At 50.8% G+C, this 132,732-nt stretch overlaps 5 protein-coding genes and 1 long non-coding RNA gene across 19 annotated transcripts; 3 read left to right on the top strand and 3 right to left on the bottom strand.

The window, feature by feature from the left end:
* Nucleotides 1-1,024: 1,024 nt before the first annotated feature.
* RNF185 (ring finger protein 185) lies at nt 1,025-29,323 on the bottom strand. Of its 6 annotated transcripts, none has more exons than XM_082641663.1 (9): nt 29,172-29,323; nt 25,469-25,626; nt 23,775-23,818; nt 14,140-14,362; nt 11,326-11,344; nt 9,484-9,596; nt 8,009-8,063; nt 5,371-5,488; nt 1,025-3,451 (listed from the first exon to the last, which is right to left on the bottom strand). In XM_082641663.1, exons 4-9 carry the CDS (start codon nt 14,313-14,315, stop codon nt 3,354-3,356), a joined length of 579 nt encoding a protein of 192 aa, XP_082497789.1. In that variant the 5' UTR covers nt 14,316-14,362; nt 23,775-23,818; nt 25,469-25,626; nt 29,172-29,323; the 3' UTR covers nt 1,025-3,353. The 6 variants fall into 6 exon arrangements, with proteins under 6 accessions (XP_082497789.1, XP_082497791.1, XP_082497790.1 ...); XM_082641665.1 differs by having other exon boundaries at nt 25,505-25,626; XM_082641664.1 differs by lacking the exon at nt 23,775-23,818.
* Nucleotides 29,324-46,003: 16,680 nt separating this feature from the next.
* PLA2G3 (phospholipase A2 group III) lies at nt 46,004-50,526 on the top strand (the record flags this gene model as incomplete). Its single annotated transcript, XM_082640781.1, has 7 exons — nt 46,004-46,517; nt 47,535-47,667; nt 47,923-48,057; nt 48,352-48,659; nt 49,285-49,414; nt 49,523-49,639; nt 50,268-50,526. The coding sequence occupies 7 exons, from the start codon at nt 46,004-46,006 to the stop codon at nt 50,479-50,481; spliced, it is 1,551 nt and encodes a 516-aa protein (XP_082496907.1). The 3' UTR covers nt 50,482-50,526.
* Nucleotides 50,527-51,663: 1,137 nt separating this feature from the next.
* On the bottom strand, nt 51,664-61,330 carry INPP5J (inositol polyphosphate-5-phosphatase J; the record flags this gene model as incomplete). 6 transcript variants are annotated; one of them, XM_082640550.1, is made up of 13 exons in its annotated part: nt 51,664-52,505; nt 52,704-52,808; nt 52,935-53,012; nt 53,161-53,298; nt 55,871-56,054; nt 56,191-56,300; nt 56,441-56,552; nt 56,949-57,124; nt 57,441-57,557; nt 57,768-57,876; nt 57,997-58,113; nt 58,467-59,554; nt 61,211-61,330. In XM_082640550.1, 13 exons carry the CDS (start codon nt 61,313-61,315, stop codon nt 51,999-52,001), a joined length of 2,946 nt encoding a protein of 981 aa, XP_082496676.1. In that variant the 3' UTR covers nt 51,664-51,998. The 6 variants fall into 6 exon arrangements, with proteins under 6 accessions (XP_082496676.1, XP_082496678.1, XP_082496679.1 ...); XM_082640552.1 differs by having other exon boundaries at nt 58,467-59,536; XM_082640553.1 differs by having other exon boundaries at nt 59,493-59,554; nt 61,211-61,315.
* Nucleotides 61,331-68,498: 7,168 nt separating this feature from the next.
* On the top strand, nt 68,499-71,160 carry SELENOM (selenoprotein M). The gene is made up of 5 exons (XM_082640393.1): nt 68,499-68,838; nt 70,029-70,064; nt 70,263-70,297; nt 70,655-70,733; nt 70,817-71,160. The coding sequence occupies exons 1-5, from the start codon at nt 68,719-68,721 to the stop codon at nt 70,973-70,975; spliced, it is 429 nt and encodes a 142-aa protein (XP_082496519.1). The 5' UTR covers nt 68,499-68,718; the 3' UTR covers nt 70,976-71,160.
* A 170-nt stretch (nt 71,161-71,330) lies between these two features.
* On the bottom strand, nt 71,331-93,459 carry SMTN (smoothelin). Of its 4 annotated transcripts, none has more exons than XM_082640392.1 (21): nt 93,309-93,459; nt 91,462-91,592; nt 86,655-86,803; nt 86,188-86,281; nt 86,023-86,101; nt 85,818-85,915; nt 84,587-84,907; nt 84,426-84,498; nt 83,756-83,827; nt 83,154-83,675; nt 82,787-82,959; nt 79,529-79,681; nt 79,367-79,442; nt 78,125-78,289; nt 77,970-78,032; nt 77,697-77,763; nt 76,622-76,795; nt 76,301-76,418; nt 75,469-75,620; nt 74,441-74,509; nt 71,331-71,635 (listed from the first exon to the last, which is right to left on the bottom strand). In XM_082640392.1, exons 2-21 carry the CDS (start codon nt 91,576-91,578, stop codon nt 71,485-71,487), a joined length of 2,886 nt encoding a protein of 961 aa, XP_082496518.1. In that variant the 5' UTR covers nt 91,579-91,592; nt 93,309-93,459; the 3' UTR covers nt 71,331-71,484. The 4 variants fall into 4 exon arrangements, with proteins under 4 accessions (XP_082496518.1, XP_082496515.1, XP_082496516.1 ...); XM_082640391.1 differs by having other exon boundaries at nt 71,496-71,635; nt 74,346-74,509; XM_082640389.1 differs by lacking the exon at nt 74,441-74,509.
* Nucleotides 93,460-93,618: 159 nt separating this feature from the next.
* On the top strand, nt 93,619-104,673 carry LOC309814474. The gene is made up of 4 exons (XR_014295689.1): nt 93,619-93,722; nt 95,029-95,206; nt 95,674-95,913; nt 103,551-104,673. It is a non-coding gene; the product is annotated as an uncharacterized lncRNA (long non-coding RNA).
* The last annotated feature ends 28,059 nt before the right edge of the window (nt 104,674-132,732 follow it).

Genomic DNA, 132,732 nt, shown 5'->3' with positions numbered 1-132,732 from the left:
CTAACTGCAAGGGAAAGAAAAGAGACGGAAGAGGATCCTATAGATGTAACAGAGACTTAAGAGACATCCAATAGCAACGTATGGATCTAATCTGGATCTCAACTCAAACTGTACAAGAGTTATGAGACAACTAGGAAAATTTGAACAATGATTGGATACATGATATTAAGGAATTACCATCAATTTTTAAAGGTACATAAAAGAGTATCTTGGTTATATTTTAAAAAATCCTTGAGATGCATATTGAAATACTTAATAGGTGAGATATGACTAGAATTTGCTTCAAAACAGTGCAGGTACAGGAGAGGAACAGTGTCAGGGTAGGGATGAAACAAGACTGGACCTGAGTTGATGGCTATTGGGGTTGAACGACTGGTACATGGAGGCCTTATTGTCCTGTTCTACTTGTGTCTTGTTTCCTTTTCTTACTGGGCTTATGAATTCCTGGAGTTCCCTTACCTTTGCATTTCCTACTATGTCTTGGCACTATTCAATTTGATAACTGTTAGGTCAAAGTTTAAGAGGGAGAAAAGAGCTCCTTTCAGAGGGATGACCTGTAGCTCTGATGTGCTGGGGAGCCCGAGGCTGGGCCAGGTTTGTAATATCACCATCTTCCATCTCACATTCTGCTGAGAACCTCACAGAACCTTACAGAGCAGCATGCCTCCTGTTCCAGGCAGAGGGGCTTGGCTGGAGACCAGCTTGCCTTGTCAAAGAACATGGGGCGAGATGCTGACATGGAACAACCTGATTGTTCTCAAGGCTCTTTCTGGCCACAAGCTAAGCTCCAGGGTGGCAGCCCACAACCTTCAGAATTCCATACACTTATGAGGACTGGGTCTGCCTGCCAGACAGGTCACACCTTGGGTGGGGCTGTGTATGAAGCCAGGCCTCCAGCCTATGCTTCTCATTTCTAATTATCCATGGGTGTTTAAAGACTTTCATCCTCAATCTTCCCGGAGGCCAGACCAGTCCTCAACCCATTCCCCCCAACTCCCCTGACACATAAGTCCACAGCTCACAGTTATGTAAAACCATTTGTTTAATTCTAAATCAAATCACTTTTACAACAGTGAAAATTAGTGACTGGTCAAGGTGTACATGGTATTATTTTCTAACTGTGGTTGGGACCTGGTCCTAATCCACAAAGGTGGCAGGAGGGGTTGGGGGCCAAGAACATAGAAAACACACACAAAGAAAGGAAAAATGCCTCAGCAGAGGGGTAAGGTGGTGAGCCTGCAGGGGCATTGGGAAGGGGCCTCCCTGTCGGGGCTGGGCCAGCAGTCCCAAGTCGGCTCTCCTGCCCCAGCTCCTGGCAGAGCATGAGTGGGGACCTGCAAGGTTTAAAATCAAAGGGCACATGGCCAACCTGGCTTTGCTAACAGGTTCCTTGGATGCCTTTGCTGGTGGAGCTCTCCTGGGCTCACTCCTCTTCGTTAAAGGGTCAAAGTTATTTGTCTTCCTACCTACAACCCTTCTTTTTTTAACCTTTCTTCTGGAAGCCCATTTCTGTTCGGTCCATCTGACTAAAGTCCTCTCTCCCATCGCTAGGTGGGGCCATTGCACTGAGAAACCAGGGTCTGTCAGACCTGGGATTTCCAGAAGGTGATAAAATGAGCACTCTAGAGTGGGTGCCCAGAGAATCTTTAAAATCCATCAGGCACACCGTAAAGCAGGTGGCTTATTCCTACCAAATTGATTCGGTAAATGAACCACCTATTCAATACTTGTATTTTGTCTGCTTAAACACTGAACTCTGGCACTGAAAGGTAAGAGGGGAAGCGGGGGGTGCAGTGGAGAGAGGAGAAGGGCTTCCCTCATCTTCCTCAAGGTCTTGGTTTCCACACGCTATGCAGAACCATATCTGGAACAAACACTAGGTGGGGCTTTCAACCACTTGTTGGCTATTGCTGGGGGTAAACTCAGGAGCAGTGTGGACTGGTGAAGTGACAGAGAGGCCCTCAGAGTAAGTCCATCTCCCCCTACCCTAAGGATCTCCTGGAAGAGCCTGGATTTCTAGGAAGATGCCAGATTGGCAAAGCGAGAACCATTCCACCAGGTGAACTGTTCTCCTGCTGGCAACACACTCCCTCAGTCAAATTCGGAAGCAGCAGCTTGTGAAGTTGAAAAACAAATCAAGAGCTTGGGAAGAATGACTTCCCTGAAAGTTTCCAGGGGAAGACTTCCACAGGCAGACCACATCCTATCTTTGTGCTGAGGCTCCCTGGGCTCTGCGCCCGGCTTTACAAACCACCAGGAGTTGCCTGCTCTGGAGTAGCGTGCTTCTCTGGTTTTAGCACACACACAAGAGGTCTTCAAACCATAACAAAATCAGAGTCACATGCTGGGTCTCCCCTTTCCCTGCCTCTTCTTTAAGGACAATTTGGCTTCTGAGGAGGGTGGTCTTCAACATGCAGCTGGGATGACTCAACAAGCCTCCCAGTTTCCTTTGTGGGGTCTGGGAAAGGATGCACCTGGAGCTTCTGCGGCCTTAGGGACAAGGCTGCTTATTCAGTCGTTCCTGCACCTGAGCTCCGAATCCCACCTGAGTCCCGACTGCAGGTCTTTCCTAACACGCAGTCCGTCCTGGCTTCAACAGTAATCTAGGCTGGGTGCCCTCTGGCAGGGAGGCAGATGTGCATAGTTTTGGGGGAAAACTGAAGGGAAACCACATGTCTCTGGGGATAATCTACGCCAGGAAACCAGGAGGTCATTCAAGCCACTCTGGAGCCAAAGACACTGAGCACAGCCCAGAGGCAATAGATCTTTGGATCCCTGGTGAATTCATGAATCGACTCCAGCTCCAGCTGCTACAATTATGATCTTAATAGGACAGCAATTTCTTGCATCTCTGCTGAAGAGGAAATAGGACAGAGCAGCACTGCGATCTGGAAGGGGAACCTCTCTGTATGAGGAGTCCCACTGACTTCAGAGGCCACTTACCAAGGGGTATTTATTTAAAGAGATGAAAAGAAGTTTACATATTTGGTTCGTCCCTTTGTTTTTGTAATATTAAATTCAGGTGAAATTGTACTGACAATTCCTCTTCTCCTGCCTCTTCCCTGTGCAGAGTCAGGACCTGCTGAGCTGGCTGGAACAGGATTTCACGGTGTAACCCATGAGAGATGACTCAATGCCAAGGCCTGAGGTGTTTACAGCAATGGCCACACTCCAGGGTCCTCAGCAACTGGTCTTGAGTCCCAAAGCTCTGATGGAGAAGCAAAACTCCTTCATGTGTCACTGACCCCAGTGATTCCAGAGGTCAGGATTAGCCAGGAAGCCAAACATCAAGAGTGGGGGTAGCATGTCACCGGTCCAGAGGCCCTGCATGGATGTAGGCCGGGAGCCCAGCATTAGGCAATCAATAGCCAAAACATGATCACCAGGGCCACAAACAGGAACAGGCGTGACAGGAACTGCTCGTCCACATACTGGGGCGTTCCGGGGACAGCTGGAGGGACAGGAGGGAGGAGGGAGGCTGTGAGAATGCTGCAGCTGCACACACTGCCCACTGGAGTCAGAAGTCGAGAGCATCAACCTTCATCTCTTTACAACAGAATCCTGCACACTAAAAATATTTCCAAACCCCAAATAATTAGGCAAAACAAAATTCAAATTATAAAAACATGTGGAATCATATAACAATAAGGACAAAGTCTCCAATTCGTCCTAAGAGGATTTTGTCTCCAGGTACAAATAAACCAGGAAAGTCTTGGAGGGAAAAATAAAAGCTACTATTTGTTAAGCATCTTGTGTGTGCTGTTGTGTATACTCATTATTGCCTGTTGGGCATTATTATCCCATTCTGTGTAAGAAGAAACTGAAGCACAGGTATGAGGTGACCTGCCTAAGATCTCAAGGTTCATGAGCTGGCAGAGAGCCCACAGCTGTGCTCTCAGCCTCTCCACACTCTGCCTCTCGAGTCATGGAGTCTCTAGATTCTGGCACTGATGAGTCAGGAGGGGTCTCAGGGAGCCCTGCATGAGGTGCCTTCCTTTTTCAGAGACGAGAACTAGAGCCCAGACAGGCAAAACGACCTGTCTCCCTCAATCCATAGCAAACTAGGGGCAGAAGTGGGCTGAGAACCTGGGTCTCCACTCCTCTCTGCTTTGAGAAAAGCTACTCCGTAGAGCTCCTTGTCCTGACTGTGGGGCAAGGAGAGTTAAGAGAAACTACATCCCAGATGGGCAAACTGTACCAAACACACACAACAAGGGAAAACTGTCTGACTGTGCCAAGGGGATAAAGAGAGTTCACAGCCTGGCTGTGAACTCTCTTTACCTGGGGAACCCGGGAGAGCCCTGGACCAGGATGGATGGAAATAAACTAGCAGGCAGGTGCGTGCTCCTTCCACGGGGCCCTGTCCCTCCTTCAGAGCAGAGCACACCTGGCCCTTTGGGGTCTCCTTCCTCTGATAAAACAGCATGTGAACAGAGGAGAAACTTTTGAGGTAGATGAGGTAAGGAAGGGCAGTCCCAAGATCGCTTGGTGCTATGTATTACGCCACAGTTAGGCGCGCTGATGGAATCAAGCAGGCCGGCAGTCAACAAAACTTACTGATTGTCTGCTATGTGCCAAGCACCCGGGTGGGAAGGCAGGGGACAAATGGATGGCTCAGGAGAGGTTACTGTCCCCAGAGCCTAAGCTCCTGGCCAGGAGCCACGCACTGGTCCCTTCTGTACCTCACAGTGCCCAGCACACGAGGCCCCACTGAGTGCAAGCAGAGCTCAACCGCCCTCGGCAGCTCTGCAGCTCCATGGTCAGGATCTGGGCCTGGGCGTCAGATTGCGATAGAGCCCAGGGCACCTACCTCGCTGCCCTGCCCTACACCAACTGCAGCCAGCACTCTCAAGCTGGCTGGAGGGAGAAAGGTAGAAGCAGGTGGCAGACACAGGCATGGTTCCCAAAGGGCTGGGGCTCAGGACCAGCCCTACGTGTGTCCTGAGGGAAGCTGGCCAGAGAATAGGGAGGACCAGACTCCTTGCAGTCTTCTGGCCCCTCCCCACCCCCAATGGTCAAAGTCGGGGGTATATGCCCAGGACTAGGCTTTTACTCAGCTGGGTAGAGTATATACTTCTTCATTTTATGGGCATGGGTTATATCTTGGAAAACATTACTGAGCATTTTCTGAATTGTAAAATGGAGTTAATTGCACATCTGTCCCACAGGCTCATCGTGGGGATCCCAGGTTTATAATGGAAAGCACTCTGAACGTGCCTGTGCCTAATACTTGGTAAGTGAGCAATATCATTACCATGACTACCAGTAATCAGAAAAGAGTTTAGCACATTTTGAAAAGGCTGATTATCCTATATATTGATGAATTCCTAGGAGTCTTCAAGCAAAATCACCAAGAGAATAGGGTATTACCTGGAGGAGGCCGCCCATCATTTATGTTAAATGCTGTGGCAAATATGCCAAAGGGAAATGCCCCAATTCCAAAAGACATCTGGAAGCCACCATCTCCAAATCCAAACCCTTGAAATCCCTGTGTAGAAGAAATGCAATTCAGAACAGGAAGGTTTCTCCTCACCTGTCACACGGCACCTTACGTGTGTGGCACCCGCCTTTCTTCCCCACCCTCTTTTCCTCCCATCTAGATCTCAAGGCAGAGGAACCCTGGTGGCTCCTCCGCCCTCCTGGTCCTCCAGGGGTCCCAGGAGCTATGAATGCCAGAAAGGACTGGCTCTGACCCAAAGTAAAACTCTCTGCTGATGCAAGTAAGCGTTCTCAGAGCTCCAGGTTCCTTCCCAGAGTCCCACACTAGCCAATAAAACTTTCTACATGCTTTATAACAGCCAAAGTGTCAACAACTCCTATACCCAATTACAAGGGAACATAGAACAAGCTACACATTATCTGTAAGAGCAAAAAAAGTGGTACTCTAATTGGCCAACAATGGAGGTCATGATCAAAATTTCGATACATTACGCTGACTATGCAGCAACACAGAAAAACTCTTATGACCAAGCTTTCAGACAAAACTGTTTGAACACCATGGTCAGAAGTATGTGACAATATGTATGTAGGCGGAAAAGATATGGATAAGTATTTTCCCTAAGATTTTTCTTTTAATATTGTTACTGAGAATTTTAAAGATTCAAAACACTTTTTTTCCTGATTACAAAAGTAATATATGCTTGCTATGAGAAATTAACACATTATAGGAATAAATAACACAGAAAATCAGAGGTCTCATTGTTCACCCTCCACTTCATAACCCCTCCCTCCAATGACCACTGTCAGCAGTTTGGTATCATCCTCGGCTTTTTTTCCCTATAATGTTGGGTTGGCCAAAAAGTTCATTCAGATTTTCCCATAAGATGGTGGAAACGAACTTTTTGGCCAGCCCAATATGTTCTACACTGCATCATCTTTCACATGAAAAGATTCGGAAGGAATCATAATATTGTAAGTAGGTTAACTCCTATTTTCTAAGTGCCAACTCTGTGCTGGGCACCGTGCTAAGCACTAGTACACTCAAATCGCATTTAATTCTTACATTAGGATTACCCACATTTACAGATGACCAAACCAAGGCTCAGAGAGGTGAAGTAACTTGACCAAGGTCACACAGCTGGTAAGGGGTAGAGTTTAGATCTGGAACTAGATCAGTATGGTCCAAAAACCCATGCTCTTAATTACTGTGAACATCTTTAAAAAATTCCTCTCCTTCTCTGCATCCCTGGGTAGATCTTTAGAACAAATGATTAAAAAATAATTAGAGAAAAGAAAAATTATTGGGCTAACTGCTCTCCACAAAGAGCTGATCGGCCTTCATTTGTGAGTCTTTTGCAAGTCATGCAAGTGGCTGCTCCCTATCCCTACTGAGCATAGCCTGGCACCCAGCTCCAAACTTCTTGACGGGCAACACTACCTATAAAGCCTAACAGCAGATTTATTAAGAGGGCAAACCTACAGGGAAGGAAAACTGGTTTCCATCTCCTCAGTGCAGAAAAGCCTCCAACTAAGGGCCAGCCTGGTTGAGTCTGAGGGCTCCTGGGATCAAGGCTGCCTTACCCAGGAAGGTGCAACTGTTTCATCAGGAACCACCACTTCATTCAGTGCAAATCCGAGGACTGGCCCTCCGGCCTCCCTTCCAGCAACACCTGTACAATCCCACAAGTCCTCACATTTGGTAGGTTTATGTTCCTGGGGCAGAGTAGGCAAAAAACATCACCGGTGGCTGTGGGAGCTTGTAAACGCCAGAGATGTGCACTGGCATGCACATCTGATGTGCAGTCTTCACAGTCAGGGCCTCTGGCTTCCTGGGGCCTCGGATTCCTGGGTTAGGAGCTAATGCTCCATGGGAACCAGAGCCTGGGAAGTACACAGTCTTATCCACTGGACCACTAGGGAAGTCCTCAACAAAGTATTTATTAAAGTATGCACTTTTTTTTAGACATAATGCTATTTATTGCTTATTTAATAGACTACAGTGTAAACGTAACTTTTATATGCACTCGGAAACCAAAAAAATTGTGTGACTTGCTTTACTGTGATATTCGCTTTATTGTGGTGGTCTGGAACTAAACCTGAAGCATCTCCAAGGTCTGCCTGTGAACTCCATAAGGGCAGGGATCTTTACTATGTTCACTGATATATTACCAGTGCCTAGAATGAGGCCCAGCACACAGCGGGCACTAAATATAGAAAGAATAAAATTTTAAAAGACAGTTACAAAACAGGAGCCAAATATTGTAAAAATAAAAATATATGTATACACACACATCTATCTATAAAACACACACACACAAATAGATCTATAAAATTTGTTTGTGTGTGTATAGATAATCATAGAAAAATAGAAAAGAAAATAGAACAATGTGTTTCCATTGGTTATCTCTAGATGGTGTGATTATAAGTTATTTTCTCGCCTCTTTTCCTTTCTGTATTTTGCAAATTTTCCTTTACTTTTATAATCAAGGAGAAAAAATGTAGGGCCAAGAGGGAAACTTCCAAAGCCATGGGCTCATTTCTAGAAGCCTTCTCCTAGAATTTTCCTCACCCCTCTGTTCTCCGGTTCTGGCCTCTGTCCTTGAGGACGGGGAGGAGTCTTCTCTCTGAAACAGAAACGGTGTAAAATAAGTCTATTACGAAATGCTTTGACCTGTTCCCTGAGTGGGGGAGCTCTTCACCAACAGGGTCAGGGCCATGGCCCCCTTTCATGCCCGGCACATGAACTTATGCCAAATTAAACCAACTACTAACTCTGTTCTACATGCAATTGCTTTTCCCTAGTGTGTAGAAAACTAGGGAGAAAATCCGTTTGTTACAAGATGCTCATCAGACTGCACTCAGCTTACTCCTCTCACAGAGAGCCATACCCAGACTGGTTACAACTGTCACCCAGGCACCTTCCTGGACCTGGGTCACGGATGTCAAAAACCCCAAATCCAAATTCAAACAGAAGGTGGCCTGTCAGCAGAGAGGGCTGAGATTCAGGGTCTCTCTGCTCTGCCCCATTACCCTCAGCTTTACCTCCCACTACTCTTGAGCAAGTACTTTACACTGTTCTTTCTCTCTAGGACCTGTGGGTCCTAGCCCCTTCCATCACTCATCCCACAAATACTGGACCGAGGGCTTGTTATCCATCAGGTACTAGGCAGGATGCTACCAAGACTGAAGATAGATCCTACTCTTGAGGTGCTCGTGGTTTAAAAGGGGTACAACCAATCACACTACAGTGTGGAAGGGACTTCTTTAAAAGAGGCGCCAACTAAATGGAGTGGGGGCATGGGTGAAAGCAACTAATGTGGGGAAGAAAGGCCACTTTAAGGAGGAGGTAGCTTTAGGGCTGCTCATAAAAGACGGCAGAAGTTAGAAGAGGAGAAGGGGGTTGAGCAGGACTGGAGAGGGCAGAAGAGGCAAATGGACAACAAATACAAAGGCTCATGAAGGTGAAAGCATAAGTAAGTCCCTTTAAGAGAAGTCCAATATGTCTGGGTACAGGGTATGCTGGAGTCGGGAGTTTGGGAAAAGTGTGCGTGGGTGTGTATGTGCACACTCGAGCACCACACCATGAAGGCTCTCAACAGAATGCCAGACCCACCCACGCCTCCATTTCCAGAAATCTCAAACTCCACAAAGCCTCCCAGACCCCCATTTCCTCCCCCCAGACTTTAGACATCACTGCTACAGCACACACCTCCCACCTCCCACCCTGCAGACTCTCCTGCTGGACACCCTGCTTCCCAGGCTCCTTCACAGCACTCTGTATACTTGCAGTGGTGGTGTCTTGTGCGCTGCCTAGCATAGTGCCTGCCCATCATTGGCAGATGCTCACAGCACATCTGTATCACAGCCCCGCAAATAGCAACCTGGTTCCCCTCCCCTCCTGGCTGACTCCCATCTGGATGCCAAGCGCCTTGAAACAGAGGGTCTGTTAAGCACTAACTAAAGGGTGGGGTGAGGAGGTGCTGAATAGAAGTGAATTCGTGTCCAAGGGGAGAAGTGTGTGTGAGAGGGGCCCCATGGCCTCACCTGGGGTCCTGCTGCCCAGTGCTGCCCCTGCCGTAGAGGGGGATCACCTTGTCGCGGCTGATGCCAGCTTTGCAAACTGGACACACCTGTCTGTTAGGTCTCGTCTCCAACCACTGCAAGCAGGAGAGAAAACCATGTGAATGGCACAAGCCCACCAGGGTGGTCAGTCAGAGCCAGTAGGAGAACTACAGGGACCAGCGCCCTCAAACTGCAAACACCAGCACCAGCAGGGAACACCTCAAGGAACCCAACTCTCTGATTCTTGCTCCTGGCACTCAATAAATATTTACTAGTGGTGAAATCAAAATTGCCTTTAGATGCCGTCATAATTAAACAGGCTTCTTAATGCTTCGTTCTCTCAGGGGCTTGCCAGCAATACAGCAGGAAGGAACTGCAGGCCTGCAGCTGTGTCAAGAGGTCTGACAGATCCAGTCACAGGTCAGGCTGCAGGTAGAACAAACTTTAAATCTCCATCTTCCCTGATGGATCAATTGTATGACCCTGGCAGATTTTTCTTTCTGTGTTTCTCATTTTTACAGCATTTCCTCAACAACTATGTGTCTTAGACATCAGCCATCTGGAGATAAACTGACCATTTTCTGGTGATTTACTATGTGCTAAAGGATAGATTTTTCTTATTATCTAAATTTGCTTAGTGTTTTATATGTACTTTCAATGATTTTTGCATTCAACTATTTCTTTCAAAATTAAAAACAACAGTCCTGTTTTGGGTTTTTCAGGCCCTTTCACTGGTTGTATTAAAATCATTTCGCTTGACCTTCTTAAAAACAAATTTAAAATGATAAAAACATATTACCTTAGTGTCCTTGTAGACATTAAATAAATATTTTATACACACACACACACACACACACACACACACACACTCAACATTTATCTTAGAGCATAAATTATATCTTTAGACCCAGTGATATGTAGTTTATCATATAAATGTGAATCTAGGACTTCAGGGCCAAGGAGAAGGCAGCTTTAATGATTTTTATATCCTATTTCCTTTATCTTTCTGTCAAAAGCTCGAAAACTTAAGTATTATGTGCTCTTTACAGATTTAGAACAGACATGTTCTAGAGGTTCCACTGGGGTCAGAATGCACCGCCCTGAAATGTAGTGGAAACCCCTCTCACTTTCTCTGCTTCTTTCTCCCATCAAGATTCTGAGGCTCTAGCAGCCTGGAACTTTTGTCCTCCCCTCCACATTTCCAAGCCACCTACAAGTGTGGGGCTCCACTGACAACAACCATGGTGACAGCTGGCAGCGATTATTAACAGCCAGTTGTCAGTGCCAGACTCAGCTCTGTCCCACCAAGCAGGCACCTAGGTCTTGGAGAAAACTTACTAACTAGTTTTCATAATAATCAGAAGCTGGAAAAACAGACTTTTTCCCTCTCATAAAAGCTCTCTGTTGAGACCAAAAAAGTTTCCCCCTTCCTAACATTTTCAAGACCTTTAAGGGTAGGGGGAATTGTTGATATGATGGGAGGTGCTTTTTATAGAGGCACAGTCTCAACAATAAAAACCTAACATACGATCACATCCAACCCAATTTACAAATGAGGAAGTGAGACCCAGAGAGGTGTAGCTTGCCAAGGCCACAAAGGCCATCAACAGCAGAGTCAGGAGCATCCCTCCTGGGTACAACACTGACCTCTTGTTTCATCAACTGCCTATCAGTGGGCAGGTGTATAAAGAGGGTTGGGGGGAAAGCAAGCAAATGAGTCCACAAGAGGGAAGATTGCAGCTTCTGACAGTAGTCTCCTGAGACTAGGGGTGTCTTGTGCAACCACAGCTGATGAAAGACAAAGTAAAATGAAATGCATCTTACCTGATGTAAACACGGCCAACTGCCAGAGTCCCCAAGGCAACCAGTCATCAAGGAGAAAGAGAAAGGGGGAAAGGAAGAAAAATTATTTCATTAACAGAAACACTGGGTAAGGTAGGAGGAGAAAAATGGGAAAACAGGATTGAACTGTGGAGCACTGCAACCCCACTGAGGGTCTATGGGGATCACTGGTATCAGAAATTAGAAAAGACTGAGCTAAAATCACAGGAAAAATGAAGCAATGGAGACAAGACACCAGTCTCCACCTCCAGGATCCCACTACTTGTGAAGACCCCCAGGTCCCAGACCATCCCAGACCCAGCTTCTCTACAACTTGACCTTTGAGGGGTTATGGCCTCTGAAGGAATCCAATAAGAGTTAAGGATCCTCTGTGCAGAGAAATTCACAGGGGCATCCTCATGCACACATGCACATACACACACGCACTATTTTAGACTCAACTTCAGTGGGTTCACAGCCTCCTCGGGCTCACAGGGAAGGTGTGGATCTAGATTCAGTTTTACAAAATCTTCAGGCTGTCCTCAGCCCTGAGAGCTCTGCTGGCAGGAAGCAGCTTAAAAGTTCAGGTCCACTGTAAAAACATCTTTAGGTAATGGAAAGATGGGGAAACTGCTTGGCAGAAAAGGCTACCTCCAGCTTAGTGACGTACACTACAGAGATTGCTGCCCAATTTCTCATTTTACAAATGAGGAAGCCAAACTCAGAAACATCAAACGACTTGCCTGCAGCATCAGGACTAAAACAGAAGTCTTCTGACTTCCATTTTACTGTCCCTCTATCACCCAGCACTGGGTGCAAAAAATGACATTTACAGAATTGAAGGAAAAGTTACTCTAACTCCAGATTTAAATTTTTTCTTTCTCTCTACATTCATTCATTCAACTAACAAATATCTACTGCACGCCTACCAAATGCCAGGACAGTGGAAAATGCAGACATGGCTTCTGACGTTCACATAATGTATCCTCTCAACCTGAGTAAAATTTGGACTCAGAGGATAATTCCTTTCCCAATTACTGAACCACAGTTTAGCCTCACAATCCAGACACACAATCTCCTTGGACATAACAGACACCTGACGCCAACACTAAGCTTGCAACTCCATTCTAAACTGAGCAGAGGTCACTCCAAATCATGGCAGCTCTCCAGTGGCAACTTCCCTCAAAAGCTATGGGGGAGAAGTGGGGGTGCTTTGCCTCGGGGAAAAGTTCCAGATTATAACAATGATGACAGTTACTCCCATTCATTAAACAACGACTGTGTGCTGTGCTGAGCTGTGGCTAAATAGCTTTTCATTTGTCAATGTCACGGAATGGTCATCACACTAACCTTTGAGCGAGTGCAGCTATCTCTGTTTCATAGATAAGGAAACTGGGGTACAGAGAGGAGAGTAGATTTGCTTAAGGACAAACCACTCAGATTGGAAGCATCTCTTTCATTTTAGAACCTGTGTTCTTTCCAATGGTACCCTGACTGAATTCTTCATTCTTTCAAATCCTGGTTTTATGATACCTCAATCACAAAATTAGAGTATTTCCAATTTCTAGGAGAGGGTTGATGACAACAGTTTTTGTTTATTTTTATTTTTTATTTTTGGCTGCACCTCGCGGCACGTGGAACTTCGCCGATCAGGGATCAAACCCGCGCCCCCTACAATGGAAGCACAGAGTCTTAACCACTGGACCACCAGGGAAGTCCTGATGACAACAGTTTTTGCATAAAACTTCAAAATTAGGGCAAGAGCCTCCAGAAAAAAAAAAAATCTCTGCCCCAATCTACTCATTCACCAATAAATTTATCTTTTTCACTGTTGCCAATTTAAACTCCCTGAGATATTATTTAAATGACCCTTTCTTCACACCGCTTCCCTGCTCAAAAACATTCAATAGCTCCATGTTCTACTCAGTTAAATCTGGGTTTGATAATCTGGCCCAATCCTCCTTTAACAATCTTGTTTCCTAATACTCTTCAGCCCATAATACCCATCCAGAGTGCTGTCAGAGGGATACAGCAGCTTCAGATCTCAGATGAACCCAGCAGCACATCTGCCTGTCCCTAGAAATTGCCTGCCTTGGGGTGGCACACACTCTTCACCTCACCTAGCTGGCATTCTCATCCCTCTAGTTACCCCAATTTGCCCTTCAAGGTCCAACTCAAAATCAAGAGGGAAAAAAAAAAATCTCAACATTCACCCAGGTTTTCAAAGCCAGAAGGGGCTTCTGTAACCATAAAGGCTGGAATGGACACTGACCCTGCCACTTCATTTTGATATATATAAAATATGGTAACAAATATTAGGATCATAGCTCATGTAACATTTACTGTGTGCTAGTGCTCTTCTAAGTCTTTTACATATCCTGAGTCATTTAATGCTCCCAAACAACCCTAAAAAATGAAGCACTGTGTGTGGAAGCACCTGGCCCAAGGTTATCCAGGAGGGAAGTGGCAGAGTCAGGATTCAGAGCAAGGCAGTCTGGAGCCACAGTCCTTGCTCAAAACCATCGTGCTGTAACTGCCTCTTGGCTCAGCGCAGCAAGTGGCATGGAGTAGTGCTCACTAAATGGTGAGTATTGTCACTTTAGAGATGGGGATAGGGAGCCCAAGGTGGGGACAGGATCTGCCCAAGTTCACTCAGCTTATCAGCAGCAGAGCTGGGATGAGAACTCAGGTCTCCTGCCTTTGTGCCTGAGTGTACCAGGACCCAAAATAGGTGGAAAACCTGCTCCAAAGCTGTCCAGGGCCACAAGCTTTCTAAACATGGCATGTGTCCTCTGGGGCAGCGGAAGGGGTACTGACCAGAAGAGGTGGCCACACAGGCTGATGACGGCATCCTTGGCTGTGTCCAGGCAGATGTTGCACTCGAAGGTACTGTCCTGACCTCCGCTCTCACCAGCACCATTGCTGCTGCCGCTGGGTCCCCCTGCACTAGAGTTCTCAGGAGATGCAGAGGCCGAGGGCCCTTTGCTTGCCATCTTTGGCTGTCAGCAAGCTCTGAGTGAAGATTCTCCCCAGGGAAATCCTGAAAGGCAGAGAGCCCATGACTGCCCATTTCTGCAGGCCACTCCCCGCAGTCTCCATGCCAATACCCCCATATTCTCTCAGGTCTGGAAGTTCAAACTATGACCGAACCCCTGAGTAGACTTCCCAGAGGCTGCAGAGGATGACAGTTGTGGGGCACTGCCCAGAGAGAAATGACTCAGAAACTTCCCATGAACATGGCCCAGAATGGACCACACAAATAACGAACCGCATTAATAGAGAGCAGCCTCCATGGAACAGCTCTCCACAGGAACTAGGACCCTGTCTCCCTGTCCTTCCATTCTCCCAGGATAACCGCCCAGGTGATAAATAAATACATGCTCAATCAGAATGAAAGTTCACAGGCTGTCTTCTAACTTTGGACGGCCTCTATGTTGGCGACCGAGTCTGCTCAGGCCAGAAAGTCGTGACCAGTGCACGCCAGAATACAAGGAAAACCCTGTAACCATGAAAGCTTCCCAGGAAGCTAGGAAGGACCAGAAAGGTCATCTGGTCCAACGTCTTCCACACTGCAATCTTTTGCATTTCCCCTTCTGCCAGGTTAGAATACTACAACCTGATTTTGTCTAAATCTATCAACATTTAAGAGGAGGCTTATATCACTGCTGAAAACAGAAAACCAGTAGTACCTACCATAAGTGAAAGATAAATACAAACATAATGAAGGAAGAGCTTTTATCCCTTAGGAAACTGCAGCCCGAGACCTCTCAGCTTACTAATGAATGTGGAGCTGAGGCTGGGACTCGTGACACAGTTTGTATTTAAACCACCATTGTACCACCACAGACCAAGCTGGTCACCAAATACTGAAACAGACCACTGTTCATTATCACCTCCAGGTCAAAGAACCCACCAGGAGTTGAACAAGAACGAGCACGAGAACACCACCAAAGGATACTCAGAAATTCTGGGTGCAGAGTAAGAATCTATCAAGTGCCTGATCTGGCCACCCTCACCACCTCAGAGATTCCAAATGGGAAATGCTACGTGGCTACCAGTCAGAGAATCGGAGTCCTGGATGCTGGTCGCAGTTGAGCCTCCAGCTTGCTAGCTGGTCTTGGAAACCTCCCCTCTCCTCTCTGGCCACAGTTTCCTCATCTGTAAACTGAGGCACTGGACTCCATGGTCTCCAGGTGCCCCCTTCCAGCTCTGCGGCTGCACCAGGTCATCTCACCCGCTCTCTCTCTTGAGCCCCGCCACAAGTCTAGGACTCACCAATGGAGCACCAGAAGACCACCCTGATTTCAGCTTCCAAAGTACCAGGAGATAAGGACCAAAAAGCCACAGTCCTTTTAGACCCAGAAGCCTCTCTACACAACAGACTCAGAACTCTAGATTCATGAGCATCCCTCACCACAACAGCAGCTCAGTGACATGAGCAGGGAGAGGAGGCCAGCTCACCACCACTTTTTCACTCAGTTACATCATTTTACATAGTGTCCCAGAAGAGCAGCTGGCTGCCAGCAGCACTGTGCCTTGTTGGCCTCAGTTCCAAGATCTTCCCCATGATCCAGTGCTTCATCCTCTCCATATACATCTGGTCTCTTCTTCATAGGGTGGAGCCTGCTTGTGAGGGCCACATTATGGCTTTTGTCATTCCAGTTCAAGCACCCGACATGTTTCTTTAAAAAAAAATTAATTTTTTAAAAAAATTAAGGACTATGTGTATAGATGTGGAAAGACAACCGTAAGTCAGGTTCACTGATGGATCTTAATGACAGTCCCCTGATATGATCTGGAAGCATACAGCACCAACAACAAAGCATCCTCACCCTAAAACGTAGCTCTAATCAAGTCTCTAAAACAAATTACCCAGTTACAGAAAATATGGGCATAGATCCATGTGTTCAACAACTCCAGGAAGATGCATTCAGCAAATCCAGAATGTGGGACTTTCTACGGGACAAATAATCAAAATTCTCCAAAAAATAAACAGCATGGGTGGGGTGTGGAGTTACAAATTGAGACTTGAGACATACCAGCCACTGGCAGTATGTGGATCTCACTGGAACCAGATTCACACAATCCAACTGGAAAAGACATTTGTGAGATGAATGACAAAAATTGATTTAGCCTGGGTATTAGTTTATATTAAAGAATTACTGTTAGATTTATTGGGTATGATAGTGGCATATTTAAAATTTTTTCATCTGCTATATACATATGCTTAAGTATTTATGAAGGAATAAGATGTTTGGGATCTGCTTTAAAATACCCCAGGGGGAAAAGTGAAAGTAGAGAGAAAAGAAACAAGAACAAGGAAGTTGATGGTTGTTGGAGCTGGATGATGAATGGAGGTGCATTCCATCAGTTTATTTTTGTGTGCTTGAAAATCTTCCATTATAAAAGATACTTTTTAAAAAGGTCAGGTTGCAGAAGAGTATGTGTATGAATTTATTTAGGTGAGAATAAAGTACACAAATGAGTACATATTTTGCAAAGAAAATGTCTACAAGGCACACACTAAACTATCAACAGTTATTTCTGGGATTAGGAGGGCTGGGGAACTTTGAATTTTATATTCCTATCCTGTTTCAGTGTTTTATGACAAGCAGATATTACTTTTACAATAACATTTTTGAAAAAGTAAACTGTAAAATGTATGTACAATATTATATTTGTTACAACAATAATGAATATAAATATTAGAAAATGTCTTTTAAAATGTGGAAGAAGGGCTTCCCTGGTGGCGCAGTAGTTGAGAGTCTGCCTGCCGATTCAGGGGACACGGGTTCGTGCCCCGGTCCGGGAGGATCCCACATTCCGCGAAGCAGCTGGGCCTGTGAGCCATGGCCGCTGAGCCTGTGCGTCTGGAGCCTGTGCTCCGCAACGGGAGAGGTCACAACAGTGAGAGGCCCACGTACCACAAAAAAAAAAAAAAATGTGGAAGAACATACCAAACTATTAATAGTGATTATCTCTGTACTGGTGGGGGCTCAGAGGTCCTCCGTGTTTATAAAACTGACATTTTTACCTGTATGAATTCTAAAATCAGACAAAAGAATAACAGTACATTTAAAAACTTCTTTTCCCTGATGTTCCTAGTTCTCCCCAGTCCTGAAAGGCTCTGTATTGAAGTCCTGGCTCCACCACTGACTAGCCATGTAGCTCTGGGAAATCCCTTAATGGCCCGAGTATCTTTTCTCATCTGAAAAATGAGAATGTCATACCTCCTACAGGGCTGCTAAGGTGGCCATATAAGATAAAACAGTGACCTGGAGGACCCACCAAGGTAGGAGGGGGCCACTGCTGCAGGGGAGATGCACATACATGCACTTAACCTGGTTCACTGCCCTCTCTACTCACTGGCCCAACAAGGCTCTGCACAGTGCATTTTCCTACACACAGGCCTAAGGGGACAATCAGGGTCATGGTAGGTGTCAGGGTAGGAATGGCCAGGGGACAGTAATCGGTCAACTCAGAGTTTGCAGGGAATAGCAGTCATGCATCAGGCCAGGCACTGGGACAGGCCTGCATGTCCCAACTCTAGGCAGACCATATCACTCTCATTCTAATTCTTAGCCGACTGACCATGTGGTCCCTACCCGAGCTCTAGAGCTTCATCCTGGTAGGCACGCAAATATCTTCTGAGTGAGTGGGTGCAGGCATGTGTGACTGGTTTTGGTCAACTCCCAGGCCGGCTGCTCACATAACCTCTCTTTTACATATCCTGGGCCCTGTCACTGGAGCCTCCTCTCCTCACCTCCTACCTTCCCTCACACACGGGAACCTCACCACGCCAGGGCAGCAAGGCAGAAATGAGCAGCCTTCCCTGGGGACTGTCCACTGAGCACCTACAGAACAACAAAATGTGGACACAGCCTCATGGGCCCAGTAGGACTGGGACACTGCCCTAGAGAACAGAGGGCCCTAGTCGGCTCAGAAACTGGACAGAGTAGAAAGGAAGCTGGGCTCAGCCTATCTGAGCTGCCATTCTGTTAAAAGCTCTCCTGCTCCCTGTAGGGCCTATGGATTTGGACCTGACCACACAGTAGCCTTCTTGTGGCGGGTTCTGTGCCCCTGTCCCTACCCTGACCATCCTTCACTCCTGAGCTGAATTCACTTTCTAGTTTTCAAAGCACATTCACACCTACTACCACTTCTGACCCTCACTCCATTTTACAGATGACATCAGGCCAGGGATGTTAGAGGACTTACCCAAGGCCAGGCCATCATACATGTAATTCTGTGCCCAATTCAGACTTTCCAACACATCAGCACTCTTTTCACCCTTACCTGTTACCCCTTTAACATGCAGCTTTACAAAATTAAATACCTGGTCTTTGTTTTCCCTCAAATTCACGGTGCAATGCTCTTAACTTCTGTGTTCTTTGAAGTGAGTGCAAAGCAAACTCACCACTCATCCATTTATGCGTGAAACCAAAGGATCTCTAGTACCAACTACAATCGAGGCCTGGTGCTACCAACTGGGGTGAAGGGGGTAAAAAAGAGCAAGACCACATTGAACCCCTGGAGTCTAGAATAGGAGCTAATTGTAAGAATTCTTAACAAGGAGCTCCATCAAACTTGCCTGTTTTTCCTAAACAAGGCACCCTCCCAGAGATCTGGTTCCTAGACCCCCTCGGTGATTTAAATAGGACCTGGAACTGGCTACAGCCCAAGAATCTATATTTTTAAATAAGTGTCCCACCTTCCACTCCAGAAGATCCTCTGATGAAGAGTTTTGGAAAATCAGCTCTTAAGGGGAGACTCTACCAAAAGCACAAAGCAATACAGCACAGCACAGAGTTTGGGAGGGACAGTAACCATAGGGCTTGTCCTTCAGAATACCCAACTCCCAACTACAGCCCACAGGGACTATGAAGAGGTCAGATAAACTTGGGGGTGGGGGACAAGTCTGCTGAGATCTCAGACCACCCAGCACCTGGTCCATCTGGGACAAAGCTGATTATTTAAGAAACAAGTTCACAGCTTGTTTTGAAAAACATCCTTAAAGTTGAGATGTCCAAGGCAGCACATTTGGTGCTGGAACGAAGGCAGATTTGTGATAGTTAATGATCCCTTAGGAACGCAGAGCCTGGCAGCTGAAGTTGCTTGATCCAGCATCCTCACTCCTATTACCTTCCCAGAGCTAGCCTGGCCCACCTCACAGGAACTGAGCAAGGGAGAGAAAATGAGAGTTGCATATCCCTCAAGGAATCACCAGGGAACGTGACCTCACGAGGAAATCTCTTTGTAGTATCCTTGTGTTCAGTTCTCAGATTCTAGAGAACCGCAGGTATTCATAATCTGCCTTCTCTGCCCCTTCAACTCTAAGAATTCCTGGACCAGGGTGTATAGAGGCACCTGGAAATGGTGATTCTAATTATGAAGATTACAGATTTGGATGATAAATAACTGGCATGATGTGAGAGGTGACCCAGCAGAAGTCTTGTTCCTGTGGGCACATGCGTGTTCATACAGAAGCTTTCTGCCGGAACGGTGGCGAGCCCCAGCCTGTCTTCACTGCTCATTAGGCTGCTGCAGGATCACACGTAGGCAGAGATGGGACTTGCATTCTGAGAACGTCTACATCACACTCACAGAAGGTTAGAGTGGGAGGAAATCTGAGTAAGTTGATTGGAACTTGGAACACACAGAACAGGCTCTAAAATTTTGGAGTCTAAATGGAGTTTCGGTCCCTAGGCTATAGCTCACAGAGGCCTGGCTCTCAAGTATAGGACCAAGGACCTGAACAGCCTTTCAGGTCCAGAAGGACAGAAGAGGCTGAGCAAAGGGCCTCTTTTCCTTAGGGCTGCACTGGTTTTTTTCTCTGGGATCCTCTAACCTCCCTATCTGTACAACTAACCCCACACCTACCTTCAAAGATTTATTAATGATCCTATTTGCCAGGCATTCAAGACACAAATATAAAGGGTTTCAGTCTAAAGGGGGATATAGAGGTAAGTAAACCAACAAGGCAGCCCAGTGTGCTGCGTGCTGACAGTGGTGTGTACAGAGTGCCTGAGGGCAGGGCTTGCTGGGGAGGACGGAGACACAGCACACAGGACAAGTGGATAACTCAATTTGCCAAGTTCAGTGTGGCTGGAGCCCAGAGAACATGTTGGGGTGGTAGGGCAGCAAGGGCTGCAGTTGAGGCAGGAAGAAAGGCCTGGAAATCCTCATGCCTTCAGCCCCTGCCTGTCGGGCTCACATTGTCTGCTGAGCCACCTAACCCAGACCCGCCTAACCTTCCAAATGGTTCCATGATTCCAGTGTCTCTTTCTCTCCCCATCCAGTTCCCATCCCCTGCTAAGTGAACTGGTAAATTCACATGACAGATTACAAGACCACTAAAAATTATGCTTCCATAAGGATTTTGCCTATATGGGAATTTTAATTATATAAAATAATGTTAGATGAAAATAGGATAGAAAATTGTATACCAAATTGAACATACTGTATGATATTAACAGGTTAAAAGATACAGAAAAAAATTGGAAGGGGCCCAAATATTAACTGTAGTGGTCTTTGGATAACGGAATCATGGGCACATTTTTAAAGCTTTTTTCACACTTAACTGTACTTTCCACTTTTTCCATAGTAAGTACTATGTTATTAAGACTCAGAAAAAATATGGGAAGATGTTAAAGGTCCCAGATCGTCAGATCTCAGTAGGGGACAAAAAGGAAAGCAATCTGATTAAAGAAATCTACACTAAGGTGTGATGAGCCTTAGTATAATAATTCTCTCAGAAATTTTCACATTTTAAAATTTTATTGAGTTATATTTTTAATAAGTAACACATTCACATAGCTCAATTCAAAAGGTACAAAAGGATATAGACTGAAAAGTCTCTCTTTCCCATCCCTGGAACCTAGTCATCCTGCTCCCTGCCCTGGAAACCAATGGTACTAGACTATATCTTTAGGACACATTCCAGAAGTAGAACTACTGGGTCAAAGGGTATCTGTATTTGTAATTCTGTATCAAGCACCCTCCAAAAAGGATGTGCCAATTTTTAGTCCCATGAAAAATACATAAGCGTGCTTGTTACCCCCATCTTTGCCAATGATATGTATGTTTTCAAAAGAGAATGCATAAGTAGCATGAGAAACATAGGGTAGTTTTGGCAGTTTGGGAAGATATTTTAAATTCACGAATTCACTCGCTAATTAGTTATTAAAATCCATTATGTTCCACACACTATGCTAGGCCCTAGAGATGATAATTTCCAAACGTAACACGTATCTGAATGGGAATTCTAGGCTCAGCTGTTCCTACTTCTTCGCATTGTCTTCCATTATTTCTTTTTTCTTCTCTGTGTGTGTGTGTGTGTGTGTGTGCGCGCGCGTGCGACATACAGGATCTTACTTCCTCAACCAGGGATCGAACCCGAGCCCCTTGCAGTGGAAGTGCGGAATCTCAACAACTGGACCACCAGGGAAGTCCCATTTTCCATTATTTCTAAATCAAAAGTGTTTTTGTTTGTTTTGTTTTAAGCTTCAATTATTTTTCTTAAAGTTTACCAGGTTTCATAAGTAAGGGTGAAGTAGGATTCGGATTACCCCAGCACAAACTTTCGAGGGTCATCCAAGAAGCTGCCTTCTGTCATTCCTTGTATCACTGTCTTAAAATGTTCCTTAACCTTTTATGGACTTTTGTCCCTAAAAATTATCATGGCACAGGGACTTCCCTGGTGACACAGTGGATAAGACTCCGCACTTCCAATGCAGGGGCCCTGTGTTCGATCCCTGATCAGGGAACTAGATCCCACATGCGTGCCGCAACCAAGAGTTTGCATGCCACAACTAAGGAGCCCGTGTGCCGCAAATAAGGAGCCAGGGAGCCACAACTAAGGAATCTTGGAGCCGCAACTAAGGGGCCTGCCTGCCGCAACTAAGACCTGGCGCAACCAAAATAAGCAAACAAATAAATATTTTTAAAAAATTATCATGGCACAGGGACTCCCCTGATGGCACAGTGGTTAAGAATCCGCCTGCCAATGCAGGGGACACAGGTTTGATCCCTGGCCCGGGAAGATCCCACGTGCCATGGAGCAACTAAGCCTGTGTACCACAACTACTGAGCCTGCACTCTAGAGCCCGCAAGCCACAACTACTGAAGCCTACATGCCTAGAGCCCATGCTCCGCAACAACAGAAGTCACTGCAACGAGAAGCACGTGCACCGCAATGAAGAGTAGCCCCTGCTCGCCGCAACTAGAGAGAACCCGCGCGCAGCAATGAAGATCCAACGCAGCCAAAAATAAATTAATTAATTAACTTAAAAAAATTATCATGGCACAGAGGAATATGATGGCTCTGGGTTCAAATCTCAGCTCCACTACTTTGTGACTTCAGTCATTATTTTCTCTCCAAGCCCTTTTTTTACTCATCTGTTAAATGGGGCAATTACCTTCCTCACAAGATAGTTGTAGAGATTAAAGAGGTAAAACAGTAAGGGACTAGCACAGTGCCTGGCACATAGTTAAGTGTTCAAGAAATGTTAATCGCTCCTCCACTGTGAGGTCTCAGAGAGTACAATGAAGGTGTTAACTGCTTCTTTATACTCCCCAGGGAGCTATGCAATCAGCAGGTATTTGGTTAACTTGCTGAATGAATGAGTCACAACTTCCCTTTCTGAATGAGCATCGCTTCTTGAAGGCATTGTAGGTGAGACATCAGAACTGTGTATGAGGAAATCCAGAATAGGACAGTTTGATCTGGGCAAAATCAGATTTTCCCCAAAAGTGTCAAAATCAGGAGGCACTTGTTGTATCTATTATCACTATAAATAACATCAGCTAACACTCTGCTCAGCCCTTTACATGAATCATCTCATTTAATCGTTACAACCTGCCTTTGAGGTAAACACTGCTTACCATCTTCAGCATCCCCTGGGATGTTAGATTAAGGCACAGAGTAGTTAGGTCACTTGCCCGTGGTCACAGAGCCAGTCAGAGGCAAAGTTTTCAACTCCTAAGCCAATGTGCTTAAGTACCTCAGTGATCTGTTTGTGTGTCTATCTCCTCAAGCCCAGACCCAGCTTCCAGGTGCCTTGCTCAGCACAGGGCTAGACACCTCAAGAACACCTCATAGGGCTTCCCTGGTGGCTCAGTGGTTGGGAGTCCGCCTGCTAGTGCAGGGGACACAGGTTTGTGCCCCGGTCTGGGAGGATCCCACATGCCACGGAGCAGCTGGGCTCCTGGGCCATGGCCACTGGGCCTGCGCGTCCAGAGCCTGTGCTCCGTGGCGGGGGGCCCGCGTGCCGCAAAAAAAAAAAGAACACCTCATAAATGTGCATGGGCTGATGGCTCTGATGCCCAGGAGTGCTTAGAAGTGCACAACTCAAGATGAGTCAATGTAGCCAACTAAAGTTGTAGAAAATCAGTGTCCTAAAAGAACAAGACATTCTTCAGTGATGTTTTTCAGAACTGGAAATGTTACATACCTGTTTCAGAGTAATTTTTTCTTAAGTATTGTTTGTCCAAAACTCTTAAACAAATGAAAAAAAAAAGATCAGGGATATGCAACCAGAAGAAGTTCAGGTTTCCCCAAATTAGTACTGACCTGTATTAGAGATTATGCTACTCACACAGAGGATTAATTATTCACTGAACTGTCTTGCTCACTCTAGTTAGACACATCCTGGAGTCACATGCACAGTGCCTGACACAGAGTACATGTTCAATAAATGTATGTCAATAAATGATGGGAATTTGCCAATTTCAATTCAAACCAATATAACTGGATAAAATATTGTATTAAAGGAAGCTCTTCAGACTGGACAGATCCTAGTTAAGGGCTGTAAATTTCGAGTATAATACAGTGAGAGGACAAACCTGGAGCCAGAGGACCTAGTCTGATGCTCAGCTCTGCCACTCAACTATGCCAGGGTCCTCACCTGCAAATGGGGTAATTGCGTCTGTCCTTCGTCATCAGAGAAATTTTCAAAGTGAGAGTTTTGCTTTTGTTTTCACGCAGTCAGTAAATTCTTATTAAATTCAGATTCTATAAAATCTTATTAATTCAAATTTTATTTGCGGCTGAGTTGAAGGCCTCTGAAATACTCTAAAGGTAGAATACCAAGAAAATGAATAAGGTCGACAAGGTTTAACCAACTAAGGAGAAAACTTTCTAAGAGTTTTAATAACATCAGCATATACTTGACAAAAACAATGATCTCACTTCTCCTTTCAACAGGAGGTCCCAAGGAGGACCATCAGGAGAGCATTTATAAGATAGACCAGCGGAGTTCCCTGGTGGTCTAGTGGTTAGGATTTGGCACTTTCACTGCTGTGACCCGGGTTCAATCCCTGATTGGGGAACTGAGATCCTGCAAGCCTCGCAGCCAAAAAAAAAGACATTATGAACAGAGTAAGAAGGCAACTCACAGAATGGGAGAAAATATCTGCCAATCATATATCAGAGGGATCAATATCCTGAATACATAGAGAACTCCTAAAACTCAACAATAAAAAAATGAACAATCCAATTCAAAAATGGGCAAAGGACTTGAATAGACATTTCCCCAAAGAACATATACAAATGGCCAATAACAACATGAAAAGATGCTCAACATCACTAATTATTAGGGAAATGCAAATCAAAACTGTGAGATACCATCTCATACCCATTAGGATGGCTACTATTAAAAAAAAAAAAACAGAAAACAAGTGTTGGTGAAGAGGTGGAAAAATCAGAACCCTTGTGCACTTTTGGTGGGAATGTAAATGATTCAGCTGCTGCAGAAAATTCTAGGGCAGTTCCTGTATTTTCCAAAATGTCTAATATGAGCACATATTACTTTCACAGTTACAATTACTGGGGTATGTGTGTCTGAGTGTGTGTGTTTTCAAGACAGTCTAGTTAGAGCCAAATGCTCTGGGGTCAAGAGAAGCGTGGGTGCACTGGTAGCTTTGCCACCTCAGGCAGCTGCCCAAGGCCATCACCAGTCCCGAGCGTTTCCAACTACCACTGACTCCTCGACTCCCTGCCTGTGACCAGACAAACACAAGAGTAGCTCCCAAATTACAGGATCTCCTAGTGGTCTTATCACATCTGGGATGATGCTGTAGTACCCTTTTCACTTGACATGGCCCCCCCCAGCTCTGCATGGTCAGCAGTGGTTGGGGTTGAACCAACCTCTGAGTGGTCAGCAGTTTCAGACGTACAACTCACTCTGCACTTCAACATGTCCAAATCCAACTGCCATCAGGTCACGGAGTTACTGGCACTGCCTCCGATTTTGCAGTTCAGCTCTCAATGAATTACTTCAAGGGGCTTCAGGGGATCTGCAAACTCTGAATATTTACATGTAAAATTATACATGATGACAAGTAACTCAATTACAAAAGGGCAAAGGATTTGAATAGACATTTCTCCAAAGAAGAAATGACCAATGTGCACGTGAAAAGCTGTTCAACACCATCTAGCCTTAGGGAAATGCAAATAAAACTACAATGAGATGCCACTTCACACCCACTAGAGTGGAAAAAAATAATAATAATAAAGGACAATAACAAATGTTGAAGAGGGTGTGGAGAAAATGGAATCCTCATTTATTGCTAATGAAAATGTAAAATGGTGGACTTCCCTGGTGGCGCAGTAAGAATCCGCCTGCCAATGCAGGGGACGTGGGTTCAATCCCTGGTCCCACATGCTGTGGAGCAACTAAGCCTGTGTGCCACAACTACTGAAGCCCACATGCCTAGAACCAGTGCTCTGCAACAAAGACCCAACACAGCCATAAATAAATAAATAATTTTAAAAAAAAATGTAAAATGGTGAGCTGCTGTGGAAAACAGTTCGGCAGGCAAAAAGTTAAAAATAGAGTTGCCATATGACCCAGCAAGTTCACTCCTAGGTAAACACTTTTAAGAGAACTGAAAATATGTTCAAACAAAAATTTGTACATGAATGTTCAGAGCAGCATGTCGTAACAACTAAAAGACAGAAACAACTTAAATGTCAATCAACTGACAAATGGATAAACAAAACACAGTATATCCCTACAGTGGAATATTATTCAGCCATAAAAAGGACTGAAGTACTGAAACATGCTATGACATGGATGAACCCCAAAAACATTATGCTTAATCAAAGAAGCCAGACATAAAAGGCCACATACATGTGATTCCAGATTAGTGGTTGCCAGGGGATGGGAAGAGGGGAGACTAGGGAGAAACTGCTAACATGTACAGGGCTTCTTCGGAAGATGAAAACGTTCTGGAATTAAGACAGTGGTGATGGTTGCATAACTTTGTGAACATTCACACTTTAAAATGGTGAATTTTATGATACGTGAATTCTACCTCAAAAAAATAAATTTGAGAGACAGTGTACAAAATAATTGGCCAGTTCTCTTCAAAAGTTTAGTCATGAAAGACAAAAAAGGCTGAGGAACTGTCACAGGTTTAAGAGACTAAGGAGACTTGATACTAAATGCAATGTGGGAAACTGGATTGGATCCTGGAGCAGAAGAAGGACATTAGTGGGACAAATAGCAAAACTTAAATAAAGCCTATAGCTTAGTTAGTAGTATTTATGCTAAATTTATTAGACAATGTTATTATGGTTATGTAAATGTTAACATTAGGGAAAGTTGGGTAAAGAGTATACAGGAAGTTTGTGTATTTTTCTGGAAGTCTAAAATTATTTCAAAATAGAAAGTAAAAAAGAAAGTACATGGAGCAGGTCAGGGGGTTGGCAATTTTTTTTCTGAAAAGCACTGTACATTAGACTTAGACTTTGCGGACCATATGGTCTTTGGGGCAACTCTGCTGCCAAAAACAGTATGTAAATTAAAGGGTGTGGCTGTGTTCCAATAAAACCTTATTTATAGAAACTTGGTTCGATTTTCCTAAAATGCTGATTTAGGTACTTTTTTAAGAGGAAAATTTCAGATTGAGAAGTTTTAAAGACACCACTAAATTACAATCATTTTACTCAACACCTGGATAATATCTGAATAAGCATTTCACAACTTTTTTTACATCCTAGGCAACACAAACAAAAAAGGGAGGAAGATAAACACAGGCAGGAAGTCTTGGTTCAAACCCAACCTTTTTTTGGCCGGGGCATTCCAGCAGGGTCGGGTCAATATTGAACCTCTGTTCTATAGGGCAACATAAGCATTCTAACAGGTTTCTAAAAAGTGATCTGCTTGGAGTTTTGTAAATCACAAAATAAGGAGCTCTGATGTTTAATTAGAAAACTAAAGATATGCTAGAAGCATTATGTGCAGATTACATGTGAGGATGAACTGGCAAGTCAAGTACATTACAGGAATGGTTTTAAATGTTGATGAAGTTAGCCAACAGATTGCAAAAACTCTCTCAGTAGACACAACATCTATAACAACACACTGCTGGAGAGAGGATTAAAGAGGGATTTATGTCCTGGAGCTGGGGGAGGCTGGCTTGAACAGTCTCCTTCCAACCCATGCTCTACAGCTCTGTGAGTCCAAAGAGTTCACTGGCTTCTTCTCATCAAAGTCTTCAGATTCATTTCCAAGTTATTCTAAGAAAATAAGCTACAAACTGATGGGGTGGGGACTCTGCTTAGTTATTCATTCAACAAACATTTAAGGAGCCCTTATCAGATAGGCCATTCCAAAGTCCTTGAAAAGAAGGATGGTACACAGGACAAGGAAGAGATGACATAAGTTCAAACCCACTGGCCTCACTTCTAGAGATGTAGGCTGGGGGGATGGAGATGTCAAGAAAAGAGGTCAGAAAAAAAGAAGGCAGCACCAGAAAGACTCAAAGTAACTACTCAGAATTAGACACTCTCAAGTTGGAAGGGACCTCCATCTAATAACTCCTTTGACAGGGAGTTCACTACCTCTGGAGGCAATCCATTCCATTGCTGGTCACCTGTGGCCAGCATTAAGTTCTTCTATTAAATCAAAATTTTGTCTTCCTGTAGAATCCACCTATTGATCCTAGTTTCTGCCTCTTTCAACCGCAAAGATGAAGTGGAAGCCCTCTTCGCCATAACAATCTTTTCTGTTTTTGATGAGATTTTTTTGTTTTGTTTTCCCTTCCATTGCTCGCTTTTCTGGGCTAAACATTCTCGCCAGCCACCCCCTCGCCCCCCAAAGATCCTGAACAAGTTCCAGCTGCCTCAAGGCAAAGAATGCATATCTAGAACTCACAGCAAGAAAGCACTTAGGATCACTGGGCTTCAAACTCCGGTATGCAGAGGACCCCCGAGGAGCATGTTCAAAATGTAGTTTCCCTGGTTCCGACCCAGATTCTAAATCAGAGTCTTATTTGAGTCCTGCACTGTGAAGTATGCACCGTAGGGTATTTCAAAGCAGAGGCTGTGAAAACCATATTTAGAGATACATTGCCCTGTTTTACAAATGAGGAAACTGAGGCCCGACACAGGGAAAGGATTTGGCCCATAAAGCACAACTGGCTGTCAGCGACGAAGTCTCAAAGTCGGGTCTCTTACTCCCAAGCCCAACTCTATTCAGCGCGCTTCCGGGCCTCGGCCTCTCCACTCGGGGCAAACTCATTAAAAGCACCTCCACATGAGAGAGGCGGCCTCGACTGGAAGTCAGAGTTAGAGTGAGTCCCTGCCTGGAAAGGAGAGCTTGTGGGGGCCTTTTCCCTACTTGGGGCCTCAGTTTCCCCAAACTGTAATCACTGGACGAAAGACCACAATACAAGCCTGACCTCCCTTCTGGGGGGAATGGCCCGGGCCAGAGCTGGACTTGTTGTCTCTGTGCTCCTGGGCTCAGGTGTCGCAGCCCGTGGGCCTGCTGAAAGGCGGAACCCGGTCCCCGCCCGCGTCCCTCAACCTGGACGGCCCCCACCTGCCGCCCCAACCCCTCATGTACCTGCCTCTGCTCAGCTAACGCCGCCGAGGCCGCCCCAGCTTGTCTGTCCGTCGGCCGCCCAGCCAGCCCCTTGGCTGGGTCAGTCCGGCCGGCCGGACTTCAGATTCCTCCTACGCGGACCCTGGTCAGCTGACTCAGAGCCGCCGCGCTCCGGAGACTTCCGGCCACAACCGGAAAAGGTTGGTCCGCGCCCCAGTGCTTCGGCCCCAGATACTGGGCTCTAAGGTTCCGCCTGCTGGCAGGAAGCGGAAAAACACAGGGACCGTTTGGCAGCTTTTTAAAAAGCCTAAGTCCGGGCATGGAAAGCCCCAGACGTGCTTGGAACATTTTTGTTGGAACAGAGTGTAAGGATGATGGGAATCAGAATGATGGGAATATGTCATAGGACACAGAAGCTAACTTGAAGGAGATCCCACTGGCCAAATCTGGGCAATTTGAGCAAAATACATAATGATAGTAACAGAATATAACTGAATAAAATTATAACCCAATGACTGTTTACTGATATAAATAAAGAAATGATTAAATAAATGGGGGAGAAGGGGAAATTCTTCCTTTTAGTAGAATGACAACTAACAGATATGACGGAGTTAGAAAATCAGTAATGGACGGTAAAGCTAGAGGAACAGGATGGTTACACAGTAAAGCGTCTCCCATAAATTACTTGTTGATTGCAAAGGGAAAATAGGAATTTCACAGAGGTGTAACCTCGCAGAACAAGTGAATCAAAATGATCGGAGTTAACATCACCAGTTATAGGTCAAGTAAAGATTATGTGCCTCCTGGAAGGGACGAAATTTGAATATGGATCCTGGTTTAGGGGTTGGGTATCAATGTTAAAATTTCTACATTTGATCATTGTATTGTGGTTATGTTAAGAGAACACCCTTGTTCTTAGGAAATATTCACTGAAGTATTTAAGGGTAAAAGGGCACAATGTCTCCAACTTAATTTCAAATGATTCAGAAAAAAATTCAGGTGTATAAAAAGTAAGCATGATTTAAGCAAATGAGGCAAAATGTAAGCAAGTGGTGAATCTAGGTGAAAGGTATATGGGAGTTCCTTACATAATTTTTGCAACTTTTCTTTAAGTTTCAGATGCCAACTAAAGAAGGTCTCTTGACACCCGGTTCTACAAGGATTGAGTCATTAGCCACCGTAGTCTCTGACCTTCAACACACAATGAAAGGAGTTCAGGGGCGAAGATCAGGAATGAGGCACTCTGTGCTCTGGGAAAACTGGCAGAACAGGTCTTCAGATGGTTAGATATTTTCAGGAGAAAATTTTAGGAGCCCAATTTCTTGCATATTTTCATACCTAGAAAGACGCTAATGTCATTAACTGAGATATGTGTTCCTCGTGACTCACAGCAACCTTCTACTGAAATGTGTGCTTGATTGCACATACCCCTTCTCCAAAATCACATATAAACCAACCTTGCCCACCTCTTTGGAGCAGTTTCTCAAAGCTATCTAAGAGGCTGTCTCCCCCTGGGCTATAGTCGTCAGTAAGTCCCCAAATAAAACTGAAACAGCTCTCACATTGTGCATTTTTATTTCAGTGGACAATGATATAAAAATTAAAATTTACCCCCAGAATGAGGGGAGTGCCTTGGTTCTAGCCAATTTACTTATTTACCTATCAAACATTAATTTATGTGCTGAGCACTGGTGATGCAGTAGGAAACAAGACAAGATCTTTGCTTTCATGCCTAGCAGGAAAAATATCAAACATACAATCACAAAACTAATGGGCTACTTGGCTTGAAAATATTAATAGCTAACATTTACCGAGCTTACCTAAGCACACACCACACAATGGTTCATTTGATCCTCACAGCAGCCCTGCAAATGGTTTTGGTGATTACCTCTGCTTTACAAATGGGTAAAGGAAAACTTTTAAAAGTTTATGCAATTTTATCCTTTAATTAACAGTTTGCAGATGACATACTGATAGGTGACAGAGCTGCAATTTGCACCCAGACATTGTTCTCTGGAGTTCTTTTTTTTTTTTTTTTTAATTTATTTTTGGCTGTGTCTTTGTTGCTGCACGTAGGCTTTCCCTAGTTGGGTGAGCGGGGGCTACCCTTCATTGTGGTGCACGGGCTTCTTATTGCAGTGGCTTCTCTTGCTGCGGAGCACGGGATCTAAGTGCACGGGCTTCAGTAGTTGTGGCTCGTGGGCTCTAGAGTGCAGGCTCAGTAGTTGTGGTGCACGGGCTTGATTGCTCCGCAGCATGTGAGATCTTCCCCAACCAGGGATCAAACCCATGTCCCCTGCACTGGCAGGCAGATTCTTAACCACTGCACCACCGGGGAAGTCCCGTTCTCTGGAGTGCTTAACACCCATCTTCATTGTTTCATGAATTCAGCAAGCATTTATTAAGTGCCTGCAATTATCCCAGGGACTGTCTTAGGGGTTGGGTCTGAGTAGGGGGTGAAGGTAGTAGATGAAATAAACTCATAGATGAAATTCCTCATCTGCCAGACTTCTCTTCAAGTTCCTGTGGACACAGGGATGTTTCTAGTCACGTGAACCTGGATTTGAGTCCAGGCTCTGAGGAACAGAAAAGCAGCCCCTGATACCCAAGAGCTAGCCTGGCACTTACAGGAAGGCCTTAGTGTTCTCCTGTTGAGCATAAAAACAAAACACAGAACATCAACATCAGACAAGGCTGCTCTGTGACTGTGATGGATCAGGACAATATAAAGACCTCTCCATAATCATGTATGAACTAGACAAAGCAAGAGCATTGTCCAAAGCACATAAATGACCAAGTATTTCCCTAACCTAGCTCATATAGAGATTGCTGCTTCTTCACCAATTACAGCTTTAGTCTCAATCTAGTCTTCCCTCATTCTAGATAAGATTTACCAAGGTACCCCGTCATAGACAGCATCTGATCCAGATAAAACCCGGCTTCCTTATTTATTTAACTATAGTTGACTTACCATATTGTGTTAGTTTCAAATGTACAGGTTCAGATTCTTTTCTTTTCTTTTTTTTAAAATTTATTTATTTTTAGATTCTTTTCCATTATAGGTTATTACAAGGTATTGAATATAGTTCCATGTGCTATACAGTAAATCTTTTTTGTTTATTTTATTTTATTTTTAAAATATTTAGAATTTATTTATTTTTTTGGCCACACTGCGAGGCTTGTGGGATCTTAGTTCCTCAACCAGGAATCAAACCCGGGCCCTCGGCAGTGAGAGCGTGGAGTCCTAACCACTGGACCGCCAGGGAATTCCCTATCTATTTTATATATAGTGGTGTGTATCTATTAATCCCATACTCCTAATTTATCCCTCACCCTCCCCTTTCCCCTTTGGTAACCATAAGTTTATTTTCTTTGTCTGTAAGTCTTTCCATTTTGTCAAGTTGATCTGTATTATTTATTTGGATTCCACATATAAGTGACAGCATATAATATTTGTCTTTCTCTGCCTGACTTACTTCACTTAATATAATAATCTCTAGGTCCATCCATGTTGCTGCAAATGGCAATATTTCATTCTTTTTAATGTCTGAGTAATATTCCATTGTGTGTGTATATATATATATATACACCACATCTTTATCCATTCATCTGTTGATGGACGTTTAGGTTGCTTCCATATCTTGGCTATTGTGAATAGTGCTGCCATGAACACTGAGGTGCATATACCTTTTCAATTAGAGTTTTTATCTTTTCCACATATATGCTCAGGAGTGAGATTTCTGGATTATATGGTAACTCTATTTTTAGGTTTTTGAGGAACCTCCAAACTGTCTTCCATAGTGGCTTCACCAACTTACATTCTCATCAACAGTGTAGGAGGGTTCCCTTTTCTGCACACCCTCCCCAGCATGTATTATCTGTAGACTTTTTAATGATGGCCATTCTAACTGATGTGAGATGATACCTCATTGTAGTTTTGATTGGCATTTCTCTAATAATTAGCGATGTGGAGCATCTTTTCATGTGCCTATTGCCCATCTGTATGTCTTCTTTGGAGAAATGTCTATTTAGGTCTTCTGCCCATTTCTTAATTGGAAACACTGCTTCCTTAAGCCCTCCCCCAAATTACCACACACAAGTCCAAATCCTAAATGTCCTTCCTAAGACTTTGTTACTGAGATGCCCTATCATTCCTCATAGTTCACATCCCCCACTTTGCTGTAACAAATAATAAACCCAACTTGTTCAACCATGGGTGTGTTTCTGGTGGTCTCTGATTGGAGAGCATTCAAAGATCCCTTGCTCACTAGCTATGTGACTTCAGACATCAGTTTCACCTACAGAAGCCCCCATTTCCTCACCTGTTGAAATGCAAAGATTTATTCCTACCTCAGAAGATTGTTGTGAGGATATGGAACAGGCTTAGCACTGAGAGCTCTCAGTGTACTTAAAAAAATTCCTGCTTGAGATGCAAACTATTATATATAGGACAGATAAACAACAAGGTCCTACTATATAGCACAGGGAACTGTATTCAATACCCTGTTCTAAATTATAATGGAAAAGAATATGAAAAATAATATATATGTATAACTGAATCACTTTGCTGTACAGCAGAAATTAACTCAACATTGTAAATCTACTATACTACAATAAAAATAAAATAAAATAAAATTCCTGCTTGAGCTGCTACCTCCTTTGAAAAGTCACAGCACCATCGTTATGAAAAGATATTGAAGCCAACAGCTCCAATTAAGACAACGCGCTGATTGTATTCCCCTTTGTTCTTCTCTTGGGTTCATGAGGCAGACTAAAGGCGAGAGTTCAACTTTTCCTTTGTCAGAAATGAGGTCATTCTCATGGTCTCTTCTGGAAACTTTCCTGAAACTTTAACATAAGGGAACCAGCACTGTTTGTTTCTTCATGTTCTTACTATTAAAAATGTTCCCAAGACATAACAGAATTGGAACTACCAAACTTGGAAGCACTTCAGCTTCAAAAATATATCAAGGGGCTTCCCTGGTGGCGCAGTGGTTGAGAATCTGCCTGCCAATGCAGGGGACACAGGTTCGAGCCCTGGTCTGGGAAGATCCCACATGCCGCGGAGCAACTAGGCCCGTGAGCCACAGCTACTGAGCCTGCGCGTCTGGAGCCTGTGCTCCTCAACAAGAGAGGCCGCGACAGTGAGAGGCCCGTGCACCGCAATGAAGAGTGGCCCCCCCTTACCACAACTAGAGAAAGCCCTCGCACAGACACGAAGACCCAACACAGCCAAAAATAAATAAATTTATTTAAAAATATATATATATACATATATATATATATATATATATATATATATATATATATATCTCAAGTAATATCTTCTCTGCTTAGCACATTAAGGTACTTACAGACCCCAGAAGCCCTGTTGGTGATGTTTGCATTTATGCTGCTAGGACCCAGCATGGATTTAGTAGTATTTGATGCCTACAGCAAACTGTGCTAAATAAAAAATATTCATTCCTGTGGGGAAGAGTAAAATAAATAGAAATGTTCTGATGTCTTCCTCTGCTTGCTCTGAGCATCCCAAGGGTTCTCATGTTAATAGCCCTAACCTTCCCCCGCCCCCTCACCTCCTCTTCAGTTATTCCTCCAAGACTAATAATAACACACATACTAATAATGGCAGCTAATATTTATTGAATGTTTATTAACGTGTCACAGTGCTAAGGGCTTTATGCAGTTTAATCCTTACCCCCAAATTGTGAAACAAGTATTATTACACAAGAGGAGCTAGAGGCCCAGAGAAGTTAAGCAGCATATCCAAGGCCACACAGCTGGTAAGAATCAGGTTCATTTGGAATCTGACAACAAACCTCCTCCTGTTAAAATGCTGCCTTGCCACCCTAGGCCAGAGAGTAGGGTCTATGAAGCGACAGAGGGAGGGATGGGGCTGGAAAGAAAGAAAGGGCAGGGGCAAGGGGGAGCGGGGGTCCGTGCAGAGGCAATCAGATCTTCTCCAGAGTGCAGAAGGAAGAGGTGGAGATTAGGAGCACAAGACAAGTAGGAGGCCATTGCAGAGCCTCAGAGGGAGCGGGGACTTGTGTCAAGGGTTTTGGGGGGCCAGGAAAGTTGAATAGTGGGAAAGGGCAAGTTATTGTGAAGGAGAAAAGTGTGATTAAGGACCTGAGGCCTCACAGGTGTATAACTGCCGGGTGAGGAGAGGCAAGGATTCTAGGGGACCTTCTGACCTATGTGATCTGTTAAGGCTCACAGATCCCTGCCCTTCTCTGGGCCTCAGTGTTTTCCTCTGTTCAATGCAGGAAGAGAAGATTCCAGGATCCCAGGAACCAGTCCAGCTTGGGTAGGTGGTGAGGAGATGGCATCACTTTTTCCTTTGGTCTCCTCACCTGACATGGGAGAGAAGGTTCCCTGAGCCTGGCCCATCCCCATCCAAACCACAGGCTTGGGTTAGTCTCCCCCCATGGGTCCAGGAAGCTCAGAGAGAAAGACCATGTATGCAAACAGAATGGAGAATAAGCCAGAGAAATCACCCCCAGTCCTCAGCTCCAACTGTTCCTCGGAGGAGGTGGGCCTGTTAGAAGCGTGGCCTCATTGGTTACCCAACCCAGAGCAAATGTGCAAATCCTTGCTGTATACCTTCAGGCATGTCACCTAACCTTGAGCCTCAGGCTCCTCTCATTCTCCGTTCATGGGTTCTAAGGTTGGGCTGAAGTCCACTGCACCCCTGCCATCAATCCTTCTGCCCCAGGACAGCTCACAGTCCGTTTCTTCTGCTTTCTGCCAAGGCCTGGCCTAGGGCTCTGCAACATGGCAGCCCTGCTGGCCGAGGACAGTGTCTCACTTGGGTCGAGGGCAGAGTGAACCAGCCTGACTTCTCAGGTTCAGGTCTGGATGGTATTATTTGTTTAGGGACATGGCCACTAGATGGTATCAGGGCTATATTCTGGAATCTTCTGAGAACTGGGCAAGGAGGACCCTATTCCTGGGAGTTAGGCTCTTCCCAGAGGATTCTGTAATATTCCCAACACAGATGAGGCTTGGTAAACCAAGGAAGGTTTCCTAGTGAAAGAGAGGAAAATCAAGAAGGCACCAAGAAATCATGGGGTCCAAACCCTGGGCAGTGTGGGGAGGGAGGTAGGGTACTCATCCGGCAGCCCATCTCTGCCCTGCACCTCTAGGAGCCCAGGAAGGAAGGGAGGAATATTCATTCAGGGTGTACCATGTGCCAGGCATTATGGGGAGATTTTTTTTCTTACATTTTTATCAGTGAGTCCTGTTTTGTTTGTTTGTTTGTTTGTTTGTTTTGGCTGTGCCACATGGCTTGTGGGATCTTAGTTCCCCGACCAGGGATCGAACCCCAGGTCCCCAGCAGTGAAAGCACCGAGTCCTAACCACTAGACAGCCAGGGAATTCCCATCTCAGTGAGTCCTCTTAATAGTTCATTGAGGAAAGAATTATCGGCCATTTTACAGAGGAGGAAACTGAAGGAATATGACAAATGTCACACAGCAATGTAGAACTGTATTTTGTGCTTCCAAGCCCTGGAGGATGAGCTAGAAGTTGGGTGGCCAAATAAAATACAGGATGCTCAGTTAAATCTGAATTTTACATAAACCAAGAATGGTACATATTTATACTAAAAATTATTTGTCATTTATCTGAAATTCAAATTTAACATGGTGACTTTTATTTTTTGCTAATCAAGCAATCCTAGATACAAGGGTTGCCCATGGCCAGGACTGTGAGGTCTAGGAGAGAAGTTTGAGTGACACCATGACCCCCTCAGGTGTGGGGAGGAGGCCCAGGCACCAAGGTCAACAATTGCCTGCCACCTGCTACCTGGCCACCAGGGGGCAGCCGAAGTTTGCACAGCTCCTGGTTGGGTCACTGGAAACTTTCCCAGGGCCCAGGAGCAACAAAGACCTAAAGGGACCAAGATCCTCAGACTCTCATTTTCCCCCACCCTGCACCCCATCTGTCACCTTGGCTCCCACACCCCAGGAAATCGCCCGGCCCTTTGTCCACCCACGATCAGGCCAAAAACCTGGGAATTTTTTTTTTCTCAAGACTAGATATAATTTGCATACAAAAAAGGTCAAAGTCTTAAGTGTTTAGCTGCACGAATGTTTACATATGAACACACCTGCATAACCACCACACAGATCAAGACAGAGCCGTGCTGTCCAATTCAGAGCCCTCTAGCCTAATGTGGCTACTGAGCGCTTGAAATGTGGAATCCAAATTTAGATGCTCTGTAAGTATAAAATACACACTGATTTCAAAGACTTGGTATCAACAAAGAATGTAAAATAGTTCGTTAATAATTTAAAAGTATTGATTACATGCTGAAATAATATTTTGCACATGGATTACATAAAATGTATCATTAAACTTAAGCTCACCTGTTTCTTTTATTTTTTTAAACTGTGGCTAGAAAATTTTAAATTACATTCGTTGCTTGCATTAGAGTTTTATTGTTCAGCACTGGTGTAGAAAGATCTGACTTATTCACCTGTAAATTTGGGACTCGGGGAATTCCCTGATGGTCTGGTGTTAGGACTCCATGCTTCCACTGCAGGGAGCCCGGGGTTCAATCCCTGTTCGGGGAACGAAGATTCTGCAAGCTGCATGGCATGGCCAAAAAACAAAATGCAACTCTTGGAGACTTACCTGGCTGTCCAGTGGTGTGCGGTGCAGCTTGGCCAATAAATAAATAAGATAAAACAAAATAAAATTGGGATTTGGAGAGGTGGAATCATTGGCTGATGTTTACACTGCCCAACCATGGCAGAGTGGGATGGGAAATCGGGTCAGTTTGAACCCTGAGCCCGTAGCTTCCACAGTGCCTGCCCCCCCAGTCCCCTGTCCTGAATGGGGGTGCTGCTGTGGGGTGCTGAGCAGTGTTTGGGTGCCCCAGACTCCAGCAGCATACCCCCTCCCTGCCGTGAGCCCATCCTGGGTTGCGGGAGTCAAGGAGGAGGTGATTAAACCGACACTTGAAAGATGAGTAGGAACAAGCCCAGGTGAAGAAGAGGGAAGTATTTTAGGTAAAGGGAACAGCATGTGCAAAGGCCCTAAGAAGGCCTGGTGATTGAAGAAATGAAAGTAGTTCTGTGTGGCTGGAGCAGAGAAGTGGGGATCTGGTGAGGTCAGCCAGGCCCAGATTCTGCAGGTCATGAAAAGCTTCAACCTGAAGGCCAGAGAGGGTCAGGGGACTGACCTGGCCAGGCTTGTGTGTGGTTGTGTGTGTTTTTTTTTTTTTTGGCCGTGCCCTTTCGGGATCTAAGTTCCCCAACTAGGGATTGAACCCGGGCCTGGGCAGTGAAAGCTCCAAGTCCTAACTAATGGAGACACCCCCCAACCCCCCACCTGGGGAATTCCAGTCTTGTGTTTTAGAAAGATTAGGCCTGCTGCCAGTTGGAGAACCCTTATTCTAAGAGAGGAAATGAAAACTAGAGAGGCAAAGGGCTTTTCAGCGTCACACAGTGAGTGTGACCAGGCAGGTACCAGAAGGGACGGGAAAGGCAAAAAGACAGCCTTCCTTGTTGAGGAGTTTCCCTAGGAGGCGCTGGCTTTAGATGCCCACTAGGTGACAGCAGAGGAGGGACCAAAATCCGGGGGCTTCTGGGAGGTCCCTCCCTGCTGTCCCACAGGCCTTTCTACTCCCATCTCTCTGGTCTGGGAGTGAGAGGGCTCCTCCCTGGGCCCTCTCGTCCAGATCCCAGACCAACAAGGAGAGCCTGGGTGTCAAGAAGCTCAAGGTCTGGTCCTAGCTCTAACTCCCCTCTGCTGCTGTCTTTGGGCAAATTCACATATAAAACAGTGCTTGAGGGCTTCCCTGGTGGTGCAGTGGTTGGGAACCCGCCTGCCAATGCAGGGCACACGGGTTCGAGTCCTGGTCCGGGAGGATCCCACATGCTGCGAAGCAACTAAGCCCATGAGCCACAAGTACTGAGCCTGCACTCTAGAGCCCGCGAGTCACAACTACTGAGCCCGCGTGCCACAACTGCTGAAGCCCACGTGCCTAGAGCCTGTGCTCTGCAACAAGAGAAGCCACCACAATGAGAAGCCCACGCACCTCAACAAAGAGCAGCCTCCGCTCACCGCAGCTAGAGAAAGCCCGCATGCAGCAACAGAGACTCAACACAGCCAAAAATTTTAAGTAAATAAATAAATAAATAAAACAGTGCTTGAGAACTTGGGTTCTTGGCTGGAGAAATGGAGATTTATTACTTAGTCTACCAGGGGCCAAATTCTTCTGTCAGACCTCCCTCTGGGCCTCTTGACCTGCCCTCTTCATCCTGTTGAGTGAGTTAGACTCCCAGGGCCTCCCCAGGCCCCAAGGCCCAGGCCAGTCCCAAAATGGAAGGAGGGGATGTGAGCTAAGTTCTCTGAGTTACAGCCAACAAACAACCCAGGCTTCAACCTCAGCCAAAGAGCCCTGGGTGGGATGGGTAATCAGCAGAGCCTCCTTGTGTCTCCAGTGTGAAGTGGGGTGAAGAGTTGCTGCCCTGCTTCTCCTCACCCCACTGCTGGGTACGGTTACCAGGTATAGTGAGTAAAAACACAAGACACCCAGTTAAATTAGAATGTCAGATAACCAAAAAAAATAACCGCAGTGTTTGGGGCACATACTTACACTAAAAATGATTCCCTGATTTCTGAAATTCATATTTAACTGGGCATCTACATTTTATTAGGCAATTCTACCACTTGGGCTTGGTGAGAATGTAAATGTCAAGTGCCTTCTGAACGGGATGGGTGTGAATCTTGCACTCAGCATCATTCTCTCATACCCCAAGGCCTGTTGTGGCCTCCGTGTCTAGCTAGACAGGGCTTTCAGGGCCCATTCTGCCCCCTTGTTGTTGTTGGGTTTCCCTACAGTTCTGGAGATGGGGTCTCATGCTGCATGAAGAACTCATTTGGGCTATTTGCACCCTATTGTGAGGTTTTCCCCTCAGTGAGCTCCTTTTCCATTCTCTGATCCTCACCACACCCCCTGAGAAGTAAGAAAGGTGAGTAAGTAGGGATGCATGAGCATTCCAATCAGTAGATGATGTCATGGGTATTCAGCCAAGGTAAGTGATTTGCCCAAAGCTGCCCAGTGAGGGGAAGTGGAGCCAGGGGTTGAACCCAGGGTATGGATAAGGATCTGCTGAGGTTCTTAGGACCTACTAACAGGCTGGATCAGTTGGGGGAATGGAAAGAACCCACATTTTGCAGCTTAAGAACTGGGCATCAAATCAATCACATTGCAATTCTGCCTGGCTCCTGCCTTTAAATGCCCTCCTAAGTGGAGGTCTCACTTGTCAAAGGCTATTATATGTCAGTCCCTAAACACTTTATATACACTCACATTAATCCTCATGGCATAGGTACTATTCTTATCTCCATTTTACCAATGAGGCCAAAAGAGGCAAAAGGACTTACCCAAGATGACAGAGAAAGTAAGGGAAAAGCTAGGACTCCAATCTGGGTCTGGCTTGGGCTTATTATATTCCACTACACTGCTTTCCCCAGGTATTGGATACACCTGGAATTTCTAGGTAGAAAAATCAATCTACAAACAATGACAGTTTTGTTTCTTCCTTTCCAAACTTGACAATTTGTATTTCTTTTTCTTGTGTTATTGCATTGGCTGGGACTTTCAGTAGCATTAATAGTAGTCACTCATGGCATGTTTCTGAGTGCTTCTGTGTTAGTTATGTATTGCTGTAATAAATATCCCCAAAATTAGTGTCTCAAAACAACAAATATTTATTATCTCACATAATTTCTGAAGGTTAGAAATTCAAGAGTAGCTTATTAATTGAGTGGTTCTGGCTCAGGGTCTCACCAGGTTACAGCAAAAATATCTGCCAATTTCTTCAAAGAAAATATGCAAATGGCCAATAAGCACATGAAAAGATGTTCAACATCATTAGCCATCAGGGAAATGCAAACAAAAACTGCAATGTGGTACCACTTCACACCCACTAGGATGGCAAGGACGTGGAGAAATCAGAATTCTCATACCCTGCTGGTGAGAATGTGAAATGGTGCAGCCACTTTGGAAACAGTCTGGCAGTTCCTCAAATGGTTAGAGTCATCACATGACCCAGCAATTCCACTCCTAGGTATGTGCCCAAGAGAAATGAAAACATATGTCCACAGAAAAACTTTTACATGAATGTTTATAGAAGCATTATTCATCATAGCTAAAAAGTGGAAACAATACAAATGTCCATCAGCTTGAACAGTGGATAAACAAAATGTGGTCTATCCATACAATGGAATATTATCCAGTCATAAAAAGGAATGAAGTGCTGATACATGCTACAACACAGATGAACCTTGAAAACATTATGCTAAGAGAAAGAAGCTAGTCACAAACAACCATATATTGCATGATCCCATTTATATGAAATGTACAGAATAGACAACTCTATAGAGACATAGAGTAGATGAGTGGCTACTTGGGGCTGGGGGAGGGAGGAAGATGGAATGACTGTAACTGGTTATAGGATCTCTTTTTGGAATGATCAAAATGTTTGGAATTAGGTAGTGGTGATGGTTGTACAACTATGAATGTATTTAAAGCCATTAAATTGTATGCTTTAAATGGGTGGATTATATGGCATGTGAATTATATCTCAATAAACTGCTACCAAAAAAAAAAAAAGGTCAGGTGGGGGTGTACTCATCCTAAGGCTTAACTAGGGCTTAAGGATCTGCTTCCAAGTGATTCGCTCATATGGCTATTGACAAGAGGCCTCAGTTCCTCACCATGTAGGCCTCTTCATTAATGTCCTCATGATATGTCACCCACTTCCCCAGAGAGAGTGGTCCAGGAGAGAGCAAGGAGGGAGTCATAATGCCTTTTGTGACTTAGTCTAGGAAGTAGTGTCACTTCTGCCGCATTTTGTTAGAGGCAAGTGACTAGGTACAGCTCACACTGGAGGGGTGGGGTGGTAGGCTCCACCATGTGAAGGGAAGAGTATCAAAGAAACTGTGCACATCTTCAAACCACCACAGCTTCTAATGTTGCTCAACATAGGTAGAATGGCTTCCATAGTGTCTCTGAGTCCCCATCTCTCCCCTCTCTCTTTTATTCATATTTTACTAAGTTTTTGATTAAAAAACTAAAAATAGAGTTGCCATATGATCCAGCAATTCCACTCCTGGGCTTATATCTGGAGGGAACTCTAACTCAAAAAGATACATGTACCCCAATGTTCATAGCAGCAATATTTACAATAGCCAAGACATGGAAGCAACCTAAATGTCCATGGACATAAATCCCTTGCACTTCTAACTCCGTCATGGTGGCAGCTTCCTAGAGGACACAACCGACACCCAGGCCCTGGTTCCTCCGAACTGCCAGACCCCTTACCCCCAGGGATGCCTTCCATCTCCATCCCGTGACACTAGCATCCTCTGTGCCCCCTCCCCGCCTCTCTCTGACCAGGGTCTTGCCCTGTGTCTGGCACATAGTAGACTCTCAGTTACTATTTGTTTTTGAGTGAATACAGAATGCTCTGGAGCTAGGCACTGCCTGCACCATTCTCCTGGCACAGAGAGCTGCAGAGAGCCCTCCAGGTGGGGCCAGGAGGCTAGCTCCACTGGGCAGAGGGAGGGTGCCCTCCAGGCAGTGGGGAGGAAGGCCCTGAGGTGGAGAGGCTCTTGTAGAGCTGGGAATCTCCCAGAGCCAGGGGAGGCCCTCCCCACAGGCTAGGGGACATCTGACCTGGCTTCTCCCCAATCCACTGTGTGACTATCGACAAGTCACCTCTCTTCTGGGGCTTCACTCCATCCATCTCGACAATGGGATGAGAAGCCCTGCCCTGCCTGTCTCCCCAGGGAGGGGCAGGGGTTGTGAGCATCAGATGAGATTATGGCTGGGAAAATGTGAACAGGAAAGAGTGGGATTTGCTGGGTCCTGGGCCTGGGGTCAGGATGTGGAGGGGGAGAGGGACAGAGAAGGGAGGAAGAGAAAAGATTAGGAGAGAGGGAGACACACGCACGCGCGCGTGCACACACACACACACACAGGGGAACAAAGAACAGAAAACTGCAAGAGACAGAGAAAGAGGGAATGAGTGAGAGAGAGAGAGAGAGACGATAAAAGGGAGGCTTCAGTGAAAAACTGTGAAGAGAGACAGGAGAGAAAGACAGAGAAAGAAATGGAGAGAGAAAATAAGATGAGGAGTTAGAGACAAAGAGAAAGATGGAAGGGGGGGATGGAGGAGACAGAAAGAAATTATGAGAATCAGAGTCAGAGAGGGAAAGCGACTAACAGCCAGAGAGGGATGGGTGAGGAGCCAGGAGACAAAGGGTTATGGGGATGGATGGAGACAGACAGGGAGAAACAGTCTGACAGGGAGGGCGGGAGGAGGGAACGCCTTCTCCCACGGACCCCCACCCTGCACTCCCCACTGTCACCCACTGTGCACCCTGCCCCACCCCAGACGGGTGGGGACCCAGAGAAAAGCCTCGGCCCCTCTGTCTGTAGGGCTCAGCTGGCCCTGTCCTGTCCTGCTGGTTTGGCTCCCAACATCCTCCGTTCCCAAGCCGCTGAGGGGCACCCCACTGGGAGGCAGGGCTCTAGAGCCTGTCCTTTAGGCTCACTGACGTGGCCACTGGTTAATCTGAAGGGAAAACCCAGTGACACCCTCCCCTGAGGCCCAGGCAGGCCCCAGCCTGCCTCCCTTTGGGGCCCAGGCAGGAAGCGACCTCAAAGGTCAGCTCCACTGTACCCCTCACTGTACAGAGGAGGAAACCGTGCTCCGAGAAAGGCAGGGACAAACCTGCAGTCACTTAGCCAGGCAGTGGCCTAACCAGGACTCGCTGTCACAGATGCTGTGGCCCCCAAACCTTTGAGACTTGCTTTCTTCTGCATAAACTGCTTCCTGCCCAGGGGTGTCCTGAGCCGTCAGTAACAGTATTTCGAATGCCAGGCACTGTGCTGAGAGTCCTGTGAAATGGCTGCTGTGAGTATGCCCATCATACAGATGAAGAGACTGAGGCTCAGAGAAGTTGAGACTTCTAAGCCTGAAGCGACACTGTGTCATGACCCAAGCTAGGTCCATCTGACCTTGAAAGTTGGGTTCCTGCTGTGGCACCTCCCAGCCTCCCTGGGTTGTTCACCAGCAGGAAAGGGCCCTGTAATATGGAAAAGGAGGGCAGAGGTGGGAAGTTGAGTTGTAAGTACCCAGCTTCCCCAGATGGTTGGAAGTTGAATAATACATCAGCTTTGAGACACAGGAGCATCTGCTGGGTGTAACCCCTCCCTGTTGGACAGACCACCCCTGTCTCTTGAGGTACACACGATGCCTGCTGTGTTCCCTAGGTGACTGCAGTCCAAGGATGGAGATGGCTGCAGACACAGCCCCCTAGGCCACCTCTGATCCTCTGGGGACCACAGTTCCTTCACGCCCAGAGCACCAGCCCTGCCCAGTGTTGCTTTCTTTTTTTTTAATTACTTAATTAATTAATTATTTTTATTTTTGGCTGTGTTGGGTCTTCATTGCTGTGCGTGGGCTTTCTCTAGTTGCGGCGAGCGGGGGCTACTCTTCGTTGCGGTGCGCAGGCTTCTCATTGCAGTGGCTTCTCTTGTTGTGGAGCACAGGCTCTAGGTGCACAGGCTTCAGTACCTGCAGCACGCAGGTTCAGTAGTTGCAGCACGCGGGCTCTAGAACGCAGGCTCAGTAGTTGTGGCACATGGGCTTAGTTGCTCCACGGCATGTGGGATCTTCCTGGACCAGGGATCAAACCCGTGTCCTCTGCATTGGCAGGCAGATTCTTTTTTTAAAAAATTAATTAATTTATTTATTTATTTTTGGTCGCATTGGGTCTTCATTGCTGCACGGGCTTTCTCTAGTTGTAGTGAGCACCACTCTTCGTTGCGGTATACAGGCCTCCCATTGTCGTGGCTTCTCTTGTTGCAGAGCACGGGCTCTAGGCGCGCGGGCTTCAGCAGTTGTGGCGCACGGGCTTAGTTGCTCTGTGGCACGTGGGATCTTCCCGGTCCAGGGCTTGAACCCATGTCTCCTGCATTGGCAGGTGGATTCTTAACCACTGCGCCACCAGGGAAGCCCGGCAGGCAGATTCTTAACCACTGCACCACCAGGGAAGCCCCAGTGTTGCCTTCAAAGTCTGCTCTGGTTGTGTCTACACCATCTATCAGACCAGGAGGGCTGCTGCCGGGCCATGCCTGTGCTTGGAGTCCCAGGAAGTGGGGAGCTGAATATGCTGAGTGCCTTTCTTAGAACCAGGACTGGGAAGGGAGAGCACCCAGGTGGCGGGGGGTGGGGGGTGGGGGGTGGGGCATGGATGCTCCCTTTCCCAGAAGCCTCAGAGCCTCCCGGGGGAGGGGTGTGGCCACAGAGCCCCAGCCCTGCCCTTACCTCCTTTACCCAGCTTTGGCAGAAACCCATGGCTCTCTGCCAGCTTCATGGAGGTGGGCTTGGCGGCCATCCCTGGGATGGGGGGATGACCAGTTCTAGGAGCCTCCTCTGAGCCCCCAAACCCTCTTCCCTCCCCAGGGAGATACAGATCCCCCTTCTGGCCCCTGCCCCCAGGGCTTTGGCTCCTACCGTCCCCATCCAGGCAAGGCTGGTGGCAGGTGACTGGAAGGCGTGGAGAAAGGCAGGCCAAGTGGGGGCGTGGGCCCCGGCCAGTGTACTCCTCAGCCAATCAGCGGCCTGCCCAGCCGGTGGATTCAGTTACAAGCCCCAGATCACCCCATACTCCAACCTCCTTCCTACTCCTCCCAAAGCTCCATTCATTGGCCCCGCAGCACCGGGTCGGCTGGGCTCGTTTCCGCTCAGCTACAGAGCTGCTGCCTCGTGGGCCCACCAGGGTAGGATTCCCGGGGGCTTTGTCTGACTGGGCTGGGCCAGGGCAGAATGGGGGTTCTGGTGGTGCTCTTGGGGGTGCTGAACTTCCTGGGGGCAGCTCTGGGGGGCTCCCCTGCCCTCCACTTGCACAGCACCTCCTGCCACTTGGCCAGACCCATCTCTGGCAGCCCTTTGGGGTTCCTTAGCTTCTTGGGCAAGGATGCCCAGGGATTAGCCCTGTTCCATGCCCACTGGGATGCGCACGGGAGGCTGCAGGTGTGCAGCCGGCAGGATGAGCCAGAGCTCACTACAGCCTTCAGTACCCTCTGTGCTGGTGAGATCACCCGGGACTCCTTCATCCACACCCCTGGACCTGAGCTGCAGAGAGCCCTGGCCACCCTTAAGAGTCAGTGGGAGGCCTGCAGAGGGCCTGCCGAGAGTCCAGCAGGGACCAGGGAGAAGCGAGCAGCAGGGCAGAGTGGAGCGCCTAGCATGGGGAACCAGCGGGTGAAGAGAGGCTGGACCATGCCTGGCACACTGTGGTGTGGAGTCGGGGATTCTGCCGGGAACTCCTCGGAGCTGGGTGAGCCATCGGTGTGTGGACAGGGGGGCTGGTTGGGGGGGAATGCAGCCTTTAGCCCTGGTACCCACTCTCCCAGGCTGTGTGCCCTGAGGAAGTGACTTAGCCACTCTGACTCTCAATTTCCTTATCTGTAAAATGGGGTGACCATAAATCTCATCATGGGATGCTTAAATGTGGTTATAGATAGGAAAGGTCCTACTCACACCTGGGAGGCCTCATTAATTACCATCTGAGGAAGGAGGCTGGCTGGGATGGATCCAGGGTCAGCTGAGCCAAGAAACCATTACCCAAGAGGAGGCTTTATGGGTACAGGGTGCCCAGTGGAGGGGACGCCGAGACCCAAAGGCCTGGGTTCAAATCCCAGCTCAGCCCTTCCGAGCTGAACGAGTCACCTCCCCTCTCTGAATCTGTTTCCTTACCTGTACAATAAACGTGACACCTCCTTCCCAGGGCTGCTGTGTGCTTGGGTGTGGGAAGTGCCAGGCATTTGGGAGATGCTCAGTAAAGGGCATCATTGCTCAGGTGGTGAAAAACATGCATGGCTTTTTTGCACTCTCGGTACAGCTGTCAGTGCGTACGCGTGGAGGGCTGGGAGGAGGACTTGGCACTTGAGTTGGAGCAGGTTGGCATCCTGACAATGCCTCATTGTGCCAGCGAGATTGCACCCTGCTGTTTACCATTCCATTCCACACATATTCATAACTTTGGAGTTTCACTTGGGGTGTGAGCCCAAGAACTCTGGAGGCAGACACCAGTTCACCTGAGGAAGATCTTTCTGTGGGCAAGGGTTCATGTGTGGGCTGCCTGGCACTTGGAGTTGCCCAACAGAGGCTGTACCTGGGTGTTCTCTTCAAGCTTTGGAACTGTCAGTCCCACAGGGGGAGGCCTGAGGCCACCCAGGTCATCTGTATCAGGGCTGGGATGAGAACCAGGTCTCTGCTCCCAACACCACGCGAGCATAGCCGGCATGTGGTGCCCACGACCCTGCTGAGCTGGTGCCCCCTCCGCTTCCTGCAGGGGTCTTCCAGGGCCCCGATTTCTGCTGCCAGGAACATGACCGCTGCCCACAGACTGTCTCACCCTTCCAGTACAGCTATGGCATCCGAAACTACCGACTCCACACCATCTCCCACTGCAACTGTGATGCCAGGTTGGTGGTGGGCAGGGAGGGCTGGGAGCTCGGGGTGGGATTATCTACTGGGATTACCTGGTGCAGAGTCTAGGATTCCAGAGAATCCTAAAGGATCAGCCAGCCAGAGTCCACTGTGCAGTGGGAAAGCTGAGGCCTAACAGGAGAGGGGACACTTGGACCCCAAATCACCTGGCTGGTAGTGACCAGGTGGTCTGGGAGAGGAGCCAGGTAGCTCTCTGTGGTCCAGGGACCTGAGTGCTGGCTCTGGGACAGGTTCCAGCAGTGCCTGCATAACCAACGGGATTCCATCTCCGACATCGTGGGCGTGGCCTTCTTCAACGTGCTGGCGATCCCCTGTTTCGTGCTGGAGGACCAGGAGGCCTGTGTGGAGTGGTACTGGTGGGGCGGGTATGTGGCTGCCCCTTTCGAGCCCCTTCCCAGCCAGTTGGGAGCTCGGGCTCCAAGCCTGGGAGGGAAGCCTTTCTGTACGTCTGTCCTCCAGGGAATGATGCCTCGCCCTCCCTGTCTTCTCCTCAGGGTGGGGCCCAGGATGCAGACGCTCCCTGGGTGCCCTGCAGGACCCAGTGGGATGTGGGATGAGGGGTGGGACTGGCAGAGCCCTGATCTCCATGGAGATGAACCTGGGGACTTCTGGGAGGGGGGATTCTGGGTTACCAATCGCCACCATGTGCTACCTCCCAGGTGTAGAACATATGGCTCTGTATCCCTCGCCCGTCTCCAGCCCAGGACCTTCTACAATGCCTCCTGGAGCTCCCTTGCCATCCCCCTGACTCCCAGTCCTCAGAACCCAGCACCCAGCAAGCCTCGGTGGATTCAGCACCCTCAGAAGTGGCCAGCACAGCAGAAAGAGTCCAAGTACCCCAGCCAAGCCAATGCCACAGCCCTCCAGGCCCCTGTGGCCTCCCCTGGGCCTGATGTGGCCTCCATAGTCCAGCTGGAGGTCACTGATTCAGGCCTCCAGGGACTATGGCATGGCCTAAAACCTCAAGGTGAGCTCAGAACCTAACCTTGGGGGCTCCTGATGTAAGGAGGTGTCCCTGACTCTGTTCAGGGTGGGGGCCCCCTATGTTGCTTCCTTTCCTGCTCTGAACTCCTTCTGGGGTCTCCCAACCTCTCTCCTGCTGCAGCCAGAGGGATTTTTGTAAGCTCCAAACTTGTCCATGGCACTCCTCGCTGAGGCCCCACCATGATGTCCCAACACCCAGGGGTTGTCGAGTCTGGTCCTGCAGATCCTACTCCCCAGTCGAAACTCCAGTTCCACAAACTTCATTTGGTTCTTCTAAAGCCACTTGCTCTCTCCCACTGCTGGGCTTTTGCACATGCTGTTCTTGCTGCCTGGAGAATTCTCCCTGACTCTTCCCCTCTTCCAGCCTCAGCTTAGAAGCCTCTGCCTCCAGGAAACCTTTTCTGACCACTCTCGACTCTCTGGGCTTCCCCATGGCAGCACTGCTCTGTGTGTGTGTGTGCATGCACACGCGTCTCCTATGTGTGAGGCACTCTGAAGGCACAAAGGGCATGAGATGGAAGTGACACTGTGTGTGGGGGACAGAGCATGTGTGCCGGATGGCAGTGGGCATCGGACAGGGCTCCTCTCACCACCACACCTGCCCTCAGGTGCCCGCCATGCCTGCCGCAGCTTCCGCCGCCTGGACCAGTGTGAGCACCAGATCGGGCCCCAGAAGACCAAGTTCCAGCTGTTCAACAATGCCCGTGAACCCCTCTTCCACTGCAACTGCACGCGCCGGTGAGGCCTGCTTGGACCCTTGGGGGTGGGCTGCCTGTTGCCAGGCACTGGGGAGGGACACCTGGCTGACGAGGCCCTGCCCCAGCCTGAGCCTGCCTCTGCCCTCAGTCTGGCACGCTTCCTGAGGCTCCACAGTGCACCTGTGGGCGCCAACATACTTTGGGAGCTGCTGGGCATGACCTGCTTCAAACTGGCCCCTCCACTGGACTGTGCTGAGGGCAAAGGGTAAGTGACATCAGGGCCGGGAGGGATGGGGGACTTCCCAAGGGGTGGGTTGCCTCTGCTGCCTTTGTGCACCTGGGCTGAGAGGGTGATGGAGGGGGTCAGGGGACCCCTGAGCTCCACTGTCATCATCCCTGTGTTCTGCTCTGCAGTTGGTCCATGTAGGTTGCATCTCAACTCTGTCATTTACTTCCTTTGTGACCTTGCAAGCTGAATAACCTCTCCACACCTCTGTTTCCTTACCTATAAAATGGAGGTAGAAGCCAAGGAAGTGGCGTGTGTGATGTACATAGGTCAAGACCTGCAGGACACATAGTAAAACACCTGCTTAACTCTTACCCCATAATCCACAATTTCAATTCTGATTCTCAAAACTAACTCTGTTACTTTTCCTATTTCACAGGTAGGGAAACTGAGGCCCAGACTGACCCAGGTTTCTGCAGCCAGCTAGTGGCAGAACCTGGGCCTTTGGGTGCCAACCCAGGTTTATTCTGCCCCCTGCTAGGTGTAACAGCCACCCACCCTCCCGGCCCCAGCCCTGCTCCTCTCTGGGCCTTGGTCACCCTCTCTGCAGATTAGGGTGGGATTCTTGGCAGTTATGACCGCCTGCCCCACTTTTCTCTCCTCACAGCTGTTCCAGAGACCACAGGGCTATCAAGGTGTCAGCTCGGCACCTGCAGCGACTTCAGCAGAGGCAACTCCAGCTCCAGGGGACAGGCACAGACAACAGGCAGGCATGGACTTCAGAGCACCCAAAGGCCCCCATGTCATTCTATGACCGGTGCCTGCAGCTGACCCAGGGAGCTGGAGGACCTGAAGGACAGCAGAAATCCTGGAACCAGTGACCTCAGTTCCAGCTCTCCTGGGCACAAGACTGGACCTCGTCCCTGGCTTTGCTAGGCCTTGGGGGGTCTCAGCTTCCCCTCCACGTGTTAGAGTGAAGCATGGACAGGCTCTTGTGGATAGCCAGAGGGCTGCATGGGTAGGGTGGGGGGGCCAAGGCCCAAATGCTGGACCACGTCTCCTGCTGTGCTGGGTGATCTTGGGCTGGTGACACAACCCCTCTGTGCTTGGATGTGGTATTCAGGAGGCTCATTCTGCAGCCCCAGGCTTGGGCCTTCCCAGAGAAATTAACATCCAGATGGGAATGGGGAGAAGGTAACATTGCAGCAGCCCCAGGAGGTACCAGGAGGAGGTACATATATGTCTATGTTGTGAAATTAATGCATGTCTCAAGAACTTGCCCAGGGAAGCCCCAGTGTCTGCCTGCTGAGGTCTAGGGCAGCAGGTGGGGAATGAGGGATGTCACAGAAGTGCCTGTGTCTGAATCCAGGGTGGCAGAAGCTAGAAAGGGGCTTCCCAACTCACCTCCCCAGGGGACCCCTTCTCTTAACAGCTGCTATGCTCTTCCTGGCCCAGCCCTGGCCCATTCTTTCTGGCCTAGACTTAAATTCAGATCTCCCCTGTGCCCTTAAGCAAGAGACCTCCTTCATTCTGAGCCTTAGTTTCCTCGTCTGAAAAAGGGGAGTGTAAATAGGACCTACCTCATAGGGTTGTTGAGGATTAAGCGAACCAACTCACAGACAGCACTCACCACCTAGTAAATGTTCCCTCCCTCCAGCACACAGCCAAACTGTGCTTAGGCGTCTAATTTTTTTTTTTTTTTCGGTACGCGGGCCTCTCTGTTGTGGCCTCTCCCGCTGTGGAGCACAGGCTCCGGACGTGCAGGCTCAGCGGCCATGGCTCACGGGCCCAGCCGCTCCACGGCATGTGGGATCTTCCCGGACCGGGACACGAACCCGTGTCCCCTGCATCGGCAGGCGGACTCTCAACCACTGCACCACCAGGGAAGCCCTAGGCGTCTGATTTTTAAAGGTTCACATAACCTCTTGGAGGCCTCAGTTTGCTCACCTGTGAAATGGAGCTAAGAACTACACTGAACTCAACACCACAACTTGTGGTGCAGCTTAAAGGACATGGCATGTGTAATGTATACAGCTGGTGCCTGGTAATTGTCAGATCTGTCATCCTCTCATCTCTTTAGTCCCTTCCTCTGACTGCCCCCAATCCCAGACTGCTAACAAGTTAGGAAGAAGTCAGGAGTGAGGCTGGAGAATTTAATTCCTAATTGATGACCTCTAGGTTTGCTCCCCCATCCCAGATGGGGGCTGGGATAGGGGTTTGCTGATTGTCACAGTTGAGGTGCCAGGACCAAGTTTGGGGGACCCCAGTTGGCCACCCTTGGCCAGAATAGAGTGGCAGGTGCACATAAAGCTGGAGCAGCAGCAGGAGGGAGGCAGGTGGGTTTGCAGAAGATTGAGGCAGAGTGGGGGCCACGTAGGCCTGCCTGCCCACCTCACCCTTAGGGCCCCAGGCCCCCTTCCTCCAGGCCCTGCTGACCCTGGGGGCTGGGAGACAGGCTGTCGGGGGCCGGGGCCTCCCGATCGGGTCCCCAGGAGCTTCCATCGCCAGGGTCTACGGTCTCTAGGCGCAAGGCAGGCAGCAACCCCAGGCTTTGAGGCACAGATGGTGGGAATGCCCAGGACCCAGGCAGCCCAGGGGAACCCTCCTCACTGTTGCCCTGGCTGCCACCATCACTGCCCCTGTTGGGGGCTACCCGAGGCAGGCGGCGGCTCTGGGGTGAGGGGCTTCGGCTGGTGCCACGGCGTTCACAGGATGAGGGCCGCAGGGCGAGGCCGGGGAAGCGGGCCAGACCTGGGCTTCGGCTACGGTGCCGCTTGGACTTGCCAGGGCTTGGGCTGCGGGACTTGGATGCAAGCAGCTCCAGGGTGCTGTCATCCTCATCCTCCGAGCTGGCACCCGAGCTGTCTGTGCTGCTGCTGGCCAGCTCCGAGGTAGGCAGTGAGATCTGGGGGGAAGGCTGGTCACTGGGGTGCCGCTCTCCCCAGCTGGCCACTGAGGCCTCTGGGAACCACTCCCACCCTCCCCCTTGGCAGACCCAGGAAGGTCAGGATACTTGTAGGAGGTCACAGAACAGAATGTAGAAGCTGTAGAGGCATTTGAATACTCCTTTGGTGCCCCTGACCCTGCAGCCTGGCCTACTTACCTGGAAGGGCTCAGTGACCCCGATGAGGATGCTGTGGGTGTGGCTATAATAGCCCAGGATGAAGTCTCCGTGACCCTTGGGCAGTGACTCCTCACTGAATGTCACCTGGTGGGCCGGGGGGGTTAGGCCCAGGTTGGGGTGAGGGAGGCAGCCTCAGGACCCTTCAAGCTGAATCCTGAGCCCCCAAGGGCAATGGGGACTTCCTCCCACTCTCCCCCTCCCCTTAAGTACCTGATAGATGTTCCCATCCACATCCTCGTGTTTGGCCCAGACATAAGCCACGTAGTCCTTGCAGTGGCGGAAACCCACCTGGGGTGAGAGCAATCAGGGTCGTGACCCCTAAGGTCTGACCCCAGCAGCCTCAAACTCTGGGGAAGCCAGGGACTCCACGTGGGTCCCTGGCTGCCCCTTCAGGCCCTTCCTTCCCCGATGTACCGACCACCCCTGCCCGTCTCACCCGGTACAAGCCGATCCAGTCCCAGGAGCTGCGGGCAAACACCGTCTCTATGCGGTACCTCACCACAGCCTGCTCCGGCCGCACCCACTCGTCTGCCACATCCAGCCGCACAAGCGGCACGTCGTCTCTGAAGGCAAACTGCCCAGGGGCAGGGGGCAACATCAGGCAAGACCCTCTAGTATTCTATACACCTAGAGCCCTTGGGCCTGCGTCGGCACAAATTGGCTGAGATGAAGGGCCTTTGAAGCCACTGCACAGACTGGGAAACTGAGGAAGAACAGGTCCAGGATGAATGCCAGGTTTCCTGCCTCCCAGCTCAGGGCTCTTTTTGTCCTTAGCCTCCTTAGGGAGTGAGTGAGAACACAGCTTTGAAGCTTAGTAGACCGTGGGTTTGTCCCTGGCTCTGCCATTGTTATGCAGTGTGACCCAAGGTGAGTTTCTTGACCTCGCTGAATAGAAGGGCTCCTGTCCTTAAACTCTGATGATCTTATTTAACTCTTGGGGTTGCTCTGCAGATTCAATGAGATACCATATAAAGCGTCCTATAAACTTCTCAGTATACAGTAGGTGCTCAATGAATGACTTGCCTATAAGCTAACAAAGGAGTCCCATGATGCACTGGATATTCTGGAGTAAAGTTAACACCCATGAGCAGGCAAGAAGAGCTCTGGGTAGGTGGCTGGAGACCGTCCAGGCTCTGCTACTAACCTGCTTCATGACCTCAGGTAAGCCCCTCATCAGGCTAAGTAAGACTCAGTTTCCCCACCTGTATTAAGGAACCACTATTAACCTTGTTTGTCATCAGTCCATGGAGACAAAAGAATCTTCTCTTCCCAGGGTCACCCCAGGCTGAGCAGGGGGTCACCATGTGGATGGGGTGGCAGGTGGCCAGGGTATTGGCTTCACCTCTGTCCCTCAGGAAAAGACTCAGTGGTGCCAGCCTCCGGCTTTGTCTGCTCCCCTGTTTATCTGGTTTCAACTTTCTCTCCCTCCTCAGCTTCTAAGCCAAGCTGCTTAGAAGAAACCAGCACATCCTCTCCCTGCCGTGGGTTCCTAACAGCAGGTCTGGCCAGGTTGCGCTCTTGGAAATACCCTTTAGGGCCTTGTGGGGTCAAAACTCCTGCTGAGCCCTGTGCTGTGTTGCTTTGGATAAGAGATTTAAGTTCTCTGAGCCTCTGTTTCTCTCATCAGTAAAACTGAAAGAAGAATTTGGATATCCTCAGGGCCTACCACAGTATTCAAAGGGATGACATACATGAAGTAGGCTACACAGGCTCTGGCATATAGTAGGTGCTCAACAGGTATGTTTTACAAGGGACAGGGTTCTAGATAAGGAGGGAAGGACAGGGCACCCAAAAGGAGTGGTTCTCAAGGTGAGGTCCCTGATTGGGGGTTAAACCTCCCACCCAAGGCTTTTACCAAAGGTCATGGGAGGCCAGACATGGGCAGATTTCCATTCCCAGCTGAGGACATTGGCCACTGTCCCTCTGACTGACCATATGACAAAGTTAGCACGGAAAACATTCTCTGGTCTGCTGGGCTCCCTCTTATCAGATCAAGAGAATCGGAGAGCCCAGAGTTGGGTTTCAGGACTGGAAATTGGGCTCTACCCCACTCTGCTGCTGAGCCTGTGTGCGACTTGGGGCGCATGCCTACTCCACTAACAGAAAGTTGGACTACGTGGTCTCTAAGATCCAGTTCTGACATTCTTGGATTTCCCCTTTTTCCTTTGGCAGCTAGGAGCCCCAATCCTAAACACAGGGGCTTCCCTGGTGGTGCAGTGGTTAAGAATCCACCTGCCAATGCAGGCGACACGGGTTCGAGCCCTGGTCTGGGAAGATCCCACATGCCGTGGAGCATCCAAGTCCATGCGCCACAACTACTGAAGCCTGTGCGCCTAGAGCCCGAGCTCCGCAACAAGAGAAGCCACTGCAGTAAGAAACCCGCGCACCACAACAAAGAGTAGCCCCCACTCACTGCAACTAGAGAAAGCCTGCGCGCAGCAAGGAAGACCCAATGCAACCAAAAATAAATACATAAATCAATAAAAATTTATAATAAAAAAATCCTAAACACAATGCTAAATTTTATAGTAACTATTTAGAGTTTAGCTTTGTATTTTTTTGTATCTCTACTCCCCCTCCCCATCACATATGGTAAGATGGTAAATAAATAATAAATGAATGTGAATGAATGCTACATGGGATTTGAGTAAATATTTTGGTGGCTGGTCTTATTATATATGTGAATTTTAACATAAGTTGCCCTAAGCCTTTCTCAGAAAAGGGGAATTAGAGATTAATGGAAAAGGTATACCCTTTGAAATCAGACTAGCCAGGGTTCAAAACCTTCCCTTTAGTAGCCATGTGACCTGGGGCAAGGGGTGCTGTGTCTCTGGGCCTCAGTTTTTTCACCTGAAAATGGAGATCATAGGACTTCCCTGGCAGTCCAGTGGTTAAGACTCTGAGCTCCCAGTGCAGGGGGCATGGGTTTGATCCGTGGTCCGGGAACTAAGATCCCACATGCCACGTGGTATGGCCAAGAATAAATAAATAAATAAATAAATAAATAATGGAGATCATAATCCCACTCCCAGTCTGCTGTGACAAGTGGATGCTACTGAGGGCAGGTGTAAGGGGTTACCGGGGGGCAGTGGGATGCTGAGCTGGGCCTGGGGATGTCATGCGGGGAGCATGAGGCCAGGACTCACGTGCAGGACGAACTGGGCAGCCACAGGCTTGTGGTCGCTGACAGTGTATTCCATGTGGCTGTGGTAGCTGTGCTGGGTCACCTGGAGCCGGTGGCTCTCCCGTCCCGAGGGGCTGGGATCTCCACCTGGAGCCTTGACCTTCCACAGGATACGGTCTGTCCAGGCTGGCTTCCGCTTCTTGGCACTGCGGTGGGCAAGGGTAGGCTGAGTATCAGGGGTTGGGGGTCAAGGCACATCTGCCTCCTGTCTCTCTTTCCTGTCTCCCTTATCCAGAAGACCTCAGCCCACATCCCCACCTCTCATCCCAGTTCTGAGCTCACCTGGTATCATATTTGTTAGTACCCACGTCAAACTTGAAGGTGGGCGCAAAGTTGAGGGGCCCCTCCTGGAAGCCCCTCAGGATGGGCCAGGTGTTCTTGGCCATGTTGAGCTGTGAGGGTCCAGAAGCACAGAATTGGACAAGAGCTTGGGCAGCGCAGATGAGGGCAAGGACCATAGCCTAGGGTACAGGTGGTCCTAGGGCATGTTCTGTGTGCTTGGGGTTTTGGGGTCCAGGCTGGGATTCCCCACCTGGTCTTTCTCCCAGAGCTGGTGGAGCTGCTCGCTGTCGATGGCAAATTTGACGAAGTGCAGGTCGTAGCTCTCGATGCGGAAGTTCAGGTCCCCGAACCAGAACACGAGGCTGTTCGGTGGTGGGGGTCAGCGGGGTCCATGGGGTGAAGAGCCCAACCCAGATCCTTCTCTGCCCCCATCCAACCCGACAGCTGCTCCTAGTGATGACGCAGAGGGTGGGTGGGTTGCTGCAGAGCCTCCAGCCCACCACGGAGCAGCAGGGGGTGTAGACCTAGAAGTTAGGTTCCGACCCCCAGCAAGGCCTTGCCCCTCGGCAAAGCTCCACCCTGCAGGCTCCACCTCCCCATCAAACTTACCAGCTTTCTTGTTCCTAGCTATAGTGTGGGTGGTCTCCACCCCCATAGGCCCCGCCTCTCCCCACAAGGCGCACCGGCCTCGCCCCTGAGGCCCACCCCTCCTTCACTAGCCCCGCCCAAGCCCCATTAGGTCCCGCCCCTGCCCATACTCGTGATCCAAGATCCCTTGAGCTCCAGGCCCCTGGAACTGCTGGAGGCTGAGGATGGTCTGGAAGTTGTCCTTGCGCTGCTCCGCTTTGTCCATGTGGGCCGGCAGGTGGCAGTTCAGGAAGCACAGCATGTGCCCGAAGGCGGCCAGTCGCACACTCACTCCACCCTTGTTGCCCTTGGGAAACAAGGTTGGGTGGGTCATGGGCGGGGCCTAGGCTAGGAGGTGAGGCCCGCGGGGCTTAGGTGGGCGGGGTCAGCGGGTGAGGCCCAGGACCCGTGGAGGTGTGGAGAGGGGTGGGTTCTAGGGATGGGAGTGGAACACTAGGAGAGGCGGGGTCTAGAAAACAAGGGGTGGGGGTGGGTGGGGAGAGGCGGGCCTCAGAGTAAGGGGTGTAGCTTGGGGTGGGGATATTGCCAGTACGCGGGGGTCCGGGGACTAATCTACGGATCCCTTAGGGCCCTGTACCCTCCCAGGCCGCTTCCACGCTCACCCAATAGCCACCCAGGCCAGTGCGCGTGCAATCAGTCTGCACATCCCTCAGGAAGGGCAGATGGTAGTACTTGGCGAACAGCAGCAGGATGACGCCCTGCATCCGCACAGTACTTACCTGCAGCAGAGGCGTGAGGAGGCTGAGAGACGGGACACAACTCCCCCGCCCCCGCCCTCGCCTTTTCCGGTTCTTAAAGGTCTGCTCCTCCATCCTCCCATTTCATGGACCCGGCCACCGAGGCCCAGCGGGCCCCACGGTGAATCAAGGCAGAGCTAGGGCCGAGAATCCAGGGGCCTCCACCTACCCGGGGGTTGAGGGAGGAGTTACCAGCACGAAGTTGAAGGGCCCCAGTGCGTCCATGAAGAGCTCGCTCCACTGGTCGGTGAAGAGCGCGTCCTTGAGCCGCTTGTTGATCATAGAGTTCACTTCCTGCAACCTGTGGGGGACTGTGAGGCGGCCTTCGGATGTGGGGGGCGCCCTAGAAACCCCTCCCGCGGGAGAGGGTCTGGGAGGCAGGAGGGGCTCAGGAGGGAGTCTACTCGCCCTGTCCCCTCACCCTATGGCGATCATGTCTGCCCTGTCACTGTCATCGCTGCTGCTGCCCAGGTGAAGGAGGGATGTGACATCATCGGGGGGCATGGCGGTGCCCACGTTCCATGTGACCACAGTGATCCTGGGGATGTGGGGGTACAGAAGGGGTTACTACTGGGGACCACTCTCTTACCCTCAACCTCCCTCCCACAGGGCTTTTTCTGGGGAAATAAGCTTGACTATCAGCCCTCAGAAGGACCCACAGTGGGCCCAGGGTCCCTTCCACCAGACTCTTCCAGGGGAGATCAACTGAGGCGGGGTAGGCAAGTCCCTTAGGAGAGGATGCTGTCTTCCGAGGGCCCCAGAGTGGGCCTAACACCCACAGGGAGTCTTCCTCAGGGAGGTCAGCTGGGGTGGAGTAGGGTAAGCCACCCTAGAAGGATGGCTAGTCTTAGAGTTCAAGCCCCAGCAATGTCTTGGGAGAGGGCCCCTCACCAGAAGCCAGGGTCGCTCTTGCAGGTGGGCTGAGCTGACCAAGAGGAGGATGACGAGGTGGATGTAGAAGAGGAGGTGGTAAGAGGGGCTGGGGTTTCTCTGGGCTGAAGATTGGGGCTCAGATGCCCACCAGGCCCGGCACCCTGGGTGCCAGGCCTGGGGAGGGCCATCTCAGGAGCTGGGGAGACACACGGGGAGTGGTTTGGAGAGCGGCTGGGGGAGCGGCTGGGAGATCGGGGTGGCTTGGGCAGAGGTGGGGGCACAGTCTGGGCTAAGGGGGCCCCTGGCCGGAAGGTGGGGTAGAGAAGTCCGGGGGAGCGAGTGCCAGGCTCTGGAGGACCCTGGCCCACATTCAGGGGCAGAGTCTGTGGTGGCCAGGACGAGACAGGATCCTCAGGGCTGCTGCGGGGGGCCTCAGGCCGGGCTCTGAAGGAGGGGGAGATCCAAGGGTCTGGGGGGGCTTGAATCAAGGATGGGGAGCCCACAGGACCAGATGTCTGAGTCGGGGGCTGGAGATGCCCTTCTGAAGGGGAGAGAGGTCTAGGGGCTGGGGCATCCCTCTGTTTAGCTGGTGTCCATCCCACAGAGGCCGGGGCTGATGTCATGGATCCTGGAGTCAGGGCCTGTTCCTGAGAGAGTGACAGAACTGGACTGGGCACTGGGGAAGAGCTGGAGGGGGGCTGTGGGGGCTGTTTCTCAGATGCCACAGCCAGGCTCAGGCCTGAAGCAGCCAGGGCTGGCTTGGGTCCCATGGAGGCAGGTGGCACCTGCTTCTGGTCCCTGGACAGTGGAGCCAGCCTGGGCCCCAGGGTAGCTGGAGGAGGCTTCGGCCCAGCCGAGGCAGACATCACCAACTGGCCCATAGATGTCGGAGCCAGGCTGGAGCTGCGGTGGGCAGGAGCTGTTTTCTGCCCTCCAGGGGTAGACATTGGAGCCAGGATGGGTCCAGGAGATGCCAGAGCCAGCCTTGGCCCCTTTGAGGAAGGTGGCATTGCTGCTGGTGGCCCCACAGGTGTCAGAGCCAACCTTGGTTCCGAGCGTACTGGTGCTGCGTTCTCCTTTGCTGGGAGCTGAAAACATGAGTCCATCTTGGATATAGGACAAGTCAGAGCCTCAGAGTCAACCCTAACCAGGCCTCTACTTCCATATAGACCCCAGCAGACTCTGTCTAGCTAAGAAAGGCCCATCTTTCTGAGGAAGTTCTTCCTAATTTCTCACCTCAATCCATTCTGCTGTGAATCAGCTTCTCTTCTGGAGGAAACAGGACATGGAAACCTATCCCCTCCCTCACCTGTGACACCTCTTTCATAGATGGGGAAACTAAGACCCCCAACTCAAAGGAGGCAGAGTGTGAGCCTGGACCCGAGGGCTCTCCTCGCCTTCCTGGCTGACACCCACTCCTTGGCCACCCTGGAGTGTTGGGTGGCTGGAGTCAGCTTCCCTGAGCACCACCCACCCCTGCAGTCCCTGCTGCTCCCCTAGCCAAGGGCTACTGATCTGACACCCCCCCCAGATCTTCCCACTCAGGACACCCTGGGGCCATCCTGTTAAACACCACCCCCTTTCCTCCACAGTACACAGGAACCCTCAGGTTCCCCCTGCCAAACGTCCCCAGTTCCTTGGTCACAGCCCTCTCTGTCCTCATCACCCATTCCCAGAGCTCCGTGCAGGAGCAAGAGCCTGGGTTAGGACTGGCCATGTCGATTCCCAGCCCAGCTCTGTGTGACCTTAGGCAAGCACTTCCCTGCCCAGGGCCTCAGTTTCCCTGTCTTAAAATGAAGGAACCTGGTGAAGAATCCCTGGCCACACCTTATCCTGGGTAGCCTAAGTCTCATATCCTCTGCATGTATAAGCCCAACATTTGCTAGGCTTCTATTTGAGCTCCATGGAATAGTCCATCCTCCCAAGTGTGATTCTAACACCCAGAGCAAGTCCAGGATTCTGTTGATCCTGGCACCGCACCACTGTGCACAAGTTGTACCCTCTTACCCTTGTCACCCCACCTGTGAGGACAGGCAAGCAAGTATCCTCTTTATGTCCAGCAGGTGGAGTGGCAAGGCGGGTGGGGCCCAGCAGGGACCTCCTCTTCCTTTCCCATCTGTCCCTGTCTGATGTCCCTGTCTCCAGAAGTCAGGATAAAGTGTCCCTGGCCAGGGAGGGTAGAAGGAGGTTTACACTCACCCTGGGGTGGCCCCATCCCTGCCTCCAGAGATGCAGTTCTGTCTGCATCCCGTGTCCTGCTTGGTTCAGAGAATCTGAAACTCTGCCTCCACCTCTGTCCCCAAACTCAGCTCTTTGAGGCTTGCATTTTGGGCATCCTCCTTGGTTCCTAGTGTCCCACTCCAAACCCCCACCCCAAACACCACACCGCCTCCAGCACTAACAACTTAGACATCCCAGGTGTCACAGTTTCAGTCTTCAGGGACAAGCCTCCTCATTTTGCATTAGCTCAGAGAGGACAAGCAACTTGCCCAAGGTCACATAGCAAAGCTGGAGCACAGCTGGGTCCCCTGATACCTGGTCCAGGGCTTTCCCAGGAGGTCCTGGAGACAGCTAACTCCATCTCTCTCTGAGTGTCCCATCACTACCCCCTCAGCCCCTAGGGTACCCTGTTTGCCCAGTCCCTGCTTGGTGGGCAGAGAAGAGTGCCAGCCCCTCAGCTGGGGCACCAGGGTGCCTGCAGTATGTGGGGGGGTGTGGGACTAAGGATCAGGAATGGGGGAACTAGGATTTAGGGGTCTTACCTTGGAGGGTGCCCCAGTTTGGGAAATCCCATGGGGCATGGGCAGGGGGCCCAGGCCAGCCCGGGTCCCCGGCCTCACGCTGCCACTGATGCCCTGGCCCTCCATGTCTGCAGCCCCCGGCAGCCCGGGTTCCCTTGGGCTCCAGCTCCTCCGCTAGCTCCCGGGAACCAGTGATGTCATCAGCCGTTTCAACCTGCTGAGAATTTAAAGACACAGGCACCGACTTCCCAACATAGAAGTGGCCAGGGCAAGGTGGCCTACCCCTGGGGACTGGCTGCTGAGCCTGGAATGGTCATGGTGGGGGAGGAAGCGGGGGAAGTGGGTCCATTGGCCTGGCACAGGTCCCAGCTGGCAGCATAGTGGAAGCTGTCTCTCTGTTTTTACCCTCCAGCCGGTAGACCTGGCCAGCCCTTGCTCAAGGGAGGGGCATTGACACACCTGAGGGTAAGGTAGCTCAAAGGTCAGCCCCCTCTCCAAGGCTTCAGAGACACCTGAGTCCCTGCTCTGATCCTGTGACCTTCTTGACTCCCTGCCAGCTCAGGGCTTGCCTTGGCCCCCACCCTTGCCCCATTTTCAGGCCTTGGTGCCCGCCCCTCGCCTGGCTCTATCCTTCCCATCCCAGAGCCAGACACTCAGGCTCCAGCAACTGGAGTCTTTCCCATCTCAACCTCAGCACTGACCCCTCCTCTTCTGCAGACACCTTGCGCCTGCCCTTGGATGTCCCCACAGCCAGGCCCAGCCCAGCTCCTCTCAGCTTTCCTCCTCCAAGACTCACTGGGTGTGGCTTGGGGGAGGGACTTGCTCAAGGTCACCTGGTGAGCTGGGGAGGTCCCCTGAGTCTCAGTGAGGAAAGGGAGCTGCCTCAGTGACCCAGGAACCACAAGAGTCAATTGGGATGTCTGGGGGAAGGGAGCTGGGGTGGAGAAATGCCCAGCAGTGGGGGAACAGACTGGCAGGAGGGTCAAAAACAGGTCTGGGAACTTCTTTGGCCAGGACCCAGCATAGGGCCTGGTCTCCAACAGACCTAGGGAAGTGTTTGTTGAATGAATCAACCAATCAGTGGGAAGAGTGAATGAGTGACATGTTCAGATACGGCCGGAGATAGCTGTGGGCTCTGCTTCTGCCTCTTCTCCACTCTCACTCTCATCTGCTAAGCAGTCCCTGAAACCTTGATTCCTCCAGAGCTGCTTGATTGCTTACAGAGGAGTGATCTCACTCAGTTTAGGCAGAAAATGATCAGAGTTTTGTGCCCAGAGCTCCCTGCTGATCAAGTCACCTCTGTATCCTCATGGACCGGTGTGGTCCCCTGCATGAAAGTCACGTGGACAGATACCTCATTCCCTCTTCTGGATGGGCTTCCCACCTCTGCTTGACTGTCTCTGGGTCTAGTCTGTGTTTCTGGGCTAGCACCTCTGTGAGGCTGGAATTTGCAGGGGCAGAGACCCAGGCCATATTAGGGTTCTGGGGTAGAAATGTTGTGATGGTAGAAGTGAGGATGTTGGTGATCGGGGAGGTAATGGCAGTGGTGATCGAAGGGGTGGAGACGATAATGTATGTAATTATGATAATGGAAGTGAGGACTGACAGTGCTGGTGGTGGTGGTGAGGTGACAGTGCTGGCAAAGTGGAGGTGATAGTGGTGGGATGGATATGATAGAGGAGGTAGTGGAGGTAATGGTGATGGCAGTAGAAGAGATGATAACAAAGGTTGGTGATGGTGGAGGTGGTAGAATAAAGAGATGAGGGTTATAGTAACAGTGGAGGAGAGATGGGGGCAGATGAGGTGGTGAGGGTGTTATGTTGATGGAAGAAGAGGTGGTGGTGGAGTTGGAGGTGAAGATGCGGGTGGTGGTGAGGGAGGAAGTGAGTGTGAACAGGGTGGTGGTGCTCAGGCCACCAGAGATGGAAGGAAATGTTGAACTTACCCTGCCTAGCCCTCTGACTCCTATTTTACAGATGAGAAAACTGAGGCTCCCAAGAGTACTTGGCTTCTGTTGCAATCCTGGAAGTGATGGGAGACAGATCCAGGTCCCTGGAACCAGTCCTAGGGCTCAACCATCTGGGCTGAGACAAGGGCATCAATGTCCTTGAGAAACCAGGCAAATGTCATGCAAATAAGTATGCAAAGGGCTCCTCTGCCCCACTGGGGCAGCCAGGATCTCCACCGTGTCCCCTCCCTGAGCTCAGATCCTGCAGGGGACTTTGTTTCTGTCTCTGCCACTGACTTACTTGGAGAGTCACTCAGATTCCTGGTCTGTGTAAGGCAGATAAAAACAGTAGATACCTCCTAAGATTGCTGTGAGAATTCAACAAGATAATACATCTGAGGAGTTTAGCACAGAGCCTGGCACAAGCAAGCTCTCAGTAAGGGCAGCTGCCCTGGAGTTACCACCATCACCACCACCACAATCATCATCATCATCATCCCCACCATCATCATCTATTCCAACCTGCCCATTTGGAGGATGCTGAAACTGAGGCCCAGCATAGTTGCATTCCTGGGTCGGGGGGAAGGAAAAGGGGCTCTGAGACCCAGACATGGCCTTGCTAGGGGAAGGGGGCAGGGGGCGGACCTCGGCTGAGAAGAGAACAGGGTAAGAGCTATATTTGAGCTCCTGGTGTGATGACTAAGGAGGTTGATAACAGGCTCTGGGGCTCAGGGTGGCAGGCTGGGGGCAGCTGCCAGGGAGAACCACCCCCCTGGAGATGGCTGTCTCTGGAGACACCTCTGGCTCCCTCCCTTCCCTCGCTCCTGGGGGTAGGGGGTGGTGTACTGAGGCAGAGAGTACATCTTGTCCTGCCCCATCCTAGAAATCTTAGTGCTACCCTCAAGGCTGTTTGGGTCAGGGATAGGAAAGGAGGTGGTTGATGGATTATCTCAGTTACTCTCCATAGTAACCCTGTGATGTTGGTAATAAGATCCCCATTTGACAGAGGAAGAAACTGAGGCCTAGGGATTACACAGCCAGCAGGGGACAGAGCATGGGGTTCCCAGGGAGATGGTGGATAATTCTCCCCCACAGAGGTTCCTGTTGAACCTGTTCTTTGAAGGAGAATCTGTATTGCCAAACTGAAAAGAGAAGAAACACCCCGGGAAGCAGAGGGAGCAGCAGGTGCAAAGGTATGGAGTATGAAAGGTTCCGGCTGTGAAAGGATGCAACCTCTGGACACGTGCCCTCATGGCCCTTTGGCTCAGAGTAAATCCCCCAGAAGTAGGGAAGGGAGAGAGAGATGTGCTTCTTCCTGTTTCCTCTTCCTCTTCCTCGATCCACCGCCCAGGGGCACCTGAGGATGGTAATGGTACAGAAGGGTCTGTCCTCTTCGTTTTGCTCGCTGGTCCCCTGTGAGGGAGGTCACACTGTGGCCACTAGTTGAGAAATGTTTTGAGACATAGAGGGTGCTACAGGGTAGTGTGGGAAGGTGGAAGAGGTAAGCATCAGGGAGGGCTTCCTGGAGAAGAAAGTATACAGGACCTGGAGGAGCATTTCTCCTCCCAAGGCTTTACTCCAGAGTTCCTTATCGGTACCAACTGCCACATGTTATATCACTCTCCCCTTGTTCTCACCCTCTGGAGCAGGCGTCATCCTCACCTCCCATTCTGCTCCTCAGGAATGGCTTCAAGGAGGAGGAATGACTTTCCCAAGGTCACACAGCTGGGGCCTGAGCTCAAACATCCTTCCTTCCTCTCCTCAGCTCCCCCTCCTCCCAGGCAGCCTGGCACCCGCTGTCAGCTGCTCTGAAGTGAATGGCTATTTTTATTCTGGTTTGAGGGGATCTCGGGCAGCAGAGGCATGTAGGTTAGAAGGCTCTAGGACAACTGGCTTCAGCAGGCAAAGAGAGGTTTACTGCAGGGACAGAAGCTTGCCTGGGGGCTCTCCTTTCTTGCATGCTGACCTGCCCTTGGCGCCCAGGTCTCCAGAAACTTCTATATTGGAGCTCAGAACAGAACACAGAGCCAGACTAAACCCTAGCCCTGATCCCAGATCCAACTTGAGCCCTAATCTTGGTGTTAACTGAGCCCCGATCCCACACTAAGACTGAGCCTCTACCCCAGCTCTAGATTGAGCCTTGGTTCTGGTCAAGTACTGAGCCTGATCCAAGCCTGACCTAGCCTGATTCCAACTGGAGACCTCAATTCTGGACCCAGATCGAGCCCTGATCCTAGCTTAAGACTGAGCCACAGTCACAGACTGAACTTTAACCCTGGTTTGGACTAACCCTTGATTTTAGACTGAGCCCCAAGCCCAGGTCTAGACTGAGATCCAAGTCTGGTCATTAACTGAACCTGGTGGCAGACTGAGCCCTGATCTTGGTCACAGACTGAGCCCTGAATCTAATCATTGACTGAACGCAGGTCTCAAACTGAGCTCTGACCCTGGGTCACACAACTCTGGTCACATACTAGTCCCTGACCTCAGACTGTGCACTGAATCTGGTCAAAGGCTGAGCCCTGAACATAGTCACAGATGGAGACCAAATCCCAATCACTAACTGAACCCTGACTCCAGCCCCAGACTCAGTTCTGAATCTGATCATAGGCTAAGGACTGACACTGACCTTGTCTGAGCCTGGTTTTATCACAGACTAAACCCCAAACCCAGCCCCACCTGAGGAAGGCTGCTGGCCTAGATTACAAACTGCTCCATAAAGGCATGGATTACGAGCAGAGCTCTGTTCTGGGAGATCCTGGGCCTCCCATGACTGCTGATGCTGGAATGTTCCCGGTACTGTTGTGGCCAGTCTCTACCATCAGTTCCACTAGCTGGCTAGTCAACACTCAGCAGCCTAGGCTATGGCCCCTCCAGGACACAGAGTCCAGGTTAATGCAATGAGGGTGGTTTGGTGGCACCTGTCCAGTGAACAGCGTGGGCCCATGGGGTGCTGAGGTTTGGCTCTGTCAGCAGAAAAGCCACGGGCTCCACGGGGCCTCTGGCTTCAGCCAATCTGAGGCCCTTGCTGGGGTGTGAGGTGGGGTAGAGGGAACCCATGGCATATGACCCATTCTTTTTTTTTTTTTTTTTCTTTTTGCTGTATGCGGGCCTCTCACTGTTGTGGCCTCTCCCGTTGCGGAGCACAGGCTCCGGATGCGCAGGCCCAGCGGCCATGGCTCACGGGCCCAGCCGCTCCGCGGCATATGGGATCCTCCCAGACCGGGGCACGAACCCGTATCCCCTGCATCGGCAGGCGGACTCTCAACCACTGCGCCACCAGGGAGGCCCGACCCATTCTTTTTGTAAACAAATGTTACTGTTTGTGTTTAGGTAATACATGTTTATTATAGAAAACACAGAAAAATATTGTAAAGGAGAAAAAAATTCACCTATAATTTCATCTACCAAGAGATGACCATTTTGACTTCTTGGGTTGTTTCCTTTAGATTATGGTTTTTGGTGAAGGCATATGTATTTATATATACATATTTTATAAAATCCATTGGCTATTCTGTTGCCGCCACACATCCATTGCAGCTCATATCCTTGACAGTCTTCAGGAATGGGTCCCAACTGGTTAAGCCAGGGAGCATTTGCATTTCCCCAGCCACTTGATTAGATCATGGATGGACCTAGTGAGATATAAGGAGACTTTTGCTGGGGGTTTTGGGAAAGAAAGTTTTTTTTCTCTCCTGAGAAGTTTACAAAAAAAAAAAAAAAGATTTCCCCTTAGTTAGATATGAATGAAGAAGTCTGTGGTGGTACTGGTTACTACTGGCAGCCATCTTGACACCATGCAGGTAATTGGGCTAATGATAAGCTGATGTTATGGAAGCAGAATGGAAAGAGATAAGGTCTTGGTGACTTTACCAACCAGATCAAACCTCACCTGAAGCCCTCCCTGCCTGGACTATTTTGTTATTTGAGCCAACAGATTCCTTTCATTGTTTAAGCCAGTTAAACTTGAGGTTTCTGTGACTTGTAGCCCAGCGCATCGCAACTCCCAGCTGATATTACTGTTTCATAGCTTTTTAAAAAAATTTGATACTACAACTATGAACATTCTCCGTGTCATTCAACAGTATGCTGCATCATTTTAAACAATTGCTTGGTTCTCTACCCTAAGGAGGTATCACCATTTATTTAACTCATCCCCTGCTGTGACAGGCTTCTGTCTTCTCTCCAGTTTTTCACCATGACAAACAGTGTCTTGATAAACATCTTGACCTAACAATTGATTCCCTCTCTGAAGATTACTTTGGGTCAAATTCTGAGAAGTGGAATACTGGGTAGAAGAAATATTTTTAGGGTTTTGATTTATTGTGTCAAATTGCCTTTCAGAAAGCTTGGATGAATTCCCACTTCCACAGCAGTAAATAGGGTGTTAGACATAGCCTGTCATTTCAATAATCTGGATAGAACCAATTATATTTACTGTGTCCTCATGCATTTATAGAGAATGGATATTAAATAACAGCCCTAAGCCTATTATTATTATATCTTCACCATCAAGTCAGTGAATGGGAGGTAGCAGGGTATGAACAAAGGGCAGAACTGACTTTTCCACTAGGCTCAGCGTCTAGGGCCCATCATACTTTTAGGGGTCCACAAAAATATTTTAACTTCTTTTAAAATCGGAAGAAAAAAATTAATAAGTAATCATGAATCCAGCCTGGATTACATTCATTTTTTAAATCAAGGCAGTTGTAAAATCCAATATTTAATATATGTTTTTTAATAAAGGAAGGGGCCCAGGAAGGCAAAACTGGTCATAATGCAGCCTTAGTTTGATGTTGAGGAGGATTCTGAGTCCCAGGCTAGATTCAGTGGGAAAGAGCATTGTGATCAATGTGCTGTGTCTGCCTTAGGCTTGAAGAGGGGAAGAAGCATCCTGATCTAGTCATCTTTGTCTTGGTGAGATGAACACAGGCATGTTTTAGGTTCAAATCCCAGATCCACAACTTAATTGTTTTACCTGTTTGAGTCTGTTACCTAACTTGTAAAACGGAGTTCATGGGGCCTTTCTGAGGTACTGTGCCAGGTACTGTTCTAAAGAGCTTTCTAATGTGTATTGACCCTTTTATCCTCCCAGCCCCGATGTAGTATTCCCATCGCCACACGTGTGCTCAGGAAATTGAAATCCAGATCGGAATTTCATCCAGAGAAATAAAAAACACAAAAAAGGATTCCCCAGGCCTCAGTTTCCCCATCTTCAAATCGGGTGTCTGACCCAGAAACTCGCGTGTCCGTCCGCCTCCCGCCCGCGCCCCCTGCCGGCATGAGGGGGCACTGCCTGGCCGCATCCTGTCGGAGCGTCCATGCTCTCGGTCAGCAGAGGGAGGGTGGACACTTTCGGGGCTGGGAAAGTAAAGGGCTGAGGGCTGGAGAGGAGCCCAAACCCCGCCGGGAGACCGCGGGCGGCCCCCACGCAGGCCCTGGGCGGAGACCGAGAGCTGGGGGCGTGGTCCCTAGCGGGGTGGGACCTCAAGCAGGGACCTGGCCAGCTCGCGGGCCCAGACGTGGCGCAGTGGCCGGACGGTTCACCTCTAGCTTGCGGATCATCTTCGGCCGGGTTTCAATGCGCCTCCTGCTGCTTTCGCCGCCCCTGCTGCTGCTCCTCGCGGCAGTCGCGGCCGCCACCTCCACCTTCCGGCCCGACTGGAACCGTCTACACGGCCTGGCCCGAGGCCGGGTAGAGGTGAGTGCGGCGGCCCCCAGGCTAGGAACCACCGACCCCTAACCCCGTGGCCCCTTGGCTTTGGAATCACCGCCCGTTCTGACCCAGGACCCTCCTGACTCCCATGTCCCCCTCGGCACCAGGACTGTCCCTTCCACTCCTCAGCCCCAGAACGCCCCAGCACCCACCGTGGAAGCCCGAGACAACCGATCTTGAGGCCTGGAAATCTGAACCCCTCCCCAGTTCCCCATCCGGCCGGACATCGGGCCCCAGACACGTTGGCCCTGTCCCCTTCTTCCGGCCTATGACTTTCCCAAATCTGTCCTCTGGAGCCCAACCTCCCATCCCCCCATCACTTCTCTTTTTCCTGGAATTCCTCCACACCCCAGTTCCGGTTGGTCTCACTCCCTTTGCCTGGGGGACAGAAGACTTTCTGGGAGCCTCCCTGCCACCTGGCTGGGAACTGCCTTACCAACTCTTACTCCGCAACAACCCCCCCACCCTCCCCTGCCATGAAATGCCCCACCAAAGTCCCTGTGTGACTTGGATCATCACAGACCCTCTCTGGGCCTTAGTTTTCTGCCTGAAAAAAGTTGGGTGGGGGGCGGGGGCGGGGAGGAGGGAGGACTAGAATGGGTAATGCTGGGGTCTGGACTCCCCTTCAGGGAGTACAGGGAGGGGCCCTCCCAGCCTCCTTTGTTGGGGAAGCAACCAGATGGTCTGTAGGGCTAGGCTGCAGGTGGCAGGGAGAGCCAGCTCTGCACCGGATGAGGTAGGGACCAGATGGTAGGTGTCTCTAATAGGGCCTCTCAGGGAAGTTCTGAGCTGTTTCCTTCTGGTCTGCCTCCACCCTGAGGTTCTAGGGGCCAAAGACCAGGTCCAGGTCTCTATGGCCTGAGGGGGTAGGGTGATCATTTCTCTTGGGCATTGGGCGTGTGTCAACAGTCAGTAAGTTGTGCAGGCAAGAGCCCCAAGGCTGGTAAGTGCCCTTTGGGTTTCTGGTCTTGCTCCTCTTTTCCTCTGGTGTGGGTGGGCCTCGGCTTCCCCATCTGTACAGAGTTCCTCCTTCTACCCACAAGGGGCCTCCATTTCCACATCTTAGGAACTGCCGTTCCAGGGAGTAATTCACAGCTCGATCCAATGCCCAGCTGGGGAATGAGGGTGAGGGTAGATGTGTTACTCCTGACCTATGCCATTTTGTTCCCCTCCAGACATGTGGGGGATGACAGCTTAATCGCCTGAAGGAGGTGAGTTTGAAGGAAGGGATCCCCAGTTTTGTCCCCCCTGAGCCTCTTGGGCAGCGTGGTCCCAATGACCGGGTGGGGGAGGTTCCCTGGGCTGGGAATCAGGAGCCTGCACATGACTTGCTGTGTGACCTCACTGGGCTTCAGTTTCCTGTTGGTACCTGGAGATGGTTGGGGTCTGATGCTCTGGTTCCTCCCCAGGTGAAGGCCTTCGTCACCCAGGACATCCCACTCTAGTATCCTCCTTCTGTTCTGGGGGAGGGAGAAAGGGGAGGGTATCTGCAAGAATCTCCTTCCACTTAACTTCACAGATAGGGATGACCAACGGTCTTCAACTGACAAATGGGATTGATTGATAGTGGCTGCCCAGCGGATTCTGAGGTGGTCTTGGATTGGCAAGAGAAATTGACTAGTGATGACTGCCACAGACACCGGCACAGAGAGGAGGCCCCTTACTTCGAACCCTAATTTCCTCACGTGTAAATGGGTATCCCTGCCCTGCTTGGGCAGACGAGGTAGTGTTCACATCGACAAGTCCCCGGGAAACCCCACCTGCCTCCGCCCACCACTACCCACCTTAACACCATCTCCAGCCACAACCTGGTAATGAAACACCTCCCGGGGGCCGACCCGGAGCTTGTGCTGTTGGGCCAACGCTTTGAGGAACTGGAGGTGAGGCCTGGGGAGGTGGACAGGGGGGAGGAGGGGCGAGAGGCGGGGTCCGGCGCGCTGACCCCGCCCCTCTTCTGCTTCAGCGAATCCCACTCAGCGACATGACCCGCGAGGAGATCAACGCGCTGGTGCAGGAGCTCGGCTTCTACCGCAAGGCGTCGCCCGACGAGGCTGTGCCCCCAGACTACCTGCGGGCGCCCGCTAGGCCCGCCGAAGGCGCTCCTGACCGCGCTGACCTGTAGGTCTAGGGGCGCGGCACCACCCTGCCTGAGCCCTGGGGACAGAATGAAGCGCTCAGCGGCCCGGGAGCACCACCCTCGCTGAGGGCCGACGCCCAGTCCCCGAGCCAGCAGGGATGGAGTTGGGGGGGTCCCTCCTAACCCTCTTTCTTCCCTTCCCAGCTCCACTAAATCCCCTTCCGCCTTCAGCGAGACTCGACTCCTTCTTTGCTGCGGGCGGGTGAGGAATAAGAGCTCCCCGAATACCCATGGGAGACCCCGCATCCCCAGCTGCCTGGCTGCCAGAGTGGGGACATGGGCACACCTTGCCCAGCTGCCCTCCATTCAGCCCCCCAAGGGAGGGAGAGAGGAATCAGGGTCGTTGAAAACCAATAATTTATCAAAACGCTGCGTGTGTGTGCGTGGGAAGGTGTCGCGACAGACAGGGCAGCTGTGGGCAGGCGCACAGGGAGGGGACGGTGCCTGGATGGTGGGGGCAGCTTGCCGCTGCGGCCTTGCGGGCGGCGGGGAAGCTAGACATTCTTGCCGCGCAGGCGCAGCTCGTGGCGCCGCAGGTGGTTGTAGAGCGACTGCACGTAGGTGAAAACGCACTTGGGGTCTGGCTTCTTGCCCATGATCATCATGTCCTCCACCTCCACGAGGGGTACGCAGTCCACCAGCATCCTGCGGGGAGGGGGGCACGGGGGTGGTTGTCAGTGCCGGCCCTGACTCTTGCGGCGACCCTCTACCCAGAGGTCTTTACAACGCCGCAGCCCGCTGGTCTTCCATAAACTCGACTCCTGATTGACTGAATGGGGGAAAAGCCTTCTAGGAAGGCAGAAGCCCCAGGCCCCAGCCACCCAAGCCTGGAGGCACCTCTGTGGGGAGCAAGGCCAAGGCATGTGGAGGTGAAGGAGGAGATCCTTGCCCCATCCCAGCGCCCAGGCGCAGCAGACCCAGTGCAGGGTTGGGGTCTCAACTCCTAGCCCTGGGGAGGTCCTCACTCCAGACCCCGCCCACTTCTCTCTGGAGGGCCGCCTCCTTCTCACCCTCAAAGGCACACTCCAGCTGGCACAAGCCTCTCAGTTGGGCAGTTGTACCCAAGGGGCCTCAAATCTTTCCCTGCACCCAGGACCCACTCCAGTGACCCTCTGGGCCCAGGATTATCTGCCAGCTCCCTGGCTTGGTACCTCCTGTAGAGCAGCCTGAGAACCCCCATCTGCCTCAACGGACATCCCTGCTGTGTGAGATGGTGGCCAGGGAGGTGTGTGTGTATGTCTGAGAGACAGTTCTCTAACCCTTATTACCCACTTGGGTAGAGCAGGGGAAGCAGATGAGTGTCCCAATCAATACAGACTGGACCAACTACATCACATTCAGGGGCAGGACTTGCTCCCTCCCATGTGCCATGCCTGGCATATAGTTAGCACTGTCAATGTTGTTAAGTGAGTTTCCTTTGGCAGGGAAGGCATGAGGGCAGGAATTGCTCCTGTTCCCAAGACACCCAAGGGCCCAGGACTACCTCCCATCTTGTGCCTTCAAGGTCAGACCTTCAAGGTCAAACAATGTAAGGGCTGGGGCCTACTCTCAGCTCACCAGGACTCCTTTGGGGAAGAAGCCTGGGAAGCAGGAGACCTGTTTCTGTCAAGGCTCTACTGGCCAGCTGTGGAAGCTAGAGAAAACCCTGCCCCATGACTCAGTTTCCCCATTTTTCTGCAATAGTATAGTCATTCTTTGCTTCATTTGAGTCCTTGGAAGCACCTAGGATGAGTGAGAGGTTTCTGACTCTCTTGCTGAGGTGCTATGTGCCCTTGAGGTCGTCTCTGCCCCAGCTTGTTTCAGCTGTACTACGGTGAAGAGGCAGCCTCTCTCTGCAGCTTCTTCCAGCTGTGGCTATCTCCCCAGGGATCCTGGCCTCTCCCAAAGTGGAGCTCCCTCCCATCTCTGGTGTCTTCCCTGGAGACCTTATAAAGCCATTGTTTACACCGGGGCTCACGGCTCAGGGCTCCAGCTGCCCCAGTGACAGGCCAACACCAGGCAGTTCGAGCAACAGCACGGCTGAGTCACACTTTCCAACTGGAACAGGGCCGGACTGGGCCCCTCTCCCTCCAGGCTGGCCTGCTGGGCAGCAGCTCCTAAGTCCATATATGACCTGGAGACAGCACCATGCCCATCTTTCCCTCACCTGCACAGCTTCTCTGAGTATATGTGTGCACGTGTGGGCTGCCCCCCACGATGGCTGCAGGCCCCAAGGGGCATCTGAGTGCACTGCTAGCTCTGTCCCTGATTCACATTACTTTAGGCAATCCCCCTTCTCCCTCTGGGCCTTCGTCTTTTCTTCTCCCTACAAAATGGGTGGGAAAAGTGATGGGGCAAGGAAGACAGCCACAAGGTGGGGAGTCTGGAGTTCCAGTTTTTGGCCCTAGCTCTGACCTAACAACCCCTGGCATGCTCTGAGCCCACCTCTGTCCTCTGAGCTCCTGGTCTGTAATGGGCAGTTAGCTCAGGATCTGAATTCTCTACTGTGGCCCTGAGGTGAGATGACCAGACAGGAAATGCCACAGCTGGCTTGGGGATCCAGGACCCCCACCAGAAATAACTTCCTGTTAAACTGGCCTCGCTCCTGAGCTCCTCAACTTGGAGCATGGCACCCCCAACTTCCCAGTGCACAAACTGGAGGCCTGGGAGGCTTCCCTGACCCTCCTTCTCCCTCCCCAGTGGGTCCATCAAAAAGCCCATCCCTCTGCTTAAGCTTCTCTAGCTGTCTAGTCCGTCCCCTCCCTCCCCATCCCTCATCCAGGCCTCACTCAAGGATTGTTCTTCAATGCTACTAGACCACATACATCCCTTCTCTGTTTGAAAACCTTTTATAACTCTTGTTGTCCTCAGAAGGAAGTTCAGACTCCTGACTGTGACCCCTTCCTCCCCCTCACATCCAGACTAAATAAACTTCCTTCCCTTCCTGGGTGTGCCATGCCCTCCACCTCCCTCGACCCCACCCCTGTGCACTGGCTGATCCCTCTGCCCGGGACTCCCTCTCCCTCCTTTAGCCTGAACTTGTCATTCAGATGCCAGCTTAGTTTGCACTTTTTTGAGAGCTGTCCTGGACCTGCCAGCTGGGTCGGGTGTCTCCCCGGGGATCCCATGGCCTCCTGGGCTTCCTCCATCTCAGTCCTGCCCACCTGGCTCATCACTGCCCATTGAGGAGAATAGTCTTGCCTGTGAGGTCCTGAACAGAAGATAAGGCCGTGCCTGGCTCCTTCTGGCTCTTCTCAGGGTCCCCCTGCTTCCCCACCCCCACTCCCGCCATTTCCCTGGCTTTTCTTTGTGCCCCACTGAGCAGATTCCAGCGGGGCAGCGTAATGGGACAGGGGAGCAAGGCGGCATTCCTCACCGTGGGACCCCAGCAGGGGTTAGGACTTTTTGGTTTTTACCAGCCCCTTCTGGACCAGACAGCGGTAGAACTCCTGGATGTACGTGTACACGCACTTCCAGTCAGGCTCTCGAAGCCGCACCATGTCCTCTGTGTCCAGGAGCTGCGGGCAGTCCGCATGGGTCCTGGGGAGGGTAGGGGGCCGGGAAGGGGCAGGGGGGCGGGGCCCGAGCGGGGCAGCAGGGGAAGAGGCAGAGAAGAGAGAGGGGAGGAGAACAGAGAGACACACACATAAACACACAGAGACATGAGTTCAGTTACGTTCTCAGTGCTGCAGTCTGCCAGCCCCCCGCATGCCCCCTCCCCATTGTGGACGTGCCGCTCACTACCCATCACTAATGGTGTGCAATGCAGACAGGGGTGGGGGGCCAGATCAGTCACAGGTGCAGAGAACTCTCGGGGCAAGCGGGAGGGAACAAGGGGTGGGGGCGATGGCGTTGGCGCTGAGGTTGGAGAGGAGGGCTGTGCCCCAGGGAGGGGGGGTGAGGGAGGCGTGAGAGGAGGTGGAGGGAGGAGGAAGAGGAAGATATCCGGGGGGAAACCAGAAAGAGAAAGATAGAGAAAGACAGACGGAGGAGGGTGCTGAGGGTGAGGTGAGCAGATGGGGCAACGATTCCAAAGTGGAGGGCTTGCTGATGTCCTATATAAGCCTCTGGCAACACCTATATAGGCTGGGCGGGCACGGTGCCCGGGCCAGGATCCTCCTTTTGGAATCTCCAGCCGGGATCCCGTGGGAGCAGGAAGCTCTGGTGATAGTGGGAGGAGAGCAGGACAGAGAAAGGGAGAGATAGAAGGAGAAGGGGACAGAGGGAGGATGGAGGGGATATGGACAGGGCCACCTGATGGGCCTTGGCCCAGGCTGGTAGGCGGGCCTCTGGCTCCTTCGTTCCGGCGGGCACCTGGCACGCTCAGCAACAGGTGGGTGGGGTGGAAGAGGATGGGGGCTTTCTGGGGAAGGGGGTCTCAGCCGCTGAATGACAGTGCAGCTGACCAGCTCCAGGGGGCCTCGGGGCAGCTGGGCCCGGCCCAGATGCCCAGCCCCAGACGCCCAGCTGACACCAGCAGGGCTGGGACCCACACTTACTCGGCAGATGAGAAGGCCACCTCGAAGTTCTGGCGCCGGTTCTGTGGGCTGAGCTGCCCATAATCGAAGGCTTCAGGGAAGAAGTTGTGCACCAGGGCACAGAAGGCCATCCCGTCACTCCAACTCGAGGAGAAGTTCTGGATGTCCACATGCTACGGGTAGTGGGAAGACTGGTCAGCTCCCTATGTCCTCCACCTTCCAGTGTTTTGTTTGTTTTGTTTTGTTTTTTAACCACACCATGAGGCATGCATGCAGAACTTCCCCAATCAGGGATCAAACCCATGCCCCCTGCAGAGGAAGTATGGAGTCTTAACCACTGGACGACTGGGGAAGTCCTCACCCCCCAGTGTTTTGGTAATCCAGATCTAGGGCAACTGAGCTCAGAGAGGCCCTGTAGCTTGCTCAAGGTTGCACAGTAGGTAGCCTCCTCCAACTCAGTTTGTTAACTCCCATGTCTGTTGCTTAGGGGGACAGAGTGACCAAGAGGCCCAGCACCACCCAGCTAAGGCCGTGGTCATGCCCTCATCACTCCTTCCCTCATGTACAGAAATTTACCCAGTGCCTCCGACAGAGCAATGAGGCGGGGACTCTAAGGGTGGGGTCTGGCCCTGAACCGTGCCCACCATCCAAGGGCCCTCATTAGGCCCTGCCACTTAATCACTTATCCTGGAATCTAGGGCATGTTATGTGTCCTCTTTGAGCCTGTTTCATTCCAGAAGAGGAATTCCCATCTTCCCTGCCAGACATGGTGGCTGTGAAGGGTACAGCTGCAGTTGGGGCCTTGTGAGGGTGAGGAGGCCCTCGCCTGGCCACCTGGTCTCACAGAGCTCACCTCGTAGCCACGCGTCTTGGCTCGGCACCAGTCCAGCAACATCTGCTTGATGCTGTTGGCACTGGGGACACCAAAGCTGGTGGAGCGCTGCACAGCTGCGCGGGGTCCGCCAGAGCTGCTGCGGGGGCGGTGTCGGGAGCGGGGTTACAAGGGGCGCCTCTTCCATTGGCCCACCGAGTAGGCCCCCGCCCCGCCTTCTTTACCTTCAGGCCCCGCCCCCCACAGCTCCAGCCGCTCCCTTCTCGTCTCTGGCCCCGCCCACCACAGCCAAGACCCCGCCCCATGCGGTCATTAGGCCCCGCCCCACCCACTGCTGCTCACCACGCGGTGCCTTCCTTCTCCAGCTTCTCAATCATGGCCTTGCGCGCCTGGGAGGCCGAGGTCTTGGGCAGGCTCTGCGCCTTCATCAGCTCTTTCTTCTTCTCTGCCTGGAGTTTCTCCAGCGCCGCTAGACTGCCGGGCCGCGGGCTGGCCTCATCCTCTCGGTCGAAGATACTAAGGGGTGGGTATGCCACTGTTAGGGCCGGGGAGGGCCGCTCCTGAGCCTCGATCCCCACGAGTGAAGGGAGGGGCCTTGTCACACTCCAGACCCTACACTCTTGTGGTATCTTCACCACCGGCAACGCCGGCCAGCAAGGGAGGTGCCCTTATCATACCCATTTTACAGAAGAGCAGACTGAGGCTCAAACGACAAGAAAATGGGAGCCAAGCTCTTTTCAACAGACTTGGACCCTGGGGAGTTTTCTGCGAAGGCTCATTGTATCGTCAGGTTACAGGTGAGCTTAGATTCTGGGCCCTATCAACTAATAATGACAACCAATGTGATAACAGTAATGGTAATAATAATAATAGCTAGTGTCTATTGAGCCTTTTCTATGTGTCATTTTAAACTTCACAAGAGTATGGAGGGACTCTTACCACTTCCACTGAAGATGAGGAAACAGAGGCCTTTGGCCTTAGATTTCAGAGAGCATGAGGGGCAGTGCAAGTACTTGAACATAAGTCTCTGACTCAGAGTTCCTGGACCCCTCTGGTTCCCAGCCTGAATTCTGATCCTACCTGCCCCAAAATGCTCTATAACATAGGGTGTATCCCACCTTCATGGGGCTAAGATGTAAAGATGCTCTGTGACATGGGACATGGTCTGCAGACACTGGGAAATGGCAGTGCCACCAGCAGCTCAGTGTGGTGGGGAGGCTTCTCTAAGACCCCGAGCAAATCTCTGGCCTCCCCCATGGTGCGGTTGAGAATTAGGTGAGATGGCAAGGCAAGCAGAAGTGGTTTGACTCCCACTCTTCCCCTCCCTGGCTGTGTCCCCTCTTGTAGAATGGGTGTGCAGTGAGGTCCCCTGAGACACTGACTCCTCCGTGGTCTGGGAGTGGGTACCTGTGCTCACCTGCCCATCTTCTTGGATGACGAAGAGGAAAAGGTCTTAGTTTGCATCGTGGTGCGGCCACCACCATCTGCAAGAAAGGGGAAGGGGAGCAGGGTGAGGTCCTGGGCTGGATGTGGGAGATGGGGCGGGAGGCTGGTAGAGGGATGGAGGTAGCCACAGGCAGAGAAGAGAAAGTGATGGCTGGACAGAGAGACACACAGACGGAAGTTCAGAGAGAGAGTTTGAGGAAGGTGGGCTGGCAGGCAGGCATGAGAAGACGCCAGGCGGCCTTACTCTCTGAGCGCCTCACAAAACTCGACTCCATCGTGGTGGTGCGGGCCGTCCGTCTGCCATCATCTGCGGGGGCAGGGATGAGAGGAAGGGTGTGAGGGGCACAGGGCCCAGCAAGGTAGATATGTTCCCGCCCTGAGCCCTGCTCGGCCCCTTACTGGAGTGGACGAGCCGCTCGGTCTTGGTGACAGTGCTGACAGCTGAGCCGTCAGCTGTCTGTTGGCTGTGTCGCGTGGTGGTCATGGTGGCCGTGTTGCCACGGCCCTCCCCTGGCCGGGCCCGTGTCTCTTGCAGCCGCCGTTCCCGTTCCTTGTCCCGCTGGTCTGGGCGGGGAATGCCCCACGCACGCCCAGAAGGCCACCATCGCCCACAAAGCACATATGCACGGGCACACAGGGCACACAGATGGGATGGAGGGCAACTTGTTAGCAATACTGAAGACACAGGGGACAACAGCCCTCTCTAGAAGTAGCTGGGGGTGAGGGGGTAGCTATAACTTGGGAGGGAATGGCGGGGTGTGGTGCACTCAGAAACAAGGGGACATGGAATAGCTGAACTCAAAGGGAAAGTATTTGGATCCAAGAAGGGAGTTTCTGTGGGAATGAATAGCTGAGTCCGGAGGGAGTATCTCCATCTAGGGAGGAAGCAGCAGAGGCCAGGGAAGGAGAAGCTGAGTGAGGGCAGTAGCTGAGCGGGCCTTCAAATAGGTCTTAGCAGGGAGAAGAGCAGCTAGAGGAAGAAATATCTAAATCCACGGATGGAGTGATTGTAGGTATCTGAGAAGCAATTCGATCCAGGGAAAGGGTAGTTGGGAGAGAAGCTGACAAAGTGGGTAACTGGGCCTAAAGAAGAAGCAGGTGGGTGGGCATAGAGGCTGGGTGGCCATCCGTGGGCCCTGCAGGAAGCAGCTAGATCCATAGAGGGAGGAATTGAGAGTATCTGGAGAAGCACATGAATCTAGAATCTGGAAGAAGGAATAGCTGGGTCTGGGGAGGAAGTAGCTGTGTTCAGGGAAGGGGAAGCAGGGAGGAAGCAGAGGCTAAGGTGGTCATCAGTGGACCTTGAGGAGAGAGAAGCAGCTGGGAGAAGGAGTATCTGGATTCAGGGAAGGAGTACTTGACAGAACTTGGAGAAGCAAAGAGGAGTAGCTGGGGGAGAGAGTAACTGGGTCTACGAAGGAGAAGAGAAGCTGGTTCTGGGTCTAGGAAGCGGGAGAGAAGCAGCTAGGGAACGGAGCAGCTGGATCTGGGGGAAGGAGGCAAGGGAAGAGCTGGGTCTAGAAAAGGAGAAGCTGAGTCTAGAGAAGAAGCTGGGGAGGGCGTTACTGAGCTGGAGTGTCCACGAATGGACCCCAGTGAGGGGAGCAGCTGGATCTAGGGGTGGGGCATTGGGCTCTCTACCTCTCTTCCTTTGTCGGAGCTCACGTAGCGCAGCCCGGATGAGCTTCCGCTCCTCAAAGTCCGTAGTCTGATCCAGCTGCAGACAGAGTCCCCGTCATTGCCTATCTGGTGCCTGCTGGCCCCGGCCCCTGCCAACCCCCAGTCCACCAGATCTGGCCATACCATCTTGTCCAGGATACTCTCATCCTCAATGGTCGTCAGCTCCTTGGCGCTCAGAGGGCTCCGCCTCTCTGGTGCTTTGTCCACGCGGGTCTGCTCGGCGCCATTGGCCACCTCCACTGCTGCAGAGGGGGGCTCTGCTGGTTCTGGCTCCATCTGTGTGGTGGGGAGAGGGCATGGACTTTAAGCAGGGGTGTAAATGAACCCAACCATGTGCCAAAGTACAGGGGGCCAGGCCCTGGGGCTTCTGGCACAGCCTTTGAAATACCACTAGCCAGCTGGACGGCCTGCCCAAGGATGACCATGTTGATGTCAGGCTCACAGAAGAGGCACTGAAAGCCTTGTTGTAGGGCTTCCCATGTACCCGGAACTGTCTTAATACAATTAAGGGAGGCAATAATGGTGATTTCCATTCAGTGGTGAGCACTGTATGAACACTAGGTATTTTACTGTCCCTATTTAACAGAAGGGAAAACTGAGGCTCAGGGTAGCTGCATGACTTGCCCACTGTCCTTCTGTAAGTGTGATGCAGACTGGGATCTGAGCTGAAGCTAGCCTAACTCCTGCATCCGAGTTCCTTCTGCTGCTTCATTCCCAGCCCCCTCCCAGGCAGGCTGTGCTCTGTCTGCCTGCTCCCAAAGCCTGGGTCCTCCTGGGCCAGTGCCCAGGCAGCAAGCACATGCCCGCCCTCAACACACCAAGGGAGCTGGACCAGGGCCCATAGGCTCCTGACCAGGTGTCTGACCGGGGCTGCCCAGAGCCAAGTCCTCTCTGAAGCTCGCCCCTGCTCCCCACACCCACTAGCATGAATCACCCACTAAGGGGCCTCCAACCCCAACCTAGCCCCCCACCCCTCTCAGGGCATCTTCCCAGCCCCCTGCAGACAAGCCCCCAGCCCAACTATCAGAGCCCCTCCCCTCCTGGCAGGGCCTCTCTGTTTGCTGTAAGGGTAAGGAGAGCCGAGGTGGCAGCTGCTTCAGGGAGGCTCGGCCTGGCAGGGGCAGGGAGTGGGGGTGGGGCTGGAGGCTGGGCCCCGGCCAGGGGCTGCCAAGGCAGCCGCCACGTGTGCCTCAGGACCAGGAGCCTGGCACCATCTCGCCTCAGTCTTGGAGCGCTAGTGCCCCAGTCCCCTGTACAGATAGGTAAACTGAGGCTCAGAGAAGGTGGTAGGCCACCTAGGGTCACTGAGCAGAGGCAGAGCCTGGCTCAAAACCACCCGCCTCCCTGCAGCCCATAAGGACTTACGAGACTGCCGCTGTGGGCAGGGCTTGCAGAGGAGCGGCGGCGGGTGCTGAAGGCAGGCGGGTGGGCCACGGGGGTCCCAGCATCCTCGGCCGCCTGGAAGAGGGCCTCAGGGTCGGCAGCGGCCAGGAGCAGCTCACTGGGCTCCAGCTCGGGCTCAAGGTCAGGCACAAGTGGGACCCCCAGCCGCAGGCTCAGCACCTCCACCTGCCTGCCCAGTGCATCCAGCCGCCGGCTCAGTGCTGCCGTCTCCGCCCGCAGCTCTTCAGCTGCCCGGGCCACCGGCTCCACGGCCGAGGCAGCTGCCTCAGCTGCCTGGGTCACTGCCGCCCGGCCTGCCTCCGCCACTGCCTGCAGCTCCTCCAACGCCCGGCCCAATCTCTCCTCGAGGGCTGCGTCCAGCTCAGACCTGGGCCCCGGTACCCCCGGCATGGTGATGGTGGGGGCTCTATGGTGGGGTGACGAAGGGGGCAGTGGTAGGGACTGCTGCTTCTGTCTGGCAGAGTCAGTCTTTGCAGCTGACCTGAGGGCGAAGGCAAGGGCAGTGGGCCTGCCCCGCCCCTGCTGGCCTCCCAGCCCGCCACCTGCCAGCTGGGGCTGTAGCCCAAATAGAAACCTATTCTGGGCTCCCTCTGGAGGGGGCAGTGGGGGAGGGGTGGCCTGCTCAAGCAGGCGGACCGCCAGGCCTGGCCCTGGCCCTGCAGAGATCACAGACTGGCAGTACAGCAAGCCTGCACAGGTTCTGAAGGACTGCCGAGGCCGGGGCCCCATGCCCCATAGGTGGGGAAACTGAGGCAGGGAGCAAGGCATGGGCCTGTCTGGGCCACCATGTGCATTAGCCGTGAGGACCCAGTCTGCCAGACTCCAGAGCCTGCGTCCTCTGCCCTCATGCCATGCTGTTTTAGAAAGCCTTGAACCGATGGGGGCAATGGAGGCACAGAGAGGCGGGACTTCAAGCAATCTGCAGTAGCAAGTGCCTTGTCCCTGAGATAAATGTCCTCTGCCTGCCTCTGGTGCTCAGATCCAACCACAGACTCTGAGCAAGTGCATTACAGGCACACGATCTGCCTCCCCTTGGTTCTGGATGGGGAAACTGAGGCAAGTAGGTGGTCATACCTGGCGCTCCCTGTGGCACCTCCCATCCACCCCAAGGGCCTCGGCCGCCCTCTCCTCGCTCCCTTGGCAGAGAGCAGTTAGGTCCTGCTCTGTGAGGGGAAGGGTGCTTTCCTGCCCCCACCCTCTCCCTGTCACCCTTGAGAAAGCCCAAAGCTGGCTCTAGCCATTTCACCTCAAAGTCCCATTCAGCCCCTGGAACAGCACAGAGGCCATTACCTGGGCAGCTGGGCGGCCCGCTGGGGATCCCTTCCCAGGCTGAGCTCCCAGCCAGCTGATCCCGGGCTCCAGAATGAATAAGGGAGGGGTGCGGCAGATTCCGTTCCCGTGGCACCTGCTAGGCTGCTGCCTCACCTGACCGGCACCCCCTTGCCTGTCCCCCCTCAGTGCTTCTGCCCAGCACCCCCCCCCACCCCGAGATGTTGACGCAGATGGTAATCACTAATCTCCAATCTCCTAACGGGCCAGGCTGATCTTGGATGAGCAGATGAGCGGCTCTGCACCTTGGGGCTGAGGTTCAGTATAAGCTGGGAGCAGGGCCACTGGGGCTGCTACAGGAAGAGGGGGGCAAGCCCTTATTACCCTTCTCTGAGCCTCAGTTTTCCCATCTGTTCACGAGGAATGAACCGACCAATTCTGGAGTAAGGACCAGAGATCATCACGTGGGAAGCTTAAGGCCAGTACAGAGTGAGCTTCTGACATGTCTAGTGGCTGATAGGCGAGGGTCTGGCCTTAGCTCTGCCATCAACTGTCTGTGGACTGTGGTCACCTTCTCTCTTTGGGCCTCAGTTTCCCGTGTGTGCAGTAGGGGAAGAGCAGAGCAGAGGAGCCCTGAGAGCCCTGCACCCTGAAGCAGTCTACATGAGGTGGCTGATGGTGAGGCTGGTGGGGTGAGGAAGGGCTCACCTTAATGCTGCAGCCTCCTCGGCTACCAGGGGAGGCATGGCTGAAGCTGGTGACGTGAGTGACACTGCCCAGCCGAGCCAGGTTCCCAGGGCTGCTGATATGCGTGATGGTGCTCTTGCCCCCACTGCTGGTGCTAAGGAGGGTGGGGGGCGCCCGCAGCCCCAGCGTCAGTTCTGGATAGGGAGAAGGACTACGGTCAGGATCAGGTGGGGTGAGGGTAATGCCAGTCCGGGTTGATGGCGCCCGTTGCTCCCAGTGCACCCTTTGGAGACACCCTGAGCCCTGACCACAGCACCTGTCCTATGTGCAGAGCTGGGTGGCTGCAGGCAGTCATCCCCAGCAGTGGGGAGGCAGTGGGGGGGCCTACCTGCCCTCTGGTTGCCTGTGGGCAGCAGCACCCGGCCCGTGGAGGCCTTGCCCCGGCCATCCTTGATCTCGATGGTGAATGTGGTCTTCATACTGGCCCCTGGCTCAGCAGTGCCCACGGCCACGGCTAGCGGGGCACTGGGCGCCTCTGAGCGGGCCATGGGCCCCCCTGCTCTGTTTTCAAGGGGCCTGACAGCCAAGCCCCGCCCCCTGGGGCCCTCCTCCCTGGGGCAGCTCTGAAGCTGGGCCAGGGGCCGGGCTGTTCCTCGCTGATCCTTGTTGAACTGGGAGGAGGTGTCACTGCGGCCCCGTGAGGAGGGGCCACTGGAGGAGAAGGCAGGGGTGGTGCTGATGTGGGAGGAGCCTGGGAGCCTTGCAGGGGTCGAGGGACCTAGGGCTGCCCGGAGTGGGCCTTCCTGGAGCCCAGCAGCCATAGGAGAATCAGATGTGAACTTGCGCACACGGTCCCGTACGGAGCCAGCCCGCTGGAACGGGGAAGGTCCGCTGGCAAGGGGAGTGGGCTCTAGAAGGGACAGGAGGGCTGTCAGTGGTTGGATGGGACAGGGACTGCCCAGAGCCCGGGGTTGTGGGAATTGGCAGTACCTCGGTTCTGGACTGGCTGGCGGGGGCTCAGCACAGACAGGGAGCGTTGGCAGGGGCGAGGGCCAGCCAGGTCTGGCAGCATGGGAAGGCAGTGGCGGCCATGTGGGAGCAGAGAGAGGAGAGTGGATGGTGGGGTCCACCTCTCATAGTCCTCTCTTCCACACCTCCTCAGCCTCCCAACCCCTTCCTACACCTCAACCTCCCCAGCCCACCCTGCACCTCCCACAGCTCCTAGCCTCCCCACTCAGCAGCGTCTCTCTTACAGGCCCCTCCTTCCCCGACCCCAGGATAACTTGGACACTCCTGGGGGCTGGGGCTAGGCTTGGGCTGGAGGAAGGGTGCCCAGATTCTCCCTGCTGATGGAGATGGTGGACACCCCCCTGGCCAGCACTGCCCACGGCTCCAGCTGGGAGATGGGTGCACTCCCTTATTGGGGAAAAGAATGTGCCTGAGGCCTGTTGCCTTTCAAGGCTGCAGGGAGGCCTCTGGCCATGGGTGGGGGAATGGGGGGGGCAGGGGCGGGGACACCTCAGGAGCAGTGGGAGGAGTGTCAGAGCCTGCCTGGACCTGAGGGCACTGGAGCCATCTAGACACAAGAACCCATTTTCCAGGCAGGGAAGGGGAGGCCCAGGGAGGCAGATGCCCCTAGCTATCTCTGCTGGAACCCTACCTGCTCTCTTTGTGTCGCAGGGACCTTTGGTAGGGCCATGGGCAGCAGGGGGCTCTGTGGGGCCAGGCAGGAGCTGCAGAGGAGACACGGCATGGGCAGGGCCTGACTCCCAGACTGGGGAGCTCATCTGCCTGGCATCCCTGCCCCTCATCTAGACTCACCTTGTTGACCACCTGCCCCTCCATGCTGGGGGTGGCTGGAGGCTCCTGGGGCTCAGGGCTGGCAGCCCTGGGAGGGCTGGGAGGTGGCTTGGGGCCGCCCAGAGCCTCAGTGGCAGGGCACGGGGCCTCGGCGGGCTCCAGTGGAGGCTCAGGAGAGGTAGTGGTGGGTGAACTGTCGGCTGAGGCAGGTGAGCTGGGTGTGCCCCCAGGTGGGGCCCGAAGCAGTAGTGTCACTGTGGTCGCGTCATGGCTGGTGCCATTGGGGGCTGGGGTTGGCTCTGGGACCTCTGCCTGCTGCTCCTGTTCCTCTGGCTTCGGCACCTGCGGGAGACCCGTGGGAGACCCACAGGATGTGGCCAAGGCTCTCCAGGCTGGCAGGCACCCAGGGCAGGGCATGCAAAGCAGAGGGGCTGGACACGGTTTCCTGCAGGCACATCTGCACAAGCACGGTCACTGGCACACCGTGGGCCATCTTTGATCCCCACTTCCCAACCTCTTGGCACTGCCTACTCAAGGGCAGTTCAGAGATGACCAGATCCTAATGGCAGGGGTTGGGGACAGCAGGAGACCTGCTGGGGACTCCCAGACTTAATCAATTTCTAGCGTGGAGGCCCCTGACCCCTGGCCTCTGCCTGGTTAATTACGGGGTTAGTGGGTAGTCCTGCCAGGACCAGGGACCCAGCGGCCTCTGCTGGCCACTTACGGAACCTGCACGACCCGACCTCTCACCCACACTCCCTGGAGAACAGAGCCGACACTGGCCCCTGACAGCAGGACCTGATAAGCCAAGGTAAGGATGTGGGCTGTACGGAGGGGGAGGGGCAGCCTCGGATGGTTTAAGCTGGACAAGTACCAGGGTCTGATTTTCATTTCAGGGAGATCCCTCTGTCTGCTGAGTGGAGGCTGGATGGCCAGTGTGGGGGTGGAAGGTAGGCGTGGAAGCAGGGAGGCCAGCTGGGAGGTCAACAGGGTGGTAATGAGAGACAGTCAGGAACCTGGGAGCAGTGTAGACAAGCTGGCTTTGCGGGGGAGGCCTGGGTAGAGACAAACTCTGGAGGGGAGACATGTGACCAGAAGTTGCCTGGGAGAGTGGGCAGAGGCCTGACAGAGTCCCACTGTCCCCCAAACACAAGCTGGGGGCCCCCTCAGTTAAGTACCCATCTAGCAAAGACACACAGGCGCTCTGTGCTGCTGGCGTCCATGGGCACAGGACCTTGCCCACACCCCTTACCTCACACCGGTCCAGCCTGTGTGCTGCCCGCCCCTTGCTGTCCTCTCTTGAGCCACTGTTGGGACGCCCGCTGCACAACCTTCCAGCCAATGTGGCGGCTGGAGGGAAAGGGAAAAGTGTCAGGTGAGTAGCAGAGGGTCAGGGTGGGGGGTTGCTGGGGGCAGCATGCAGCAGGGCAGGGGTGGGGCCAGGGCAGGGCACGTACCCTCAATCTCCTGGGCCCGTACGCGGCGGATGGCGGCTCGGATCAGCTTGCGTTCCTCGTACTCAGCAGCGCCTCGCAGCTGTAGGTGAGGGGTGGGCCACGGGTATGTGGAGTCCTGGTTTTCACCTGCCCTGCCCCCATCCCCTGCCCTGGCCCAGGCCTCACCAGTGTGGTCAGCTCCTCCACATCACTCATGGACTCCAGCCGTCCTGCCAGCCGTGCCAGAGCAGCCTGCTGCTCAGCCTCCCGCTGCTGAGAGCTGCAGGGACACCATGACTATAACCTCCATTGCCAGGGCCAGGTCATGGAGGATGTGGGCTGAGGGCACAGGCCAGGACAGGGTAACTGGAACCTTGGCAGAGAGGCAGGTAGCTGTGCACACCCTCTGGCTATACGCTGGCACATGCACGCCCATGGACCTGAGCGCTAATATCACATGGGCGTGGCCAGGACACCATGACCGGCACGTGGTCCGTGCCCACCAACATCCCTGTGTACTCCAAATGTGTGCCTATGCTGCCATTTGCACACCCAGATGGGCAGCAGACACCTGGCTCATGCCTGCCTGCACAACATGAGCTGAGCCCTGGCACATTCAGCCCCACCTGCATGTCCAACCCCTCGCCACTCACTGCAGCCAGTTCTCCTTGTTGTCCTGCCGCTCGGCACGGAAGCGCTTGGATGCCAGGGCCTCCTCCTCGCGCTCCAGCTCCTGCCGCTGCAGCTCCCGGATGGCTGAGCGGATGCGCCGCCGCTCTGCCAGATCTGCTGTGACCTCCAGCTGCAGGGCAAGGGGTGGTGAGGGGCAGGTCATTTTGGCTGCCAGGGACAGAGGGCGGGCACTGGCCGCCCACGGTTCGGCCTGGGGCACAATGAGTGGTCTGTCTCCACTCCCTCTGCCCCAAGCCCGTCATGTGCCTGCCTGCCCACCCAAACTTGGTCTCAGGGGGAGACTCAGATCATGCAGCGAGGGCTTCTGGACAGCCCACCGTGGACTAAGATTCACAGAGTGGGCAGCCAGCAACCACCCACCTGTGCCAGGTGCCAAGTCAGGCGCTCATTCCTGTGACTCGACTCCTGCCTCTCAGAGCCCTTCATCAAACCCCCAAGAACCAGGGAGTCGTGGCAGGAGGAGGGAGGCCATCCTATGGGCCCCTTACAGTGTCCCTGGGGAGGGAAGGGTGATTGGGCTGCTGGAATCTAGCTGTCAGCACGAGAGACTCCCAAAGTACCACAGCCCTGCTGATGGGTGGCAGCCTCGTCCACATTGGACAGATGGGGAAACTGAGGCAGGGGCAGGCCCTCAGGAGTCATAGCTCCCTGCCTGGCTGGGGGCTATTGTTCTCCCTGCACTGGTCCTGCTCTAGCCACCACTGAAGGGGCAAAGGGGCCGGGGCTCAGAGTGGGAGGGCCAACACCCCAGACAGATAAGGCAGCTGCACTAGGGTCCACCCAGGGCCCTAGAGAGGGCGTCCATGGGGGACAGGTGCTCCCACCAGCTTCTTAGCCTGTCACTCCCTGGGAAATTGGGGGTGGCTGGTCTAACCAGGTCCAGGAAAGGGCACCTCCTCTGGGCAGTCAGCCAATCATGTTGCCCCTCTCACTCCTCTACCCCCTACAGAGCCTCTGTGGCTCAAGGGAGAGAGGACAGGCCCAGGGCCCCCAGGAAAATAATGGCAGAGATAAGCCTCCAGTGTGGGTGTGCGCCAGGTGGGAGCAAGTATAGGCAGTGATTTCCTCCGCCTCCACCCCCACCCCCAAATCATCCAGGGGTAGGCCCAGGAACCCTCTACTCCCTTCCTTTTTAGCCTCTTTTCCCATCATTCCTTCCTGCTCCACGGGGGAGCCTGGTGGGGGGGGGAATGGTTTCAGCAGGGAGTGTGCGCTGACCCAGCTTAGCCATGAGCTCACTTGTCCCAGTCTGAAGAGGGTAGAGACAAGTGACAGAGCCCTCCAGGGAGCCTTCAGTCTTCACATTCCTGAGGAGATATGGGAGGGCCCCTGGAAGGCTCAAGCCCAGACCCCCAGCTGGCTCCAGCCCCAATCCAGTCCTGGCTGCATGGTCAGGATCATATCCTTAACATCCCTGGTCTTGGTTAACATCTCATTTGTCAGACGGGACAATGGCCTCCCTTTAGGGCAGTGGGTGAGGATGGGGGCAGTGACTTGGGGTGCCCCCCCCTTGCAGAGCAATGTATTGTCGGTTCCAGCCAGTCAGGAGGGGAGAGAGAGAAGTGAGGGCAAGTGAGGACAAGATACCCAGAGGCATCTGTAACATTTACTGAGAAACCATGTGCTGGATCCTGTGCTGAGCCCCTTGTCCTAACTTCACAGAAACCCTAGGCAATTTATTACTCCCATTTGACAGATGAGGAAACTGAGGCTCAGGGGGAAGTGATTTGCTTATGGTCAAGTGACCTGAGCCAGGATTTGAACCCAGGTTTCCATGACTCTGGGGCCTTCCCTGGGCTGAGGATATCTCTGTGGCTGGGGTCTGTCTGCTATGGTGGGTACCTTGAAGATCCTTGTACTATACTGGGGACCCTTCCAGCCTGGACTAGAGATGCCCTGGGGCTTAAGGGGGCCTATCATGTGGGGGGGGGGGGTGGAGAAGGCTCACCTTCCCACCCTCAGTCCTGGCCTTGACTCAGGCCCAGAGCCCTCCATGGTACACTAGGAGATTCCGGGCTTGAGGGGACAGCTGGTCCAGCCCCTCCTGTGCAGAGGGTAAAGAGGCTCAGAGACGCAATGACTAGCCCTTTGTCTCCTGTGTGTCCCTTCCCAACCCCCTGGGCTCCAGAGATGGGGTTCTCCTCCCTGAAAAAAGCCTGATGTGGGAACTTGGTCACTTCTGCAACCCCTGGGGGTCCCCCTCTGGAAAATGGGAGCCTCTGTCTGATCCCCCGAGTGGGTGGGGCAGGGTTGTGGAATGGACAACCTCATCCCACTGGTCACCCTCCCGCATGACCCTTCCCTTTAGGCCTGGAGACAAAGGTCCGCCCACAGTGTCCCTGATGTGTGTCCTGCGTTCCCCGTCCTCTCAGGCCCCACCATCCTGAGTGGAGGGGGCTGTTGTTGGGAGGGAAGGAAGTACAAAGCGCCATTGTCCACCGGGGGAAAGGGAAGGAGATGGGGGGGTTTCCGAAACTACCCAGTGAAATTCTCCTGGGAGGAAAGAGGGTGCTTCCTCTTCCCGGGGGGCCGGGCCTCCGGATACTTTGTACCCTCGCTGCTGGAGGCGTCTGACAGGCCCCGGCGTCTTCCTGGGCCTCAGACTCCCCACCAGCACTACGTAGGAGACTTTCCAGGCATTCGCTCAGTCCCAGCGCCTCCAGTTGACCGATGGGGGACCGGCCGGCAGTGAAGCGTGGCCTAGCCAGGGGGCGCTGAAGGCCCGCGGACCCCGCGACCGCAGCCGCCTGTACCGCCCACGCCTCTCCCACGCAGCCCCGTGCAAGGCGCCCAGCCAGGAGCCAGCAGGACAGGAAGCCGCCCAGGTTCCGCCTGCTTTAACATCCCCGGCTACAGAGAGGAAACCCAGGTTCACAGACTTAAGCAGCTTCCGCAGGTCACCCAGCTAGTGAGTGTCGGAGCCCGATCTCGAACCCGGCACCGAGGCGGAGGGCGTCCCAATTTGTGGCGAAGGAGCACGTGGTGCTCGTGTCCCCATCCCGCACAACCCCCCCACCCCCACCCCGCCGTTCGCAGGAATGTGCAAGAGCCGAGGTTGGGAGTGGGTCCCTGGGTCCTCAAGTCGGCCGGACGCTGGGGCTCGGGTCAGCTTTCCCTTATAAGGCCCGGCCCCGTGGGGAGGAACCCGGCTCCGGACGCCCCAGTTCCTGCCAGGAGGCCGGCGCACGGGGCGGGACCCTCGGCAGCGCTGGGGCGCAGTAATGGCGGGCGCCCGGCGGTGGAGGACCCCGGTCCCGAAATGGGAAAGACCTCCGGGGTCCCGAGACGAGGGGCGGGGTCTTGCTAGTCCTTTCCCAGGGAGGGGGCCGGGGTTGGGGGGGCAGACTACAGCCAATGCTCCGGCTTCTCTGAAACCCTTTTCCAGCACCCAAACCCACATGGGGTGGTGGTTGGCGGCTGGAGAACCCTGATCTTCAGAGTGGACCCCTAGAGAAGGGGATGAGCAAAGACCTGGCTTTCTCTCCACTACCCACATTAGGATTCTGACTTCCTGATGGGAGGTCGAGCTGACGTGGTGGGACCCTTTGGAAACCCATCTCCCTCAGGCTGCACATAGCGCCTGTGGCGGTGGCAGACACCCAAAGTCTAAGGTGCTGTCCGAGGACACAGAGGCCGAGTGCCTTGGGTAGATGATGGCAGTGGCTGGGCACTGCCCAGTGACTGGGCTGAGCTAGCTGGCTCCAGCCCCTGCCTCCAGAGGAATGGTATGGGGGTGGGGTGGGTCATTTGCCTTCTCCCAGGGAAGGTAAATCTTTAATTTACCCCTTGGACAAGGGTCAGGGGCTGGGGGGTGGAGCTCTGGCCCCTCTTCCAGTTCCAGGGCACACTGCCCTTGCTGGTGGGCACATGCCTGCCCTGCTATATTGCCCCACATCCTCTCTGTGCATGGTATGTGTGTTGGGGGGGAGGGCGGGCTTCAAGAAGAAGCTGGGGAAAGGGGATAGAGTGGGCCCATCCTTCTTCCATGCCAAGATCTGGGCCCACGCCTCATTCCATCCCCATGTCAACTGTAGGACCTAGATATTATGTTCACACACATTCCCCCCACCTCCCATTTTACAGATAAAGAAACTGAGGCTCAGAGTGGGAAAAATGACAGATTAGAAGTCACAGTGTTCATAAGGGTCCCCAAGGCCTGTCTCTCTCTATGGGCTCTTCTGGACTTGACTTATCCAGGTCTCTTGGTCCCCCATGACCCCTTTTGGGGTTTGTTTGGATCCTGGCACACCCTTTTCCGAGCTGGGTGCGCTTGGGCAGGTGACTTCACCCGTCTGAGCCACAGTGTCCTCCTGGCTCTTGGAGCTACCGTAACCATTCTGTGGGATGGTGTGCTTAGCGCCCAGACTGCTCCCTGCTGTGCCCTGGCTTATTAATCATTGTTGCTACTGTTATCATTGGGCCAGCCTCCAGGGGTGGGTACTGCCCAGGCTGTTGCTTGAGAGAGGCAAATCCAGCCTCCCCACACCTGTGACTGCACATGGGTGAGTCCTCACCAGTTACTATTTAAACAGGTGGTGGCAGTCGGGGGCTGGGAGGAACAAGGCCTCAGCACCTGGCATGGACAAGCACATGCCACCAGGGCCTCTGCATCAGCCACGCAGAACAGGCCTAGCCCTGTTCCCTGGAGCCCTTCTCCTGCGCCCTCCCCCATCACCTCCTCTTGTCAGCTGAGAGGTATCCTGGACAGGCCCTGCCTCTCTGGCCTGTCTTGTCTGTCCTCATAGTAGGGATAATGGAACCACTTACCAGCTTCCGCAAGGCTCCCTCATCCAGCCCAGCTAATGTTTCGTCCGCCATCTTGCTGGCCCCTAGCTCCGTCCGTCCCCTCCTGGTGAGTTCCCCAGTGCCTTTGGCAGCTGACATCAGCTCAGGGAATTCTGCAGGGGACAGACATGAATCAGGCCTTCTGGGGCCTCTAGAAACCACAGGCACTTGGGCTTTGTGCCTCAGTTTCCCCCTCTAACCCATGATTATCCATTGGTGTCTAATCCTTATCTGTGATGTGACTCCTGGCTGGGAGGTGCCCTCTGCCCTCGGGTACTGTGCTGGAAAACTCAACAAACCAAGAGTAGGAGTCCCTGGTTCCAGTCCAGCCAGCTGGACTGCTAGCTTGCTGTGTGGCCTAAGCTGGGCCCTTGCCATATCTAAGCATCAAACAGGGAGGGTAGGGACCTGGATTGTGAAGCCAGGGCCCAGCAAGGCCCACCCAAGCTGTGCTCACCACCAGGGGGTGCCTACCACACTCCATAGCTTCCTGCCCCACCCACCCATCCCCAGGGCCTGCCCAGCCCCCACTCACCCCAAAAGCTCAACCTCTGGCTATGGGCTAAACCCATATCCAAGTCCTTGCTGCCTTTGCCACTCTCATTCCCCCAGGTAACTTAAGCCATTGGAGGTAACAGTCTGTCTTCTAATTCTTGAGGACAGCCCTCTGTACACACCCCTCTCCACTCCTCCCTTTCCCGCCCTCCCCCTGATGCCAACTGCCCTGACCTCATGAAGCCAGGTGTCCAGGCACCCGGCTCCTCCTGCCAGTTCACACACTTAGAATTCAGTTCCCCAGCTGGAAGGGCCTTCAGAAACTGATCTGTCCAGCTTCTGGACTTAGGCAAACAGGATTGGAGAGGACCAGAGGATTGTCATGGGGGAAGGAGGATCCCAAAGACCCAGCGGGCAGGGAATGGATTTAATCTTGGCCACCTCTAGCTTCTGAAGTCCCCTTCCAAAGTGCCCTCAGGGGCTCAGGACACTCCCTCTTGCTCTATCACTGCCTATCAAAATGGCCCCCTAAATCCTGGCCCAGCCTCCCAGTGTAGCTCTTTCCTTCCCCCTGCAGCCCTAATGTCTTTCTGAAATTTGAGGACCCACAGCGTGACACACCGTAGGTGCTTAGTTAATGTATGGTGACTGAAATGGCCCCTGGATTGCCCCCGCTCCTGTTGATTCATCACTCAGTCATCCCTTCCCCTTCTCCAGAACAGTCACTTGTCGAGTCATCCCATCCGGTGAATGGGTCTGGGGGAGGTCCTAGTCCACACAGCTGGGGTTCTTCGGACTCTGCCTGTTCAAGTCGCTGCTTGCTTTTCCCATCCCTGTAGGCTCGGACAGGTAGCAACCTCCCAGCCGCCCTCTGCTGGGGTCCTTCACTTAGCAATCACCAGACTTGGGTTCTGTGGACACTCTGAGTTCCCCCATGTCTTCTGAGGGACAGGGGTCCCTAATGCAGAATCTAGGACACCCAGGGAAGTCTCTTTCTCCTCAGGGATTCCCGCCGCGGCTCCACTTCAGTTCCATGGCTCCCTGTCACACAGTGTGAGGTCCCCGAAGATTGCGAGGGGTCTCAGAGGAACGTAGGAGCTTCCTCAGGGTTTCTGCCCCCACAGACTAGCACCCCTGGGGGTCGTAGAGCCTCCTGGAGGTCCGTGAGCGTCCTTCCCCCAGGTCTCAGAACTTTATCGCATGGGTTAGAGCCCCTGTGGATGGGTGGGGGCTCCCAGGTTCAGGAGTCCCAGAACCCTGGGAGTCCACCTATCCGGGTTCCACCCTCGAACCCGTCGGGGGTCCTGCTGTCTCCCGGAGGTCCGCACACCTACCTCTTAGTCCGGCCCGCCCGTCCGGTACGGGCTCAGTTTAGGTCGTTCGGGATCCAACAGATGGACTAGGAGCGGTCAGGCGGAAGGCGCCGCGACCGGGATGCCAAGCCCGCTCAGCAACCGTCCCCGGGATTCTGCAAGCGCCGCCCGTCCAGCCGCGCCAGCAGCCCCGCGGGTCCCGCCCCGCGCCACGGCGCCAACCAATCCTGGGGAGGATCCCGCCCACCCTCGTGCCCCATTGGGGAAATTCAATTTGACGGCCACGCCCCTAGCAGAGGCCCCGCCCCTCACGGGCCTAGGTTGTAGGGGTTTGCAGTCTTGGGGCCACTGTTCAAGTGGCCTTCGCTGGTCGGGTGGGCGTCACCAGGAGGATGCAGCTTTGCGCCAAAGTCAGGGAGGGCGCCCAAAGCCGCGGTAAGTGGTCCGGGATCGTACTATTCGCGGAGCCTTCAGGACTGTCCCTCTCCGCCCTCCTCTTTGTTCGTGAGACCCTGTCCCCTCACTCGACTCCGCCCCCTCCTCGCTTCAAGTGCCCTGGCTTGGCCGCTGCCCCCAGGCTGCTTTCGGCACACCTGGGCCGGGTCACCTCAGAGCAGGGACTAAGTGGCTGGCAGCACCTTAACCCTACGTTGAAGTACCTCAGGGATCACCTCAGATGGAGCAGGGTCAATCACACAACTCCCCTTCCCCAGCCGACACACCTTTGCACAGATATTGACCTTATCTGTCATGCTTCTCGCTTCCAAGCCCCTCAGCGTCGGCCTCTTGCAGCGCTGTGGAGTTAAATAGGGAACACGAAGCCCAGAATTCAACAAATGGAGGAAACTGAGACCCAGAGAGAGCCAACATGCCCAAGACAACATAAGGAATCAGCCAGGGGACCCAAGAGCTCAGACCCACTGGAGAAAACCACTCTGTCCCCTGTGATAGAGGTCAGGGTGCCTCCCACAGGTCTCCATGGACATCAAAGGGAGTTGGAGCCTGGGAGGTGGGGTCTGGAATCCTGTCTGTCAAATAATAACAATAATAATATAGACTCATTTTTTTGTACTTGCCATGTACCAGGCATATAGTCCCTATAACGACCATTTGAGCCCAGGATTACTGTCCCATTTTACAGTTGAGGACAACAGCTGATAGGTAGTGGAACTGTGGTTCCTACCAGCACCTTCTGAGTATAGAATCTGTGCTTTTAACCACTGTGATACGGGGTTGTGTGGAAGTGATTTCAGCCTGTTGCTCCAGCAGAGCCCCTCAGGCCCACTGTCCAGGTCCTCTGTGACCACCCACTACCACACCTTGCCCCCATCTAGAGTGAGAGCCAGTATCCACTCTGAGACTCTTTTAAAGGTGTCGTCTTACTGCATTCCCACATCCCTGAGAGGTGGTCCCGTTTTACACATGGGAAAACCACGGCTCTGAGAGGGAAGAGGCTTGTTAAGGTCACATGGGAGGAGGAACAAACAGAGCCCAATTTGGGGCTTTAGTTCGAGGTCCCCTTCTCCTGAGCAGGCCCCATGTAGGCCCTCTCTGGTTAACCTAGATGTCATTTTCTTTTTAATAAACTTTATTTTTTTATTTTTTATTTTTGGCCACGTGGCTTGTGGGATCTTAGTTCCCCGACCAGGGATTAAACCTGGGCACTTGGCAGTGAGAGCTCAGAGTCCTAACCACTGGACCGCCAGGGAATTCCCAACTTAGATGTCATCTTATTCTCCAGAACAAGGTTCAGCGCCCTCCAAAGCCAACTCGGTCCTATTCAAACCTCGCGAGCCCATCGGAACAGCCCCCTGGGGCGGCACATACGTAAGCCGCCTGAGTGGCGTCTCTTGGCTCCAGTGAATGGCCTGCTTCGTGCTAGCTCTGCCCCCACCCCCCAGGAGGGAGGAATGGCCCAGGTGAGTTTCTGAGAGAGGACTTTGTGTCACACACTGCTCACTAGTTCCTGGTAGTACTGAAGATAAGCATGGGTCCTGCCCCTCCATCAAGCCCTCAGGGCTGGGGTCCTCCTCCACACCTACTTGCTTTCCCTTCCTATCTGAAAGGGGTGGGATGAGATAGTGGTGAAACAAATATCAAAGGGCAGTCCGGGTGCGGTTCTGGAGAAGTTTGCAGCCACAGCACAGGAAGGAGTAAACGTCCCATGAGGAGGGTCCTGGTGTTTACTGAGCACCAATTGCATGTCTGACACGGGGTTTGCCCCGTTGCAAATTGAGCACTGTGCAAGATAAGTATTACCCGGATTCTACAGAGGTGGAAGCTGAAGCTCAGGGAAGTGAAGGCACCTTGGCTGGTAATGGCATTCAAACTTGAGTGGAATTCTGCCCCATACTAAAGCCCCTTTCTTCCACCTTGCTGCCTCTAGGATGGAGGAAATCCTGGAAGACTTCTTAGAGGAGGAGCAAACTGATCCTTGAGGGAGGGTGCAAAGAAATCCATCCCACAGAGAAGAGGGAGAAAGACATGAAAGAGTATTAGTGGCAGGGGGACAGTGTGAATAAAGGCCAGGAGGTTTGTAAGTGAGAAAAGGAGGAGAGATGGACTGTGGATGGAGCAGGAAATGGGGATGGAAGACCTTTCATCTGTGAAAGGCCCTGAGTGACAGGTGAGTAGGGTGAACATGTCTTATGGGCACTGGGGTGGCCTGGGCCTCAGTCTATCCATTTATAAAATGAGGAGCTTGGACTGGCTCACTTCAGGCCCTCCCAGAAAGGGTCCAGATTTCTCCAGGTCCAACCCTGGACTGGCAGAGTGGGGAGTGGCTGGAGCAGCTCAGGGGCCAAGGGTATTATTTTGGTCCAGTCTCTCAGTCTGAGAATAAATATTTTTACCAAGCTGGCAGTGCCAGATCCCTGAATCTCCCTGGCTTTCCCTCCCCCTCCCTGGGGTCCTGCAGAGAAAGTCCAGTCCTGGGGTCAGGAGGCAAGAGGAGTGATGGGTCTTAGGCCCGGCTTCAGCCCAGGCAAAGTTTTGTTCCACTTGGAGCCTCAGTTTCCTCATCTGCAAGATGGGGGAGTTGTGGCCTGAGCTTTCTAAGCCCTTTCCCCACCAGACTAGACAACATAAAATTCCAAGACTTTCAGGGAGACCCCACCTTGGGATGTGCTCACAAGTGGCTGTGAGGCCACTCAAGGCCAAGACCTTGGGCCTGTGAGGGGTCCAGAGCCTGCTGGGCAGTGGAAGGTGTGGAGGGGTTAGAGCTAGATTGGAGTTGGACCTGCTGTTGGGGTCTCACAGCCTGGTGAGGGTAGGGGGAGAGATGGTATCTGGACTCTAAAAGTTGTGAAGAAAAAGCCCTCACTTGCTGTTTGGCATGTGAAAGGGGTGGGGAAAGGCAACCTGGAGAGGGCACAGCATGAGAGCAAAGGAAGTCAGGTAGGACTCTGAGGACTTTGCTGGGGAAAAGTCAAGTAGGCGAGGCTGGAGCATGGGGACCCTGGAGGAGAAGAACTGGTTCTTGCTGGGGTTGGCTGGATCCAAGGGCTGTGACCCTCTCCCTTGTGGGCAGAACTGGAGGCCCCCAAGGTCAGCAGCCACAGGAGTGGGGCTGGGGATCTGTTTGGCAAACCAGTTTGGCAAGGCTGTCTCCTCCATGATGTCATCCAGCTGCTGTGTTCTCTGAGCGACACTGTCAGATAAACTTCCGGCCTTGGAGGAGAAGTGGGCCTGGCCCCAGGTGCTGAAGGATGGGAAAGGAGTGACTCTTCAATGTAGGAAACTTGGAGGCAAGTGAGCCCTGGGAAGGAGAAGGGGATCTGAGATGCCCAATGGGGTGTGATGAACCCCAGGAGACCAGCCTCATGGAAAAAGGAGAGGGTTCTGGATGGGCCAGCCTGGACTTCTTATCACTTCTGGGAGTTCCCTGATGCCTTGCGTAATCTAGGCTTATGGTAGCGGCCCTGTATAATTGCTGCCAGGGGTTTGGAACCATAAAAACACATGAGTGGCAGTTTTGTTATTATCATGAACCTCACAGCTTGAACGCTGTGAGGTAGAACCATCATTATACAGAAGAGGAGACAGGCTCAGCAAGGCCAAGCCACACCAGCACCTCACACAGGATTAGAACCCAGAACCCTTGATTTTTTTTTTTTTTTTTGGCTGCATGGCGTGGCTTGCAGGATCTTAGTTCCCCTACCAGGGATTGAACCTGGGCTCCAGCAGTGAAAGCGTGGAGTCCTAACCACTGGACTGCCCGGGAACTCCCCAGAACCCTTGTTCCTAACCATGGTACCCTGCCATTTGGGATCTCTGCCCACATGGGGCCTTGTCATGTTTCTTAACTACTTGTGAGCACAGCAGCTGAATTGTGGCATCATAGAGTCCTAGATGCCCACCTCGTGGTAATCTGAGTTCCAGAGAGGGCAAGGAACAGGCTTCAGGTCACACAGCAATTGGAGGTAGAGCCACTTGGTACCCCAAATCCCCAGCCTCCCCAAATCCTTGTTTCCCTCTCAGGGCCTGGCACACTCAAGCATGAAATAACAATAACTAGCACATACTGAGTCCCTACTATGTGCCATTCATTCATTTATACATCACCATAGCCATGTGAGGTAGGTGCTAAGATTATACCCATTTTATGGATTAAAAAAACTGAGGCTCGGGGAAGTCACTTGTCCACATTGACACTGCATATTGGTGGTAGGGCTGGGATTTGAACCCAGCTGTGTGGACCCTTTCCCCTTGGTGGACCCAGTAGGCCTCACTGTAGGTATGAAGACCTTTAGACAGGAGGGTGGTTGACCCCTTTGCAGGCTCCAGAGGCATGCAGTGTCCAATTCGTAGTTTCTACGCAGGCCTGGCCTCCCTGGGGCGGGCAGAAAAGTGCTGAGGCCACGAAATGCTCTGAACCTTCCCAGAGGAGGCGGCCACGGTGGGAGGGAGTGTTTGGTGCAGACTCAGAGCCAAGTGTAGACGTGGCGGCTGGACCCACTGCAGGCGAGGGAGGGCAGGCAGGGTGGGGCCCAAACCCAAACCGGCCTCCCAGCAGTGTTCCCAGCCATCCGCCAGCCAGGCCCAGCCCTGCCCGCCCTTCTAGCTCCCCATCTGGATTTGAGATGAGGACGCTGGGCCTAATAATAGCTGAATGGTAGCAAAGGCAGTGCCTGGAGCTTCAGCCAGTGGGGGGCTGGGATCCCCATCATCTCATGCTAGCTTGGAACAGGTTTCTGAACTTTTAAAATAATAGCAAGTGCTTATGAAGTGCATCCATGTGCCAGGCATTGTGCTGAGGTTAGCCCACAGTAACTCATTTATTCCTCACAACAACCCAATGAGATAAGTCTGTCATTAGCTCTATCTGACAGATAGAGAAACCGAGGCACAGAGAGTTAAGCAACTTGCCCCTGACCGTTATAGCAGCCTCTCATTGCTGAGCACACAAGTCTGTCCCAGGCACTGTGCTAAGCACTTTCCATGTATTTTCCCATTTGAGGAAAATGCACAAGGCATCATAGGCAGATCATCATTTATTTAGATGATGAGAAAAATGAGACCGAGAGAGAAAAGGGACTTGCCCAAGGTCACATGGCTGCAAGAGGCAACTCAAACCTAGGACTCTAGAGAGGGTAAGACCTTGGCTTCTGGAATCAGATAGACCTGAGTACATCACTGGTGACATCACTGCTCCTTAGCTGTGTGGCCTTGGCAAGTCACATCACCTGCCTGAGCTTCTGTTTTCTCCTCTGTAAAATGGGGGTTTGGTTGACATGATGCTAACACCACCTGCCAGCTATTAAGTCCACCTTGGGGGTAGTAGGTCATTTACATCATGCATTTATGTTGTGCATTCTCTCATTCAGTTCTCACAACAGCCCCCAAGATGGGGACTCCTCTTCTCTCACACCTGTTTTATAGAAGAGAACGTGAGGCTCAGAGAGTGAAAGGGCCTTGCCCAGGACCGACAACAAGTGAGTCAGGATTTGAGCCCAGTGCTGTGATTCCAGAGGCTGAGCACTTTTCTCTTTATACTTTGCATCCTTATACTGAGGCACAGAGAGGGTGTGGGCTCTGCCTGGGTCACAGAGTGAAGTAGGACTCTAGGGCCATCCGATGTGTAAAGGCCAGGAGGGGAAGGCCTTTCTGCCAGCCCCAGGTCACTGCAGTCACAGCTTCTCAAGGCTTGAAGCTCAAGGTGTTTCCTAGACTCAAATATCTGAAAAGACGCCCTGTTCTTCCAAAGGCCAGAGTGAGATCCAGATTTGGGGGCCCCTTCCCTGGGAGGCCAGGGTGCTGGATTCCTGGTTCAGCTAGCAGAGGTGGGGAGGTTCCTTCTGGCCAAAGAGGACCGGTCTTCGGAGTCATACGGGAAGCTTGGGGCATGAAGAGAGCTTCGGGTTTTGCTTAAATCCTGATTCTTCCATTCACTAGCCACTTCATCTTCCTGAAGCTGGGAAGGAAGTTTCAAATGGGGGCACTAATACCTCCTGTAGTAGTTTGGTTGCAAAATAACTTCAGTGCTTTGCTTCCCTGTATGCAAGCCCCTTTGCAGTGTGACTTTGGAACTCCTCCCATCAGGAGATAGAGCCTATTTCCTCATTCCTTGAACCTGGGCTCAGCCATATGACCTATTTTGGCCAATAGAATACAGCAGAGGTGACATTGCCTGTTCCGAGTCTGGACTGTAAGAAGTCTTGTAGCCTCTGCCCATTCTCTTGGAATCCTCCCAGCTGTCATGTGAACAGGCCTGAGCTATCCTGCTCCGGGATGAGAGACCACTGGAACAGTAATGAGCTGCCCTGGCTGAGGCTGTGCTAATCAGCTAATTAAGACTAAAAGAACCTTTAGCTGAGCCCAGACCAAAGTGCCAATCCATGAAATCATGAGCTAACTAAATGGTTGCTGGTTTTTGTGAGGTTTTTTGTTTTGTTTTTCTTGGCCGTGCTGCGCAGCATGCGAGATCTTAGTTCCCCGACCAGGGATCGAACCTGTGCCCCCTGCAGTGGAAGCATGGAGTCCTAACCACTGGACCACTACAGAAGTCCCTGGTTGCTGTTTTAAGGCACTAAGTTTTGGGGTGATTTGTTATGCAGCATTATTATGGAAATTAATAACTGATACATTTTCATTCAGTGCAATTAATGGTAACTGCTGTAACAAAACAAAAATCTCAGTGGCTTAACCCAATGATACTTTATTCCTCACTCATGCAAAGTCTGATATAGGTCAGGGGTCTCCTAACCCATCTTCCTTGGAAGGCAGCTCTCTTCCAGGCAGTGACTCCCCGAGGCGCTCCCTGGAATCCATTCCTGAATCCTCTGCATGTGGAAAGGGAGACTAAAAATCAAAAGAGACTCACCCATTCTTAATTGCTTTGGCCCAGGGATGACATGTAATTTTCACTGGCTAGAATGTAGTCACATGACTCTGCTAACTGTAGGGCCCAGGAAGAGGAAACAGGTTGAAGAACACAAATCATTGGCTCTGCCACATTCCCTCCCTCACCAGGCACCGTGAGGAGTCAGGCAGTACCTAGCACAGAGTGGCTTAAATAAGGGGCAATTTATAGGTGAAGAATCTGAGGCTTGGGACTTCCCTGGCGGTCCAGGGGTTAAGACTCCGTGCTTCGGGCTTCTTAACCACTGGTGGCACAGTGGTTAAGAATCCGCCTGCCAATGCAGGGGACACGGGTTCGAGCCCTGGTCCCGGAAGATCCCACATGCCGCAGAGCAACTAAGCTCATATGCCACAACTACTGAGCCTGCGCTCTAGAGTCTGCAAGCCACAACTACTGAGCCTGTGTGCTGCAACTACTGAAGCCCGAGCGCCCTAGAGCCCGTGCTCTGCAACAAGAGAAGCCACAGCAATGAGAAGGCCACGCACCGCAAAGAAGAGTAGCCCCCGCTCGCCACAACTAGAGAAAGCCTGTGCGCAGCAACGAAGACCCAACGCAGCCAAAAATAAGTAAATATAATAAATAAATTTATTTTAAAAAAGACTCTGTGCTTCTACTGCAGGGGGCATGGGTTCAAGAAAAAGAAAAAAAGATTATGGGGCTCAGAGAGGTTGACAAATTTGCCCAAAACCACACAGCAAGCCAAATGAGTAGCTGTTTTGTGGTAGTGAAGGGCTCAGAACAGATCTGGAGTTGGACAGATCTGGGTGCAAATCCCAACTCTGTCGTTTCCTTGCTGTGTGACATTAGGCTAGTTACCCAGTTTCTCTGCGTTTCAGTTTCCTCATCCACAAAGTGGGGAGGGGAATAGTTCCAACTTCACAGGGTTAGGGTGAGCATTCAGGAGCTTACGTGTGTCAAGAGCTTAGCTCAGATCCTGGTACATGGCACTTACTTAATAAATGTGAGCCACCTGGGCAGGCATGATGCTCTTTCTCATCTTGCCAGGGTCAACAAATTTTTATGTTTTGTGCAAATTCTGTCCCTTCCTCCTACCTCTTGTGGTATGAATGGTTTTATTTACTTGGTTAAGAGAAGGAAAATTTCCCCCAATTGGATATTAGTTACTCAAGCCTTTACAAGCACAAAGCCCCCAAACACCCATGGCTGTTCTGCTGTCAGAGGTCTGAAATTATTTCATTATTGCTTCCTTTAGACTAAAGCTTGGCTCTGTAAAATGCATCCCCTTCCCAACCCACCTCTAGGATTGTCCCATCACTGGGAACGGGGCAAGAGGGTCTGAAGCTAATGGGCTCCAGCTGGGGAAAGGCCAGGGCCCGGACCAGAGCAGACCCTGCTGGGTGTGTGGGCTGGGTGTGTGTGGGCATTATGAAAATTTCTGCGCAACCCGAAGGAAAGGTCCAAGATGGGTGAGATATGGCTTCCCCTCCTTTCACCCCGTTTAACCCATCTCTGAGCCTCCCTTTGAAGCCAGGCAGACAGGTTCGTGAGCATCGTGGCACTCACAGTCTGGAGGTGGAGACAGACTCAGCGAACAGAGCGCCATATAAAATTTTCGTTACAGATTACGGTCATTTCTTTGAAGTGAGAACCACGTGGCACTATGGGAGCTTCTACTGGGGGCCTACTTTAAATTATTTTTAAACTTTTGTATTTGAAGAGATAATCCTGGGAGGTCAGAGAAGTTGTCTCTCAGGAGGTAATTATGCTCAGGTCTGGAGGATAAGAAGAAATTTGCTGAAGAAAGAGTTGGTCTTGGGATGAGGAGTGGTGTTCCAGGTAAGAAACAGGTTGTGCAAATGCCCTGAGGCAGGAAGGAACAACCTCCAGGAACTGATGGAAGACTAAAGCAACTGGAGTTTGAAGGATTAGGGAGAAGCGGGGTGCAAATGAGAAGGGAGAGGGGAGCAGGGGCCAGTCCCTGTGGGCAGGACTGGCTACATAATTTGTGGGGCCTGACGCAAAGCAAAAACATGAGACCCCTTTAGGAATTTCAAGATGGTGACAGTAAATCATTAAACTAAGCGTGGGGCCCTGTGCAATTGCACAGGTCATACACCCAGGATGATGGTCCTGCACTTGGACCATTGTAAGAAGGAAGGAGTTTGCTGTGAGGGCTGCAGGGAGCCACCGAAAGCTTTTGAGCTGGGGTGGTAAGATCTGATTTGCATAAACCCAGGTGCTGTCTCACTATACCACACCTGGATTGTATGTGACCCTCTCCTCTCTGCACAGGTGGCCTGATTCATTTTCCTAAAATATTTTACTTGGAATATCACTCTCCTGATCAAGAACCTGCAGTGGCTCCCACCCCCTTATGAGATCCGGCCCAAACTCCCTACCTAGACGTTCAAGGCCTTTCATAATCTGCCCACACCTGATTTAGTTAACCTGCTATCAACATAAGGCTATGTGCCAAATCCCAGAGCTGATGAACTAACCCAAGGACTCATGGTAATTACAGGAGGCCAAGGCAGGACCGGAACCCAGGTCTTCTGCGCTAGGCAACCCCCTGCCCTGGAGGAGGGTGCAGCCTCACAATGTGCTTTGTACCCCCCAACCTAGCACAGAGACTTGCACCAATAGGTGCTCAGTATGTGTCTGTGGCAGCGAGTTCCTCCTCCAGGGCAGGGTATTTCAGAATCCAGGATGTAGTTAGTGTCCTTCCTGACTCCTTCTCTCCATCACCTCTACCACGAGGCATTCGCCACGCCCCACAGCACCGCCCCGGGCAGCGGGGGGTGGGGGTGGGGGTGCGGGGGCCGGGTCCTGCCTATAGGCACGTGTTTGGCCTGCACAGCTTTTAAAAAGCTTTTCCAACTTATCATTAACGTTTAAAAATCAAGAAATTTCACATGGCAATCTGCATTGTTGTTTCTCTGTAGAGTCCTGGGCCTGGATTCCCCAGGGGAAGCCGCGTGCTCCCTAACTGGACCCTCCGAGGGGTTCCGCCCTAAGTCCGAAGTAAGACTGTGGAGTTTGGAACCTTGAAGAAAGAGCGCCCTAGTTACCACCAAAGGCCAATCAGGATCCTGAAATCTGACCAATCAGATGATTGGAGGCGGGGCCATGTAGAGTAAGCCTCACTCCCAGCCTCTGCAAAAGAGGAGAGGAAAGGTTTTGCTCCAATTCTTACAACCAGCTCCAACCTGCTGGTTGACTCCCGAATCCCTGGGGGCTGAAAGGATGCAGTGAGTGTTCCTCAGACAGGCCAAGCTGGTCCCTCCCACCCAGCCTTTGATCTTGCCCGTGCTTTCTGCTTGGACAGCTCTTTCTCCTCATCATCACTCTGGCTGGCTCCTGAGTACCATTCAGGTCTCAACTCAAATGTCACCTCCTTAGAAAGGCCTTCCCAGCGCACCTATCTGAAGCTTCAGGCATTACTCTGTATTGTATTATCCTTTTGTATTTTTATTATTTGTTAAATCATAGCAGTTATTATCTGAAATTTATGTGTTGCTGTTTGTTTTTCTTTATTTTTTAAAAATAAATTTATTTATTTATTTTTGGCCACATCAGGCCTTCATTGTTGGGTCTTCGTTGCTGCGCTTGGGCTTTCTCTAGTTGCCATAAGTGGGGGCTACTCTTTTTTTTTTAATTCTATTTACTTATTTTTGGCTGTGTTGGGTCTAAGTTGCGGTGCGCGGGCTTCTCATTGTGGTGGCTTCTCTTGTTGCAGAGCACGGCTCTAGGTGCCCAGGCTTCAGGAGTTGTGGCTCTCGGGCTCTGGAGCGCAGGCTCAGTAGTTGTGGCATACGGGCTTAGTTGCTCCGCAGCATGTGGGATCTTCCTGGACCAGGGCTCGAACCCATGTCCCCTGCATTGGCAGGAGGATTCTTAACCACTGTGCCACCAGGGAAGCCCGAGTGGGGGCTACTTTTCATTGCAGTGCACGGGCTTCTCATCGCAGTGGCTTCTCTTGTTTCGGAGCTCGGGCTCTAGGCACGCAGGCTTCAGTACTTGTGGCACATGGGCTCAGTAGTTGTGGCTCATGGGCTCTAGAACTCAGGCTCAATAGTTGTGGCACACGGGCTTAGTTGCTCCGCAGCATGTGGGATCTTCCTGGACCGGGGCTCAAACCCGTGTCCCCTGCGTTGGCAGGCGGATTCTTAACCATTGCGCCACCAGGGAAGTCCCTGTGTTGCTATTTGGCTCCCACTAGATGTGAGCTCTGAAGGCAAGGACCAAGTCTGTCTTGCTCACCACCGAGTCCCCAGGGCTGCGAATGTGACCTGGTACCACAGAAGAAGTTCAGCCCACATTTGTGGAAAAGTGAACCACTGGACTCACAAAAGACCTTTCCCTGGAGGATGCCCATGACTCCTTGATACAAGTGTGGGTGGGAGCCAGTTGACAATTAGGAAGCATTTAGTCACCAGCTAATTAATGCACAAGACAGCTTAGGGGCTGGGAGGCAATCAAGGGACTGAAGCCCACAAAGGAGCCTCAGGTCTCTGGGAAAATATTGAGAGAGGGCAATGAAGAATCCCCGGGGTAATGTTTGAAAACCTCTTCTGTGTTGTTGAAGGAGATTTAAATGATCAGAAGCCCCCTAAAAGGGGACTTGGTCCCTTTAAGAAGCAGGTGGGTCTAGCCAGTCTCTGGTGGTGGGTCTGGAAGAACTGGCCTGTAAAATAAACGATGGAATGAGGAAGAGTCACCCTTTCCTATTTGGAGGATTTACCTTTGGATATTAGGAAAGGTTCTTTTGTTTGCAAATACCAGAAACCTCCTAGACTAACCTGAGTTAAATGGGGACTTTATTGGGAGGCCATCAGAAGGGGTATCAAGATTATAAAATTTCAAGGTAGAAAGAGGGGACCCAACAACTCATGTTGTTTCCGTTTACTCAACATTGTTTTCTGGTTTCCAGACCCTTCTGATCAGCCTGTGGTCTGGAGCTTTGCATTCAAAGTGTGGTCTGCGGAGCAGCAGCTTTGGCATCTTCTAGGAGCTTGTTGGAAATGCAGAGTCTCAGGCCTTGCCGCAGACCTACTGCATCAGGATCTGTATTTTAACAAGATTCTCAGGGGATTCATGTGCACATTATCGTTTGGGTTCATGGCCACAGGAATCAACTGGGTAATGGTGGGGACAGTCTCTTAAACCTGAAGGTTCCTAGGAGAGCTGCTGCCTTGGTGGTCTCCAGGGTATGGTTGTTCCCCAGGGTCCACTGGGGAGAGGGCAGTAAAATCGGCAATCTTGAGCTGCTGTTACCGATTCTTGCTCGGGTGCTAGCTGGTCAGGAGTCCAGCCCACAGCAGCCTGCTCCTCAGATAGGAGATGGTCCTGGGGAACCCAGGCCTGTGACTTGCCAAGGAGGAAACTACTCGGGACCCTGGAGGGAATGCCCTGTATGCTGCTGGATTCCTACTTAGGGGACTCTATTTTGAAGGGCTCATCTTCTTGGCTGAAGGAAGGCAGAGGATGGCCTGGGCTGATGCTGGAGCTGGGACTTCCAATCTGCCTGCTCTGATCCTGGCAAGCAGTTCCTAAAAAGCTGCCCTCAGGGCACAGAATGGGAACAGCCATACTGACTCTGCACAGTAGGAGTTCCAGAGCGCCTTCACCTCTTACCGTATTTGATCTTCCTAATGATCTTGTACAAAGGATGTAAACAAATAAAAAAGCAAAACCACCAGTCAAGCATAAAAGTTTCCTGCCTTTAAAAAGGCTTAAGTGCAACCCAAGGAGTGTTGCTACTTAACTTGTACCTCCCTCTTGGTTTGTTAAAATCCTGTTCTCAAATTAAGATGCTGTTGGGATAGGAGGTTGGATCGTGGGTGAGCTCATCCTCTCACATTATGAAGTTTTTCATTTAAAGTGCGCCTATGATGGGATTCCCTGGTGGTCCAGTGGTTAAGACTCAGCGCTCCCAATGCAGGGGGCCTGCGTTTGATCCCTGGTCAGGGAATAAGATCCCGCATGTCGCAACTAAAGATCCAGTGTGCAGCAACTGAGACCCAGTGCAGCCAAATAAATAAATAATGATAAAAAAAAATAAAGTGTGCCTATGTAGATCTCAGCAAGACACAAGTATCCATGCAGGCTTATTCAGTACTCTCTGGAGCTCAAGAGTTTCCCTTTTAGGGCCAAAGCATTATTGGAAGAAGGCAATTCCTACTTCTCCCACTATTTCTCCCATTGGAGAAAGGATCTCCTGCCTGCCACCCACAGGTCCCAGGCATCACACGGCATCTCGAGGCAGCTCCCAAAATTGCATTCAGATGCTCCAGAAGGAAACTGTGCGTCTCTACAAGGCTCACCTTGTGTCTCTATAACTTATTAAGTGACATCATAAGTAAGCCTTGGCAAATAGGATGAAGGAGTCTGGACAGTGAGGACATACAGAAGCCTGTGGGTATGGATGCAGGCAGAACAGAAATGGAGACTGGTAATAGGTGGAGGTGAGGACAGAGCTGAGTGCCTTGGACAGAGAATGAACAATCCCAGTTAGCTTTACAGAATACTTTCATAAACATGGTCCTCCTCTATCCTCAGAAGCCCTGAGTGGTAAAATTTAATTATACCCAATTCATAGATGAGGATCCTAAGGTCCTGCAAGGTCATCAAGCTACACAAAACTGAGCCATGCATCTTAGACCAGTGCTTAGTTCATAGTGGGTGAATAGTTGATGTTTGTTGAATAAAAGTAGAAAGTGTGCATTGCATAGCACCTTTAAAAAGAACTGTAAATGATGAGAAGTTTACATTTTTGCATAGTCTTAAGTATCTCCCCACAAGATACTTACTAATTATAAAGGAACCCTTTACAAGAGAAACTTGGCAAGCACCTCCTTAAACCAGGTGATCAATGTTAACTTCACTGGTAATAAATCACGCTGACAAGATGAAGCCCTTGTATGCTGTACTAAGAAGGGCACAGCATTACTTCTGTGCTATTCTTGCCAAAAATGCATAATCTTGATCTGATCAAGCGAAAACCACGAGACATCCAAATTGAGGGATATACTGTAAAATGACTGACCAGTACTCTTCAGTGTCAAGGTTATAAGAGATAAGAGAGACTGAGGAACTGTCACAGATTGGAGGAGGCTAAGAAGACATAACAACTAAATACAAAGTGGGATGCTGGATTTGATTGCAAGGAAAACTGGCAAAATTCAAATAAGTCTGTAGGTTAGTTAATAACACTGTATTAGTGTTGATTTCCTGGCTTTGATAACTGTACCAAGATTAGGTAAGATGTTAATATTAGGGGAAGCTAGGTGAGGGATATAGGAGGTGAAGAGTTTAGGAGAGCTCTCTGAACTATTTTTGCAACTTTTCTGTAAGTCAAATTATTTCAAAATAAAAAAATTAAACTATAAGGTAAATTTTATATATGAATTCTAAATTTATAAAACTATACATGCACCCCAATGTTCATAGCAGCATTATTATTTTTTATAGCAGCATTATTTACAATTGCCAAAATATGGAAGAAACCTGTGTCCATCAACAGATGAATGGATAAAGATGTGGTGTATATATATATATATATATATATATATAATGGAATACTATTCAGTCATAAAAAAGAACAAAATTTGCCATTTGCAGCAATATGGATGGACTTGGAAAGCAGTACACTAAGTGAAATAAGTCAGGCAGAGAAAGATAAATACTGTATGATATCACTTATATGTGGAATCTAAAAAATGCAACAAACTAGTGAATATTACAAAAAAGAAGCAGACTCACTCACTGACACAGAGAACAAACTAGTGGTTACCAGTTGTGGGGGGCATTATAAGGTTGGGGAAGTGGGAAGTACAAACTATTGCATGTAAGATAGGCTCAAGGATATACTGTACAACAGGGAGAATATAGCTAATGTTTTGTAATAACTGTAAATAACTTTAAAATTTTTTTTAATTAGATAAACTCTAAAAATCTTGACAAAGTAAGGCATTAATATATAGCTCCTTTGGATGACACCTCTACCAGTGCTCACTTTTCTCTTCTAATTTGAGATAACATTTTGAATCTCTGTATATTCCAGATTATTCTTAGCTCAAATGCCACCTCTTCCAAGAAGCTCTACTTGATCCCTACAGCTAGAAGTTGTGCCTTCCTCCCCTGAACTCCCACAACACCTTATGTGCACCTCTGTTAGGGCATTTATCACCTCCATGGTGGACATCTATGGTATCATCCACCCAGCCTACCTGCCCAGCTCTTTTTCCTCCTGTTCCTGACTCCAACCATGATGTTCTCACAGGAGCTGCCATGTTGTTACAGACCCCACCCCAAGCCACAGTTGATTGGTCCAAGGGTAGACATCTGACTCTGTTGGGCCAATCAGACACCTTCCAGGTTCCCCCCACTGGAACTGAGAAGTTAATTGGTGTGTCTCTGGTTGCTGGAGCCATGAGATATGAAGTTGGAGCCATGAGATATGAATGTGGAAGCTGTTAGCCATTGTGTTCTCTGACACATGGAGGAACCCTGTCTGCAACTAGAGAGAAGATAGAAGACACAGCAAGAAGGAGAGAAAGAGAGAGAGAGAGCTGATTCCATCTGTTTTGTTCTTTTGTTTGTTTTTATTTTGGGGTTTTTTTTGGTGTAAACAACATATTTATTTCTCACAATTTTGGAGACTGGGAAATTTGAGATCAGGATGCCAGCCTTGTCGAGTTTTGGTGAGGGCCCACTTCCTGGGTTGTAGACAGCTGCTTTCTCACTGTCCTCACTTGGTGAAGAGCAGAGAGAGGACTCTGATTCCATCTGTTCTTGAAGTTTTCTGTCCTTGCCAGGAGTGGTTGGTTGGTTGGCCCTGCTGTCTACTATGTAACCCCCAGAATCCAATCTTCCAATAAAATCCCCTTCCAATAAATCTTTCTTTATTAAAGTAGCCAGAATAGTTTTCGTGTCTTTCAACCAAAAGATACTCAATTAATATAACTATTCTGAGTTATATGCATAAATGTTTTCTCTCTCCCATTCATCTGGAGATTGCCAAATGCCCATCTTAAATACAGTTCTCCTTGGCCTGCAACTAGTGAGAAAACTAGGACCATTACTTATAAAGATAATTTTCAAAAATTGCTAAATTCTGAGATTAGTCCTTATTAAATTTGATGGTGACAGAAAATAATGTTTTATTTTTCCTTTTCTTTAATGCTCTTTGACAAATAACAAAATGTTGGCAACTGTGTGCCTCATTTGGGGAGAACACTTTACTGGAATGTGAAATCGCAGAGTCTGGGGAGCGCTGTCCAGGTATGGATTCCTCTGACAGGGCCCTTGTCTGGCTCCCAGTACAGCTCCTGGCACAGGGTAAGACAGGAGATGCCTCCAAAAATGAGTGAGATGAGGTAACGGGTTTAGAGAGCGGTTCTGGTCTACTGCCTGTCATGAGGAGATGATCTGATTTAAAACTATTGCAGCTTGTTCATTCATTCTTTTACGATTTTTCAAAGGAAGCCTAATTTCTTTATATATTTGCATAATGCCCCACTAGTCCTGCCTGACTATCCCTTTCAAGCAGACCTCAGATTAATTTTCTCTTTTATCCTAATTGTCTAGGAACGGCTTGGCTGGGAGGAAAGGGAGGGCACCTGTCTCAGAAAGTGGTCAGCTCACCGTGGTGGGGAGAGAGCACTGGAATGGGGGTCATACAACACTGCAGTCCAACTCTGGCTTCCCCTCGGGCTGGTTGCAAGGTCTCAGGCAACTTGCTTCATTTCTCTGAGCCTTGGTGTCCCCATCTGTGAAATGGGGATGATATCTAGCATACCTTCTGCACAGAACTATTATGAGGGTCTGAATAAGTCTTTGGCAGCAGTTTGGAAATTGGACGTGGAGGGAACAGGTGCCAGGTATTGTTTTACAGGAGCTGTTGGGGAGCATTGGGTGGGGAAATGATTAAGAAATAGAAATGAGAATGTAGGAAAGTGCAGGGGAGTGGCAAGGTGTTTCTAGCTAGTCCTGGCTCTGTCTATTACTTGCATGTGACCTCACCTCTCTGTGCCTCAGTTTCTTTATCTGGAAACCCAGGTCCCACAGTCAGGAAGTAACTCTTCCTGATACCTCACGCTGGGCATCAAAGAATGCCTTGAGCTGGGAGAGAGAGAGAGGCACTCCAGGTGGAGGGGTGTGCATGAGCAAAGGCTTGGAGTTCGGAGTTACTGCAGCATGGATGAGAAACACTGGTCTCACGTGTTTTGTTTCATGGGGACAATAATAATATTTCTCTATCGTGATGAGAATTAAACAAGAAATGCAGGTAGAGCCCTTAGCACAGACTGGCACATAGCAAACTCAGTAATGGTGCTTGTCCTTACTGCTCTTGTTTTATTTTACAGATAAAGAAAACAGAGCCTCCAAGAGGTGATGCAGCCAGCCCAGTCACACAGCCATCAGTAGTCGAGCAGGATTTGAACCCACATCTTCTTGACTCTAGAGGCCAGGCTCTGAACCACTGTGTTACAGTCACCCCATTCTGGGGCCTCTGCTCTCGACCTCAGCTGCCATCCTGACTCAGCAACTGTGGGTGACCTTGCTCCGGTGCATGGGCAGCAGAGCCAGTGAGAAGCCTCCCAGTTCCTTGAAAACCAAATATGGCCAGGCCAGGCCCTCGGAGGCCCGACTCCTAGGCTGGTCTTGCTCTTGCCTGCTCCTCTGTGCTGTGGGGCCCTACTTCCTGTGCAACCTCCTGGCTCTGCCCCAGGGGACTCTGGGAGAGCCTCCATCCAGAGGCCCCTCCTCATAGGATCTTGTTGAGCAAGTTACTGAAGGAGAACACATGAGACCAGTATCTCTTCCGTGCTGCAGTAATTCCCAACTCCAAGCCTTTGCTCATGCAGTCCCCTCCACCTGGACGTCCTCTCCCTCTCTAACTGGCTCTTATGCATTCTTTGGGGCCCAGTGTGAGCTATCAGGAAGGGTTACCTCCTGACTGTATGACCTGGAGTAAATCTCTCATCCTATCCGTCTGTCTGTCGGGCCGTTCATCCATCCATCCATCCTTCCATCCAGTGGGCACCTACCTGTGCCAGGCATTTTACATATAGTCTCTCCTTTCAGACTAGAAGCTCCTTGAGGATTGCAGACCAAGTGTAGAAGATAATTGTTCAACTAATATCCATGGGCCAAGTCCCGTCCTTACTACAGTCCTGGCGAGGCTCTTATCATTATCACCCCCTTTTCACAGTTGGGAAGACTGTACTCAGACAAGGGAAGTCCAAGGAACTCAGCAGAGATGAGTGGAGCTGAGACTTGAACCCTGATCTGTTGGACTCTGGAGGCCAAGTTCCTAACCACTAGGCAGTACTGCCCAACTCCTAATGGAGGGAGTTGGTGGTGAGAGTCAGGTCCTGGGAGACCACTTCTCCTTCAGTTCTTGGCTCCCCGAGTAGTCCCCTTAACACAGCCTGAGGCAGCTGTACCTCGCCTACCTTCCTATCCCGTACCTCTGTGACCAGAGCTGGTCTGACACTTGCCAGGGTGGCTGGGAGAGCATTAATTTTTTTCCCTTGCCTCCCGCTGACTGAGACTTTGAGCATGCCTGTCCCGTCTCAGAGCCTACAAAGTCCTTTTCAAGGTCACCAGCTTCCTCACCTCAGCCCTGCAGGGGAGGCAGGGCAGGGAGGCTTTTCCTCATAGTTCTGCTGGGGGACCTACAGCCCCAGCACTGGTCATATGCCACATCAGGGTGCGGCCCAGCTGGGCCTGGAATCTCTTGTTTCAAGGTACGGAGCCATGGTATGAGGTACTTAAGAGTCTGACAGATTCCAGCTCTGCTACCCACCAGCTGTGCAGCCTCGTGGGGGTCACTTCACCTCTCGGAACCTCAGTCTCCTCCTCTGAAATATGGGGACATGCTAGTACCCAGCTGAGTGATGTTGGGAGGATGAAATGAACTAATGCTTGTGAAGTACTTAGCCTGGAACATAGTGGGTGCTCAGACGATGAGGTTATTATTGTTCTAAGTGCTAACACAGAACATCAGATCAGGAGGCTCATCCAGGCCAAGGGTAATAGCCCCTACCATTCCTTTATCACTGCTGTGTACCAGGCTCGTTCATCAGAGCAACGTCTCTATAACTGTGCCATTTTACAGCTGGGGTAACTGAGGCTCAGAGAGGGAAAATTACTTGCCCAAACTCCCTGCCCAGCAAGGGGAAGAGCCCGGGCTTGGACTCAAGTCTATGTCTATAATTCAGCTCTGATCCACTGTGCTGGATTCTCCATCTCCATCATGCTAAGGCCCAGAGAGGGAAAAGGAGTTACTCGGGGCCTTACAGCAGTTGGGGGTGGGTCAGACCACACTGGGGAGGAGTTTTGCATCCTGGCAGCTCCACACGGGTCTGGATAATTCTCCAGCCCTAGGATTAAGAGTGATACATTCAGTCTTCAGAAGGGTCTGGGGATCTAGTCCACAGTCTCAGGCTGACCCCAGATCCTGTCTTCCCCAGACACCCCACGACCACCCCTTCCCCACCCCCAGCCTTCTGCATGGGCCCCCCTTTTAAAAAAAAATCAGCTGAAACCTTCGGCCAAAGAAAACTCGTTGATGCTCACAACCAGCCAGCCAGGGAGAAGGCTGCCCTGGAATGTTGGAGGGGGTCACCAAGCTGTTTATGAGCAGGCCAGCAGAGAAATAAGGGCAGCTACCTTTTTTGGGGAAAGACATAACTCCCTCTGTGGGAAAGGATCCAGGGCAGGCCAGCTCAGAGGCTTTGGCCTCAGTTTCCCCATAATCACCACCACGGCATTTATGCAGTATGAATAACTTCATATTGTTGATTCAACAAATATTGGTTGGGTGTCTGCTGTGTGCCAGGCACTGCCTGCTTAGGGCATAGCAGGGACAGAGCTAAGCCCTGTCCTCCGGGGTTGACTTTCGAGCAGAAAGCAGTCTCTCAGTAAGTCTCCCAAAGAGCCAGAGAACAGTGACCCAGGCCCACAACCCTAGATCAATACTTTTGGGGCTGGATAGTTTTCAGAATTCAGAATTTTGGGGGATCTTAAAAAGTGATTGGGTGGAGTCTGGGCCCACCCATCTCCAATCAAACATATAGATATTGCTATAGGGAGAAGTGTGTGTTGACTCTAAGTGGGACGAATAAAAGTTTGGCACAGCTTCAGTCCATTTGGGTCAGATTTTGCCTCCAAATGAGTTTTCTTTGTGTATACAGAAAAGCCCTTGGTTGTCTAGGTGTTCTGGACTATGGTGTTGAAGGTAGGTATTAGGGACCTGATTCCTCTCCCCGTTATATAGATGAGAAAACTGAGACTCCAGCTAGTGGAATCACATACCCAAGTCCCTGGAGCAAGCAAATGGTGGGTGAGAATGCAGGTCTCAGTGACTCTAATTTAGGGCTTGCCACCTCCAGGGACCCTGCCTGTGAGAGAAGCTGAGTAGAGAAGGCTCCTTGGTCAAGCCTCAGCGGCCCAGTAGCCAGTTCTGCCAGGAAGGAGTTAAGCACCACCTGGGCCTCCGCCAGGCCTCTGCACCGAGTCTCCTTGCAGGGCTTGCCTGTCTGGGGCCTGTTTACCAGGCCGCGCTTGCATCACCGGCTTCGACGTGCAGTACAAACACACTCACATTCTTGGGTCATGAGAAATGCACAGTTGTGGTGACATCATGCCCCGAGAGGAGGTTTTTGCCAGCCTCCTCCTGCCCACAGTCAAAGCTGTTTAATTAGCACTCTTAACTGGAACTCTTGTCTTCTTATAAAAACCAACTGGAGAAACTCTCATGGGTGGAGGTGATGGGGGTTGGAGTGTGTGTGTGTGTTTTAAGGGATAAAAATAGCCCATCTGGGACTCCTTTTGGGGTATTTGTGAGTATTAATGCACCACTGTTTACTTAAATCTCTGTCACACTGGACATTTTCATTTGAATTTGGCTTGAAGATGGGACCAGAGAAACAACCCATGTCTTTTTGTTCCCTCTAGTTTTTCCTTTGGGAGGGAGACACGTAGGCCAAGTGAAAGGGCACTTGGAAACCATTTAGACTAACCTTTCATTATATAGCCAAGGAAAGGGAGGCCCAGAGAGGACAGGGCCTTCCCTGGGGTCACACAGCAAGGCTCCGTGTTCCCACACCCCTTACATGCATTTTACAGCACTGCCCTCAGCCCCCACTTTGGTTTTGTGAGTTGGTTTTTCAGGGTATTGAAAAGAGAGATGCTTCTGGCTAGAGCTTCCTGGCTGTGTTTGAGATCAGAGTGGAGGTGATGGTGGGGTGGTGATGGTGGTGATAGAAACAGAGAAGAGTGATTGAGCCCACAGGAGATCTCAACCTCACCCACCTACCTCCTCAACAAAACCTCCCCTGGACTTTGAAACATCTGTTCCTCCCCCAGACCATCCCAGCCTCATTTTGCTGCCTCTTCTCAAGAAATACTACCCCCTCACTGGCCTCCTTCCATGACTATTGAAGACTTACTTCCCACCGAGGGGTGCTAGATTTTTAGCAAATGAAAATAGAAGGCACCCAGTTAAGTCTGACTTTCAGATAAAAAACAAATAGAGTTTTCATATAAATATGTCCCATGTAATTTTTTTTTTTTGGCCACACTGCATAGCTGGTGGGATCTTAGTTCCTGACCAGGGATTGAACCTGTACCCTCAGCAGTGAAAGCGTGGAGTCCTAACCACTGGACTGCCAGGGAATTCCCTGTCCCATGCAATGTTGAGACATAGAGTTATCTGGCAGCCCTATTCCCCTTCATCTGTGTCATCATTACTGTGGCAGACACTCTCCTCTGTCTTCCCATCAACTTTCCTTCTCCTTCCTCAAGAGCTGAACCCTGATTTTGTCTGGGGTGGCATTGTGTCCCAGGCAATGAATCATGATTAGTATAAGCTAGTTCTGACAACTCTGTTCTCCTTTGCTTTCCCAAACTCCCCTGCAGACAGGGATGATCTGGTGCCTGCAAATTTTTTGACACCTTCCCTTTCGAAAAGTAGAAGCTCACCCCCCCACCTTGAATGTAGGCTGGACTTACTGATTCATTTCAAAGAGTGACTTCCAAGGCTAGGCCATAAAAAACATTGTTGCTTCTGCCCTGCTCTCTTAGATTACTCACTCTGGGGGAAGTTAGCTGCCATGTTGTGAGAACACTCAACAGCCCTGTGGAGAGGCCCACATGGGAGGAACTAACAGCCAGCACCAACATGCCAGGCTTGTAGGTGAGCCCCCTTGGAAGTGGCTCCACTCCCAGTCAAGCCTATGGATGACTACAGTGTGGTCCAACATTTTGACTGTAGCATGAGCCAGGGACATACTCGTATTAATCATATTTTTTATTTTCTATATTTTATGACGTTTCAACGTCTTTGGGAGCCTTGGTGTCTGGGAAGACACTGCCCCTCCCAGGGCTAGCTAGTTCCTAGAGACAGTAAACAACTTGTCAGTGAGCCTGCCTTTCATGTACAAACCAACCAACCCTGTGTCTATACCCCCAACCACCTCCTTATCTAACTCTCACACATCAAGCCAATATTTCCTCTGCCATAAATCAACCCAGGGCCAGGCACTGGACAACTAGGTACAGCCCCTATGCCCCAAAGATCACTGGAATTATTCAAACTAGCCAGCTCTAAGCTGTTTACCCTGCCCTGCCTTGCCCCTTCTGCAGAAACCCCAATAAAGGCTGTGCTCTTGGACTTCTGTCTTTCCTTTCTGCCTCCTGACTGACACTGGTGCTTTCCCCTGTGGCCCTGCATGGCACCGTATGCCTCCTGTTTCTAGGGGAACTGTAAGTAACATTAAACTTTTCTTTCAATGGCATTGACTTCCCCATGTTGTCACACAGTCACCTTTATAAATTGAGTCAGGCACAGATCAATCCTGAGGGATCCTGATCTAGAACCACCTAACTAAGCCATTCCTGGGTACTTGACTCACAGAAAATTCTAGAGATAGTAGATGTTTATTGCAGCAGCTAGGTTTTGGGTGATTTGTTTTACAGCAATGGATACAGATGGTCATGTGACCTAGTTCTGGCTAATGAAGCTTTCCTGATAAAAGGATCAGAAAGGAGAGAAGAGCTCACGGGAATTGTTACAAGGATGATGTAAGTTACAGAAGTGATAGCCATCCTGGGACCATGAGGTGCTGAAATATAAGGATGAAGGAATGAAAAAATAGGAGGAACCTGGGTCTTTTATGACATCATTAAGCTGGTGGAACAACTCTGTGGTCTCCTGCATCCAGATCTGTAGACAAGCAAACAATAAATATCTTTGTGATTTGAGCCACTGTGTCATGCAACTTGCAGCTTAATGCATCCCTAACTGATAGAATCAGCATACACAATAGCGTCTCACTTAACTGGAGTAACTCTATGTAATGACTTCACTTATCTAGAATCTGAAATGAAGCTAAAAGGACAACTGAGCTAAAAGGACAAAAGCAGCACCACAACATCCATACCAAGCACCTTACTCTTAGGTAAGCTTTCCTGGCCTTAACTCATAGCCTTTTTACTCTTACTTTACATACAATTCTAACAAGCTTCTCATTTTTTTTTTTTTTTTTTTTTTTTGCCACACCACGCGGCATGTGGGATGTTATCTTAGTTCTCTGACCAAGGATCAAATCCGCACCCCCTGCAGTGGTAAAGCTCAGAGTCTTAACCACTGGACCATCAGGGAATTCCTTCTAACAAGCTTTTTTAGGGCATCTTCCCAGGCCATAGCTTGGAAATCAAATTCAATTCCATAATCAATCATCTGCTATGCGCAAAGCACCGTGGGAGGCCCTGCTAGGCACCAGGTATGCACAGATGAGTTTCAAGCGGAAGAGCAACATGATCCAATTGGCCAGGTAACTTGGGCTACAATGTAGAGATTGGAGCAAGCCTGGAAAAAGGAAAAGAGAAAATTGTCTGGTGGAGTGTCAATTTATTAAGAAAATATATATTTCAAATTATTTCCCATGGAAAATTCCACCTACAGGACAAGTCACTCTAACTCTTCTTCATTGTTGCTAATACTGGTTTCCAAAATAATTGTGTGCTTTGACCTTCTGAACCCCTTAAAAGCTTTCAGAAGTGAAATAATGTGCCAGGCCTGGATCTGAGTTCTGAGGAGATGCAGAATGCAGCAGCTCTAACATATCCCGAAGCATGATTATTCTACCTCCAGACTTCATAGAATCTAAGGCCCAGGGGAGGGGAAGGAACAGCTCAGAGTGACCCAGCTAGTGGCAGAGTGAGGACTAGAACCCAGGACTCTGTACTTTCCCTTTCTCCAGGCAGTGAGGAAGGCAACGCCAATTCCATCAAACCACTCAAACATTTCCTCCCATGGGGAGCAGAGTCTTGACCCAGTGCCCTGAGCTCCCCCAGGGTCAGGAAGCTCTGCCTGCTCAGGATTTCCTGTGTGTGGGAAAGAAACAGGATGAGCAGATAAATCCTCCAAGGCTTATTTTCAAGTGCGTGAAGGTTACCCTTTCGTGAGTCTGCAGCAGCCCTGGCCAAGAGGACCAACACATTGACATGTGTTTTGCATGTCTCTAAAAGTAATAAAAAAAAAAAAAGGATGACCCTGCACCCATGAAGTACAAGGCTGGACATGGTAGGGAGAAGAGCATGGGTCATTGTCCCTGCCCTTGGGAGCAACCTTGGTTTGAGTCCTCCCAGAAGCAGACTCTAAGACAAATATTTAAGTGCAAATAATCTAATTTGGAGGTGATCCCAGGGCATTCCTGTAGGGGAGGGAAGGGAAGGCCTCCAGTAAAGGAAGCATTATCAAGGCAGTTACCGTGGTGGGAAACCAGAGCTCAACCCTGCTAAGGAACTCTCAGAGACAGGGTAGAGTAGGCCTCACTCATCCCAACCAAGGGGCAGGGGAGCTGGGATACTCATCCTTTGTTGGTTGAGGGCTGGGGTGGGGCAGGGGCTGGGGCAGGGGGTGGCGTGGAGGTCAGGGGCGGGCGCCAACTCTTGGCACTTCCGGCTTGCCTGCATGCAGACCCAAGAGTGCTCCTGAGGCCAGAACAACGTAAGCAGCCTTTGGGGAGTTGTGGCAGTTGTCAGGGGGATATGGGCAGTGTCTGCTCCAGGGGCTGACCACGAATTGGTTTTACATTTACAGGAAAAGGCAGTCACAGGCCCAGGAGACCTGCCTCCTCCTCCCTGTGTGGGGATGTGGGGTGTTTATACAGTGCAATGGGGGGGGCTTTTGCCTCTCCAGGCCCCCATCGTCACTATCTTCTCATGTTGGGGAACCACGTTGCCCACTGTGATACAGTCATCTGGCCTGCACGAACATCCACATCTTCCTCTTGGACACTCAGCTAGACCACATCTCCCAGCCTCCCTTGCAGTTAGAAGGGGTCATGTGACTGATTCCAGCCAATGAAATTGTGAGTAGAAGGAACGTGCATCTCTTATAGGCTTAGGCCGCAGAAACCTAGGTACTCTTTTCGCTTTCCTTTTCATGGTGACCTTGGAGACCACGTGACAGAGGTGGTGGGCTGTCTTCAATGGTCTTGGAAGGAAGATGACATCTCACAAATTACTACACAAATCACTATTGTTAGTTAGCTCTAAGAAGGAAATGGTTAAGGTTCCTTGAGCACTTTGCCTGATCCAGGCAGAGGACACAGCATGGGCAAAGGCCCTGAGGCAGGAAGAAGGAACCCAAAGTGAGCTAGGGTGACTGGAGGTAATGAGCAAGGGAGAGTGGCATGAGAGGAAGGTGCATGATCCTGATACAAGATTCATGGGTTTGTGGGAGGAATTTGGTGGGTATGGCCTGGACACAGCATTGGCAGCCTCCCCACTCTCCCTGGGGGTAGAGTATCAGTTTAAAAAAACAGATTGTCCAAGAGAGGCTGAATCTAGAACCTCAGCATCTGGGTATATGTGTACTTTGGATAGTCATGGGGTTCAGAGAGCCCTGTGTCTGGAGGCCCCTGTCCCAGAGTCAGGGCCCCCTGCTGGGTCTGCGGTGGTGGAAGGGCTTTTCTGTCACCTCAGAGGATCGTTTGTGGGTCACATGGTCTGCCTTTAGTGAGTCTTTTTTTTTTTTTTTTTTTTTTTAATATTTATTTATTTGGCTGCGCCAGGTCTTAGTTGTGGCATGCGGGGTCTAGTTCCCTTACCAGGGATTGAACCCAGGTCCCCTGCATTAAGACCCCTGTGGAGTCTTAACCTCTGGACCACCAGGGAAGTCCCATGGTGAGTCTTTAAATCAGGTGGCCCAGGCCCTCTCCTGAGCTGGATTCCTCTTATCCTACCAAGATGACTCCAATATCAATGCTTCAGGCTCTTCTTATGGGCTAGCCTGGGAACCTCACCACATTGTCTTGTTAAACCTTGAGTAACTGACTTAATAATGAACTGTGGGGCCAGAGCTGCTTGCTTGACCTCAGGGGCTGCCTTTTGCCTGCCCCACCCTCTCCCCTAGAGCAGTGTCCTCTAGGGAAATGCAGCTGACCCAGCTGCATCCGTGGGAAGGCCTGGCCCCCCTACCTCGCCCTCCCGGCCCTGCTGAGGCCACAGGAAATGACCCTCTTAGCAGCCACAAGCTGTGACCCAGAGGACAATGACAGAGGGACGGAAGCCCGCTTGTCCCAGCTAACTTGTCCCTTTGGGGGCATGCCAGCTGCTGGAAACACAAAACTGAAGATTCAGTGGGAAAATATATTCTTAAGAAAACGAACAAACAATCCTATGGGCTTTAGCCAACTTCTGAGGCTCTGAGGGGTTTTGTTTTCTTTATTTCTGTATGTGACTGTGCGTGTGTGTTTAAAACATAAACAAGACTCAGAATCAAAGAATCTAAGGCTTGGAAGGTCAGCCATCCCACCCAAGCAGCAGGCCCCCTGTGGCATCTGTCTTCATGTGGCTGCGACCCACGCCTCCACACCGCTGTTAATCACGTCACGTGGCTCTGGCCACTGTCCCCCACCCCGTCTCCACTCACCACCTGGAACCCAGAGAGCTCTTCCCAAACTCAAATCAGCTCAGCACTGCTGGTGCGCTGCAGGCTGGCCCTGTCTCATTCTTCAGGTGTCACCTCTAATGCCACCTCCTCCAAGGGCCTTCCTGGACACTGTCTGTGAAACAGCACCTCTCAACGGTAATCTCTCATAGCGCTGAACCCTGTCTGGAAAGCTCTGGTTTCTTTACATGTGCCAGGCGCATAGTAGGCACTCAACAAATGTTTCTTGACCGACTGAATGTTTTTCAGTGGTTGTTGCATTCAGATCAGAGTTGGCTGAGAGAATCCAGATTTTACTGTATTTCAACCAACATTATTGGCTACAAATTGTGTGCCAGGGCAGGAGGCAAATCAAGCAGGAATTCCGCTCATTCATTCATTTGTTCATTTGGAGGGGACAGCCCTAAGTGAATAGTGATTCAGTCTGGGGTGTGCAGAGACCCAAGAACGCTTCACAGAAGAGGGGATTTGAGGTGGACTTTCCATCAAAAGGGAAGCCAGGTGGGGTGGGGTAGGTTGTCCAACTGGAAGGAAGTGCAGAAGTTTGGAAGTTGAAAGTGAATATGTTTGGAAAAGGAAGAGAACCGTGGAGTGTGGAGTTTAATTTATTCCCACTTTGGATGTTCAGGGAAGGCAGGGACCTGATTATTGTCTGGGGCAGCCGGGTGGGGGGACACTCCACCTTGTTTAAGCAATAAAGAGATGGATGTGCCTGGCTGAGGTGAGAGACAAAGCTATTCTGTGGCCCTGGAGGCCTTGAATGCCGTGTTGAGCGGTCTGGCTTTTCAGCCATAGGCAACAGAGTCTAATAAAAATAATCATTTTGAGAAGGCTGTTTCGAGAGCCTGGATGTCCTTGGCTCCTGAACTCTAGTTTTCTAGCAATGCAGATACCGCCCCCCACCCCCACACACAGGATGCTTCTAGAAAATACAGTTGCCAGGGCCCCATCCTGGAAGAGTCTGATTCTCTGTAAGTCAGAGCTGGGGCCTGGTCATTCGCATTTTCTCAACCTTTTCACATGTTCTCATCATTCACGGGGTTTGGTGACTAGTGAGGCTCAGAGAGGTAAAGGCATTTGCCCAAGGTCACCCAGCCAGACAGTGGCAAAGAGGGGCATTTTGAACCAGGTCCATCTGGCCCTCCACATTTACTCACTTTATCTGCAGCCTCCTCTGGACAAACTCCTTTCTCCAGTTTTACTTTCCCCTGAATGCGAGAATCTGGGCTATGGCTGGGTCTACCCACCCTGTGCTCCCTTCCCCTCCCCGCTCCAAGCCTCAAAGGTCAGGTACCTCCCAGCCTCCCGCGGGCATGTCCATTTATGGCTCTGTTGTTCCAAAATGTGGCCAAATTTATAAACTCCCCCTTCCCGGAGACACGAAACAATTTGTGCAGAGTGCAGCGCGGGGGCAGAGCTGGGAGCTACGGCCGAGGCCTGGACTTCAGCCCGGGCCCAGGCCCAATGAGCTCTGGTGTTGGATGGGTCCCAGACCCTCCCTGGGCCTCAGTTTCTCCACCTACAGAGCAAAGGAACTGGACTAGATCATTCCTTAAACCCTTCCTAAGTCTGGACACATCCAACTTACTGCTTACAAATGCCAATTCCCTAAACCCATGACCCCAATAATTGTAAAAGGAGGTGCTAGAGGATGGACTGCATGCAGCCTCTAGCCTCTCTCCTTTGCATTGCTTTTCTTTTCCTTTTTCTTTTTTTTGGCCATGCCATGTATCATGCAGGATCTTAGTTCCCTGACCAGGGATTTGAACCCATGCCCCGTGCAGTGGAAGTGCAGAGCCCTAATGACTAGACCACTAGAAAATTCCCTGCATTGCTTCTTTTCTTTCTTTTTTCTGCTTGATTTGTTTTTAATTTAAAAATTACCCAAGGAATATACTTTCATGGAAAAATAAAAGTAGCCCTCCCCAGCCCCCATTCCTACTCTCCTTCTCAGAAATAATGATTGTCAAAAGTGTGAAGTGGAGCTTTCAAGACATGATTCTCTGCATTTATTTACACATGCATTCATGTTCATGTGGGAGGGTTTTTATTCCATTTATTTTTTACATAAATGGGAGTTGTATTTTTTGTTCAGCATCTTTCTTTTTTCACTTAATGTCTTATTCCTTTTTCCATATCAGCCTCTTCCTTAAAAAAGTTTGAATGAGGTATGACTTACATGCTATAAAATTCACCTGTTGTGAATGTAGAGCTCAAAGATTTTTAGTAAATTTATGGAGCTGTGCATGCATCATCACAATCCAGTTTTAGAGCATTTCCAGCCCCCCATAAGTGCCCTTATTCTCATTTGTGAGTCAATCCCTGCTCTCACCCCTGGCCACAGATGCTCACTGATCTTTCTGTAAGTTTGCCTTTTCCGGACATTTCATGTAAATGGAATACATTGTCTTTTGCCTCTGACTACTTTTATTAGCATAACTATTTGGAGGTTCATCCATGCTGTAGAGTGTATCATCTTTTTTTTTTTTTTTTTTTGCTACTCTTCCATTTTATAGATATACTATACTACATTTTGCTTATTGCTTACCAGTTGATGGACACTTGGAATGTTTCCAGTTTGGAGCTATTAGGAATAATATTGCTATAAATGTTCGCACCTAAGTCTCTGTGTGGGCGAGTGTTCTCATTTCTCTTGGATGGACACGTTAATCCCAACCTTTTAAACTGCTGTGGCATCCTCCATTGGCAGGACACACTCTGATGTCATAACCAGTCCCCCATCCATGGACACTTAGGTTGTTTCCAAGGTTTCACTCTCACAAACCTCACTGCTCTGAGCTGTTTCACACATCCATCTTTGGGCACATGTGCAGGGAGAGAGAGAGCTGGGTCACAGAGTATGTACAGTTTACATTTGTTGAACTGTTGTCTTTTCTTCAAATGAACAGGAAATGATGAAAGAGAGAGAGAGTCCACAGTGAAGATATCACGCCCACCTGCACCCCACCCACTGAGCTTGAGGGACTAGACAAGGAGGAAAAAGGCGGCTTCTGGAGAAAAGTCCCCAGGACAGGGCAGTCACAGGATGGCCAAGTCCAGACAGGAGGAAGCAGAGGCTCATATAGGGACTAGAACCCTTCCTCCCAAGCTTCTCATTTGCAGGGCTGTAGGTAAAGGGCTCTCAATCGCTGGAGGTATACAAATGGAGGCTGGCCAGCCATGTGGCAGGGGATATAAAGGAGCTCTCAAAATCTGATGGGGGACTGGTCTGTATGGCTTCTGAGACAGCAGTGTGGCTGAGGGGTTAAGAATGTGGCTTTTGCTGGTAGGGACCCTTGGTTCAAACTCCAGCTCTGCCATTTCCTAGCTCCGTGATGCTGAGAGAGTAAATTCAGTGCCCCCAGTCTCAGTTCTCTCAGCTGTAAAATGGGGATGTAACTCTGTGTCCCATAGTCAGTGGGATGTCAGTGACATCAAGTGGGTGGGGCTCAAGTTTTGGGTTTATGATTATGACTTTCTTGATCCTGTGGTCATGGGCTGTTCTGCCTGGGACCCCAGGAACTGGGCATTGGAGGACTGTGATGTGTGCCCAGTAGCCTCCAGAGAAGGAATGCCCTCAATAACCCTCAAAGCTTGGCTGTCCCTCTTCCAGCCATGTGACCTTGGGCAAGGATGTAATCTGTAATTCAATGTCCTCATCTGCACAACAGTAACAGTACTAACCTCATGGGGCTGTTGAGCAGGGAGAATAGGTTAAACTTCATGTGACAGAAAACCCCAAAATAACAGTGGTTTACCCAAGAATCATTTCTCTCACCTCTAGAGGTTAGCAGGCGAGCAGTCTAGGACTGGTGTGACAGCTCCATGGAGTAGTTAGGGATCTAGTTCTCAGCTCTTCCAATCTTAGTATGTGGCTCTAATCCTCATAATACAACAGGACAGCCAGAGATCCAGCCATTACATCTGTATTCAGAAAGGAGCATGGAGGAAGAGGGGGCAAGAGGGCAAAGAGTATGAACCAGTCCTTAAAGGTTTCCCCAGCTGTCACCTGACAGTTCCACTTATGTCTCATTGGCCAGGACTTTATCAAGTAGCTACACTAGGTGCAAGGGAGAGGGGAACAGATATAGGGGAGACAGGGAACAGCTTTGTTTCCTCCAGCCCCCAGGGAACCATTATTCTAGCTCCTGTCGCCATAGATTTATCTTGCCTGTTCTAGAACTTTATACACATGTCATCACACAGAACATTCTCTTGTATCTGGCTTATTTCATTCAACATTATGTTATGACCTCCTGAGTTTTGTTTTGTTTTTTATCTCCCTCCATCCAGAAGGAGACATTCATCAACATTTGGTATTTCATTAATTTCTTCCGTCAATGAGTCACTCATTCAACAAATATTTTTGACCCCCTACTGTATAGGGAGGGCTGGCCAAACACAATCATTCATGGCAAAGACTGATGAACTCTGAGTCTCCCAGGATGTTCTCTCACCCAAGACTATTTTGGCGCCAAATTACAATGGTGACAGCCCTGCTCTGAACTCCTCCAGCATCGGGGAGAATCCCCGGTAGACAGAGGCCACATAGTCCAGTGGTGAGGAGCTCGGGCTCTGGCACCCACAGACGGGCACTTAATAGGTACTTAATAAACAGTAGCTGCAAGTACTTCCTTGGTACTGGCACGAGAGCCTTGTAAGGAGCAGAGCCCTCCTCTTTTCTCATCCTTTACTGGCCTTGTAAGGTAAGTACCATTACATTTTACCAGTGAGGAAAGGATGCTCGGAGAGGTGACGCAACTCTCCCGAGGTTGCACAGCTGATGAGTGTCTGAGTTGGGATTCAAACCCAGGCCTATTGAGTATCAAGTCTGAACTTTCACTTCTCTGTTATGGGCAATCACCTCATGTCTCCTCGCCCTTCTTTTTAGCCTTGACCCACTCAAGGGAGAGCCCAGGGTCGTCATGGACAAAGGCCGCACACTTTGCTTTGCCATTTCTTGTTGTCTTTCTCCCGCTCGGGGGTCAATCCAGGATGTTTTCCTGGCTCCAAAGCCAGGTTTGTCTGTTTCAGCTTAAAATCATATTGAACGGGTAGGAAGAGGCATAACTTGCCAGCATCTCCCCCTGCCTGTGTCCAACACCCTGGCCCTGGGTTCTAGATGCTCTCACTGCCATTTGCCCCCTCCTTCTTGCTTCCTGGGGACCGTCCACCTTGGGGCCCTCCTGAGCTCTCACTGTCAAGTGGCCCCAAATGGCAGCATTTTCCTAAGTGACATTTTTCTAAGTGATAGGCATGAGATTATACATTTGGGTTGGTTGTTACCAGTGTCCTGACTCACCCAGCCCATTCCTGCGAGTGAATGTGCCTTTCATTTTAACTGCTGCCTTTTATAGGACCCATGCATCTGTTTTTCCAACCACAGAAAATCTATTAGAAAGGGGAAAAAATGTCAAAGAAATAGTTAAGTTTTCTCCATGGGAGCAAATTTTCCAGGGAAGAAAATATGTCAATCTTATGATATAACTGAGCGGCTTTCAAAAAATAATTTTTCAGCATGAACTCTTTTGCAGAGGGTACTTAAACTGAAGTTCAATGTCCAAATGGTTAAAGTAGATCTGCTGGGATAGAAGGAGGGGTGGAGTTTACACGGTGACATTGCTTCCCTCTTACTCCCTAGCCTCCCACTTCTCTCTGAAACTTGCCTCTGGGTGTGGAACCCAGTTTGAGAACCTCTGAGAGTGCCCTGACCCAGGAGTTGGAATATTGGGCCTGAGCCCCAGGGTCATCCTTTACTAGCATGTGATTTCTTGGGAGGGAGTGGGCTTCTCTGGACTCAGTTTTCCCATCTGGGAAATGGCACAGCTGTACTAAAGATTTCCTAAACTTTCCAGTTCAAAGATTCTGAGTGACTGGGAAATATTTAGTCTGAAGTGGTGAACTGTTGGAATATAGACTTTTTGAAAAAAGAAACAGAGTTCTCTTGTTTGAGGAGATCCAGTAACAAACCAACTGCTACAAAAGTGTTTTCCAAGTAGAGGTGCTGTGGGCCTCGCTTCACGAATTGATAGAAAATGACCAATACCTTCATTTACTTCATTATTAGAAAGCAGGTAAAGTTGAATCATTATGCTGTAAAATTATACAGTGCTGTATGTCAACATATCTCAATAAAACTGGGGGGAAAAGGAGAATAATATTAAAATGTAAAAAAAATACTACTCAAGAAATATCACTCCCATAAATCAATGCCAAAAAAGTCACTAATGTATTACTGTATCCAGTGAGAGGAACACTCTAGAAAAAAAGAAAGTAGACTAAAGATGTCCCGTGCTATCCCATCTGTGTAATCAATTTATCAGTAACCCTTCCCTAATGCTCAGTATATGTAACATACTAAGTAAAAAAAGTACTTAGTAATGAAGTCAAACTGAACATTGATAGAGACAGTTACTGAACAGTAATGCAGATGGTTTTTTAAAAAATCAAACATACACATACAATTGGGAGAACCAAGTGTTCTGCTTTGCTCAGACTGAGGGGTTTCTTTTTTCTTTTTTAATTTCTTTTTTATTTTTTTGGCGCGCCACACGGCATGTGGGATCTTATTCCCCTGACCAGGGATCGAACCTGCCCCCGTTGTGGTGGAAGTGCGGAGTCTTAACCACTGGACCGCCAGGGAAGTCCCGAGGGGTTTCTTGAGACACAGGACGTTCGGTACTAAAGCCAAGATTGTCCCAGGCAAACCGGGATGAGTTGGTCACCTACTCTACAGCATAGTAACAGCAGTTACTCTGGGCCAGACACTGTTCTAAACGTTTTTCACATTTTAACTCTTTCAATCTGCATCACAACCCTATAAAGTAGGTAATATTAATGTCTCCATTTTTACAGATCCTCAGGGGAAACGAAAGCTCAGAGAGGTTAAGTGGCTTTTCCAACACTACACAGCTGACTGGAGGCTAAGGCAGGATGAAAACCCACCCGATACGGCTCTGGTGCTCCTGTTACATCACATTGTCTTGCTCCTAAATTGTGTCTTTCGCAAATCACAGCACTGTGACCATTCCTGTGACCAAGGCCAGCCGGGGAACTCAGGAGACTCAGACCTGGCTCTCTGTGGAATAATATTGAGGGGCCCCCAGCTTCTCTGGGTCCTGGCTTGCAGCTCGGTGAAATGAAGGGGCTGGTGTGGAGCAGTGGTTTCCCCATTTTTTTAAGTGGTAGAACTTGTCAGACAATTGGGACCCGAATATATAAAACAGACCAGGAAATTTACATCTTCAGGGTTGAGTTGAAAACTCTTCATTGCATACAGAATTCCCGAAACTCTGCCCCGTAGCCTGAGGCTTCCAGAAGCAGTGTGAAAACCTGTGGTTTAATGGCTCTCTAGGGAAATTTTAGGCTTTAAAATTAAGTCCAACATTTAATTTAAACATTTTATTCGTTCACACTGCAAAAATGTTTGAGCTGCGTAAGATCTGCCAGGCACTGGTCCAGGCACTGGGATATCAGAGATGAGTTAGACAGGGCTTCTCCTCTGAGGATCTACTGACATTAGGGGCTGCATCATTCTTTGTTTTTTCCTGTGCATTGTCGAATGTTTAGCAGCATTCCTGGCACCTACTCACTAGATGCCAGGAGCACCTGCCCAGTTGTGACAGCCCAAGATGTCTCCAGACGTTGGCATGTGGGATCTTAGTTTCCTGACCAGGAATTGAACCCGAGCCCCCTGCATTGGAAGCGCTGAGTCTTAACCACTGGACCGCCGGGGAAGTCCCCAAACGTATTTTTTTTTAAAAGAAATTATCGGGAATTCCCAGGCGGTCCAGTGGTTAGGACTTGGTGCTTTCACTGTCGTGGCCTGGGTTCAATCCCTGGTTGGGGAACTAAAATTCCACAAGCTGCGTAGTGTGGCCAAGAAAAAAAAAGAAAAGAAAAGAAAAGAAAAAAAAACTATCATAGAATGATCAATGTATGATAAAACTAAAATGAGGTGATGAGACAGGTGTTACTGGGGCACTTCTTCAGGTTGGGTGAGCAGAGACAATCTCTGAGAAGGTGATATTTGATCTGGAACCTGACGTCCAGTGGGAAGGAGCCAGTCACGCAAAGATCTGAAGGAATAGTGGTTTGGTCAGAGGAACAGCAAGAGCAAAGGATGAGAGGATGGATGGAACTTGGCTTACAGGACAGAACGAAGGCCAGTGTGGCAGGAGCATCGAGGTTGAGGGGCAGAGGAGGGAGAGGTGAGCTGAGTGGGGTGCGGAAGGCAGGTAGAAATGGGGAAGATCAGAGCACTGAGAGCCTCTCAGGCCAGGTAGGGATGTTAGATTTTATTTTTAAATATGAGCATCTGCTATGTGCTCCTGGGCTGGTGCTGGGGACACAAATGTGAATAAGGTAGTTTACTTGTGAGCCCACAGAGGATGAGGCAATTAATTTTAACTGGGGTGAGTCTAGGAAGTCTTCTTGGTGGAGGTGACTTCAGAGCTCACTTGAAGGATGAATAAGAACCTATTATGCGTAGAAAAGGAATGGCAGATTGTTTTCTGCACCTTATGCAAGTGATTCTTTCTATGCAAGTTGTCAAATTGCTGACTCCTGGGTCCTATGCCCAGAGGTGCTGGGGCCCAGGAATCTGTATTCAACCAGCATTGTAATGATTCTGATGCAGGTGGGGGGAACCCCACTTTGAGAACGGTGCTCCGTGGCTTTTGTGCCACTTTTCTAGTGCTCAGTGGAGTATGAATGTCTTGAGAAGTCTTATTCCAGGTGGAAAGCATTCACTGGTCTATTGTGTACCAGGACCAAGGGAAGAGAAGAGAAAGGCAGAAGGATCCAGTTTCTGCCTTTCTAACGTCCCCAGTTACCCCCTTCTCCCGTATGAGGAAACAAATTTAGAGCGGATAAGTGACTCCCCCAAGGTCACACAGCTCAGAAGAGGCCCATCTGGACACTGAATTCAGGCCTATCCAGCACTCCTAGTCCAGTGCTCTTCCCCTTCCACCAGCCACACTCCGGCTGTTCCTCCCTGGAGGAGATACCTTACATGCCATCTGTGAAGCCAGCGTCCACTGATTTGAAAATCAGCTCTGACTCACACCAGACGGAGCTGCATGAAGCCGAGCAGGCCAGGAGCCAAAAGGCTGAGGAGGAGATTATACACAAGGCGCTACGTGTAAGGCTGGGAACGCGCAAGTGCCCCGAATGCTGCTTGTTTTCCTTCCAACTTGACACACGCAAAAATGTTCAGGCCGCAGGAAATATGTTGGCAACTCTTGGAGGTGTGGACAGGAGCTTTGCAAGAACAGGCTGGTATGAGGCAGGCGCCAGGGACGAGAGCAGGCCTGACTGCTGTGAGCATGACTAAGAGCCTTCCTTCCCTGAAATCCAACTCTCTTTCCTTGTTAGCAGGGTGTCTTTGCAGCTGGGACCCCACCAGGTCTGGAGCTGGAGCTGTGTAAGTAGGTCATAAGCATGTAATTGTGTCAGAGTGTGTAAATGGTAAGTGTGTAATTGTGTAAAGGGGCTAAGTGGGTAAAAGGGAGCGTAAGCAGATGAGCAAGTAAGCACCTGAGAGTGTAAGCATGTAAAATATACGTGTGCAAGGAGGTATGCATGCAGCATGTAAGGAGGTAAACACGTAAGCAGGTAAGTGTATAAGTGTGTAATTGAGTAACTAGGTCAGGGAGTAAGCATGTAATTGTATGGGCAGAAAGTCTGTAAATAAGCAAGAATGCAAGCAGGCAATCGTGCAGGCGTTCAGCATGTAAGCGGGTACACGTGTGAGCATAGCAGCATTTGCCTGTGCTCCACGTGAGGCGTGCAGCTTCCACACACTGCCCTGACATGTACCAAGGCTGTTTTCCGAATTTCAACCTGATCATGGTTTTGGCCTGTGATAGGGTGAGGTGGCAACATCTAAGACCCATTCTAGAGTATTCTGAGCACAAAATAGCCTCAGGCTATTTGGGAGAGTAATTCTACTCACCGCATTTAGGCAGGGCATACAGAGCCTAAGTGTGTCAGTGTGCTGAAGGGATGATTCCCCAAAGTGGCCTCAGGTGTCCACGAAATGATTTCAGGTGGCACAAGGCTAAACTTTTTTTTCCTGTCAATCATTACATGTGTTCTAGAGGAAAATTTCAAACTGGCCCTCCAAACTCATGATTTCATCATGGCCATTGGTTCTTAAGATGAGTTGTTTATTATTATTATTATTATTATTATTTGGCCGCACCACGCGGCTTGCAGTATCTTAGCTCCTGACCAGGGATTGAACCCAAGCCCTTGGCTGTGAAAGTGCAGAGTCCTAACCACTGGACTGCCAGGGAGTTCCTAGGATGAATTTAAATTGATAGTAGATGTGTTTGAGTTTTGAAAAAGTGAGTTAAATCCACTCCACAGCTGGGGTCTATGGGCAGCCTGATTTGCCAGCAGCAGTAGCAGCAGCAAAGCCCCAGGCTACCAGAGCTTTCATTCCACAACCAGGGCACTAATGGGTGGTCCCATCCATCATGGTGACAGCAGCAGCAGCAACAGCAGCAGAATCTTGTGTTTCCCGGCTCTCCGCCCTGTAGCATAGGGATACCTAGGCCCAGCAGCTTCTGCCCACCCCCACCTCTGCCAGAAGGTCCTCAGTGACAGCAGAAGACCCAGAACAGCACTTCTTCCCCCACATAGGGCACCAAAAGGAATTGAGCAGGAGGCTCAGCGTCACAAGAAGAATGAAGCAGATAATAATAACATTGCAAGGGCTCAGGAAAATTAAGCTGTCATTGGAACACAAGACTACAGAAATAGTCCAGAACCTACACCGAAAAAGGGTAATTTCCAAAATACAGGATTTGAATAGGCTCAAGAATCTCCTAACATAATAACCAAAATGTCTAGGATGTAATAAAAAAATTATCAATTATGCCAAGAACTAGGAAAATTACAATTTGAATAAGGAAAGAAAATCAACAGATGCTAATATCAAGATGGAGTAGATGCTGGAATTATTTGACAAGGATTTTGAAGCAGCCATCATAAAAATGCTTCAACAATAATAACAAATGTTCTGGAGACAAATTTAAAAATAGAAAATCTCAACAAAGAAATAGAAATTATAAAAAGAACCAAATAGCATTTATAGAACTGAAAAATACAGTAATCAAAATAAAAACCTTGCTCGATGGACTCAGTGGAGTGGAGATGACAGAGAATAGAATTAGTGAATTAAAGACGTGTCTATAGGGCCTCCCTGGTGGCGCAGTGGTTGAGAGTCCGCCTGCCGATGCAGGGGATACGGGTTCGTGCCCCGGTCTGGGAGGATCCCATATGCCGCGGAGCGGCTGGGCCCGTGAGCCATGGCCGCTGGGCCTGCGCGTCCGGAGCCTGTGCTCCGCAACGGGAGAGGCCACAACAGTGAGAGGCCCGCATACCGCAAAAAGAAAAAAAAAAAAAAAAAAAAAAAAAAGACGTGTCTATAGAATTTACTCAATCTGCACAACAGGGAGAAAGAAGACTGAAAATATATGCAAAAGACATATCTGATAAATGACTCTTATCCAATACATACAAAGAACACTTAAAGCTCAACAATAAGAAAACAACCTGATTGGGAATTCCCTGGTGGTCCAGTAGTTAGGACTCTTCTCTTCCACTGCAGGGGTCCCAGGTTCGAAGATGACACATGCTGAAGCCCCCCCCCCAAAAAAAACAACCATAAAAAACTTAGTTAAAAAAATGGGCCAACGATTTTAACAGACACCTCACCAAAGAAGATATAAAGATGGCAAATAAGCATATGAAAAGATGCTCTATAACATATGTCTACATATAATGCATATTAAAACAACAGTTAGATACCACTACACACCTATTACAATGTCCAAAATCCAGAACATGGACAACACCAAATGCTGGATGTGAAACAACAGGAGCCCTCATTCATTGCTGGTGGGAATGCAAAATGGTAGAGCCACTTTGGAAGACAGTCTGGCAGTTTCTTACAAAACTAAACATACCCTTACTACACAATCCAGCAATCACACTACAAGGTATTTACCTAAAGGAGATGAAAAGTTATGTTCACACAAAAACCTATACAAAGATTTTTATAGCGATTTATACATAATTGCCAAAACTTGGAAATGACCAAGATGTCCTTTTATAGAGAATGGATAAATAAATATTGTACATCCAGA

This window comes from Mesoplodon mirus, assembly GCF_964341445.2.
Source record: "Mesoplodon mirus genome assembly, chromosome: 13".
NCBI classification, from domain to species: domain Eukaryota; kingdom Metazoa; phylum Chordata; class Mammalia; order Artiodactyla; family Ziphiidae; genus Mesoplodon; species Mesoplodon mirus.
This window is presented reverse-complemented; position numbering and strand designations above follow the sequence as displayed.

Coding starts and splice junctions, on each gene's coding strand:
- RNF185 (XM_082641663.1), bottom strand. CDS start 14,315: ATGGCAAGCAAAGGGCCCTCGGCCTCTGCATCTCCTGAGAACTCTAGT. Junction 5,489..8,008: donor CAGAACCGGAGAACAGAGGG/GTGAGGAAAATT, acceptor TCTTCTACACAG/GGATTTCAAGGGTTTGGATT. Junction 3,452..5,370: donor TGATGGGCGGCCTCCTCCAG/GTAATACCCTAT, acceptor CTGTCCCTCCAG/CTGTCCCCGGAACGCCCCAG.
- SMTN (XM_082640392.1), bottom strand. CDS start 91,578: ATGTCAGCTGCCAAAGGCACTGGGGAACTCACCAGGAGGGGACGGACG. Junction 86,102..86,187: donor TGGAGGAGCTGACCACACTG/GTGAGGCCTGGG, acceptor CCTCACCTACAG/CTGCGAGGCGCTGCTGAGTA. Junction 85,916..86,022: donor ACGGGCCCAGGAGATTGAGG/GTACGTGCCCTG, acceptor CTTTCCCTCCAG/CCGCCACATTGGCTGGAAGG.